The sequence below is a fragment of the Lissotriton vulgaris genome, chromosome 3_1, assembly GCF_964263255.1.
Source record: "Lissotriton vulgaris chromosome 3_1, aLisVul1.2, whole genome shotgun sequence".
NCBI classification, from domain to species: Eukaryota; Metazoa; Chordata; class Amphibia; order Caudata; family Salamandridae; genus Lissotriton; species Lissotriton vulgaris.
This window is the reverse complement of record NC_141689.1, coordinates 610,936,344-611,080,522: the sequence shown is the minus strand read 5'-3', so window position 1 is coordinate 611,080,522 and position 144,179 is coordinate 610,936,344. Positions and strand designations below refer to the sequence as shown.

The window sequence follows — 144,179 nt, the reverse complement described above, 5'->3', positions numbered from 1 at the left end:
ACAAGGTTGTTCGCTATGGCCGTTGCTGTTTGCGCTGATGATGGAACCACTGGCGGTGCGAGCTAGATCGGGGAGGCATTACACTGGGCTGGAGATGCAGGGAGACGTGCATTACACATCGCTTTATACAGACAATCTGCTGATGTTTTCGGCTTCCCCGGGCGAGGTCTTAGCAGGAGAGACGGCACTATTACAGACGTTTGGGGAGGTTTCGGGGCTGTGCGTGAATTGGGAGAAGACTTGTTTGTTCCCGGTGCATCGGGCGATGGGAACCCCGACTAGACAGGACGGAATAAGATGGGAATCTTGCTGCCTACCATACTTAGGTACTGGAAAGGCGGGATTTTTTGATCTCTTATCTGATCACTCTAGATCTAAATCCCCAATCAGGTCGACTGAATCTTTGTTGCCTGTCATAGAGTAAAAAGCAATCTACTACCAGGTTAATCAAACCAATAATTGGCACGACTCTGAAGAACCACTTACCACGAATCAGGTTTAAAGATTTATTATAAAGCCAAAGTTCACTGGATATACAAACATCTCAATAAAAGGTTCATCAAGTATACTGGCACTAAAACAAACATGAATTCTCTGAACGATCTTAGTCGGCAGAAAAATATAACTAGGACCAGCTCGAAAACCAGTAAGTTTACAAGAACAGACACAAGTTGTAGTTTGAGTGTCATTTACAGCAAAAGAAAATTCAGGTTAGACTGTCCCTACACTAGACTAAGTGACATCCCTACTTAACGAACCCTTTAGCTAAAAAGGTGTCAGCAGTGGTGACTTCCAAAGAAGTTCACTCACTTTCCCTTAGTCTCTGATGTAATTCTGTGCATTGAAGTCGTGCCCTCTCTGCCTACCCATCCGCTCTCTAAGGGTCCTCAGGCCAGCTGCTCTAACTCCACCCCAAGGTGCTGTCCCTAATACAAAATCACAAGCATTGTCGAAACGCCCCTCAGAGACGCCCCTCAAGTACACATTTCACGTGGTTTCGATTCTGGTTTCTTCCATGCTGATACTCCTTTGGGCCTCTTGTTAGCGTTGACCTTGCTTCCCAGGCTTCTTCTCCGCTCGCCGGTACCCTCCATTACATTCTTAGAACCTCCTCCAGGCCTGTGCCTGTCTCCCCGGATAGAGCTCTATTCATCACTCTCTTGATTGGAACCCCCTCACACCTGCAAACAGATACCCATGAATAGGGCCCCAAATTCCACCCTCCAGTTATCTAGGTTAGGCCATAAACTTCGAACAAGAATGACAATTTATGCTTTAACGAGACTCGATTCTAACTAACACGTGCAGATCAAAGAAGCAACTTTATCTTTCCAGGCCTACTAAATTACTTTGCAAGTGGCCTGCACTCTGTGAACCTTTATTTCTTAAAACTAAACAATTCTATTTAATTCACTCTGATTATATGAAACACTTCTACAACATGATTTCTAACGCATGATCAATAATATTCTAAAATAGCAATGAAAGTAATAATCCGTTGAATGTGAACTGCAAAAGCATGTTTTCGTTCTTCATACATTGCCATGAGGCCTGCATTTCTACGTTTAGAAGCATTACATTTTCTTCTGCAACGGTCACATAACATGGAGTCTTAACAGCACTCTAACATTGTCTAAACATTACTACATTAGCTTCACACTCTATATTATGCACTCTACTTTGATTATACGTACATGAGTATATGCGTTTATATAATTTCAACACTTCTACGTACTTTTAACTATTCCATGCATCTACTAGTAAATATGGTGCACTTATACATTTTTCTCAGTTTTGCGCTCTCTCAGTTCCCCCCTTTGATGACCTTCAGGGGTCATCACTACTACAACACCATCAGTAAATCGTGTCAGACAGAGCTCGTTGCAAGGCTCCCTCGCTTTATCATTTCTAGAGCCCTCAGACTCCTGTACTGATTGTCCTGCATCGCAGCTAGTCTCTGCTCCTGTTCTCTCATGGATCTTTGCAACCTATTTGCTCTGTACCATTTGTACAACCTCACTAGTCCCCACAATGTGATCACACAGATCACTATTATGATGATAGGTTTTAGAATGTACCATACAAAGCTCTTCCCTAAGTTGGCGAACCAACCTCCAACTTTACCCATTCCGTGACCCACTTTTTCCCACACATTTACTCTTGTCAGATCTTCAATTTCTTGGTGTATCTCAGTTATATTTCGTATGTACTTCTCAAGAGGTTTTGAATTGTCTGGAATGTAAGTGCAGCATTCCTGGACCTTCAAAGCCTTACAGACTCCGCCCTCTTTGGCTAACAGAACGTCTAGAGCAAGTCGGTTTTGAAGAACCATTGCCCTTATCGATTGCATCTCCCCTTCCACCAGCATCAATGATCTAGCAGTACTGGCAGATAGTCTATCTACAACTGTTGCTAATCTCCTAATCTTGACATCATTAAGTATCAATCCTAGAAGAGGGAACATAGCGCCGAATACATCTCCAACTACCTCGGCATCGCCTACATCCCTTCTTCCTCTGACTTGAGTCCTTCCCTCAATAATCTCTAAATCCTTAGCATGGTATAGTTTTGGGAAGACAATTGCCAAATAGCATGAACCATACCAATTGTCTGGTAGTTTCACATAGGCATTTCTTCCACAGACAAAATACACATTTGGCATCACTTGCATTCCTTTTAAGAAATCCTTCGAGTAGTATTCTAATTGGAAGGCATGTTCACAACTTACTTCTCCCACAAATACATTTTCATAGTAGGTCTTGCCTCTATATATACATAGCTTCCCTTTTTGTGTTCGATCTAAAGCTATTGGACCGTTACTACCCTTTCTTTTGTGTGACTTCTCCTCCTCAGTCCAATCGGTTTTCCATTGGCCAGAAGCCTTAAGTATCTTCTGCCTCCTGTATCAGTCATCCACCTGCCCTATAAACTTTTTCTCAATTTCTGATACCTTGCAGGTCAAATTATTTCTTCGGGCATGTGAAGTATCTAAAGTTCTCCAAGGAATGAAAAATTTCCCTAATCGGTCCTCACTTTTATAGTAGTCCCACTTATTTGGGTGCTTATAGTTCGGGACTTCTGGTAATACTGCATCAAAATTAGAAAAGTAATATTCAAAGCTATCTCGTCCATAAAACACACCAAGCAACAAACTACATGTAATCCCATATGTCAATGGAAGATGATGATATCTAATACCTTTGTCTACAGAGGCTGGTAACTGCATACAAACATAACAATCCTTAGCCTCCATGACATCAATGTACTCATATAGTAACTTGGCATAAGCGTTTGATTGGAAGTTGCCTTGGGACTCGTCCACATGTAACCTACGAGCTTCTGCTGCTAGTAAAGCCTTCTCCTGTATTGCATTGTCCTCCTTTTTACTAGCAGTAGTAGGTTTTGATTTTACCACAACCTTTGCTTCTGTAGCTTTCGCCTCGTTCTCATGTCCCACTATGTAAGATACAGTGACTACTAAAACTAAAAGAAAAATAACTCCTGCTAAAAGTGTACCTATTATACATTTTGCTTTGCGGTTCGAGTTACCGGCCTCCATGTTCTTCAGACAGTGTAGCTTTTAGTCCCTTTTTCCAAGCAAAGTTCTTTCTCTTTATTTTCTTCTACAGTCTCTTTTTGTTCATTCAGTCTTTCTCGAACTACACCTCAAGAAGCTGGCAATCTCTCTTTGAAATCAGACTTTTGAACCGTAACAACAGACAACCCTAGCCCTTCTCCGTCAACTAAATGGAAAGGTCCCTGAGGGGCGCTAGAGGGCGCACGAGCTAATGGCCGCACTTCTGTGAGGCTCTGGCTGCCTGGCCAGAATAATCCTTCGTTTATCCGTTTAGCCTGCAGATCGACGCCTGAGAATCAAGCCAGAGTTTGACCCACCTATGCTGCCGAGCCCGTCCAACTCTGGAGCGGATCTGAGATCTGGCGCCTGAGATATGACGCCGTGAACTATCCCCGGAGGGCACCGAGGCGGAGAGCTGCTGCAGCGGACTGGACGCCGGCCTACGCGAGGCCGCGGCCTTCCACGAGGCGTCCAGGCCTCGAGGGCGCGGAGAGCAGCCCGCCGGGTGTGCTGACCACCGACGGCTCACCGGACACAGACGGAGGTGAGTCACACCACTCTGGCACCGCTGCGGGGAGAGGAGACGCTGGGAGCCGCATCGGAGCTCCGCTGGAACAACGGGCTACAGTCGGCGTCCACCGCCTGGGCCTAACGAAACGGCTTGCTCTCTCTGCCCTGCCTCACTGCGCACCTTCCCGCCGATGCCCCGAGGTCCATCCGGAACTCTGCTGCACCCGGGCGTGACGGCTTGGGGACTGTCGGATGAGCACTAGAGGCCGTTGAGGGGGTCTGCATTGCGGATCCTACCGGGGAGTATTAAGCCCCCCCTCCCCCCCTCGCGCCCATTTGCCGCCCGGGTGCTCCTGCTGCCGGGGCCTACTTGACCCTACCCCGGAGATCTGCTAACCGCCTATCAACGCGGGCTTGCTTGCCTGACCCCGGCCCTTGGGGACGGACTACGGAGGGGCTGATCATCGCGCCGGCTCCCCTGCTGCGGCGGCGGACAGACGGTGTGTCGGCACCCCTGATCCCGGAGGAGGCTGCAGCGGGTATCCCCGAGAGCGCACCTGCCACCTGGAGGACCCCCCCGGACCAAGACGGGACTAGCGCTGCATATACACACTACGGCCTGGGACACCACCGGCGATAGAGGGCCACAGTGAGCGGGGTCCCGCCGGCAGCTGCAGCTGGGCAATACCCACACTGGACTCGTCCTCCGCTACTATTCACTACCCTAGGGGCTCCTGCTGAGGCGGACTGCTGTACTGTCCCCCAGGTGGGGGCGACACGCATTTGGGCACGAGTGCTACTGGATGAGCCGGCTTCCGGGACTGTTGGGGGCTTCGTATACCCTGTTGATCGGCCACGGCCGCGGTGGTCTCTGGGCAGCCATACTGGGAACGATCTGCGCAAAGGCCCTGATATAGGGGACCTGCGGGCGCACCCCTTATTGCAACCACTCGGCGCCAACAGCTAAGACACTATGGGCAAGAACGATGCCAAACAACCCAAACTGTCCTTCGAACCTACAGCTTCGAAGAAACCAACACGTGGTACCACAGGCGCCGGGAGTTCCTCCGGACAACCAAGCGCCGAGACCCCTCCTGCGGTCATGACACCTGAGTTGCGCCTGATCATAGAGGAGATGCGACAGGGGTTCGCGACTGTCGTGGATAAGGTGGATCGGCTGTCCTCCAGGATGGACGGCGTTGTGCAAAAAGTGGAGGTGCACGAAGAACGGCTCTCAGAGGCGGAGCGACGCATCTCCACTGCTGAGGATACTGTCGCGACGCACGACACACGCCTCACCCGCATGGACAACATCCTCAGAGTAATAGCGGCGAAGAATGAGGAATTGGAGGCGAGAAGTAGGCGCAATAACATCCGCGTCACGGGGGTTCCGGAGTCCACCAATACGGGGCGCATGGAGGACTATGTCGAACGTATACTGCAAACGGCTGTGGGCAAGGAGGCCTTTTCGAGCCAATTCATAGTTGAAAGAGCGCACCGCTCCCTGGGCCCGACCCCCAAGCCGGGAGCACCGCCGCGGCCTATCATCGCCCGGTTACTTAACTACCGGGATAGGGACGTTGCCCTTCGAGCTGCCCGCACGCACCGGAATCTGTCCTGTGATGGTGTACAGTTTTCACTCTATCCGGATTTCACGCCCATGGTACAGGACCAGAGGAGAAAGTTTCTGGAAGTGAAAAAGAAATTGAGGGACTTGCAGATCGACTACGCACTTCTGTACCCGGCCCGGCTCCGGGTGACCCATCAGGGCAAACAACACTTCTTCACGAATCCACAGCACGCTGAGGATTATGTCAAAAGGCTTCGCACAGCAAGGAGGGACAGACGGAACGAGGGAGAAGATGACGCGGAAGGGAATCCTGCTGAACAGGATGAATGAATCATAACGGCGCCCTCCTGATGTTTATGCCACCCGCACCCTATCGCGCTGCTGGCGTAGGGGCTGGGCACTGCTGGCTGTGACATCGGAATCTCCGCCCTGGCTGCTCCGAGGTGGCAATTTCCTTCATCATTTGCTTTGGGTGCCTGCCTTTCTGCGCCATGGGACCCCAGCGGACTACTGGCCAAGCTGGCGCGCACTACTCCTTTCATTGGCTAGCGCTTGGGACACACGCACTGATGATAATGCAGGTGACTTTGCGGGTGGCAGTGAGGGGGGGGACGGGGCCCTTGAAGTTATTGCTGTCTTCTACGATTAGAGGGCTGTGGGTTTGGCATTGATGGTCGTTTGTCAAGGCTTGCCTCTGCAGGACTACTATGAGCCAGGCACCACCCCTTCTTCTCTGTCTTCCCCATATGGTATATGCGGGAGGGGAGGGGAGTGTTGGGGTGAGTGGACGTGTACCTCTGATGCCCCCAGGAGGGGATTCCCCACATGGTTTTACAATGGTTATTGAGTATGGGGTTTGGGAGGGGGGGAGGGATCGTAATACTGGCAAGTTTGGGTTGCTTCAGTGGGATGGGGGAGGGCGAGGGGAGTGGGGTTTCTGTTATTGTGAACGGAGTGTGGAGGGATGTTCACTTGTTGGGGAGAGGTTTGTTGGGAGAATGAATGAGTGTGCGGATGGTAGTCATGGCATGTATGGTGTGACAGGACTTGCGGGTTGTGTCAGCGTGATTGGTCAGGAATTCCGACGGTATTGTGCGATATGGTTTTTGGTACAGGATGCGGCACCACAGAGTGCCGGGACTCTTTGCATTTATTGGTTACAGGGATGTAATGGCTAGCACGGGGGATCATGCCTTGAATACTGTGTCTATAATGTCCTGGAATGTCAGGGGCCTTAATGACCCGCGGAAATGTAGGAATGTGCTGGGGTACTTAGATAGACACCAGGTGCAAATAGCTATGCTCCGGGAGACTCACCTTAATCCGCGATGCATCCCTCGGTTTGCCAACAGATGGGCGACTGTGAGAGAGTTTTCCTCCTATTCCACCTATTCCAGGGGCACTGCCATTTTGATCAATAAACGACTGACGTTCCAGAGGCTGGGCGATCATACGGATAGCGAGGGGAGATACGTGATCCTCTGGGGGAGATTGGGCACTGATGTAGTGATGCTCATAAACTGTTACGCACCCAACATTGACACGCCTGGGTTTTTCTTGTCACTATGGGGACATGCACTTGAGGTCGAGGCCACACACGTAGTATGGGGGGGGACTTTAATCTCTCCTTACACCCGGGGGCGGACAGGTCAGACGGTAGCGGGCAGTACAACACGAAGGCCAGAGAAGCGTTGCGGGGCATACTGTCGGAAGCGGGATTGTTGGACAGCTGGAGACACTTACACCCGGTGGCTAGGGAGGGCACCCACTTCACCACGCATGCACGCTCGTGGGCCAGGATCGATTACTGTTTCATCTCACGGGGTCTGGCTGGGGGCGTTGCCAAGGCGCGACACCTGCCTCGCACGTACTCGGATCACTGTCCTGTGCTGACTGTCCTGGAGTTGCCTGGGTATGCAAGAGTACGCCCACCATGGCGGCTGTTCCCCTCGGCCCTCCTCGATCCGGTGTTTAAACAAGAACTTTGGGAGGAAATCGAGGCCTTCTTCCCTAGGAACAAGGGGTCAGTTGCTAAGGTCGAGACGATCTGGGAGGCTTTCAAGGTCACAGTGCGCGGTGTCACAATCTCTAAAAGCTGTGGCGTGTTACGGGAAATAGTGCGCACGCTGACGAGTATTGAAGCGGAACTCAAGGCGTTAGAGGCGGAGATGGTTGGAAACCCTTGCCCTGACCTAGCGATAGCATTCAGAGCCAAGTTATCCAAATTTGAAGAGGAGGCAGCCAGGGAAGCCAAATTCCATGGCAAGTACTGGACGGCTCGACGCTATTGCGAAGGAGATATGCCGGGACAAGTGCTGGCAGCACTCACTAGGCACCAGCGCTTTGCTACGCACATACTGGAAATCTCTGATGGGGAAGGCAGAACCTGTCAGGACACTAGGGGAATACAGGACACCTTCCTGCAGCATTATAAACGGCTGTATACCACACAACAGACTGGAGAGGTTGACCTCGGTGGGTTCCTCGATGACATTGCACTGTGCTGGCTGAGTGATAGTGATAGGGCTTTCCTGGGATGTCCTTTCGAGATAGATGAAATCCGAGAAGCGATCATGTCACTAAGTAACGGCAAAGCCTCAGGGCTGGACGGCCTACCAGCCGAATTTTATAAATGCTACATAGACATAATGGCACCAGTGCTGAAGGAGGTGTTTGAGGAGTCGCTGGAGGAGGGGATACTACCGGGCTCTATGAGGGAGGTAGCGATCACTTCACTGCTTAAGCCGGGGAAAGACCCGAAGGATACCGATGCCTACAGGCCCTTATCCCTGCTAAACTGCGATGCAAAGATACTAGCGAAGGTGCTCGCGACTAGGTTATCCCTACTTATGACTACCCTGGTGCTGCCGGATCAATCCGGGTTTGTCCCGGGTAGGGCTACGTCCCATAACCTCCGCACCCTGTTCTCCCTCATACCTACCATCTCCCCGGACCTGCCAGTCGCTGCTGTGTTTCTGGACGCCACCAAGGCGTTTGATTCGGTGGAATGGGGCTATCTCCTTGCCATATTAGGTAGGATGGGCTTCCCCCGGATCTTCATTGCCTGGGTGACATTGCTTTATACCTCTCCGGTCGCTAGGGTCATCGTCAACGGAGTGCTGTCATCGCAGATGCCAATCACGAGAGGGACTCGACAGGGCTGCCCCTTGTCACCCCTGCTTTTTGCCCTGGCTATCGAACCCCTGGCTTGCAGGATCCGGCAGTTGCATAAGGCCAGCGCCTTTAATTGCAACCAGAGCCAGATTGGCATATCCCTCTATGCGGACGACGTTACCTTGTATGTGCGGCGCCCGCAAGAGCACCTCAACCCCCTGTTGCGAGAATTTGTATTATTTGGTGGCGTCTCTGGCGTGCACATCAATTGGAAGAAGTCGCAGTTCTTCCCCCTCACGCCCTCAGTAGCCCATTTCCCGCTTGATTACCCGCTGGAGTGGTGTAGTACGGACTTGAAATACTTGGGTATTGTTGTGTCACTCACTAAGGAGGACACGGTCCGACTAAACTATGGGGTGGCCATCTCTAAATTAGCCGATTCTGTGACTCGCTGGTTGGCCCTCCCGCTGTCGATGGCGGGTAGAGCCTCCCTGATAAAAATGGTCATCCTCCCACGCTTCCTATACCTCTTTCAAAATATACCCTATTACCCGGGAGCCTACTTCTTTAAGAGGCTTCGGTCTGAACTGCTTCGCTTATTCTGGGGCGGGAAGCAACCGCGTCTCAGCTGGAAAGTATTGACACAACCGTATGACAGGGGCGGATTTGACGTGCCCGACTTGGAGGTGTATTACCTCAGCGCTCAGGCTCAACATGCTTATTATTGGATTAACCCCACCCCCTTTATGCCTCAGGTTGCAGCGGAGGATTGGATAGTTCACCCGCTGCCGCTTAAGGGCATGCTGCTGGGCTTGATTGGAGACGTTGAGACGCCTGCCACCACTGTCACCTGTACCATGGACGCTTGGCGAAGGGTGACTAGATTACTGGAAGCCCCCATGCTCTACTCACCGGTGTTGCCCCTTTCATATCATCCGAAGTTATCACTCCTAACGGAAAATGGATTTCGTTCCATGTGCAACCGCATCCAACTTCATACCTGGGGGGACTTGTTTCAGGAGAAGCAGTTCCGCACTAAGGAACAGTTCTTTTGTGCTACTCCCCCGACGCCAATGGAGGTGTTTTACTACATCAGGCTCCGTCAGGGTATGAAGGAGATAATTCCTGGCTACCCGGAGGAACCGGGCACGGTCCTGCCACTACACGTTATGCTCGTGTCGGACGGCAGACACTTGGTGTCGAAACTATAGTCGGCCATTCGAGAGCAGCGCCCCCATGTTCCGTCCAAGGCGCGTACAGCCTGGGACTCTGACCTCCCCGCTGCGCTCACTGATGAACAGTGGAGATACTGCTGCTCGGTCACTGCAAGAGTTTCCTCTAGTTGTAGACTGAAAATTATCCACTATAAATTTGTGCAGCGGTATTATTATACCCCAGTTCGGAAACTGCAATTTCGACTATCGGAAGACAACAGATGTGCGAGGTGCCGTGCAGAGGGCGCAGGTTTCCTCCATTTGGCCTGGGAATGTGGAGTAATACGGGAATACTGGGAGCAGGTTCATGCTGCGCTTCAGGTGATGATCGATGGCCCTCTTGCCCTTGAGCCACTGGTGATGCTGCTGGGATATACCAAACACGTTCCCAAATCGGATCGCAAGTTTGTCGATTTCGCACTCCTTCTTGCTAAACGGAGAATTGCATGCAGGTGGGGTAGAGGAAGGGCGCCTAAGTTTAAGGAATGGTTGGATGACCTCAAGTATTGCCAAGACCAGCACGGTGTTTATGCGGACCTGATGCCTGCCCGCTGCAGACCCAGTGACTTCTGGTCCCCCTTGCAGGCTTACTGGCTGTCCCAGGCTGCAGGCAGCGACTCCTCTGGTGATGACGAGCCGATACCTGGCCCATGAGCGTATAAGTGCACACTACACTGTACTCACCGTATTGCATTCCGCGCGATAGATTAGCCCCTGGTCGGCTGAGCTACGCCTTTCATTGTCCTCCCGCGGATAGCTCCCTGGGATGCGAAGCAGGGCCACACACGCTAGGCACACACTTAACACATTGATACTCCAGGCGCTGGGGGTTGGGTCGTTGGTTGAGGACTGGGTCGCTGCGGGCTGGAGACACTGCGGACTCCTCTCTCCCTTGCCCAGGGGATGCCTCACTATGTGGGTGGGGAGGCCCCCCCCTCTACTACTTGCTCATATGGGATGGCGGGGGGTTGGACATGGGCTCTGTGGCTTCTGACTCCGGGACATTGTTGAAATTCGTTGCTGTTCTCCCTTACCAGGTGTAGATGATGTTTGTCCGCTAAATGTACCATAATCGATACTGTACAGGATTTTTATTGCTGTTACTGTCATGACTCTGTGATGCACAATGTTAATAAAAACAAAGGTTTAAAAAAAAACTAAATGGAAAGGTCCCTAAATTTTCTCTTCTTCCACTTGGCGCTAGGTTATCTTCTCGATCTTGTTTATTTACAAAGTCTTTAAGTGTCTACAATGTTGCAGGTCCCAGCGGCTCTAATAGCGTATTCCAGTATTTCTAGACGAAGAATGGTCTCCTCGAGTGCTGATACTGATGTACCACAAGTCGGAAATTCTACTCTGTTTAAGGCTAATTCTCTAATTCGGCTCAGGTAAGGAGGATTGGGAATAGTGAGTGTTAGTAGCCCTTCTGCTTCAACTCCAGGCACCAACAATGCTACTTCCACCTTGATGATGGGGTCAGTGCTGATCACTGTCACCTCCCTCACCCTCCCGGATTTCTGTGCACACGACATCTGCTGCTAGGTAAGTCCAATCAGGAGTGGCGTATCTTCTGCAGGGTACACGCACTCTCCTTGATCTCCTTGGACCTTCCGCTTCTGAGCACTGTGCACCTTCGTCCAGGTCTGAGTCTTCGGATATGGGAGCAAGGGTTCTCTCTGGAGTTGACTTTAGACTCTGCCTTCTTCTTCTTTCAGGCCACCTGGTCTCTCCTCGTCTTGCTCTCCTTCCTCTTGTCCTCACACCCGACTCTAGATCACTTGCAGCTTGATCAAGATCTGTTTCGTACTCACAGCTGCTTTCTCCTTCCGTGGCAACGTCAGTTTCACTGTCGTCTTGCCCTTCTTCCACTTGGTCTGACACGCTCCCGGGTTCTTCCGACACCCCCACTGCTTGACTGGTCCCCTCTATCGATTCTTCGTCCACACTTGGATTTTCATCCGAGAGAGGAGCTGTTTCTTCCAGGGGTGCTGGAACTCTCCGCGTATGGGAGGCGTGTATCCAATTGGGCAGCCCTCCGACCTTAACAGCAGTATTCGATGTTAAGATGATTTGGTAGGGTCCTCGCCAGCGTACGTCTAAGCAATTCTTTCTGACGTGTTTCTTCACCACGACCCAATCCCCAGGGCACAGGTCGTGGCACAGGTCTTGAGATGATGGGATTTCAGCAGCCTGCACCTGAAGAGACACAGAATGAATGGCGTCAGAAAGTCCCTTGCAATAATCCAGGATCAGATCATCTCTGATATTCAACAAAGCTGCTGTTGGAACTGATGGCAGTCTCATAGCCCTCCCCATTAACACTTCATGAGGAGAGAGACCGGTCCTCCTGTCTGGTGTGCTACGTATGCTCATAAGTACTAGTGGCAATGCGTCAGGCCAGCTCAGGGATGTCGATGAGCACACTTTAGCAATTCTGGACTTTATCGTCCCATTGATCTGTTCTACAATTCCTGAAGCTTCTGGTCGGTAGCTACAGTGCAGTTTCTGATCGATATTTAATGCTGAGCAAAGCATCTTCACAATTTCGCTGTTGAAATGTGTTCCCCTATCTGATTCCAAAGAGGCCGGCACCCCGAAGCGCGGTATTAACTCCCTAAGCAATAACTTTGCTACTGTGAGTGTGTCACACCTACGTGTAGGGTAAGCCTCGACCCATCTGGAAAATATGCAGACAACCACCAGAACGTATCGGAGGCAGTTGCATCTTGGCATTTCAATAAAGTCTAGTTGCATCAGATTGAACGGACCCCCAGACCTCCCTATGTGACTCAACGTGACTGGTGTTCTTTTTCCTACGTTCAGCTGTTGGCAGGTCACACATCGCTGACACACTGCTTCTGCAGCTACCCTAAACTTGGGGTTGTACCATGTCTGTCTAAATACCCGAAGCATAGTATCTCTGCCTAGATGTACCGGGCCATGAATCTGTCTCGCCATAGGACTCACTAACTCATTTGGCAACACTGCCCTTCCATCTGCTGAAACCCAAAAGTCCATTTCGCTTTTTACACAACCTGCGGTTTCCCATGTCTTTTTCTCAAAATCGGTTGCATTCTCTTGTATGCCTTTTAAGTTGTCCTAGGTGTCTAAAGTTTCCAACATCATTGCTAACTCTGTCCTTTGTTGTGTCCCTCCTACTTCTACCTCTGTAAAAGAGTATCCTTGCTCTGCACAATTACGTGCAACCTCGTCTGCATATCTATTTCCCTGAGACACAAAATCAGTTCCATTGGTATGAGCTGAACATTTAACAACGGCAATAGCTGCCGGACCTTGTAATGCTTCTAACAACAATTGTACAAATTCCACATTTCGAATAGGTGATCCTGAAGAAGTCATGTAACCTCTTTGAGACCACAATTGCCCATAGTAATGAACTACCCCGAAACCGTATTGGCTATCGGTGTAAATGGTGACTCGAATTTTGCTGCCTGCTATACAGGCACGGGTCAATGCAATGATTTCAGCTACCTGAGCGGAGTGTACTCCTTCCAGGCAAGTGGCTTCCACAACTCCAGTGATGGTACAAACAGCATAAGCTGCTCTCAACTGACCGATATTGTCTCTTACACATGAGCCGTCAACAAAGAAAATTTCATCAGGGTCAGTCAATGGCTCATCTACAATATCTGGTCTCGGTTTGGTGCATAGTTCAGTCACATCAAGGCAATCGTGATCTTCACATTCTTCATCTTCTATATCATTTGGAAGTGGCATCAAAGTGGCAGGATTCAAAACAGAGCATCTCCTAAGGGTCACGTTCTCCGCAGCAAGAATAACTTGCTCGTAGCGCGTGAGCCTGTTGTTTGTCAGATGCTGTGTCTTGGTCCTGGTCATCAACAGTTCCACAGAATGAGGTACATACACCACTAACTGGTGTCCCATAACTATGCTTTCGCACCTTTCAATGCTGACACCCGTTGCAGCAACGGACTTGAGACATCCGGGCAACGCTGCGGCTACTGGATCTAAAGTAGCCGAGAAGTACGCGACTGGTCTACGGGCATTCCCATAAATTTGGGCTAAAACCGACAAAGCACAACCTTCTCTTTCACAGCAGTAAAGTAAGAGCGGTTTTTGGTAATCCGGCATTCCCAGAGCAGGAGCACGGCACAAGTCCTCTCTCAGCTGCAAGAATGCCATCAAACATTCCTTTCCCATGGTACCGGATCACTCACCTCCTTGTGCGTCAGTTTTTGTAAGGGTTTTGCTTTCAGGGAAAAGTTAGCTATCCACTGTCGGCAATACCCAACCATTCCTAGGAACATCCTGACCTCTCTTTGTGTCGTTGGCGAATTCATTTTCATGATCGCCTCTATCCTATCTGGTGACACCTTCCGCTATGTCAATGGAAGATGATGATATCTAATACCTTCGTCTACAGAGGCTGGTAACTGCATACAAACATAACAATCCTTAGCCTCCATGACATCAATGTACTCATATAGTAACTTGGCATAAGCGTTTGATTGGAAGTTGCCTTGGGACTCGTCCACATGTAACCTACAAGCTTCTGCTGCTAGTAAAGCCTTCTCCTGTATTGCATTGTCCTCCTTTTTACTAGCAGTAGTAAGTTTTGATGTTACCACAACCTTTGCTTCTGTAGCTTTCGCCTCGTTCTCATGTCCCACTATGTAAGATACAGTGACTACTAAAACTATAAGAAAAATAACTCCTGCTAAAAGTGTACCTATTATACATTTTGCTTTACGGTTCGAGTTACCGGCCTCCATGTTCTTCAGACAGTGTAGCTTTTAGTCCCTTTTTCCAAGCAAAGTTCTTTCTCTTTATTTTCTTCTACAGTCTCTTTTTGTTCATTCAGTCTTTCTCGAACTACACCTCAAGAAGCTGGCAATCTCTCTTTGAAATCAGTCTTTTGAACCGTAACAACAGACAACCCTAGCCCTTCTCCGTCAACTAAATGGAAAGGTCCCTAAATTTTCTCTTCTTCCACTTGGCGCTAGGTTATCTTCTCGATCTTGTTTATTTACAAAGTCTTTAAGTGTCTACAATGTTGCAGGTCCCAGCGGCTCTAATAGCGTATTCCAGTATTTCTAGACGAAGAATGGTCTCCTCGAGTGCTGATACTGATGTACCAAAAGTCGGAAATTCTACTCTGTTTAAGGCTAATTCTCTAATTCGGCTCAGGTAAGGAGGATTGGGAATAGTGAGTGTTAGTAGCCCTTCTGCTTCAACTCCAGGCACCAACAACGCTACTTCCACCTTGATGATGGGGTCAGTGCTGATCACTGTCACCTCCCTCACCCTCCCGGATTTCTGTGCACACGACATCTGCTGCTAGGTAAGTCCAATCAGGAGTGGAGTATCTTCTGCAGGGTACACGCACTCTCCTTGATCTCCTTGGACCTTCCGCTTCTGAGCTCTGTGCACCTTCGTCCAGGTCTGAGTCTTCGGATATGGGAGCAAGGGTTCTCTCTGGAGTTGACTTTAGACTCTGCCTTCTTCTTCTTTCAGGCCACCTGGTCTCTCCTCGTCTTGCTCTCCTTCCTCTTGTCCTCACACCCGACTCTAGATCACTTGCAGCTTGATCAAGATCTGTTTCGTACTCACAGCTGCTTTCTCCTTCCGTGGCAACGTCAGTTTCACTGTCGTCTTGCCCTTCTTCCGCTTGGTCTGACACGCTCCCGGGTTCTTCCGACACCCCCACAGCTTGACTGGTCCCCTCTATCGATTCTTCGTCCACACTTGGATTTTCATCCGAGAGAGGAGCTGTTTCTTCCAGGGGTGCTGGAACTCTCCGCGTATGGGAGGCGTGTATCCAATTGGGCAGCCCTCCGACCTTAACAGCAGTATTCGATGTTAAGATGATTTGGTAGGGTCCTCGCCAGCGTACGTCTAAGCAATTCTTTCTGACGTGTTTCTTCACCACAACCCAATCCCCAGGGCACAGGTCGTGGCACAGGTCTTGAGATGATGGGATTTCAGCAGCCTGCACCTGAAGAGACACAGAATGAATGGCGTCAGAAAGTCCCTTGCAATAATCCAGGATCAGATCATCTGTGATATTCAACAAAGCTGCTGTTGGAACTGATGGCAGTCTCATAGCCCTCCCCATTAACACTTCATGAGGAGAGAGACCGGTCCTCCTGTCTGGTGTGCTACGTATGCTCATAAGTACTAGTGGCAATGCGTCAGGCCAGCTCAGGGATTTCGATGAGCACACTTTAGCAATTCTGGACTTTATCGTCCCATTGATCTGTTCTACAATTCCTGAAGCTTCTGGTCGGTAGCTACAGTGCAGTTTCTGATCGATATTTAATGCTGAGCAAAGCATCTTCACAATTTCGCTGTTGAAATGTGTTCCCCTATCTGATTCCAAAGAGGCCGGCACCCCGAAGCGCGGTATTAACTCCCTAAGCAATAACTTTGCTACTGTGAGTGTGTCACACCTACGTGTAGGGTAAGCCTCGACCCATCTGGAAAATATGCAGACAACCACCAGAACGTATCGGAGGCAGTTGCATCTTGGCATTTCAATAAAGTCTAGTTGCATCCGATTGAACGGACCCCCAGACCTCCCTATGTGACTCAACGTGACTGGTGTTCTTTTTCCTACGTTCAGCTGTTGGCAGGTCACACATCGCTGACACACTGCTTCTGCAGCTACCCTAAACTTGGGGTTGTACCATGTCTGTCTAAATACCCGAAGCATAGCATCTCTGCCTAGATGTACCGGGCCATGAATCTGTCTCGCCATTGGACTCACTAACTCATTTGGCAACACTGCCCTTCCATCTGCTGAAACCCAAAAGTCCATTTCGCTTTTTACACAACCTGCGGTTTCCCATGTCTTTTTCTCAAAATCGGTTGCATTCTCTTGTATGCCTTTTAAGTTGTCCCAGGTGTCTAAAGTTTCCAACATCATTGCTAACTCTGTCCTTTGTTGTGTCCCTCCTACTTCTACCTCTGTAAAAGAGTATCCTTGCTCTGCACAATGACGTGCAACCTCGTCTGCATATCTATTTCCCTGAGACACAAAATCAGTTCCTTTGGTATGAGCTGAACATTTAACAACGGCAATAGCTGCCGGACCTTGTAATGCTTCTAACAACAATTGTACAAATTCCCCATTTCGAATAGGTGATCCTGAAGAAGTCATGTAACCTCTTTGAGACCACAATTGCCCATAGTAATGAACTACCCCGAAACCGTATTGGCTATCGGTGTAAATGGTGACTCGAATTTTGCTGCCTGCTATACAGGCACGGGTCAATGCAATGATTTCAGCTACCTGAGCGGAGTGTACTCCTTCCAGGCAAGTGGCTTCCACAACTCCAGTGATGGTACAAACAGCATAAGCTGCTCTCAACTGACCGATATTGTCTCTTACACATGAGCCGTCAACAAAGAAAATTTCATCAGGGTCAGTCAATGGCTCATCTACAATATCTGGTCTCGGTTTGGTGCATAGTTCAGTCACATTAAGGCAATCGTGATCTTCACATTCTTCATCTTCTATATCATTTGGAAGTGGCATCAAAGTGGCAGGATTCAAAACAGAGCATCTCTTAAGGGTCACGTTCTCCGCAGCAAGAATAACTTGCTTGTAGCGCGTGAGCCTGTTGTTTGTCAGATGCTGTGTCTTGGTCCTGGTCATCAACAGTTCCACAGAATGAGGTAAATACACCACTAACTGGTGTCCCATAACTATGCTTTCGCTCCTTTCAATGCTGACACCCGTTGCAGCAACGGACTTGAGACATCCGGGCAACGCTGCGGCTACTGGATCTAAAGTAGCCGAGAAGTACGCGACTGGTCTACGGGCATTCCCATAAATTTGGGCTAAAACCGACAAAGCACAACCTTCTCTTTCACAGCAGTAAAGTAAGAACGGTTTTTGGTAATCCGGCATTCCCAGAGCAGGAGCACGGCACAAGTCCTCTCTCAGCTGCAAGAATGCCATCAAACATTCCTTTCCCATGGTACCGGATCACTCACCTCCTTGTGCGTCAGTTTTTGTAAGGGTTTTGCTTTCAGGGAAAAGTTAGCTATCCACTGTCGGCAATACCCAACCATTCCTAGGAACATCCTGACCTCTCTTTGTGTCGTTGGCGAATTCATTTTCATGATCGCCTCTATCCTATCTGGTGACACCTTACGCTTCCCTTTTTCAATCCTGTGACCCAAGTACTGTACTTCCGTCAGGCAGTACTGTAACTTGCTCGGAGACACCTTGTGTCCGTTCTCAGCTAAGTGATTCAGCAAGGTGATGGTGTCTATTTTGCAAGCTTCCTCAGTTTCTGACGCAACAAGCAGGTCGTCTATGTACTGGACCAGAACCGAGTTCTGTGGCAGTACTAGACTTTCAAGATTTTTCTTCAGCAGCTGGTTGAAAATCGATGGGCTTTCTGCATACCCCTGTGGGATACGACACCATGTTAATACGCGATTTTCCAGCTTAAAAGCGAAAAGAAATTGGCTCTCCTCATCTAATGGGATTGAAAAGAAGGCCTGGCAAAGGTCTATCACTGTGAACCACTCAGCTTGGAATGGTATCTGAAACAATATCACTGATGGATTCGGTACCACTGGACAACATGAAACAACTAGGTTATTAATCTTTCGGAGGTCCTGCACTATTCTGAATTTCCCACTAGGTTTCTGTAAACCCATGATCGGGGAGTTACATGGACTACCCACGATCTCTTTCAGTATTCCCTGCTTAATCATGGAGTCAATCACGGGCTTTATCCCTGCAATCGTCTCCGGGGTCAATTTGTATTGTGGCGTTCTTGGATATTCGACATTTGGTTTTACCATGATTTTCACTGGCTCCGCTCCTTTGATCAGTCCTATCTCTTCCCCAGTGAAATCCCACACTTCAGATGACACCGTATCTCTTAGATCCCATGGAAGCTCTTCCACTGTCAACGTAGGAGACAACTCCACACACATCCTTGAATTCGCAACCTTAAAATCGGCATCATCATCGTTAGTCTGTACTTCTACTCCCTGATGTGTGCAATATATCGTACAATTTAGTTTGCATAATAAGTCTCTTCCCAACAGACACACAGGGCTGGAGTCACAGACCACAAACTGATGCTCATCGCTGTATTTCCCTATTTTCACTAATACTGGCTCCGTCAAAGGGCTAGTTATTCTTCTATTTGCGACTCCTACCACTTGAATGGTTTCCCCTGACATTGGCAGGTCCGGAACTACTGCTGATCTTATAGTGGATCGAGTGGCTCCCGTGTCCACCAAGAAGGTCATAGGACACCCTGCTACTTCAGCCTCTACATACGGTCCCCTTTGGTCCACCTCTAGAACTGCCCCGAGGGTACAGCCTTCTATGTTACTCACACGCTGTCCAGTCAACGGATCAACGTAATAGCACTCCTCTCCTCCTACGAATAGTGGCATCTGTCTATAGGTCTTTCCTACTGTCACTATTCTGGGTGGTTGAGGGAACTGGGCTCGAGGAGCCGAGGTCCCCCCTTTGACCACCTTACCCTTGGGTACCATTGTTCCCTTTACCGAACTGCTCTGAACTTCCTCTTCCTCTATTTCTAGTTCACCATTTTCAGGGTTATAGGGACACTCGCGTTTCCAATGTCCCACCTGGTGACACTGATGACACTTTGTCGTCTTTTTCAAGGTAGCCAGGTCTACTCTAGGTCTAGGATTTTCCTCATTGTCCCTATGCTGATTATTTGACCTCCTTCCCAGAGTCCCTGTTCCCTGTTGTTGCTGTCCACCCTTTCCAGCCGACTGCATTTGAACCAACATCAACTTCTCCTTAAGCTTTTTTGCTTTGGAATCAATTTCATCACTACAGTATCTTGCATATCTCAAAATGTCTTCTAATGGTTTATTTTGCCAACAAATTAAATGTTGCTGTATCATCAAGCAAATATCAGGTCTCAATCCCAACACAAACTTTGACACGAACTGTCCTATATCCTTGGGATCCATTACATCTAGTCCACTGTATTGTTTGAATGTTTTCAGCAATCTCTCATAATGTTCATGGACTGTCTCCTTGGGTTCCTGTCTAGTTCGGTCTATCTTTACCCAATCTATGTCCTGTGGTGGCACCTTGTCTTTCAGCCATGTTATTACCCTTTCGTACTTCTCCATGACTCTTTCAGACGGTCCATTGGTCTGAGCATCCCTCTCTGGTTCAGATGTGGGCCATTCTACACTAACCTTACATGCAGTCCATAAGTCTCCTGGAACTACGATATCAAATAGGGTGTTCAGATCAATCCACAGTACTTTAGAGATTTTTACAAACCTCTCTACCTGCTTATACCACTCCACGGGGTTCTCTCTCAATTTAGGAAAGGAATTGGTAAATGCAGCTAAATCTCCCCTACTCCATGGCACATGCACATAGCTCCCATTCGCTATTTCTCGCAAAGGGAAAGCTTCCATTTTCTGTAGCCCTCCCTCTGGGGACATCCCGATTGTGCTCCGTCTAACGGTCCCCTTCTTGGACCACCTTTCTTCCCACTTATCCAGATCCCTCCATGTCCTTATCCCCGTAATCAGTTCCCTGATGTGTGTTTTTAATCCGATTGTTCTCCTCTCTTCGAGGTCCTGATCTGAATAATGCAACCTATGGTTACCCTGTAATGCCTTTGTTCTCGACAAGTCTACCATGTACTTGTCTGCTAATTCAGATAGTTTCTCACGTACTGCTCTCGCTTTCCGAGTGATATCCTTTGCTATAAACAGTACCTCATCTTGCTCGTACATCTCAATCCTCTCTAAAGGTAACGTACCATCTATTATTTCATCTAGATCTGATTTTAAACTGGTTACGTCTAACCTTTTTGCCTTTATCTCAGCTGTCAATGTGTTATTCTTAGAGGGTCCATTGACATCCCTCCCAACCCAGCTCCGAGCCCTACGCCTGGGCTCAGGTGAGTTATGGGGAGTCCTCCCATGTTCCCATCTTTCGAGGTCCCATGCAGTTCCATCCCCCCTTGGCATGTGATGAAATGATACTCTATTTCCCACAGTCCCACTTTGTCTGTTCTGCTCATTTTCCCTGCATGCATGATAGGACCTTCCATCGTCCTCCCTGCTTTCACAATTCCCTTGCTGTCTAGTATCGCTCAACACATGGTAAGACCCTTCACAACTCCCCATGTTCCCGCGATCCCAGTGTTGTCTATTATCGCCAGGCGCATGGTGAGTGCACTTAAAGCTATCTCGGTACTCTTGTGTCCTTCGGTCTCCCTCGCTATGAATGAGACGAGACACCCTTCCACATTCTGCACTTCTATGCTCTTGGTCCTGTCCATTTCCAGTAAGGGAATGACATGTAACCCCTCTATTCTCTTGACTTTTGCCGTCGCACTCCTGGCTGCTTTCGCTAGCCCCACAGTGAGACAATGTTCCGTCACCTCGACTTCCCCATTCAGCTTCCGCTCTTGACCTATTACTCTGGGTTCCCGTGCTGGCATCCCACTTTCTCAGGTCAGCCCTCAATTCCTTAAAGGACTTCGGCCGTGGTCCCCTCGGATCCATTGGTCCTCTCTGACCCCCCTGATCTATTATGGGATCCCCCGTTTTATTTAATGGAGTGCTCCAATCTCTTGGGCCTGACAACTGCCTTTGAGAATTAATCATGTTGTTCCTGTTCTCCATTTCTGCTCTCTCCCTGTCCCACCGTGCCTGTTCCTCTTCTCGTGCTTTCTCTGGGTCATAAATCGACACTATAGGACCTATAGTAACCGGTACTTGGAGAGCATCTGGCAATTGGTAGGACTTAGCATGCTCCATTTCTGGTACCTTTTGTACCACGAAACTTCCGACTACCCTCTGAACTGGACTAGGCTGAGATATCTCCTCACCTTTGGCGTATTCTCTATCTGCTATAGGAGGTGGTCTATTTTCCCCTGTACCAGCCCCGTCCCCCCTTTGGAGCTCGGGACCTTCCGTCTCTCTATTGTACGGAGGTGGTCTGTCCATCAATAACCTATTTATCAGACTGTCTTCTGTCTCGCTCTCATCATCTTCCTCTGGTGGTTTCTTTTCTTCTGTGACTTCTATCACTGGGTACAGTTTATCTACTTCGATTCTCTGCACTCTCCACTTTTTAGCTTCCTCATCCCATTTGGCATCCTGCACTGCTCTTACCGATCGTCTCACTCTTTCTTGACGCCTGTTCAGGCTCCGGTCGTACGCCGCCCTAAACCACGCATTAAGGGCTTCAAACTGTGTTGGTCTGGGCAGAGGTCTTGTTGCGGTCATAACTGCTTTTAACTGGTGTAATGCTTCTAATCTGAACGTTCCGTATTTCGGAAACGTCAATTCCTCGTTCCCCTCTGTAATCTTACTACACTCAGAAATCCACAGTATAGTATGCAACCCAACATTCGTAGCCATGTAATGAGCTGGTGTACCCTCCGGCGGGGCCTCTTCCCCATCCACCGATTCTCTATTTTCTCTCTTAAAGATCGCTCTCAAGCGCCTAAAACACTTCATAATCAAATCTTACAGTTTTCTACTTCGTTGCGTTTGTTTACTTCCTGATGACAATCCACCTATCCTAGCGCGGTTTTTGCTAACTGGCCTATCACAGCGCGGCTCTTGGCGACCGGCCTATCCCAGCGCGGTCTTACACCAACCGGCCTATCACAGCGCGGCTCTCTCTGACGTCACTCGTCTCCCCTTCGCAGCAGTTCCCCTCCTTTCTTAGCTCGTATCCCGATCATGCATGCGTCCCATTCATACTCTGAAAAATGATTACTTCCGACCAAGCGATCACTTTCTTGACTGTACGTCCACAGTCTAACTGTAATTGTCACCTCAACTGACGAAATGTCTTTCCGTAAACGTCCGGACAATCGCCTTAACTGATAGGTTACTTACACACAGTAACTTCCGACCAGCGTCCGTTACTCATACACTCACTCTTGCATTCCCCCTATCACGGTCCTGCGGGCGATCAATGGTACCTCATGACCCCCTTCACAACGGTTGACAATTACTCTGGATGTTCGATACACCCGAACCACTTAAGCCCTTCTCCGAACTTAAGATTTTCACCAGATTGCGCACGCTCACTACCGTCTCACAATCACACTACAGGCATTCAACTCCGCATGACATTACAACACAAGTACAACACAAAACACCGCAATCTGACAACGCATGACCCTTTATACTCACTCTCGACCGACTCTGCTGCTTTTCTCTCTCGCACCGTCAGCATCTTCTTCGGCAGGCGATTCTTCTGCTGGTCATCTCTCGATCTCTAGGGGCCTCGGGTAATCTTAACCTAGTCTAGATCACGTTCCTCAAGAAGGCAACCATCCTCTATAGCTACCAACTGGAAAGGCGGGATTTTTTGATCTCTTATCTGATCACTCTAGATCTAAATCCCCAATCAGGCCGACTGAATCTTTGTTGCCTGTCATAGAGTAAAAAGCAATCTACTACCAGGTTAATCAAACCAATAATTGGCACGACTCTGAAGAACCACTTACCACGAATCAGGTTTAAAGATTTATTATAAAGCCAAAGTTAACTGGATATACAAACATCTCAATAAAAGGTTCATCAAGTATACTGGCACTAAAACAAACATGAATTCTCTGAACGATCTTAGTCGGCAGAAAAATATAACTAGGACCAGCTCGAAAACCAGCAAGTTTACAAGAACAGACACAAGCTGTAATTTGAGTGTCATTTACAGCAAAAGAAAATTCAGGTTAGACTGTCCCTACACTAGACTAAGTGACATCCCTACTTAACGAACCCTTTAGCTAAAAAGGTGTCAGCAGTGGTGACTTCCAAAGAAGTTCACTCACTTTCCCTTAGTCTCTGATGTAATTCTGTGCATTGAAGTCGTGCCCTCTCTGCCTACCCATCCGCTCTCTAAGGGTTCTCAGGCCATCTGCTCTAACTCCACCCCAAGGTGCTGTCCCTAATACAAAATCACAAGCTTTGTCGAAACGCCCCTCAGAGACGCCCCTCACGTACACATTTCACGTGGTTTCGATTCTGGTTTCTTCCATGCTGATACTCCTTTGGGCCTCTTGTTAGCGTTGACCTTGCTTCCCAGGCTTCTTCTCCGCTCGCCGGTACCCCCCATTACATTCTTGGAACCTCCTCCAGGCCTGTGCCTGTCTCCCCGGACAGAGCTCTATTCATCACTCTCTTGATTGGAACCCCCTCACACCTGCAAACAGATACCCATGAATAGGGCCCCAAATTCCACCCTCCAGTTATCTAGGTTAGGCCATAAGCTTCGAACAAGAATGACAATTTATGCTTTAACGAGACTCGATTCTAACTAACACGTGCAGATCAAAGAAGCAACTTTATCTTTCCAGGCCTACTAAATTACTTTGCAAGAGGCCTGCACTCTGTGAACCTTTATTTCTTAAAACTAAACAATTCTATTTAATACACTCTGATTATATGAAACACTTCTACAACATGATTTCTAACGCATGATCAATAATATTCTAAAATAGCAATGAAAGTAATAATCCGTTGAATGTAAGGGTGATTGTGGCAGCGTCACCCCGACCCGCTCGCTCGCCTAAGCTTCTAGACAGAAAAACCTATGTTGTGCTGAGTGCGCTTATGTTCTGAGACATTTTTAATAATACTGATGTAAAAGTACGAAATTTTTTTTCATTGATTTGTGACACTCTACACTGCACACATTTATTTCTACACTTACTGCTGGTGGCTTATTGGTACATTCTAGCCGCTTTGCAGCCCGTTACTCGCGCTTCCTCCTGAGCCCTGATTTGGAAAGGGTGGGAGGACACCACTTCCTGGTTGGACACCGCTTAGCGGTCAGCGCTCTAGCGGTTCACTAGCTCGGGGCTATTTAGGCGGAGCCTGACATCGGCGCGATGCGGTAAGGGTGATTGTGGCAGCGTCACCCCGACCCGCTCGCTCGCCTAAGCTTCTAGACAGAAAAACCTATGTTGTGCTGAGTGCGCTTATGTTCTGAGACATTTTTAATAATATTGATGTAAAAGTACGAAATTTTTTTAAATTGATTTGTGACACTCTACACTGCACACATTTATTTCTACACTTACTGCTGGTGGCTTATTGGTACATTCTAGCCGCTTTGCAGCCCGTTACTCGCGCTTCCTCCTGAGCCCTGATTTGGAAAGGGTGGGAGGACACCACTTCCTGGTTGGACACCGCTTAGCGGTCAGCGCTCTAGCGGTTCACTAGCTCGGGGCTATTTAGGCGGAGCCTGACATCGGCGCGATGCGGTAAGGGTGATTGTGGCAGCGTCACCCCGACCCGCTCGCTCGCCTAAGCTTCTAGACAGAAAAACCTATGTTGTGCTGAGTGCGCTTATGTTCTGAGACATTTTTAATAATATTGATGTAAAAGTACGAAATTTTTTAAAATTGATTTGTGACACTCTACACTGCACACATTTATTTCTACACTTACTGCTGGTGGCTTATTGGTACATTCTAGCCGCTTTGCAGCCCGTTACTCGCGCTTCCTCCTGAGCCCTGATTTGGAAAGGGTGGGAGGACACCACTTCCTGGTTGGACACCGCTTAGCGGTCAGCGCTCTAGCGGTTCACTAGCTCGGGGCTATTTAGCCCTCGCCTCCCTGTGTACGCGCAGCGTGAGCGCGCAGCGGAGCCGAAGAGTAGCCAAAGAGTGGCCCGTCTGTGCCCGTCCGTGCCAGAACGGGCCTGGGGCCTGTTACTCTGTTCCTTTTGTCATGGAATCCTTGCAAGATTCACGAATCAGGTACTCCTCTCACGATCTTTTAATTCTACAGCCCCAGGGGGTGGAGAGTTGTATTAGTGACTGTTGGCCAAGTCCTGAAGGACCTTTTTCATGTGCCAAGTGTAGGTTTCAGGCTACACACACATCAATCATCAGGGGTTACGTTAAGAAGAATACTTCTATGATGGAAGGCTGGAAAAGCTTCCTGCTAAATGTTCGCTCCTTACCACGACATTATTTACAAATATGGGATCTCATCCATACCCTTAAACCTGAAATCAGCTTCCTTACTGAAACGTGGCTAAAACCACATACTACCCCTTCCATCACATTGGGGATTCCCGCTGGGTATAAAATTCTAAGGCAGGATCGTCCTGATAAAATCGGTGGTGGTATTGCCATTATACATAAAGAACATCTTAAAGTCATCGTTCTAGAACAGATTATTCAGCTTGCTATGGAAGTTATGATATTTTCAATTGTAATAGGACCTAAGGAGCACTGGAAGGGTGCCTTAGTTTATCGCCCCCCTGGACCCAATGCTGGTTTCACCTTAGCGTTGATGGAATTACTGGCACAACACATGAAAGTTGGAGAAAAGTTCATTTTATTGGGAGACTTTAACTTTCATGTGGACAATGTAGACCATTCAGAGACAAAAACTTTAATATCTGACCTGGCCTTACTGGGTCTTGAGTTACAGAATAGTGGGCCCACTCACAGAGGTGGCCATACACTGGACCTAATATTTACTAATTGCACCTCGGTATATTGTCATCATCCCAAAGCAGTTAATTGGTCAGACCATAGTATGCTTGAATTTATCCTTAAGGGTCTAAATAAACCAAATAAACCCCCTACCACACCGACCATTAAACGAAGGCCCTGGCATAAGATTACTTTAGAAACAGTGGAAGAAGTCTGGAATGAGCCCGTAATATTGGACTCCGATAACATTGGGTTAGCCTTGTCTAAATTTGATGCCACCTTATCTGACATGCTGAATCATCTGGCCCCTTTAAAAACAATTAAACAACCGTCTGTGGCCAAGAGAGAGGTATGGTACACTGAATCCTTAAAATTAGAAAAACAAGGGTGTAGGAAGCTGGAAAAACTCTGGAGGAAAACTCATACCAGTGAAAATAAGATCAACTATCCAAAAGCAATGTCTGCTTATTATAAAAACATTAAGCAGGCAAGAAAGAACAGCATTAATGCACAGTTAGAGGAAGCTGGCAATTCCCCCAGAGAGTTGTATAAAATCCTAGACACTTTCACTAAACCAACTGCATGTGAAAGTCCAGACGAATTCACACAAATCCTGTGTAATAACACCTCTCAATTTTTTGAGGATAAAATTGAGACAATTTATAAAAAAATCATTACTGCCCAACACCCCAGTGATCTGGAGCATTCCAGCATGAATAACCCCGACACATCTAGAGGTGTTTTACTTACCTTCCCTGAGATTAGTTATAGTGACACCCAAACACTAATAAACAATATGAAAACAGGATCCCCTCTTGATTTGATACCAGCTAAGCTAACTGTTACCTTGAACAATATTCTTTGCCCCACAATTCAAAAGATTCTAAACCTCTCCTTTAAAGAAGGTCAGCTCCCTCGGCAGTGGAAGGAGGCAGTTGTGAACCCAATACGGAAGAACACGGCCTTGCCATGGACAGAACTCTCCAACCTCCGCCCCATCTCTCTCTTACCTTTTTTAAGTAAATTGGCCGAGAAGCATGTAAACATCCATGTTTCCAGGTTCATAGAGGCGACAGGGGGCCTGGACCCATCACAATCTGGGTTCAGGCCCAACTACAGCACAGAATCGGCACTCCTCTCCGTGACTGACAACATCAAGATGTCACAGGATAGAGGAGGATCAATGATTCTGGTGCTGTTAGACCTGTCGTACTGTGTCTCATGAGATTCTTCTCGGCCGATTGCAGAGAGTGGGTATTGGAGGATTGGCACTGTCCTGGTTGGAGAGTTTTCTCTCCGGCCGCTCACAATCTGTTAGCATGGGACCCTATCGTTCCACCTCGAGGGTACTCACTAAGGGGGTGCCACAGGGCTCATGCCTAAGCCCCACATTATTTAATGTGTATGTGGCCCCCCTTGCAGAGATTGTGAGAAGGTTTGGGTTCACTCCAGTGTCATATACTGATGACACCCAGCTGCTTTTCCCTTTCAAATCTCTTACGCCCGATGTGAAGAACAATTTTGCCGAGGGCATGAGAGCAGTATCCAACTGGATGGCTACCAACTGCCTCCAGTGTAACGTCGGGAAGACCGAGGTAATGCTATTTGGGAAAGCTAGCATGCTCTGGTCTCCCGACTGGTGGCCTTTAGATCTTGGCCCCGTCCCATGCCCAAAGCCAACTGTTAAGAACTTGGGGGTGAAACTGGATTAGAACTTGAGCTTAAAGGAGCATGCTAACTATGTCACAGGAGCCTGTTTTAGAACAATTGGCCAGTTAAGGCGAATCTTCCCTATGCTGCCTGACAACCACAGGAAGACCCTTGTACAGGCCCTGGTGATAAGCCGCCTAGACTACTGCAACGGCCTCCTCATATCAGCAAATGAGGAGGCACTAAATCGTTTGCAGGTGGTCCAAAATACGGCGGCCAGACTAATTCTAAATGCTCCCGCAAGGACCCCGTCCAAACCCTTGTTAAGACACCTTCACTGGCTGCCCATACGACAACGTGTTACATTTAAAATCTGCTGTTTAGTGCACAAATGCCTCTATGGGCAAGGCCCTAGATATTTAGCACGAAAATTTCAGATATACAAACCTGAACGTTTATTACGTTCCAGCAACCAATGTCTACTGGAAATTCCCACTATAAAAAAAGTCAGACAAGGTGGACGTGCCCTATCATTTATAGGCCCAACCATGTGGAACAAACTTCCATCTGACCTAAGACACAACGACAACCATCATTGTTTTAGGAAGGCCTTAAAAACTCTTTTGTTTCAGGTAGCATAACCCTCCCTGTGGTATTCCACAGAGACAACATATCCCAGAATTCTTGCGAGCAAAGCGCGGAGATACCTCATGGGTCGATTCTGGCGCGATATAAGCAATTAAATAAATAAATAAATAAATGTGAACTGCAAAAGCATGTTTTCGTTCTTCATACATTGCCATGAGGCCTGCATTTCTACGTTTAGCAGCATTACATTTTCTTCTGCAACGGTCACATAACATGGAGTCTGAACAGCACTCTAACATTGTCTAAACATTACTACATTAGCTTCACACTCTATATTATGCACTCTACTTTGATTATACGTTCATGAGTATATGCGTTTATATAATTTCAACACTTCTACGTACTTTTAACTATTCCATGCATCTACTAGTAAATATGGTGCACTTATACATTTTTCTCAGTTTTGCGCTCTCTCAGTTCCAACATCTATCATGAGCAGGTGGATATTTTGGAGGGTAATGTGAATAGAGCAGTACGGGGGATTAAAGGGAGCATGGCATTTAGGAGTACTTTGCCACTATCGGCGGCAGGAAGAGTAACGCTCCTGAAAATGGTTGCACTGCCTAGATTGCAATATTATTTCAGGACACTTCCGATTTGGATCCCAGGCTCGGTGTTTAAGACGCTTCGATCTATGGTAGAAGGATTTCTGTGGGGGAGCGGTAGGCGGCGGTGGCAATGAACACGATGATGAGGCCTTAAGCAGAGGGAGGGTGGGCGGTCCCGGACTTTGAGTTGTATTATTTAGCAGCCCGGCTGCAGTGGCTCACACAGGCGGTGGCTCCGGAGTTCACTTGGCCGGATGGACCAGAGGACCGATGGTTTCTGCGGCATGTTCTGTCCTCTGTTGTTCTTGGCCAGCTGTTGCGTGTCGATTCACTGACATGTGAGGAGAAGGCGTGCTGGAACAGAAGCAGGCGTAGGTGTGGCATTACTCGTCCATATGCTCCGGAGATACCTTTTGGCACCTCGTCGTGACGACTGACGAACAGTTCTATATCGTGGCCCTTATCAAGGTGAGGTCGGGGACCTATATGGGGAGGGAGCCCTCTTGTCTTTTCAGGCACTGCAGGATCGATATGGTTTGCCCAGAGGCGACTTCCTGCTGCATGCAGCTCTGGTGTCTGCGATTCAGAAGCACTGGGGGGACGGGTTGATGGTACTGCGAACGTCCCAGACATGTCAGTATGTCCTAATGGCAGCGGGGACGGTGAAGGCAGTACCATGCCTGTACAGGAGAATGGTGGAGGAGGGACTGCAACCACTGAATCAGTTACGAGGAAAATTGGAGGTGGATCTGGGCAAGGATATTCCGGAAACGACTTTGACTAAGATAGTTGAGAGGGCGTGGAAGGGCACGTGGAATGCTAGATTCCAACTTATTTATTTCTATATTATACATAGGGTGTACCTAACCACAGAGCAGATAAATAAATATTTTAAAGTGGATTCAGAGTGTTGCGCCAGATGTCACTAGAATGCAGCAGACTTACAGCATATGATGTGGAGCTGTCCGGAGCTTGGCACATACTGGGAGGAGGTAGTTGGGGTTCTGTGCGGAGTGATGGATAGGCAGATAGAGCCCGACATGGGAGCATGTATACTGCACTGGTTGCCTCATACTGCGCGAACTAAGTTCACAAGCAAATTCATTGACTTGGGGTTATTATTGGCTAAGCGAGAACTAACAAGGCAGTGAAAATCTAAGCAGGGCCCTGGCATGGAGCGATGGAGGGCAGAACTCACGACCTGGACGGCCAGTGATAGTATGGTCAAGTTCCAACAGGCCAGAAGGGTGAATGGAAACTGCACAGGCGTGGGAGGCCTTGGTGGTATTACTGAAGCTGCCCGAGCTTGGACTCTACACTGACTCCTTGGAAACCCCCCAGGAAACTACCGGAGCACACAGTGTATAGATAGGATTGAGCAGGCTGGGGGGGATGGCCCGGGGTGTTAGCAGTGGGGTTGGAAATGGCATGATCGGAGCGCAGCCTGAATAAGATAGGAGAGCTACACGCCCCAGCACAAAGATGATAGTTGATGATTCTTGTTTCGTATACTTGGAGCCGCCGGTGGTAGGAGTTAGGGGGGGGGGGGGGGGGGGAGAGGCGAGCAAATATTGGGGCACAAGGCTAGGAGATTATTCTGTTGTGGGCTGTTGCCAAAGGCATGTATTGATGTAGATACTGATGGAAGGCGAGGAAGTCGGGTAGTTCACTGCGCTAATGACTAAAGAACGTGAATACGAGATTGACGGCAGACCGAAACTACCCATGCAAAGTAACGAGCACTGTGCTCCTATCGATACTGTGCTATATATGTGGGGGTTTGAGTGTGTTGAAAATCAATAAAATATTTTTTTTGAAAAAGGCAGAAAAACGACTATCGGATCAGCAAGCCAGTATTTGCTTACTAACACTGTTACTTGCTTTCGACATTGAACTTAAGGATGATTAAAAGCAACAGGAGTCGTGTTTTTAGCGAATCAAGGCAATGGCCCGAGAGTGTGGTGGGATATTATTTCCCTCTCAGACGACCAACGAGTAGCAGAGCAGCCCATTTCCTTTCTTTTTATTGGTCAACACTTCTGTCGCTGAACGCTGCCGTCTTTCGTGATTGGCTTGCACGGAAAGCTGCTGGGCGTTGTCTGGACTGGAAGTCCTTTAAGCTGGGACTGAAGTACAGTCAGTCACAGTCCGCCGGTGACGGTTGCTCCGTGTGGTGGTGGCTTTGCGCAGCTCCGGTACTCCAGCACTCCAGCCATGGCTGCATTGGACTGGTACGCGCACAAGTCTTTGGGTGACGGACTGTATTGGATCCAGGAACGCTACTACGAGTCCGGCAATCGCGCCAACATCTGGCTGCAGCGGGGCTCACATCAGGACCTTCTAATTGACGCCGGACTGGGGTTGCGGAGTCTGCCCGAGTATTTACGTGCCTCTGGGCTGCTGGGAGACGACGCGGGTCAGGGTAGCGCATCCCCCCGGGGCCGTCGCCCGCTGCTAGCCCTGGCAACGCACGTCCATTTCGACCACTCGGGCGGGCTGCACCAGTTTCCACAGGTGGCCATTCACCGTGCCGAGGCCGAGGCGCTGGCCCGAGGCGACAACTACGAGACTGTCACCTGGCTGTCCGACCGAGAGGTGGTGCGTGAGCCCAGCCCGGGCTGGGGGGCCAGGCAGTACCGCGTCCAGCCCGTACAGCCCACGCACCTGCTGCAAGAGGGTAAAGAAGGGAGGTCTGGCGGTATATATTTGTTCAGGGGTATGCTACACCTGCTGGTGGGGACGGTATATACTTAAAGTTATTACAACTTTTTTGCTTTTAGCCCTTCAAAACAAAATGTTTTGAAGCCAGGACCCCCTCCAAGGATTGAGGTAGTGTGAGCGGCAGGGTTGAAGGGAGGGGTGAGCTCAAGTACTTTTTTTTATAGCTCATAATCCACAGTAAATGCTAGACTTATACAATAGCACATTTATCAAACACAAACATTGACCAATAAACTCTCCTCCCTTTAAATGGGGTGTTGTAACATCCTCGCACACCCTCGGGCCCCAGTGCAATTGCATCTGCTTGACTATGGATAACTGCGACGCCGATTAGCAGGCTAACTCCTCTTAGTCTTTCATCCTTTCCCTATTATGCCCAATCAAAACTCCAATCTAGAATCTTGATCTCTGTCCCTTTTTTTTGTTGGAGGATTGGGGGAATATAATCAGTACTAGGCCCTAGGGCATCGGAACACTTCATGATCACCAGTTTCCTCACTCAAGGTCATAATCATTTTTTTATTTTATTATTGGCATGGTGAGATTGTGTTTTCGCCAGAATCACAGGATGTTGAGCTGATGCATGGCTGAAGTCTGGTCCCCCAGTTCCAAAGGTGGCACCTCTCACTGATAGGTAGTTGCTCGGTTATGAATTTACCTTAACAAATGAAGAGAGAAGAGGTGTTTGGCCCAACAGGAACAATCAGGTTTAATTAAATGCAACAGCTGGGAGAGTATTAACAGAGTAGCGTCTGAAGTTGTTTCTTATTGTACAGAAGCTTTGGCGGACCATTTGTGAGGTACAATAAACCAATCTGACTTTCTTAGCCTAGTAATAAACAACAAGTACACCCATCTGATAAGGGGGACACAGGTAACTCTCTTCCTCAGGGAGAGCTAGTGTGAGCAAATGTGTATGTGTCCAGATGTCCGGCGTGTGATCACTAGTCCAGATGAAACGCGGCGGAAAAGAGGAAGTACTGAAACCGGGCTGGCCTAGATAAAAGGCCCTAGGACCGCCCACCACCTTACATGCTCGCACCTGCATTGGCCACCCCTAAAGGGGGCGGCGCCTTGACTGTCGCGCTGGTGACGTTTTGCTCGCGAGGCATGTGTCACTAAGACGCTGTCTCGCGTTATCTCCCCTTCGCGTCGCGCGGCCAGCGGCATGAATGCTGTGTCCTGATTGGTGAATGTTCCTATCTTTATGTGACATCTATTGTGCTATTCTGGTAATGTGCACCTTTGGCCAAACGTGTTTTATTGGGGCCAATTTCCTTGGACCTGTTTGTGGTGTGTCTGTTGGATCAATTAGGGTATTCCTTGGGTGAATGTTTGTCTTTGGACTAAGTGCAACCCACCTGTATCGGTATGTTCGGGTTTGGGTTGCAGAGCCTGTCTGACCACGTATCTGTGACTCAGGGTTGATGGGGAGGTCACCTTGGGTAAATCCGACAGCAATATGAGTTCATTAACATGTGCACAATTAACATGGCGGTCATTGATATTTTTACCAACATCCTCCGTATTTTGCGTATAGTTGTCATAGGTTACCTAAATAGTGTTTTTACTGATGTCTCCATTGTTATGAGTGCATCGATTATGGTATGCATTGTTCCTACTGGTATCAACATTGTTATGTTTGCATAGATTATAACATACATTGACATTGTTTCTACTGGGATCAACATTGTTATGCGAACACATTATATGGCGTGCATTGACCTTGTTTTTATTGGTATTGCCGTGGTTGGACCTGCATATATCGTGGTGCCTAATGGCATTGTATTCACAGATATTAACAAGGTCTTGACTCTTCCCTTTCTGAAAAAAATGAGCTCCCACACGCTGCTCTCCTTTTTGCAACAAAGTTGCCCTTCGCTCTAATGCTAGCAAGGAAAATTAGCCCATATACCTTTTTTAAGCAATACAGAAATATTTGTGAAGCAGTGCGCTTCTCAGACCGCTAAGTTTCAGTATCTCCGCACCTGGTACACTAATGCTAGGTACTGTTTCCCCTGCTTGTTGTTGCAAATAAGGGCCATTGTGCCCCTTCCTCCTTTATGCCAATTCTTTGATGCCAAAACTGAAGTGTCGCCTCTGCTTCAATTATCCACTTCCCTGGGCCAGTACTTCAAATCCGTAAAGCAACACTGTTCTAGAAAGTGTACATTGGACCCTACTTCAAGGAAGGATTAGTAAAACATGAGGGGGTTTTAGTTGGCCCCTCATGTTGCTGGGCCCTGATGCCACTGCACCTGCAACACCAATGATACCCTTTGTGCTGCAAAGCAGGCTGTGTAGTTTGCCTACTTCATTTGGCCATCACTCCCAGGCCTAAAGCACAAAGTATGCTTTCTGGTCCCTGTGTAATAAAAAAGGACCCCACCCATCTCTTCCCTGTTAACTAACTTGTGCCATGTTCCGTGCAAAGCAAGTATGACCTGGGTCCTGATACCAACACATGGGACCCACTCCCCTTTTTTCTAGTAAGACAACCATAATTCAGGTGCAACACTGGCCAAGTGCCACAGCCCCTGCTGGCCTTATGGTAGTGATTTGTGCTTTAAAGAAGGACATCCTTAGTGACCTTCCTTCATCCGGGGCATCTCTCAAAGAAAGCTTTTTCTGTCCATTTGTAAACTGAAAAAAAGGCACTCTCACGTACCTTTGACACTATCCATGGATCCGGTCCTTTCCTCTTTCTCCTGGGCCATTACTGAGAAAATCAGGCTCTGTATCTGAATGCAACCCTGCTGGCCTCCTCCTTGTCGTCCTTGGACTCACCTTTTTGCAAAAACAACCATACCTGAAAGGCTGACTTTGAGATGCCTTTGCCTGAAAGGGAAAGGTGGGACTTCTGTGATGTACGTTGAAAAAGGGACAGAAAACTAAAGCAGGAAAAAGCCTTCTTGCAAAGGTACCTACTGCTTGGGAGAAGTGTGATTTGTGCAATTGGTTAATCACAAAATATAAAGGCTGCTAAGGAGATAGTATGGGCTTTAACTGAGTGAGTTACCTGGAGCTCCATAGTGGCAACGTTTTATTCTTCTTGAGCAGTAATGAAAGGGTGTTCCCAGTTGAGTTCTGAAGTGCATACATTCAGTGGACACTTATATAAATCTTTCTAGGTGTAGGGTGATCACTTATTACTAAAGTATATAGATATAAATAATGATGTGCATATTCACAGTATTACAAAAAATGAGAGGCAAAATGAGAGGCAAAATGAAATACAAAAAATCAAATTCAGAGTTCCTTGTTAAGTACATGACAAGTCTATTTTTGCTTGATTGTTCTTTTGCTTTTCTTTCTCCTGGAGGACAGAATAAACATACGCAGCTAATGTGTATCGCCCAAGCATAATTTTCAGAGTCACAGTTCCAAATGAATAGTCTTTAGTTCAGGTATAGTGATTCACTTGGGTAAAATGCAGTGTTCGGCAGAAGCATCCGGCCTGTTACATCCAAATCCACGCGTAACTGAATCACTATACCTGAACTAAAGACTATTCATTTGGAACTGTGACTCTGAAAATGATCTAGTTTAGCTGATTGCTCAAGCTTCAATTTGCATTTCAATGAAGTTGAATGTATGAAGGAGGACTCCAATAGGACACTGTCATTTTTCGCTTTCTTTACTACTGCCTTGATAACACTGCCCTGAAGAATCCCATGCTTGAGCGAAACGCATTGGCTGCCTATATAAAAAAAATTGATTTAAGACCATTTGATAGCTGGTCATTTGAGGTGGGCAATACTAATGTAATATTACAACTGTGATTACATTAGGTGGTACGGTGACTGAGCTTCCTAGCTGCCAATATTTGTTTAGTTCCATATTCACAATACTTTCTCGGACCTCAGCACTGTGCGTACGTAAGTGGCTTTTCGCCTCTTCTCCAACCAGGATTCAATTCTCTGACTGTGGTCACACACAGACATCTTAATTGATTGCATTAGACAACTGAGGTTTCATAACAGTTTAACTTGAGTTTCTTTTTTATTTGAGGTGTGCACATTTCTTTTTATATGCAGTTACCTAAAGGTGAAAACAATTTTACAAAATAGTAAAACAGTTTGTTCTTTTTTCCAGCCACCCCACTCACTGACCCAGGGTCCTCATTATTGTCACTTGTTTATGCACTTCAACCTCTGCATGCAAGGAAAGGCAATCCTTAAACGTGCCAAATAGACAAGGCCGTACTTCCCAGGCCATTTTCGTTTACAAGTACTTGCAGGTTCATCTGTGCCTCCTTGACAAACGCAGTACAAATTCCCAGTATTGTGCAACCCACAATTTGTAAGACCTATGGTACACATGTAGTGTGTGTAATAGGGTGGTTACATTAGAGATGCCTGGTAGGTGGTGAAGAGGGGATCTCTGACTGTTCGTGTGTTAGAAGGAGGGGGCAGGTATTTAGGTTGGATGAAAATAGTGTTGAGGGTTTATAATAGGGGTGTCAAAGCTTTAACTAAAAAAGTAGAATAGTTAGGGTGCAGTATCGGGGCCATGTGAGTCCCACGTGACGGCGACCCTAGGGCAATAAAGAAAACCTTTACAGGAAAAAATTCAGACTCAAAACCATAAAGGTTTATTCAAATTTAGAAGTCATCATAGATGGCAAAAATAGGGAAATTCCAACTCAATAATGCATCAAATAAAGTCAGTTACAAGAGGCTATAACATAAGGTCACCCTCTAAAGCAAGTTGATAGTCTGAACCAAAATATAGTTCAGCAAAGGACTAGCATAAATCTGGCCAGTTCAAAATGAAGGAACAACTAAGTTGAAGTCAAATAGAAAGACTAGTGCAGAGTTTGCATAGGTTTAGAAAGGTAAAATAAACCCAAGTATAAATCAGCAGACCAACGTGGATTCTGACTTTGCGTAAATTAGCAGAAACTCTACGTATAGAGTCAAATAATAGTCTGACATAGGGATGGCTCAGTTCGTAATGCAGGAATAATCTGGCATAAATCCAAACAATGACATAATTGTATAGGCTTTCAGACAGTGAAAGACACATTCTTAACATGGTGTTCAGTGAGATCATAGGGGTTAGAAACAAATCATCTTTCGTATAAACATGACGTAATGAACGTAGAAAATGAGAAATAACATGACGTGTTCAAGATGTGAAAAACAGTACAAAGTGCACTGTTTAAAACAGACCTTGAGAAAACACCTCGGATATGTTACAAATACATGAATACTCAGTATATGGTTTCCTTCTTCAGGGGCACACATCCATGCATTTCAGCGGATCCACATAAACGCTACTATAAAACGATCTCTATTTTGCTTATTTTCTGCTAAGGCAAAATACAAGAAAGAAACGTGCAAAGCTTCTTTAAGAAACCATGAATTATGCATTAATTATCAGAAGCTTTAAAATGATTGTCAGTGTGAGCTGGCTGTGGTCTAGTCATGTGAACTGAAGCCTGATTATGCTAACTCAAAGACATTTAAATCAAACCATATTTTCTCTTTGTTAAACATGCTTTAACAGGGGGCATGGCCTTAGAGTTTATCCAGGAATCCTTTCCAAAAGGCACAGCAAAAGTAATTTGGTGGTGTGGTCTGAAAACCGATAAACGTATGTCCTATACTTTATCTAGCTTGCCATCCGACTAGTGTTTGGTGTCTTTCTATTCGCTTTCTGTTATTGAATCAACATATCACAAAATAACAGATAAATAATCAAAAATGTTGTCATAAATGGAGCGCACACCGCTAGCCCCTCCTCCGGATCGCCCCTCGGGACTCTGGTACTTGCAGTTCTTCAGTGGATCACCCAGGTGGGTGCAAGTCGGTAGTCAAGTCAAGTCAAGAGATTTATATAGCGCGCTACATACCCGTAGGGTCTCAAGGCGCTTGGAGAAGGGTGGGGAATTACTTGTCGAATATCCAAGTTTTAAGTTGCTTTCTGAATTCTAGGTGGTTCTGAGTAAGGCGAAGGTGAGTGGGAAGTGAGTTCCAGGTTTTAGCCGCCAGATAGGAGAAGGATCTACCTCCCACGGTGGTTTTGTAGATGCGAGGTACAGTGGCAAGGGCTTGGTTGTTGGATCGAAGCTGGCGGGAGGGGGTGTAGAAGGACAGTCGTGTGTTGAGGCATTCGGGTCCAAGTTCGTAAAGTGCTTTGTGTGCGTGGGTTAGGAGGCGGAAAGTAATCCTCTTATTTACGGGGAGCCAGTGGAGGTTTTTCAGGTGACCAGAGATGTGTTCTTTACGCGGGATGTCTAGTATGAGCCTGGCTGAAGCGTTCTGGATGCGTTGGAGTTTTTTCTGGAGTTTTGTAATTCACAATCAATCGAGGTGGGCACTCGACACCAAAGGAAACAGCGGCGTTCTGGGGCCAATGCCGGGTGGGCACCGGCGAAAGCACAAGCAAAGCGCTCTGAGCGCCAACAGGCAATGTAAAGCGCTAAGGAGCGCTGGGGGCCAAAATAAAGCGCTCCCAGGCGCTAGAAGGAAAGTACAGCGCTCCCAAGCGCTAAAAGGACAGATGAAGCGCTCCCAGGCGCTATAGCAGCAGAACAAGCGCTTCCAGGCGCTTTAGGCTATAATAAGCCTTGGCAAAAGCAAGAAAAAGTTCCCAGGAGTCTGCAAGCAGGGGACCACAGGCAAAGGTCCCCAGGGAAAGTCCATCAGTCTCCAAGTCCATCAGGTATCCAGGGGCTGGGCAGGCCCCAGGGAGGCAAGCCTTCCCCTGAGCCCAAGCAGCAGGGGTGGAGCCATCATTGTGTGGGGAAAGCCCAGCCCTTCAGGCCCTGGTGCACCCTTCCCCTCACATCAGCATGCTGAACACTCCATTCACCACTGGGGCAGACCCTCCCAGACTCTTGGAGCCAGGCTCACCAGCCAATCACACGCCAAACACAAATTACACAAATATGCCAACTTCTAAAAGTGGCACTTCTACACTAGACACATTCATGCCGCATACATCATTACGCAGCACTCAATCTCACGAGTTCGCACATACCAAACACGACCCTGCACTCCCCACACATCAGGAACTACCATGGCATACATATTCCCCATGGATTCCTATGGGAGGGCAGGTCACTCTCACCACACACAGAGAGCTCACGCACTTTACACTGTACCACAGTGAAAAAGTGCGCAGAGGCCTAAAATCACCAATACCAGGTCACAGAAACAGGCTAAGAAAAAGCAAAAAGCCTCGGGGTCAACACATTCCATGCTTCTGGGCTGCTGGAGAAAGGTCATTGAGCCCTCTGCTTATATTTCCCGTAGACAAACCACATGTACAGCTAATTGTGCAGAGACTAGAGTGATGCTTTGCTGCTTCTGAGCATTGTTAATTTTATATCTCACATTCTACTCCATTACAATACACAGACTGAAATAATATCTGTTGGACTTGGCCAATTTTGCAGGGTCATCTCAGAACGTTTTGCCTTCTTCCAGTATTTTTTCTGACCTGTTTTGGTAGTTTTCTAGGCACTTTATCACTGCTGTTCAGTGTTAAAGTGCATGTGCTTTCTATGGTATACTTGGTAACATTGGTCTACACCTATTTGGCGTATTTAATTTACCTATCAGTACCTTGTAAAGCGGTATCTCATATACCCAGGGTCAGTAAATTAAATGCTACTGGTGGGCTTGCAGCGCTGTTTGTGCCACCCACCAAAGTAGCCTTTCAAACCTGTCTCAGGCCTCTGCCATTGTAGGGCCTGCGCATGCATTTTACTGCTGCTGCGACGTGGCACATCAAGTGGCTTTTGGCCGCCATAAGTGGCAGGGTATGCTCAGACGTGAGTCCCTTGCTCACTTTGCTACTGGATTCAAGCAAGCCGGGCTGAAGACGGCTGGAATGCCAGAAACCGGTCCTCGGAAGATTGTTTCCGGTCCAGGGAAGACATGGCTTGGCAGTTCGGGCTGGACTGTTCCCATGAGGCACAGGGTCGGACTGATTTGCATATAGCCATGTCTGAGCTGGGGTGGCAGAGTGGGCTAAAGAATGGTGATCGATTAAACCCAGATCTTTTGACTGGGTGTGAGTGTTTGATTGATTCAGATGCTCCGTCCATCACCACCCCCTTTTGTACCGCTTTTGGCTGCCATAAGTGTGGCAGGGCATGCTCAGACGTGAGTCCCTTGCTCACTTTGCCACTGGATTCAAGCAAGCTGGGCTGAAGACGGCTGGAATGCTAGAAACCGGTCCTCGGAAGCTTGTTTCCAGTCCAGGGAAGACATGGCTTGGCAGTTCGGGCTGGACTGTTCCCATGAGGCACAGGGTCGGACTGATTTGCATATAGCCATGTCTGAACTGGGGTGGCAGAGTGGGCTAAAGAACGGTGATCGATTAAACCCAGATATTTTGACTGGGTGTGAGTGTTTGATTCAGATGCTCCGTCCATCACCACCCCCTTCTTTTGTACCACTTTTAGAAGTAGGCATTTCTGTGTACTATGTGTCTTTGTGACTGCCTGGTGTGTATTGACTGTCTGGCCTTGGAGTGACATGGGCTGGGGAGGTGTTGTGGCTCCTGAGAGTCTGGGTGAGTCAGTGCTAGGCTGAATAGGCCTGATCTGCATTTTGGAGTAGTGGGCGGAGTAGCTGCCTGGGGTGCATCCCTCCTCACCGCCTTGGGCCCTGGGATCGAGGAGATTTACCACCTCCCCTCATTCAGCACCAGGCAACCTACAGCATCCGCGCTAGTTGCCGAGCAACTCCCCTGAAGCCAGGCAGGAGCAAAGCCTGGTTGTGGGTGGGGTCGCCTTCCGAGGAGGAAGCAGACCGAGGCCTCGCTCGTGTCCCGCCGCAGTTGCAGCCCAGTGGAGAGCCTTTGCAGACATGGGTTGCCTGGTGAGAGATCCGTTTCACGTGGTGTCCCGGCCAGGGAAGGCTGGTGCAGAATCCTCATCAGGCCGTGACGCCGCAGGATCGTGGGCAGCTGCCTTGGAGGCAATTCCTCTTTCCTTTTTGTCACCCTGCCAGCCATTGGAGGGCTGACCCGCCGTGTTGGCAGCTGGCCTTTGCTGGGATGGGCCGCCATTTACGGGCACTCGAGTGCCTGTGGGAATTGTCATATTCCCTGCTGAAGGAGGCCAGGTGGCCCAGAAACCTACATAGAGGGAACAGAGGGACCCAATTCCCACATAGTCCCTAATAGGGGCACAGGGACCTATGCAACTTTTGTGAGATACGTGCATAAACTACGACTTCCTAAACCACAAATGTTTTACAACAATCATTTCTAAACCACTACATTTTGTATAACGACTTCCTAAACAACGAAACTAAATCCCTTTTATTTGCCATTTTAAACTTCATGCGATTAATATTTTTAAACCCTCATGTTTATTCTATGTCCAGCTGCGTACACAATCGAGCACAGTAATTTGAAAGGCTGTTCTTATCTTTTAACTTCCCTAACGAGTAACGAGCACAAAGACATTAATCTTAGCATCTAAGAACAAGGTCAAACAATGAGAGAAGACTCGGATGACAAACCAAAGGCTGAAATAAATATATTAAGCATGTTTAAAAGTTTTTTAAAATAATTTTATTGTGTGAATATTTAATAAATCATTTTAAGTAACATTTCTTTTTTAAATTAAAACCCAACAAAAGAAAGTCTTTTAAACACCGGTCGAAATTGAAAAGTCATTAATAAACAAATAGAGTCATAGATTTTAAATTCCATCATCTATTTTAAAACAGCTGACTGCAGTAATCACTAAAATGGCGGCATAACAAACTTTTAAAAGGAATGAAAAGGACTTTTAAAAACGAAGACATTAATCACATGAATACCCATATATAAACAATGTTTTAAAAATGGATTGCAGTAGATATTGTCATTCATAAAATAATTATAATTTAATGAAGCAAATAAAAAACGGAGAACCCCCATCAATCAGCGAGTTCAGTCACATCTAAGAGAGAAAGGCTTCACCACAGTGAAAAGTAAACCAACAGTGCCAATCTAGTGGCATAAAAAGGTAACTATTTTCTATACTATACGTTGTTCAGGTGACGTTGTTCAGTAAGTCGTGGTTCCGATCTTCGTTGTTCAGCCGTTCGTTGTTGAGCAGGATTAGTTATTCGCACCACGTTGTTCAGGTGAGTCGTGGTTGAAACGTCGTGGTTTAGGATGTTTCCCCTCTGCCTAGCTACCAAGGGGGTGAGCAGGGGTGATCTTCAGCGTGTAACTCCCTTGCCCTGACTAGAGTGGTGGTTTCTGCCTGGCTTAGATGCATGCCCTTGCCAACCAGAAATCCCATTTCTAACAATCTCTAATGCTAATCTAATTACATGGCCATAAATGCGTTGTTCCTCCCATGATAACTGTCACTCAAAGTGTCACTCATCAGAATTGAAATGTCACACAAAAACCCTTTGCAATTATGGAAATTTCACAAATACATAATCTGAATACTTGGCAACTATGTGTGTAGCCTGTCAGCATTGGAGTAAAAAATTGAATTCTACCTATCAAATTAAATCCTTTCTACATGGGAGACCTTTCTTTATTAATATCAGGCCTCGGTAGGCATTGTTACGCACAAGGAAGGATGTATGGTATTTAGAAGTAGGACATGCAGAGATTTAATCTTAAAATGTCCTTACAATGACTAGCATCTCAAAACTGTTTTCAATGCATGTAGGCATGCCTAGTCAATAGAGGAACACTGGGAAGCAATGTGAAAGACTAATACTGTATAGAGGGAATTGAACCAGCTAGGAAAATAATTAAACAGATATTAAAAATACATTAATTCCCGAAGTCCTATTTTAAATAAATATTAGGGAAAAATGAACTTTTACAAATGTACCTTTGCCGTGTCTTATGTTCCAAGAGGCAAATTGGCATTTGCTCTCCAATTTCTCCCAGCCTGTGATTACCAATTGAAGAAGCATGACATGCCTCCCAGGAGGAACAATAGGCTGACTCGAATGGGCAAAGATGACTCCTCCGAGGTCAGTAGAATAATCAGGATGGGGTTGTGTACTTCCTTTTGACAGCACAGTATTAAATCCTACTTACCAGATTTGTTGAGCCACATATAAGACATGAAATGGAGAGAACAGGATGCCAGGACCATTCTTGTGTAGCCACTGTCTGGTTTCTGGAGGACCATGCTTTGCACTACCACACTTATGGCTCTAGTTTTACGTATAACACCTGGGGCTCGCTACAAAGAAAGAGAACTGGATGCCTGACGATTCTTCAAAATGCCGAAAGTGGGTTGGAGTGGCCCGAGAACCTTTTACCACATTGTTTAGGGCATGCCCAAGAGTCAGTCCCACCCACTAGCTAGTGCCAGGCATACATTTGGCACATCCAGGCACCCACTTCAAAACAGCTGGACTTGAGGAAGAATAGAAGTGGACTAGACCTGTCTGTGACCAGAGTAGAGCACCGAAAGACTGGACCTGCTCTCACGTTTACCCTGTACAAAGAGGTGGACTTCAAGTGTTATAAGGCCGGCCTTCTGTTCAAGCAGCTTGTTCCAGAGTTTAGCTGCCTATCGGGTAGCCAACATCTGAAACAGGCTGCTGATCACCATTAGGCTACAGCCTAATAGGCTTCAGTTTAGGAAAATGGTCAAGACCTGGCTCTTCTCACCCAAATAATTTTGTTACTTGCCTGGACGACATGCGACACGTCACTCTCAGCGCCAAGACGATTCGTCATTTGTGCGCTTTACAAATATACTACTTACTTACCTACAAGCAACTAAGAGATCTTTTTCCTGAAACTGCCCAGCAGAACAGTGGCAACTGAACCTGGACTGGTCCCTTGTGTCTGATACCCTGTGATTCTCTTAGGTGCCTCCCCATAGGTCCTGGGGGGCTTCAGGGTATTTGTGTTCGGCCAACAGGTAACTCCATCACAAACGTGACGCATATCCTATCCATTGTATTACAAAAGGCATTATATCTAATGGTACAAGTAATACTGTTGACAGGACATTCGTCACATTTGTGGCAGTTTAATCCATTCCCCGTACTCTAAATCAAGATCTAATTCAGAAGGTGAAAACTTTTACCAGGAGAAATCTGATTTGCAAATCTGAGGTGTGCTCCGTAGCGGTCAATCTCAAATTGCGCACGGGTCCTGTCAAAGGCAACCATTGACCTTCATTGGCACTTCATGCTTCTTAGCTTAAATTGTTAAACATTCATAGCTCTGGTTACCCTTATTGGATTTTTGTAATTTTTGTGTAATTTTTGTTTATTAAATATCACTTTATTTTTCAAATTCGGTTTGGGATTTTTATTGTTTTGCATTTTGACTTTAGTACTGTTTTGGTACTAATGTGTGTGTGAATATGGTTGAATTTTATTGTTATTTTATTCACTTTCGCACTTATTTTGCACCTTTTAAAGATGGCTGCCACATTTTTAGCTCTTGTCACCTCTTTGATTTTTAGCATTTTACTTGGAATGTTTAGATCACATGCACCTATGAGGTTGTATTTAAGTTCTATCTGAACTTTATTAAACTGACCTTGAGAAAGGCGTTTTACGCCGAAACGCGTCTGTCAGTGTGCGGAGAAGGGGGGAGACGGCACAATAAAGGACTTTGCAGAAACTGACCCGTGAGTGCGTCTTTTGCTGTAATTACAATACTGCCGTATATATATATATATATATATATATATATTCACGGGAAATGAATTAGCTGAACATTTCACTCATACAAAACGCTTGAAATTCCTCCGTTATAGTTAGTTCTGCTAATTATAACTCGCGCGCCCGCAATGCACTTCTGATGATGTCACATATTACATCATTCATGACCTGGTCAGTGACATCACCAATGACATCATCCAGTGAGTGTGGTTTACTTTGAAATTTAAATATAAATATATATATATATATATATATATATATCAGTGATGTCACTGACCATGCCATGAATGATGTAATATGTGACATCATCAGCAGTGGATTGCGGGTGCGCGATATATAGTTATTGCAACTAACTATATATGCGAATTTCTATGGTTTTGTGCGAGTAAATTAAGGTTTTGTAAATGCTAATCCCTAACTATATATGGTCTATAACCAATGGTTTTTTCTGTGAATTTTCATGGTTTTGTAAATGCAAATTCCTAACTATATATGGTCTATAACCTATGCTTTTTTCAGTGAATGGTGTATATATATATATATATATATATATATATATATACCAATCTGTTTTGAAGATTGAGTAGATATATAACTGTCTGGATGGAAGATTTACTAGCTGTCTGACTGTCTAAGTGAGTAATTAAAAGTGTCTCACTTAATACATGGATTAGTAACTAAACTATGTGAATGTGTGCATCACTGTCTCTGTTGTGTATAACATGCTGCATCAGTTGGTCACTAACTACATGATTGTGTAAATTAGTAATTGATTAGGTGAGTATTTGTATGGGTCACTGAGTTTGTGTATGTGCTTGGATGGGTTGTGTGTAACTTTATGCATAGATGTGTGAATGGTTGATTGACTAGGTGTATAGGTTTAAGAGTGCATGTGGAAACAGTTGTTTGGGTGACGGAGTGTATTTATTTGTGTGTTGGTGACCGAATATATGTTTAGTTGTACATCTTCAACAATGTTAAAAAATAAAAAGCATTGTATGTGTGTATATAAATAAGTATATGTAATAGTCAGTGATTGTGAGAGTAACTATACGAATGAGTGTATAATAGTAATGGGGATTTTTTAACATATTAACTATGAGTTACTATGTGTTTGAATAAATGAGGTCTTGTGCGTATAATTGTGTAAGTGAGTAAATGTAAGTGTGAATACTTTTTTTCATGAGTGAGTAGGATGACTGCATAACCCAATAAGATGACTGCTGGTGTGTCGATGTTCATATATGTATAAGTGCATTTCATCGTGTTCTATTAATTAGTGACTGCATGTATAAGTGATTCTGTTGCTGAATGGGTAGTTGTGTGGGTAAACTTAGGAATCAGTGAGTGGGTATGTAGTAACTGGTATTGGTGTGTCAATGGTTTCAAATATGGTACTCCGTATTTTACAGTGAGTGATAAAAGGTTATACTAGTGTATGACGAGGTGTATCAGATTGTTACGTGGATGATGTCGTCAGTGATGTCATTTGAGAATTCATGAATGATGTCACTGACCATGTCATGAATGATGTAATATGTCACATCATTAGCAGTGCATTGCGGGCGCGCGAGTTATAGTTAGCAGAACTAACTATAACGGAGGAATTTCAAAGGTCTTGTATAAGTGAAATGTCCAGGTAACTATAACAGCCCTGAAACCTATCGGAGGCCCTAGGTGTGAATATTTAAGATGTTGGGCTGCAATTGAGGGACTTCATTCATACTGTCTGGACGTGTCTGGGGTTAAATCCCTTTTGGGATGGGATTTTTCAAGACTTCTGCGCTGTATTACAAAGACCAGTAGACTTCAGTTCAAAAGTAGCAGTATTGAACATACTGGAAAAAGAAAGTTTTACTAGTGCTGAAAAGACCCTTTTGTGATTAGGGTTAGGATTTGGGAAAAGGGACCTTGTGTAAAATTCGAGGATGTCATCCTACCCAAGTGTTGCAAAATTGAAATAAGATATGGACAGATGTCGTATCCCAGAGGTGACAGTGTATGAAGCTAGAGGATGCCTTCGCAAACATCATAAATATGGGTAGTTGAGACGATTACTTTGATGACACCGCTAAATATTGATGCAGAATCATTATTTATAAGGTTTGGTTTGGTTAACAAAAAATATGTGGACGTACAATGCAGTGTATATGCTAGAATATGAAGTTGCAAAGTATTTCTATTTTTTTTAAAAGTCAATTATTTTGTGTGTGTGTGTGTGTAATATGTTTTTAAGTTTATGAAGAAATTAATATGAAATTTATATTAAAAAATGAGCATGGTTCGGTGCAATACTGTAACAAATGTTGCTGACATGTTCAGGAGGGTGAAAAGGTAGGAATCCCTATTATTTGGGATGCAAAGTGTATGCTAACCAGTTTTTGGAGTTGTTGTTTTTTCTGAGGTGCATCCTAGATTGAACTTCCTCCAGAAGGTCTTTTTAGGTATGTAAAGTTTGAATTGGGCTCGAAAAACAATACGTTTTCAAACTGCATAGAAATTGTTTAGATCATTGTGGTCTACTTTTTTGGGAAAGGGAGGAATTCTCACCTAATATTAGGCCATCTGAGGATTCACTGAGGAGCTTATCTCTTAGACAATGTTGATGGTAATGGGCTCAAGGAATTTAGGGAAAGTTTTGTTTTAGCAATGGAATTGATTCTTTCTGTTGGGTCATTACTCTGCAGGCTGATCACATGGCCTTGGGTTTCTGAGCTGCAATGACAAAATCCTGTGTTATTTCAAGAGAAATTGAGAAAGTTCTATCTTTTAAAACAAATTGTTGCAGGGATTCAGCTCAGGAACAGAACTATGCTTGGGACCATAGAACATTGGCATGTAGGTCCTGAGTCTCCATACCGCCTCGGTATCAGTGAGCCTGAAGCTATAGTGCCTTGTTTGCCCTCCTAACCTTGCCAGAGGAACACGTGAGTTGGCACCCCAGAACACAACACTTTCGACCCTGTTAGGGATTGTGGTAACAGGACACACCCTTTCTCTCTCTCTCTCACTCATACTTGTCCACAACAAGATAAACAAGAGACATGGAATATGTTTAGAATATTCAAATATTTGTGCTCTAAAATGCAGTATTTATGCCACAATTAGGAAACAAACCGAGAGAAAATATATTGCTAGCATGGTTTACAACCATATACCATAAGGCCCTGTAATGTTATTAGACAGTTTAGCCTACCCCCTTGTTTCTACTGAAGCTATATGAATATATATCGTAGATCCCTGGGATTAGTGGCGGGCCCTATACATTAGCGTTCATAGATTGGCGCTCTACATCTCAGCTGACTTGTTAATCTTGCCTCAGGACCTTCGCTCAATGTGTGTGTGTTTTTTTAGAACTCTTGTTCTTATGTTTATAACATGATGTGTGCTCACAAACAGCAGCTGCATTCTCATGTTGTTTCTAGGTGCTCGTGGCCGACCAGAGAGAGTAACAAGGGGCATTGTTGTTTGACCGTATCCATGGTGTTCAGACTAAATGTGTGAAAATACAATGTGGCATAAAAGCAAATGTGTTTATATAGTAACGTGTGCAAAAGAAAATGCGGCCTACAACGTGCGCATTAAGGCTATCATAGATAAAACTACAATGGGCTTTGCAGGAAACCCAACAATATCTTCAAAGAAGATGGGAAATTCTCACGTTTTTCTGTGAAGTACTCTGCATTACCCACTAAAGAAAAAGCATTTTTATTATCTTGAAGAGCTTTTGAAGCTCTTTTCTGTTGAACTGAAAAGATTATACATCTTTCTAATAAAACCAGCTCTTAATAGTGGCAAATGTAATAACAATACACAAACTGTGGGCAAGACCCACAGATAAATATCTGTGGTGAAGTAGTGTGGCTCACTGGTTAGAGGCGGCAGACCCGAGAGCAGAGGACGGCCCGGGACCAGGGTTCGATTCCCGGCGCGGCAGGTTTCTGGACCAGGGTCAGCGGACTCGATAATTCTCGCCTCGGTGCCCACTCTGATCAGCGATCACACTCGGCAACTCTGGGCATTAGCTTGCCTCATCTTCACTAACGGCCCCACCAGACCGCCGGGGATGCCTGGTCTCACCCTGGAGATACCCATTAAGGGACCATCTCTCAGGGAAGCCAGGAAGGGTTTCGCAGCGGTCGAAGCGCCTTGGGACCCTACGGGTAAGTAGTGCGCTATATAAATGCCAATACATACATACACACATTTTGCATTCTGTAGTTTCTTGTTTGAAAATGTTACTGAGGCATATGTGCATATTGGTTGGTCTAATGTTGTTCAGGGTGGGTGGCGCACTGCTGCGTTTTCAATTCTAAGTTCTTGTGTTCTTGTGTGCTTGTAAACTTTAGAGTCGGTTGGGTGCTCTGCCAGGTAACGTCCTAGGCACGTCTACATTGCGAATAAATCATGTGTCACCATGGGATCATGGTGCCATCCCTGTATTTTAGGCACTCCTTTGGTTCTCCTAGAAGTGAGACTCCAAGAAATTCTTATGACGAATTGTTTATTCATTCATCTATGTTTTCATCGTACTTCATGTAGAACAGTTCAAATCATCTCAATAGAATTTTCACAATGTGAATACATTCAAATGCTCCATGCCCCAATGCATTTCGGGCGAAACATGCCCTTCATCGGGGAGCTTTCGTAGCGGTGTGAGTTAGAGCTCCGGTCGTCGGGAGATCGTGAAACCGTGAAAATTCTATTGAGATGATTTGAACTGTTCTACATGAAGTACGATGAAAACATAGATGAATGAATAAACAATTTGTCATAAGAATTTCTGGGAGTCTCACTTCTAGGAGAACCAAAGGAGTGCCTAAAATACAGGGATGGCACCATGATCCCATGGTGACACATGATTTATTTGCATATTGGTTGGTCACCATATTCCAATTTCTCAGATTCTTAACCTATATCCTGTTGATCTAGCTTCTCTATCCTTACCAGGCCGTGCTCACTGGGTTCCCTTACTCGCTGAGTTCTCCCCTCACCTGAGTAAAATTGTCATACATTTTAGGGAAATATTCTACTCTGATGTTATCATTTTCCAATCTTGCAACTAGAAATTAGTCCTTTCAACATCTGTTGCCTGTATGAATGCCCCTGATAATCAGATCACCCTCATCCTTTGATACCTGTGCGGTTACGATCTTAAGAGATAATGTACTTGAATCTGACCTCCTAGTCAGAGACCTGCTCTCTCCCCTGCAGCTCCGCGGTTGTGCCGCTGCCTGTGCAGTGGTACAAAAGGGGGTGGTGATGGACGGAGCATCTGAATCAATCAAACACTCACACCCAGTCAAAAGATCTGGGTTTAATCCATAACCGTTCTTTGGCCCACTCTGCCACCCCAGTTCAGACATGGCTATATGCAAATCAGTCCGACCCTGTGCCTCATGGGAACAGTCCAGCCCGAACTGCCAAGCCATGTCTTCCCTGGACCGGAAACAAGCTTCCGAGGACCGGTTTCTGGCATTCCAGCCGTCTTCAGCCCGGCTTGCTTGAATCCAGTGGCAAAGTGAGCAAGGGACTCACGTCTGAGCATACCCAGCTACACTTATGGCGGCCAAAAGCGGTACAAAAGAGGGTGGTGATGGAAGGAGCATCTGAATCAATCAAACACTCACACCCAGTCAAAAGATCTGGGTTTAATCCATCACCGTTCTTTAGCCACTCTGCCACCCCAGTTCAGACATGGCTATATGCAAATCAGTCTGACCCTGTGCCTCGTGGGAACAGTCCAGCCCGAACTGCCAAGCCATGTCTTCCCTGGACCGGAAACAAGCTTCCGAGGACCGGTTTCTGGCATTCCAGCCTTCTTCAGCCCGGCTTGCTTGAATCCAGTGGCAAAGTGAGCAAGGGACTCACATATGAGCATACCCTGTCACACTTATGGCGGCCAAAAGCGGTACAAAAGGGCTGTCCAGTGTCATGTACAGGTAGGTATTCGAGACCCTCCTCCACCCGCAGGCTCATGCCTGCGCCTCATCCCTGGTGGTCCAGTGGGAGAGCCTTGCTCTTCTGCTAGTCCGCTGTTGTCTGGCTTGTGTTTTGTGCCCTGTCTGTTTTCTGTTCTCTGTCTTCTGTTATTGTGCCTTTATTGTAGTTGTACCTGTTTTCTCCTCTGTGCCTGTTCTGTGATATGCTTTATTTTATATCTGTACCTGTCTTCTCCTCCGTGCCCGTCCTATTATTGTGCCTTTAATTTGTATCTGTATAATAATTGTACCCTTATTTTCCTCCCTACCGTTTTCGCCTCTAATGCCCCCACAGCCCCTACCCCCTGCCATTACCTGCTCCCACCTCCCAGCTGCGCTTCCCTCCTCCCTCCCCTATTTAATGGCGGCCGCTGCGAGGGTGTGCGAGCAAGACATTTGACCTCCTGGTCAGAGACCTGCTCTCCCCCCCCCACCCCCCTGCAGTTCCGCTGATGTGCTGCTGCCTGTGCAGTGCCCTGTGCAGGTAGAGTACGAGGCCCTCCTCCACCCGCAGGCTCCTGCCTGCGTCTCATTCCTGGTGGTCCAGTGGGAGAGCATGGTGGTCCACTGTTGTCTGGCTTGTGTTTTGTGCCCTGTGTCTGTTTTCTGTTCTCTGTCTTCTGTTATTGTGCCTTTATTGTAATTGTTCCTGTTTTCTCCTCCGTGCCCGTTCTTTGATTGTGCTTCATATCTGTAACTGTCTTCTCCTCCGTGCCGGTCCTGTTATTCTGCCTTTATTTTGTATTTGTATTCTAATTGTTCCCGTATGTCCTCTGTGCTGCCCCTGTGGCCCCTCCCCTCTGCTGTTTCCCGCTCCTGCCTCCCAGCTTTGCTTCCCTATTTAATGGCAGACGCTGCGTGGGCGCTTTGGCACGCCAAATGCAAGCCCGTCTGCGCCCATCTGCGACCAGCACCAGGGACCCTGGATCTCTGACCACACTCCACTATGACTCTGCTGCCCTCCTCGCACTCAACCCTGGCAGAAACAACAACTGCCAGCTGTCCACGCTGAACACCACCCACGGCCAGTTCTCCTGCCATCACTGCCGCCAGACCTTCACCACCTTCCACACGCCCATGGTCCCCGCCCCCACGTTGGGCACCATCACCACCAAAGCCCTGAAGTGCATCCTCCTGAACATGCGCTCCCTGCACAGACATGCCATAGACATATGGGACCTCCTTCGCCTTCTTCACAGAAATCTAAACCAACACCTCCTCCACCCCTGACATCGCCACTGCAATCCCTGTGTCGGGTACCCTGCAAGTTTGCCTGTTCTTGTGGAGAGATCTCGCAGAGATGACCTGTGCGATCGCCCCCGCACCCTCCTTACCCCAATCTAGTTTTTATAACAAACTAGGATGAAGATGGGAGTGAAGAAGTTAGTTAAAATTGGCAGGATGATGACTGGAAGGCCAGTAGAGGACGTCTCTCTGTTCGGATTAACCGTGGACACCAGCTAGACAGGGAGACAAGGGAATACCTATTACAATCAGCACAGTCAAAGCCTCTTCAGGTCACTAACATACACTCATGCGTAAGTTAGCGGTTACCTCATATCTGAACGTTATAACGTCTGTAGCCATCTTTGAAATGAACAAAATAGTGCTCCTGCTCAATGAGCACCACAGTGGCTAGCGCTCTTTCGCAATGTATAACTAATCAACCAGCGCTCCTGCGCAACAAAAGAAGAACCCAAAAATAAGCACTCCAGTGCGGTGTGGCAATGTCAGAGGTAAACACAAAGTAAGCGCTCCTGCGCAATATGGCAAAGTCATAGGTAGAAACAAAACAGCGCTCCAGCGCGGCGTGGCAAGGTTAAGGCAGGTTCTTGACAAGCGCTCCTGCGCGGTGAGGCAGAGTCCAGGGCAAAACTAAGCAAGCGCTCCTGCGCGGCGAGGCACAGTCAGCAGGCAACACTAGCAAGCGCTCCAGCGCAGAGAGGCAAGGTCTAAACACAAAGAAAGATGAGCAGCGCTCCTGCGTGGCTTCGAAATACCTGAAAAGGCATCCTGGATCGAAGAAGGCGTCTGTTCAGGCACAGTGTCAATACGAAGCGCCGAGCCGGGGGGAACCGCTGATGTTATGCGGATTCCCCTGGAAGTGCTAGTGACGTCGCGGCGGTTCCGACAATAAGAGCTGAACCGCTAACTGCCAGCAACCCGGAAGCGAGGAGATTCGCTTCCTCATGAGCAACGGTTCATGCGCACACAGGCACACAGCATATAGGGGAAGGGGAGCTTCCTGATGAACCATGACACCCTGACAGATACAAGAGCCAGAGGAAGGACTGCCCCAACCGCCCAAGAGGAGGACTCGCCATCGCAAACAAGAGCTCCCTCTGACTCTCCGCCTCCAAAACAAGCGACTTCTCCTCCATCACCAAACACCTTCACTACCAGATCCAGACCAGCCCTAAAACCACACTTCACTGCACCCTCGTCTACAGAACCCCCGGACCTAGCGCATCATTCACCACTACCTTCGCAGACCTCATCGTACCCCACGCCATCGCCTCCGCGGACTACATACTCAATTCAATACACTTTATTCGATTAGATTAAAATCATAAAAGGACACAGTATAAAAATACATTTAAATACATACAATCGATGGATGAGTATTATATAAGATCGGTAATGTTCATAAGATTTAAAAGCCAAATGCCACGCATGATTTAATTAGCAGAAAAAGGTACAAAGCTACATAACCAGAATACAATAATCCCTAGTAAAAAATGGGGGATCATAATTCCACAGGATTTATGGGTCTTAACTTTTTCAGTCTCACAGCTGCCACCAAGTAGCTCCCAATATTAAAAATGACCCATACATTTTGCAACAATTGCAGAAACATTAGAGCAGGTTTAACTTGGCGTAGCCCCGTACCCTTAAGCAATGGGATAATATATTTTTTCCTTATGACTGAGTAATGTCTACAAAAAAACATGAAATGAGTAGTGTCCTGGGAAGAGCAATTATCGCAATCACAGAGTAAAGCAGTGTCTCTTGCAGTGGCATTTAAAGTGAGTTGCCCTGAAGAAATTGCCTGATAGAAACCAAGGCAATGAAACATGTCGGCTGTAAGTAGGGTGTGAATCGATAGGTAGTATTCACACTCTCCCTTTTTTATTGTATATGTGTTTACTGTTTGCAACAAAGAAAGGAACGAAAGTAAAGTTGATTGTCCTAGTTGCGCAGTGACTTATATGTTAAATGTTTTAATGTTGTTAGTTGTGTCACATATAAGTTGTGTTCACTGCACCATCCACTGTCTTTTTTATTTTTGGGGTCTGAGACACGTTTTCGTTATAGCTTGATGGCACCAATGATGAGAACAGGGCCAACCTGGTGAGTACCAGCCAGGGGTCCCATTGGTGGTTCGCCCGTGAGGTGCCATCTCGCTTTTCACACATTTTTTGTTTGTGCTGTCCTATATGTATAGATCAGAGAGGTTGTTTTTTTAAAGAGGCAATAGACTGAAACATTTGGATTATCTTTATATTGAAGGGATCCCTCGGGTGACGAATGTCTACCACTAATGTTTACAGACCAATAAGTAAATATTGCCACGAGAACTAGGACTGGTGTTGTTGATTGCCCTACTAAAGAAGACCTTAAGAACTACCGAACCATCTCCCTCTTCCCCTTCATGGTCAAGGTCACCGAGAAGCATGTCATTGTCCAAGTAACAAAATTGATAGAAGAAAACTCCATACTCGACTCCTCCCAATCCGGATTCCGCAGCAACCACAGCACGAGACCGCTCTACTCGCCGCCACAGACGACATCCGCCCCCTCCTCGACCAAGGACTCACTCCGGCCCAGATCCTACCTGACCTCTCTGCAGCCTTCGACACCATCTCTCACTGCACACTCAAAGCCTGACTATATGACCCCGGCATACAGGGAATCGCCCTCGACTGGCTTCTCTCTTTCCTCACTGTCAGAACCCAAAGAATCTCACTGCCACCCTTCCTCTCTGAACCCACGGAAATCAACTGCGGAGTACCCCAGCCCCACGCTCTTCAACATCTACATGGCCCCACTCGCCACCATCGCCAGGCAGCACGGACCCAGCATTGTATCCTACGCCAGCAACACCCAGCTCATCCTCTCCCTCACCAAAGACCCCATCATCCCCAGACTCAATATCCAGGAAGGAATGAAGGACATTTCATCCTGGATGAGCAGCAGCTGTCTGAAGCTGAACTCAGAGAAGACGGAGGTCCTCGTCTTCAGATCATCCACCTCTGCATGGGACAACACCTTGTGGCCCAGCGCCCTCAGCCGTTCCCTACCCCGAAACCTCAGCATCGTACGCAACTCTTCCCTCTCTATGACCCAACAGGTCAACATCGTCGCCTCCACCTGCTTCAACACCCTGCGCATCCCCCGAAAGACCTTCAAATGGACCCCCCCCCCGTATGAATGAATACCATCACCCACGCACTCCTAACCAGCAGACTGGACTTCGGAAACGCCCTCTACGCCAGGATCAACAAGTTTCTGCTCCGCAAACTCCAGACCATATAGAACACGGCAACCAGACTTGTCCTCAGCATCCCTCGACATGAACACATCACCCAACACCTGCGCAACCTCCACTGGCTCCCCGTTGAGAAGAGAGTAACTTTTAATATATTCTCGCCTACAAATGACTCCACAACACCTGAACCCAATATTTAATTGACAGAATATCCTTCCACATACCCAAGAGGAACCTCCGATCAGCCGACCTCGACCTCGCCCTCACCGAACCCCTTGCATCTGCAGAACAAGAACAGGCGGTTGAACCTTCTCCTACATCACAGCCAAGACATGGAACGAGCTCCTGAGCGACATCAGACGCGACCCCACCCTACACGTCTTCAGGAAAACTCTTAAGACCTGGCTCTTCGACTGACTGGAGCTGCTCCCCCACAGCGCCTTGAGACCCTCATGGGTAAGTAGCATGCTTAAAGAATCTGTGATTGATTGATTGATTGATTCATCCATGTATTGACTCCTCTCCACTCTCTGCCTGGTGCTCAAGTCTTTACATGGCACAGCCCTAAATTACCTTTACATCATACCTCTTGACCAGACACTTACAGTTGTCTTCTCAGTACTCTGCAGCAGTGTTCCAAAGAGGTTCAAACAGTTTGGTGGTAAATATGTGCATAGATAAGGCTCTTTCATTTGCATCTGTTCATATGCTTCTTCTGCATCTTGAGACACTTTATAATACCTTCTGACAAGCTTAGGGGCCTGGGTGATTTTGTCAATTCTTTTGTTTATCTCATCCTCCACACAACAAATACTTCTTAACACACTCAAGATTGTGTAAAAGGGAAGATTGTTTTACTCCCAGCCACTGTTAATAAATTCTCAGTGCTCTGGACTCACGCTTGATAGACAGCCTTCTAAATTAGTGCATGCCTTTGGACACATGCTGTTATTGATTGTCTCGGTGATCAAACAATTATGAAGAATATTTATAGTATGTGGCCTCAGTGTTAAAAATGTTCGATGCTGCCTTTCCCTCTGTAACCTAGATTACCTTTATTAGATCTTTCATCCAGAAATTCGTTTTTCTGCTGTTTTATGATTAAAAACGCTTTTTTTTTCAAAACACGCACCATACATCGTCTTCCTGCAAGGAAGATGCATCTCAAAACAACAGTATTTGGAGTTCTCTGACTGTTGGCTGGTTCACCCGTATTGTTTATCACTTATATGGATCTGCTGTGGTTACATATCAGGACTTTTACTACTACTGCTGCACCTGCCTACCTGCCTACACAAGTACAGTTGAAAAACGTGGAACAACATTACTGAAATACAAAATGAATGACTTCAGCTTTCACTCCCTTCCCTATTTAGACCTTCACTTTAATGGGAAACACCTGGAACAGGTGTCTCAAACCTTTTCTGTAGGAAGAGCTACTCTAAATAATTTTACAGTTTTAATATGCAAGATTGCCAGCGGTGATCACCTCAGAGCATCAGGCATGGTTCCCAGCATTAATGTAAAATATTATTTGTCAATGGGAATGCCTCTATTTGTGTAATACATAACAACCCAAGCTGCTATGCCTCTGGCACCAAGTTGATATTAGTAATAAGTCTCCATATTCACCAGTTCTTGAGTTCTGAAAATACCCACAATTTTGTTTCAAACACGTACTTTTCAATTTTGACATCATGTTTTTATTAAACCAAGCAAAAGCTTCTAATTTGTGAGTTTGGGATTTATACAGGAGAGCTACTTGTGGGCTCTTCGAGAGCTACTAGAAGCTCACGAGCTACTCGTTGGAGAAGCTTGATCTGGAAGTTGGCATGAGATTAAGTGTCTCCGACTTCCACAATGTCTCCTTGTCCCAGAATCATGCAAAACACCTCCAACAAAACACTAATTGCAATTTCAGCTTTAAAATTTTAGATCTTAACCACTAACTTCGTTTTCAGATCAGCCATAATCTTGCTATCCTTTCTAGAGCAATGCCATATTGGTAGGACATTAGAATACCTCTCAACCTCCTTGCAACCTGTACAGAACACTGCAGTTGTACCCCACTTTTTATACTCTGAACTGTAAACATTACCTTTTGCTCTAACCTGTACCAGCCACTAAACTCCCTTGATCAAAAACATGGCTAGCAAATAAACATATCTTGAAGCGCTGCTCCTCACCACAAATGCAAACCTGCTGAAATACCCCTGTGGCAAACATTCAAATAGCAAAAAGGGGGCATTTTTTTGGTATTGCTCTTTTCATCTCTGATCTACTCAAACATCTACATTTGGACGGGTATCCATCCAGCATACTTCTCTTTTGAAACGAAAAAGGGAATTCTTAACAAGCTGTGAGGGATTTACCAGGTAAATGCAAGAAACAATTAGCCACGACTTTCTCAGAAATAAAAGACTGATTTCTCCTGTGGTGGAAAATAAGTTTATGAAGGTGGTGTGGGAGAGTGGAGGGAGTCTGCATGTTGGTTTAAGGTGCAGGTAAGACTTTCCCCATTATTACAGCACTAAAGAGACTGCACGGTACGGTGATGCATGTAAAGGACATCTCATTAGAATGCACGAATATTTCCTACTGGTTCATTTTTCGGATCAACCATAATCTTGTCTTTGTTACAACACTCATTGAATATTTTCGGCCAACTTGAAATTCATCCCGGCCTCCCAGCAAGCCATATAGAACTAAACATCCATGATCCCGTTGTTAAACTTATCTACATCAACCTACCACGGACTTCAGAAAAAAACTACCTGCCTTGCAGAAAACTGTACAACTCTCTAGTAGGTTTCTCGCCATACTTCAAATGCATACCTGCTCGCAAAAAAAACCCATTATTTTATTAATTTAATTTATTTATAGAGTTTTATATAGTGCGAACAAGACCCGGAAGGATATCAGAGTGCTTTACAAAGTAAGAAGGGAAGGACATGAATCCAATATTGACAACAATAAGAATCCACAACAGAAATTCAAGTCTAAATCTCAGAATAAAAGAATCAAGGAGAATAGTACAATAAGCAAGTAAGTAATGCGAAAAAGGAGCATAGATCCCATAATGACAACAAGTAGGAATGTACCACAGGAATAGTCTCCTGTTTCCCAGAACAAGTGATTCCCAGAGTAATAAGAAAAACAAGAATATAAAGGGCTGCAAAGGCGGGCGTAGAATGCGGTAAAGAGGAGCAGCATCATATGCGGGTACAAAGGTTGTAGGAACAGAGAGGACAAGTGATCCAAGTACAATTTAAGGTAAACATTTGTTCAATAGGAATCTTTTGGCTTCCAGTTTGAAAGCGGTTGTGGAAGAGATTCTGCGTACTTCCGGAGGGAGAGAGTTCCAAATCCTTGAGGCCACGCTGGAGAATGCTCTGAGACCAGTTCTCTTTTTCCTTAAGGATGGGTGGTTTCAGGAAGAGAGTGATAGTGCTTCTTGATGCTCTTCCACCGCAGGATAATTCAAGCTTTTGCGCTAGGTACCTGGAAGTTTTGAAATGAAGGGCTGTGTGCGCTAGAACGGCAATCTTTAACTGAATTCGAGCTTCATAAGGTAACCATTTAAGAGATTTTAGGATTGGGGATATGTGCTCACTCCGTTTGGTACCAGTGACCAGTCTGGCTGCCGCGTTCAGTGAGGCCCTTAAGGGGGCCAGGGTGTATTTGGGAAGACCGCAGAGCATCGTGCTGCCATAGTCCAGCCTCGGCAGGACCAGAGCTTGTACTACCTACTTGAAGTCCTTTTGTGGAAGGAATGGCTTGATTCTGAGTGTCCTCATCAAGAGGTTAGCTCCCTTACACACATTGCTAATATGATTTTTCATGTTCAGGTGTTTATCCAGGGTCATTCTGAGGAATTTAGCTGAATCTATGATGAGAGGAGTGCAATTGAAGGCAGTGAGGTGATTCAACCAAGGGTCTAGCTTGGGGATGTGGTTCAGAGGAGAGATGAAAAGGAATTCAGTTTTGGAGGTATTGAGAAGTAGATGGTTTTCCGTTAACCAATTTTGCGTAGTATTTAAGGTAGTGTTGAGTGAGATGATGTTATCCGGGGATGAGATTTTCAGATAAAGTTGTGTCTCATCTGCGTACATGTGGCAGAGAATGTTCGTGGAATTAAGAGATTTAGCTAGTGTTTCCAAGAATAATAATAGGCATTAGTGACCTAATGCATGCAAATATGGGCATGCACACATGCTGCTGCATATATTATTACATTACATGCAGACATGTTAACTTTGCTAATGCTTGCTGTAAACTGTGACTAGATGACTTCTGATGGATTTGATTATGTTTGAGCCACAAGGTGTCAGTACACTCACGGCTGGGTTAAAAGAGTATGATAATTTAATCTTTATTCTAATTAAGAGTATCTTCATTGCTTGACTCCTGTAATTTTAATTGGGGTGCTTAACTACAACATGAGAAACCACTGTGTAGAAACCTATGTATTTGTATGGACAAACTATACATATCCAACGTCCTTTAAGATGCAATCTATTGGAAAACTAGAGGCTCGAAAAGTGTGCAAATGGATAAACAAGAACGTATGTGTTACTCTGAGTATAACAGTTAGACTGTATCCAGTCCTACATGGCACATGAACTAAAACTTTGCAACACTCTAGAAACCAGTGTATAAAAAACAGAATAATCTGAGAGCAACTAAATGTGCCTTAATGTAGATTTAAAATCCATGCTTTAGTGAAGTAATTCTACGATTCAGTAAGAGTACGAATGGAACAGCAAAGTTTTAAATTAGTAAATTCTTATGAAAGATCATCAGCCCACCAAGTACGATGTGTTTTTGATGTATACTTCTAACTGCAGATTCCCTACCTTTAGAATATCCCCAAGCGCCAAACTGTATCCTGAAGATTTTTTTTTAGCCTAGATCCTGCATGGCCGTCAACTCCGCTCTGCCCTGGAAATGCCGCCTGGAACTGCATATAGGGGTTACCTATGTCAGTTGCTTTCATTCTGCATCATTGTACGCAAATCCAGAGCTAGCTCCTACTTTTTTTCTTTGTCTCTTGACAAACGTTTTTCAAAATGTATTTCCAGTGTGTAAGGGAACAGAGTCAGGAGTGTTAGATACAGCGCCTTATATTAGGACATTCTATCTAGAGCAGAGGTCTTCAAACTTTTTGGGGGGGTGTCATTATCTCTCTGTGTCTTCTTCCGTATTCCTCTCTCATGGGAGGGCATCTATGTGCCTCCCTGCTGGGGGAGGCGGGGTGGCAGACAGGCTGTAACAACATCTCATCATGAAGAACAGACTCTCAGGCACATTTCTCCCGCACAGGCACCAGGTATGAGGGCTCGTGGGACTTGAACCAATGAGGACCTTTCACGTGCTTTAATGACGGGTCCCACAGCTCCAGGCGCGCAACGCCCATTGAACTCAAAGGGCTACAGCCTCCTCCCCTCCCCTCGTGTATGTGAGCCCGGCTGAAACAGCTTCACTGGACACACACAAAGCCACACCCGAGTACTTCACAGGTCTTTCAAAGACCTTTTACTTGTTAATGAGGCTTTGATGTTTTTCACCCCTCGGTGTGAATTAGGCCTCCGCCGTGAGCACCCTCAATCAGCCAGATGCCACTAAGGTAAACTGACCGAATCTGTTCCGCGACCCCCTTCCCAGGACTCCACGACCCCCCTGGGGGCCGCGCCCCACAGATTGAAGACCTCTGATCTAGAGGCATCATATGCACAGTGATCTTTGTTGTCACAATATTGACACTTGAGCTTTCTGAAAGCAAAGCTCCTTTCTGCTCCCAATGAAGGATGACATCATGGTGCCTCTTACCCTAGGCTGAGACATCTCCAATGTTCAACTGTCAGTCTGCTGCCCACTACACACCAATGTGCAATTAACAGTGAGCTGAATCAGTATGAGTTGAGCCATACTATCAAAGTGGGAGTGTAAGTAGGTCCCGGGAGCCGAGGGAAATTGCAGGTCGTTAAAAGGGTATAATGAGTGGCTTACCTTGGTCCAAAAGGGTCGTAGCGGAAGACACCATCACAGAAAAGTGCTGAGTGTTAGAAACTGAACTGGCACTTTATGGTTGACTGAGGTGGTGTCCTAGCCAGGCAGAGCCTACCACTCCTGTCAGGGGTTGGTGATTACACTCACTGTATAACCTGTGTGACCCGTAGGCAGCTTGGCACTGACCAATCCGGCTTATCAAAGAGGTAATGTGTAAAGCATTGGCGCAGCACTTACACAATAAACACACTGAGCACACAAAAGAGAATTCACACGTGTTGTATGTAAATAAAGTTTGCATTCAACACACGTTAATTAACACAACATAAACATCATGAATTTCTGGACATAAATCACATTTGGAAATATTAGTGGTACTAATGCCAGCCATGTTAAAATGACATCAGTCGTATGCACACTTGGGAAAGATCCTACTTTACCACCAACAACCTGTATGCAGTGCAAAACATTGTCAATACCCCACAGTTATAAGGGCGTACATTCCAGATTACAATGATATAAAAAATGCATTCACACAGATAGATACAACACTTTTAAACAGCACTGTGGACCAAGGCCACATGGGTCAAAACCAATGTGAAACATATTCTTCTGGCAAGGAATCAACCTGTAAAATAACACCTCCGGGCAATGTAATCAATAACAGGTGGTTCTCGTGCAGTCACTCCCACACAGTCACTCAACACCAATACGCAGTGCTACGAATATCAGGCAAGTCCATATGGAGAACATTCGCACCCATACACACACACAGCACCCTAATGCAATGTCCCTGATATCCAGGAAGTCAGTTAATAATGCAAATGCAGACCTCGTGGCCCAAGCCCGCCTCCCCTTTCAGCTCACCCCGCCTACACTATGCCCAACGGTGGGAGATAAACCACCCTCTCGCTGATACTAGGCCGATTACAGTCACACTTAGTCAGGATCCCAGGGAAGAAGATGGGGTTAGGTAGCAGGGCTAATTAGGAGGCAGTCGACAAATGGGGGTTAGGCCAACACTCTGGACATTCATCCACTGGATGTAGAGCAGAAGCGGGCTAAGGGCAATAGTCATTCAATTAAAAGATTCCACAATGTGCCTTCTGGCACAAGCCCAGTTCTGTGAAGCGCAGAGGGGGTCATGTAGTATCTTGACCTGCTTCCAGTCGCTTGCAGAAGCGCTCCTCAATTCAGTCAATTACTCTCACCATCCATGCCCTATCTGGGCAATACTACATGGCAACACAAAGTCGTCACGCCGGTAGACTAGAGGGCAGTTGGTCTGCCGCCTTGAGGGCACAAAAGGCACAATCGATGAATGGAAGAAGAAGCAGGGGAGCCTCTCTGAAGAAAGAGGCACCCCATAAGACACATGTCGATCAAAGTAGCACTCAGGCAATCCGGGCACCCTGGAACACAAATCCCCTCTGCTGCACCTCCCTGGAAATGAGGCACAACTTCTGGTGTACGTTGATCCAAGTTGTATCAGACAGTTCCAGTCACACACAAAGGAAAAGTTGCAAATTCTGTACCTCCCTGAAAATGAGGTACAATGCCTTGTACGCAGTGATACGGGTCACACCAGAAATTCCGGTCATACACGTAGGTGCAAGTTTAGCAGTGCCGCTTGAGGTAGAATGAGGCACTTCTACAGGTACGCCCTCCCTCCGAGGGTCACAACCTGTGACTTGGACACCGCGCGCAATGAACATGCAATGAGCTTGTCTCACATGAGGGATGTGGCACGATAAAGTGGGTCAGGCTGGATCCCACAACTGGTCACCACCAAGATGCTTATGCAAGTCAAGGCCCCCTCGATGCAAGGGCCACGATCATGATGCAGGCAGTACCTTCTGGGCTCCGCACAAGGAAATCTAGACTTGTGGCACAATACTTTGTTCCAAGCTCACGCCGGGCTGCCAGTTGGGATCCAACAGCTGATGTGGGCACTTAAGAAGGCTCTGCTCCCCAATTGTCAGAAGTAGACGTGTGGGCAAGCCCACAAGCCCTTGGAAAGCAAACTTCAGGGTGCCACACAGCAGCAGCTAGTCAGCCCAAGCCACCCACTATTCAGGAATGGTGCACAGTTCCTTCCAATAACAGTAATCCTCAATGTGCACAACAGATTCCTCTAGCAGTATGCACCACGCAGTTCCAGAATGTCCTGTTCCACGTTCCACAAGTGTATCTCTACCCTACGGAAGTATGGCACCAGTAGTTATACTATAGTTTTCCTTTGAAGGTGGAGGTGGTTCAGAGAGTTTCTCTTTGAACCACAGATGTCTTCCCCTAAATTTCAGTCCTGTCTGCCATGGGGCCTTGGAATGTAGATCTTAATCTTTATTGGGGCAATGATCTGGCTTCCAGAGGCCAAGTGTCAAACTGGCTCGCTCCAATCTATCCAGCTAGGCCATCAAATGGCAGAGGTCTGCCAGTTGCATACCCAGTGTTTATAGCTCTTGCTGGGGAATGTACAGATGTGCTCCTCCAGCCTCTTATATGGACAGAAGTTGAACTAATAGGCACACAAAGAGTTTCAGAGCAGAGAAATGCCCCCTTCCTAAAATGGCATTTCTAAGATATTACTGACAAAATCATCTTTACAACAGAAACGGGTTTGTCATTGTGAATCCATGATAGGAAACATTATGAGGCTGCTCCACTGTAAGCCACTACTGCAGCTGGAAGTAATTTTAACCATTCCCCTATGTTAACATATGTCAGGTAGTGAAAACACACCTGGGTATTCTTTACTTGCTGCGCAGGGCACACACATGTACCTACTTGCCCAGCCTTTCACCTACCACTGACTTTACCCGTAAGACTTACCCTAGCGGTGCTCTAGTGGTAGTGAAAGGTCACCTCAGAATTAGCCAGGGTTTTAGATTGGCCAACATGAGCAGTGCAATTGTGCACACACAGGCCTGCAATGGAAAGCTTGACATATTTTAAAAACATCAGGTAAGCACCACATCTTAGCATGTATAAGAAGGGCACGCACACTTTTTACACTGCATTTACAGCGGGAGAGTGCCCAGCGCCCTGAGGCCACTAAAAGAGAATCAGTAAACCCAGGAGGAAAAAGGAAAAAGTTTAGAGAAACACTACCTAAAGAGTATGACATCTAACACTGCACTTCTACTGCTTTGATACCAAAGTTCACCAATGTAGTAAAAATGCTGCAAAATCCAGTGTTTACTGGTTTCTACTGAAAACAAACATTCCCTTTTGATGGTGTTTTTATAACTGAAAACCGGAAACCCTCTCACATCTCTACCACTGGAATGCAGCTTGTTATGAACACCATTATAAAATTGATTAGTATTCATTACCTCAACGTGAATCCCACCAAATCTGAAATTTTACCAGTTTACAATAAGGTGAATCATTGAAATTTGTCATTATGGCCACCTAAACTGGGTGACTGTCCCAGCCCAGTAACAGATGTTAGGAACCTTGGTATTGTCCTAGAGTCCAAGATTAATCTTAAAAAACCTCTTGCTGATGTCACCAAACCATTCTATCAAATCAGAATGTTATGATCCATAAGCATTCCTCGACATTTTGGTTATAAGATTATGGAGGCAATGCGTTAGCTCAGGCAAGATTAGATTACAGCATTTCTGCCAGATGCCACACAACTCCGTTAAAGACCTCCACATGCTGCTTTGAAGGTCCCTCATAATGGTGTGGTTTTGCTAATGTAGGAGGGCCAAACGCGGCCCAGCATTGCTCGTATGAACTGGATGAGAGAGTAAAAGAACTTAACGGGTAAGATCAAATGGAGGTGGGGCAGCATGATTGGCATCCTTAGGCAGTACCTTGCACTCTGAATTAGGGGGATTGGGGAGGACCCACTTAGAAGGGTGGCCTATAAAGGACAGGTAGCTGAGCTATCCTCATTCACTCCTGGAAGCATAAAGCCTTAAACCTGTGAAACAGGTACCCTAATATTGAATGTGTAATAGAATTCTCTGTAATAAAATTATTGTTTTTTATACAAATAGTCGCACTGGGGTGGCCAATGATCTTTTTGCCCTGGCAGGGGGCCGTGAGGTGTGGTGTTGATTATTGAGCTGGAACCTCCCTGAGAACCCTGTGACTGTTAGATCTCGCTACGTCTGAGAGTCCAGTGTGGAAAAGGTCATATTTAGTCCAGTATTCAGAGCCGCAGTAGGACAGGCACGGTAAAGGAGTGGTAAAAGGCTTCAATCCGCATGGTTTTGGCCCAGTGGCCCCTGCCTGTCCCATGGCCTTCTGGACGTGGTCTGACACTCATGATCCTGTTGTATCCAAATGACTTGCTAGTCTATTTGAAAGACTGCTGTGGATGATTCAGTGATGCTAGAGGGGGTTAGTGTCCAGTTTAGTTCTGAAAATAAACTAGAAATTCTACCCTATCCCTCAATGTGTGATGCTTTAGCAGAAACTATAGAAACGTCCTTTATATTGAAGATGGAATCATTTTCCTATTAAGGAATAACAGTTTGTCCTACAATGGCTTTTGTCAGAAATGGCATCTCTAGTTGGCAGTGGTTTGCACCCTGTCCAAGTAGGGACCCTCACTCTAGTCAGGGTAAGTTACACACCCAAGATAACCCCTACTCACCCCCTTGATAGTTTGGTACAGAGCACTCAGGCTTATCTTAGAGGCAATGTGTAAACTATTTATACACACACTAACACGGTGAAAACACCACCAAAGGACTCCACACCAGTTTAGAAAAATAGCCAGTATTTATCTCACTAAAACAATTCCAAAATGACAAACCTCCAACATACACAAGTCCAGATATTAATTTTCAAAGATCACATAAAGTTGTAGTTCTTAAACATCAATGGATGCGCTTGATCAGGACAAAGTACCATAGATGCGTCAAAAATAAAACTCTATATGAGACACAGGGGAGGTGAAGCATCGAAAAAGCAGGTGATGTATCGGTTCCTTACTGCCAGGCAGGGAAGGTGATACGTCCTTTGTGGGCACGATACCTCCGTTCTTTACAGCGGTGTCGATGAATAAGTCAGCGCCCAGGGACGATGTGGCAAAAGTCAAGTCGCCCTGCTTCGATTCTACAGTGTTGAAGCAGGTGCTCCGTCAGAGTCGTGGTGCTGCGTCATGGACTTCTGTGATGCAGTGCCCTAGACTCACAGTGGCGATTCTTGGGATGCACTGTGATGAAAAGCTGGGGCCTGCGTTGTAAGCCGCAGTCGTTGTCAAGCGGGGACCATTCCCCGTTGCAGGCAATGGCGATGTGGTGAGTTTGGCGGAACTACGCCGGTTCCGAATGGTGCTTGGAGTCGATGCATGGATTTTCTTTGTATCAACAGAGCTCACTTCCAAGGGCCCAGGAACTGGATTTCGCACTACTTGGCAGAGTAGTACCAATAGCAGCAGAGTCCAGATTATTTCAGGTGAAGTCTGGGATGGCCCTGAGACTCCTTACCTGGAGTCAAGCTCAAAACAAGCCCTTGGAGAACCCTTGAAGCAGGATGTAGAAAGGAAAGTTCAGTCCTTTCACTCCCAGGACAGAAAGCAGCAGGCCAACACAGCAAAGCAAACTGCAAAGTGGCAGTCTCTCATGACAGCAATCCAGCTCTTCTTCTTGGCAGAATAGCCTCAACCCAGAAGTTTTCTGAGTATATGGTGTCACAGTTCCAGTACTTATACCCAATTCAGCCTTTGAAATAGGCAGATTTCACAGAAAGGTCGCTGTAGTGCACAAGACCCTTCCTTTCCCTGGCCCCAGACACACAACAGGGGGTAGAGACTTCTTTGTATGAAGACAGGCACAGTCCTATTCAGGTGTCAGTGTCCACTCCTCCAACCACTCTAGCTCAGAAGACACATCAGCCTTGTGATGGGCAATCAGGATATGCAGGTTACACTTCAGCTCCCTTTGTGTGACTTTCTAGAGTGAATACACAAACTGCCCAACTTTTATACTGACCTAGATGTGTATTCAGACAGGCAGAGGCATAACATGATTAAAGTAAGAAAATGCCCACTTTCTAAGTGTCATTTACAGTCCTGCAATTTAAAAAACAACTTTACTGAATGGTGTGTTTTTACATTGTGAGTCCAGAGACAACAAACTCCAATTTGCTATCTGCTCCCAATTAGAACATACACTTGTAAGAGGGAAACATCTTTTACAACAAAACTTTTACGACGCAAAGCTATTACAATGCAGGTTTTACTGCGCATACCTTTACAAGCATTACACTGGGGGGCGCTCTAGGATAGGGAATAAGTTTAATTTACTATCCAACACCTTCCCTAGTGTCCACTGGGACTGGAGTTGGAATAGTAAATTAAACTATTTACTATCCAGCACCCCAAAGTGTAGTGCATTGTAAAGGTATGCGTAGTAAAACCTGCGTTGTAAAAGCATGCGTTATAATGTCATACATCCCTTGTAAGATGTTACAAGGCAGATCCAATGCTAACCTAAGGGAGAGATAGGCCTTGCTGTACTTAAAAACGAAATTAGCAGTACTTCACTAACAGGACATGTAAAACACAAAAGTACATGTCCTACTTTTTAAATACATTGCACTCTGTCCATGTGGCTACCCTGGGCCTGACATAGGGGTGCTTTACATGTGATAAAAGAGAAGGTTTTGACCTGGCAAGTGGGCACACATGCCAGGTCGAAATGACAGTTTAAAACTGCATATACAGACACTGCAGTGACAGGTCTGAGACATTTTTGCAAGGCTACTCATGGGGGTGGCACAATCAGTGCTGCACGCCTATTAGTAGCATTTGATTTACAGGCCCTGGACACACACAGTGCGATGTACTCTGGACTTGCTGGTAAACCAAATATGCCAATCATGGAGAACCAAAATACCATTACATTTTAGGGAGAAAGCATAGGCACAGGATTGTTATTTCTGGCCAGTTTCCTGTCAACTGGAAAAAACATCTATCCTACCCCTTTTGAAGAAACCTTCACTTGACCCCCTTAAAGTCAAGAACTATAGACCAATATCACACCTCCCTCTATCAGCGAAGATTCTTGAATAGGCCATTAGCTGGGAGGTCATGATTTTTCTTGAAACTGCCAACCTCCTTGATCCATCACAGCATGGATTTTAGATGTAACCACTGTACAGAATCCGTAGCAGCCACAGAGGAAATCAGAGCTGTTGTAGATGGAGGTGGTAAGGCAGCCCTGATCTTGTGGACCTCTTGGCTGATTTCGACATCGTTGTCCACTCCATTCTCATCAACCAACTTGAAAGTATTGGCATCAATGGTACTGCTTTAACACTGATCAGTTCCTTCCTGTCTGATCAGAAACAAGTGGTTTCCTTGGATGATTTCACCTCTGATCCTTTCACACTTCCCTGCGGGGTCCTTCCGGGAGCCTTGCTAAGTCTTACCCTCTTTAATGTTTACATCACTTCTTTGATTAAATGTATTCATTCATACGGCTTCTCTGTATTTTCGTATGCAGACAATACTCAAATAGTGTTGGCGGTCTCCATTGATCCCAGAAAAGTAGTATTTCAGTTTAGTAGCTGTCTGGGCAGTATTGCTGGCTGTTTGCAAATTAACTGCTTACAGTTAAACTTTGAAAAAACAGAGGTGTTGCTGTTTGGAAATGATGCCTTCTATTGGAATACCACCTGGTGCCCTCCCAATCTTGGGCCTCTTCCACTGTCAGTCCAGAGAGCAAGAGACTTGAGAGTAATTTTTGACACCAACCATGCCAACCAGGTAACTTCTTCCTTTTTCCTCACTTTAAGGATACTGATAAAAAGTCTTCTCTCCCTACGAATGAACTAAAGATAAACTGTTGTCATAGCCCTAGTAGTCTCCTACTTAGAATACTGTAATGCCTTAGATGTATGCTCACAAAAACCCTACTAAATAAACTGCAAACTACAGAATGCAGCAGCTCAGGTGCTTCTGAATCTTCCTAAATTTAGTTCTGTTTCCCAAACTCTAAGCGACTTACTCTGGCTACCAATCAAGGCACCAATTACGTTTAGATCACTATGCTGGGCTCACGAAGTGTTGCACCAGGTTGGTCCTCTCTTCTTTCAAGAAACATTCAAGTGGTACCTTCACACAGCTTGTGTTCTAGTGTAGCCAAACAAATAAGAAATCCTAGGCTCCAAAAAAAACATTGGGGTGGAAGAAGTTTCTCTCATGTTACATCTAATTGATAGAACTCCATGTCCGACCATATCCAAAATCAACCAAAACATTAGGAAATTGCTAAAAACATGGCTTTTCTGCTCAGCTGTCTAATCACACTTGTTCTACCTCGCGTGTGACTTGCATGTGACACTAGTGCCAAGACACCATTTGGTATTCGCGCGCTCTACAAATCTATGAACGTAACATAACTTTAGCAGGGGTAAAGTGCCCAGAGTCCTAAAGCCAACAAAAGAAGGTCAGAGAAATAGGAGGAAAAAGGCAAAAAAGTGTCGGGATAACACTGCAAAAAGGGCCAGGCCCAAAAGGTTTCATAAAGAACAATGTGATGGGGGTACTTGGGACTAATTCAATCAGTCTGGGAGTTATATGCATATTGCTAACGATTCATTGAGGACTAGATGGGTTACTCAATAAGTGGGTATGGGACAATTTCCATAGTGTTTTTAGTGGTAGAATGTTAAAACTAATATTTACATGAGGGAGTTGTCGTTGCCACACCTGGAAAGATAACATCCTGCAAGTCAATTTAAGTTCTTTGCCAAATGATTTGCGGATATATAACGGAAATGGATGTGCTAAGTAAATGTCCCAGCTACAAAAACATTTGAATAAGCGATCAATTCCACAGCTGTTAATTGTAGCAAATGAGACATGAAATGGAGAAGACTTGGTAGAACACAATGCGCAATGCAATCACCAGTTTAGGTATTTGTCGTATTTGTTAAAGCAACTGAAAACGTGTTTTTATCTAGGTGGAATGCTGATCGTGTACGGAGGTGGCCCATCTCCATAATAATGACAAGTTCATGCCTTCGTTGGTAGCTCAGGTCATAACCTTTCATAAGCTGTGGAAATTGGCTAGTGGCTCGTGGGGTGGGTTTCTACAGATTCCTCTGAAGTTACTTCCAGTGTTGGCCTTTCTTGCACTGGAGACTGCTACAATATTAAATATGGCATTCAGAACAAAGAGATAGCCCGCTTTAAGGCAAGAAAGAGAAGAACAACTGATTGTGTGGAGATCACTCATGCTGACTGGGGTAATGTGTACATATATAATGTGTCACACAATGCTAGCTTTAGACTCACAGTTTTATAGCAATTTGGGAAATTAACTGTAAGCATGGAGAGGATAGTTTAAAGTCTTGTAGAGCTACTTTTTTTAAATTCATGGTAGAGGCAGTACAATTATGCACACACATTCTGGCATGAACTTGGAATAACACATAGCATTGTTGATAATATTGATCAGAAGTAATTAGACAATTCAAACGTATGCCTGTTCAGATTGTTAGGTAAAACCATGAAGAGAAAGATGAAATGTGTTTTTGGCTCCTTGATGTTGACCGAGAGGCGCAAAACCATTGCCTGTGTGGTGGAGGGACTCCCACATGGAGACTTAGGTAGGGATGTTCAAAACTGGACGAAAGCTATTAAAATAACAAGATGTAAGTGGTATGAAAATCTGAAACTTAACAAACTAGAATAATTTTCAAACGACTTATACTTCAGCTTGTCTTTTTTTCTCTGAAGTTCTTTTGAGAGTCATGTCCTTTTGAATCCAGGAATTTTAGCATGCAGTGGAACTCATCAGTTATTAAAGATAATGTGAAGTACACATACTATAGCCTTATCGTCAACTGTAGCCGGCTATACCGGTCATTAAAGTCCCACTCCAGCCTACAACAAGGGAGAGGGCCTTTATAAGATAGTGTAGCGGTTGGCTATTAGACTATTACAGCATTCTGCCCCATAAAGACAAAATGTCCTATTTGAAGAAAGGAGGCTCCTAGGAAATGCAATGGGTTTACAGCCACTTGTGCCTCTGAACCTTCAGTTCCTTTCACAGTTATTGCTGTGTGTGTGTGACTAACATTGTATGAAGAATAAATGCAAATGTGATATTTTTGTGACACTAAGATATTGATGAAAATAAATTTAATGGTTTAAAGGAGAAATATAATTTTTGAGTAGTGCGTACTAGAGTCCTGGTGATTTATCGCACCAGGCCTTATTCATATTGTATACAAGTGGGCAGGCACTGATCTAGTACAGCACACATATTGGAACACCGGTTTAAACACACAGTTAAAACTGAGTGCAGTACCCTTCCTCATTCATGATTTATACCCTGACTGGTCTACCGGCAAGGAGGCGGCAAGTACGCACTCCTCGTCCTCCCCCCCCCCCTCATACACCATCAGTAAGGTTCATCACAGAGTAATGTATCATTCAACAGGAATTGCGTAGTAGCTGCATTTCTATCCTCCCTTTCTTCCCAAACCTCTGCTTCCTCACCCTGTTGTGCTTTGCTCCTATAGTTAGGCCTAGGTGCACGAGGCAACTGTTGCTGTTTTACCTGTTGCTGTTTCTTTCGTGGCCCCTCATTCTGCACCTGCGGATTTAAATCATTAATTTGGACATTATCATTCTGCACAGCCTTACACTCGTCCCTCCAGTGCCCTATCTTTCCGCACCCATGACAGGGAAACTTTTTCCGAGTCTCTTCTCGGCTCATTTTTACTCGGGGCTTTCCTCCACCCCCAGGGCCTTGATTCTGGGTATTGTTTATTTTACTTAACTGCTGTTCTTGTCGCTCTGCTAATTTTACTTGCGCCCACATAACTTTTTCTTTTAATTCTTTTCGTTTATTTTCCAGCTCATCTTCACAATATTTAGCATACTTCAGAACCTCAATAGGCTTGGCTTGCCAACAGATTTTATTGTCTTTGATACATTGAGAAATTTCAGGTCTTAACCCTAACACAAATCGATAAAAGAAATGGGTCATATCCTTCATCTCAATGTTATCTAGTCCGCTGTACGTTTTGAACACCTGTAACAGTCGTTCATAGTATGAATGTACAGTTTCATCACGACTTTGGGTAGTTCTATCTATGCGGGTCCAATCAGTTTCTTTAGCAGGCACCTTCCCTTTCAAGTACAGTATTACCTGGTCATACTTTCTCATCACCTCCGCTGAGGGAGCTCCTGTCTTTTTGTCTCTGGCATATTCTTCACTCGGCCAATCAACAGCAATTTTACATTCTGTCCACAAATCTACTGGAACCACAATTTTAAAGAGCCCATCTAGATCTTTCAAGGAGGCATTTTTGCACTTTAACAAATCTCTCGACCTGTCTGTACCATTCTACAGGTTTCTCTCGTAATTTTGGGAAATCATTTGTAAATGACACAATATCCTGTCTGGACCAGGGAACATGTACATATCCTCCACCTGGCACTTCTCTCATAGGATACAATGTTTCTGCCTTGTCAGCTTCTTTCAGGACATATTCAGAAGACACTTGTCTTGATCTACTGTCTTCCTTTTTCTTTGCCCACCTGGCTTTCCATTTTTCTAGGTCTCCTCATTTTTGCAACAAGTTCAATAATTCTCTTATCTATACCTTTTTTCCTGACACATTCATGTTTTCTAAGTCTTTGTCAGAAAATTCTGCTCTGTAGGGCTTTTGCAATACTTTGGATCTTCTGACGTCTATTCCCATACTAGCTGCTGTGTTCATTAATTTCTAATGGAACACTCTGGTGTTTCTGGTAATACTTTTGCAAAGGAATAGTAGCTCTTCCTCACTAAGCGTGTTCAGCTTTTCTAGTCCTACGTTCCCAGCCATCAGTTCTTCCAATTCTTTTCTTAACTTGTAAATATCTAATGGTTTTGGCTGAGGATTTATCTTTTCTAATTCTCGGGTCCATCGATCTATTTCTTCCGGAGTCACTACCGTGGCACTTCGAGTACCTGCAGATGACTCTATCAGGACTTCTCTTGCACTAGTCTGAGTGTTATTTCTCTGTGCACTGCCTTCTGGTTCCCTTATGGGCAAATCCATTAGGGAAATCACAGACTCGCATTCACTTGCCTGGTCATCAGCTATTAAGGGCTCTTTTCTTGGCTGCACTACAGCTGGAGGAATAACTGGAGTCTTTGGACTAGCCTGTCTATCCCCATAACGAGGGACAACTGGGCCAATGGTTACTGGAATTGTCAAAGCTTCAGGACTTGAATTTAACTGGGATATTTTCTGAATGAGTTCATTTCTCTGCTTAACTAAAGTATCTCTTTCTCGTTCCTGTAAAACCTTTTCCATGGAGGTTTCATGTATTACTTGTGGAATTAAAGGAGGGTAAAGATTCGGGGCAGTTGGAATTGTCATACTTGGTCCCTCACCACAAGAAGGTCTATAACATGGAACAGTTGTATCAAGCATGCTCCATCCCTCATTACCACTAGGCCTATACCCTGGACCTGCCGTATCAGATGCACTGGCCCTTCCATTACTGGAAGGCCTAAAGAATGGATTTTTCGAACTCGGGGACCTAGACTCCTCATCATATGACGGGGGATTTTTCATTAATAAATCCTCCAGGTATTCATCTTCTGAATCACCCGCAGTCATTAGTCATTAAGTGTCGGGTTTTTTCTGTTCTTTTTCCTCCTACGGGTTCTTCTACAGTACATACTGGGAATAGTCTTTCTATCATCATGTTCAGTCTCCACTGTTTCATTTTTTTCTCTTTTGCTTCTCCCTTCATTTTCGGATACCATTTACGTATTCCTTTGTCAATTCTAGGTCTATCTCGCTCAAAGGCCTCAATTTCCAATTCTTCTAACGCCTCATATTGCGTCAACCTTGGTCTGGGATGTAAATCATTCATTCGGGTCCTTAAATTAAACAAAATTCTACCATTAGAGGTACCATCTAAAGGAAATGCTAAAACCCCGTCATCTTTGGTATATTCCACCCAATTTTCCAACCATACACAGGTATGATACCCTTTGTCAAATAACATGAAAGATGCGGTAGTATTAGGTGGTGGAATGATTATTCCCTCTCTAGTTTTGATGGGTTTATCCTTCTTGAAGTAATTTTTCACTTTATCTACGAGAGTCATTTTTCTTTTACTTCCGTACATATTATAAGGTCTGCCTCTTAGCATGTGATCCTTACCAAAACCTAAGCATTTCGGATCCGGTAAAAATTCGGGATACCACATATACTTCGTAAAACCTAATTTGTGCGTGAATTACGTACTCTTGTTTACTAATTTTCTTCCAAGCTAGCGCGTCTTGTAAATTTCAACAACCAATCAACACGGAGGTTGCAAATAATTTCGACCAATGGGAGCGCGGCTTTTCCGTGAGGCGCGTTCTCACACTCCAGCGCTCACCCCTCCTTTACAATACCAGCTCCGATACACACCCGCTGTTTCGACCAATACCCAGAGTGACGTCCGTGCAGCTCCGCGAATGACTCCCTCCTTCACACGGTAACAGACTTTCTTTCTTTCTTAAAGTGCAAGTGCTCTATTTAATTTACAACGTATAACGTTCGCCACTGTACTCGAGTGTCTAAAAAGGAAAGATTTGTTTCACCGCAAGTAAACCTCTTCCGTCTACTTTCATATAGTGCGGATAGACCCTTCTGCCTACCCTTCACACAAGCATTAGAGAACCTGCTACTTCTTTGACTCATACACTCTTTTCGAGATATATACTAAGTCTAAAGTTTCACTAGCGAACTCCTTTGCTATCACAAGCTCCGATGAACCTACTACTCCTTCTCGTGTGACCCTTACTAGGTTATATCACAACTGAAGTTTCATTAGCGAACTCGTTGCTATCATTTATTCAACTATTCATACAGAAAACCCTAATTAGCGCTTCCCATTCTGCCTAACCATGCACTAATTTTCCTCAAGCCACTGACCTCAGCGCGAGGTGGATTCTACTCACCACCCGCTATTCTGCCTCCGGAGATTCCAGACAAACATATAACGATCACTAACAAGTTTGTTAATACATATAATAATATAGCAGCATTTCATCAAAACATTTCAAAGCATTTCATATTAGATCAATCGATTTAGCAGCAATAAAAATTTTTGCAGCATTTTTTTTTCCACAGTTTATTAACAAATAACCTATCTACCTATCTTAACTAGTCCCTAAACCATTTCCTCTGCTACCAGAAAATTACTGATAGAGCGCGCAGGTCACCCGACTAACTTCGTTACCGGATAATGCACACTTGGGCCCATAAAAAATAATATTTTTATTATACACTTTAATCCGGTAACCTACACACTCTTATCAGTAATCCCGTTCACTTTTGTTCATTTTCCGTGTACCTGACTTACCAATCCTTGAAACAGGTACCTATGAACACAATGGATCAGGGAGCTAGCTGTGGGAGTAAGTAGACAACACCAAAATACCATGTAACATTGAAATAACAGTTTTATACTCTTTATAATGACCACAGACGCAAGAAGTTTTAAACACCTTTATCTAATCATCTTCTTCTTCATATGCCATGAGCCATAGGTTTACAAAAATCAAACTATCTATAACTAGAATTAGAAATATCGTATAGCTATGAATGAGAGTAAGAAACATTTAGAATTCGGAAATAAAGGAAGGGGAGAATAAGGAACACGCTATTTTATATCTGCAGACTTTCACAATTTCACTAAAGGCAGGGTAGAGAAAGGGAACATACTAATCAAAGTAGACTTTCGAAATTCACTAACGGTTCAGGGAAACGAAACTTATGCAGTTTGGCTTATCAAGATGTGCTTATTTTCTAAAGGGAGGGTAAGAATGGAACATACTATACGTGCAAACGATTCAATATTTGACTAAAGGTAGGGAGAAAAGTGGAACATGCTAATAGACAAGTTTGCATGAAAACCTTATTTATAGAGAGACAGGGAAAGGACATAGGCAATTATGCTTTATTCGGGACAAGAGAGAGAAGTTTAGACAAACACCCACAGTTATATTTACCTAGGATAGGTTGAAGACTAACCCTGGCCACGGGTCAGTTGGAAAAGGCGGGAAAGGACCCTCAAGGACTTAGGCTGCCAGTAGGTACAGCTCATGGACAGTCAGGACAGGATAACCACAGGATTTGGATCAGGACCGGGCTCACCAAAGGGTGCAACCAACACCTGCAGCTTCAGTTGCAACGCCTGCGCTACTCCCTCTCTGCAAGGAATCAGCCAATAACCCCGAGTGGGTTCTCAAATCTCCCAGCAAAGTGCTTCGCCAGCACTTAAGGTTCCCAAAACTCCGCAGCTCTCTGTATCAATCACCTATAGAGTTCGTTGGGTCAGTGACAGGTCAGCTATTCGGACAATTTCTCTAGCTAAACCTAGACTAGGTATACTGTTTTCGGGTCAGTGTACCACCCACCAATGCTGCAAGTGAAAGAATCCCCAACTTCTGATTGGACAAAGGAGGAGGTTAAGTCATCACACCACCTACATTTTAGACTTTCTCAGGCTTAATATTCAATTCTCGTACCCACCCCTTAATTTCTATCTTCCCATGACATGTGATGTACAGTGAACAATATAGTATACAAAAACTAATACAATTGTAGCAAAATTAGGTACAAGTCAGCTTCGTCTTCCTGGGTAACAGGTCGGTTCCCAGGAGCATCTTGGGCGAGGCTGCCAGCTGGCTGGGTTCCACTGCTGCATGACTTTCTTTTCCCCCATCATGTGACTGGGACCATATGAGCTTCAAATATGGAGTAACAAGCGGCTCTCAGGCCCAAAGAATGCGATATATAAAAAGCAAGCGAAAACAATTTAGAAACACAGGAAAAATGAATACACTGTATACCATGATCGGTTATACTACACCCCTTACTTTATAATAACTATAGCATTAGGATAAGTGCAGAACAGACAGCTTTGCGAAAGCGGCAATGCAAGCATGGAGCATATGAGAAACCAAAGCGGCCATCTTAGATGCATTGCGCATGAGCAACAATTTCCCTCCAGAACTGCGAGTGCGTCACATCACATGGGTATGACTGACGCATGCGCAGACTAAATTCCTGCAAAGCAGCAACCATTTTAAAGGCAAGCGTATTACGATTAATAAACACATAAGCAAGCTTCACTGGGACACCCCGTGTAGTGTAAAATGTGCAATATTAGTAAGACAAAACTGATTGATTACAAAGTTAAGGTTATTTGAGGTTCTTGAATACAAGCAAGTCGCGTAACGTGCGAATACTTGCTCCATCACCTACACCATAGTTAACCAGATCTAGAAAATTTTCATAAATGTATCTTCTGTTCCTTTCTTCAATCCAGTCACCTTCCCACCACCGATCAAACCCAGACCCCCCCCATCCATGGCTGTCTGCACTAACATTCGAACCACCAGCAGTTTGTGGTTTCTATGTCGTAGTCAGGACCCAGGTCTATATACTTTCGTTTGAGTTAAGCAAACAACAACTGCATGTAAAAATGTTACCTTGCCCTTCATATAGTGGCAGTGAGAAACCTGCCACAAGTATCTCAAAGCGTCTCGTTATTGTTATGGACACAGGCCTTAAAATTCTCAATACGCTCATGTTAAACTTGACATCTTGCTATAAGTGTCTGTGCTCCCTACTTTAGTTGTACTGAAGTTTCAGTGTACTGGCTCACTCCGTGGAATTAAAGAAATTTATCACTTTGTCTTAGACACCAGAGCATATTTTCCTATTTTTCTCTCTTCCTACGATGTCATTTGCAGGACTGGCATCTACGAAATGAATTCCTGGTTTCTCTCGGAGCGTGGAGTGGGCTGAAAACAGTTCTGTTCTCTGCACTGGCAGGGAATTATGCAATCGGGAGGTATCACTGGAAAGCCGAGAACTCTGCTTTCGAGTAATACCTGAAAAGCACCAGGTTATCACAGTGGAAAGGGAGGGGCAGAAAGCCCACCATACCGCAGGAAAAGCATTAGAAAAAAAACAAAGGGTCGTGGGCTGCCCATCATGCCTAAGGCCATGCCTCTACCCCTAAAGGAGGCATTACAGGCTTTCTACCCCAGTGGGAGTAGAAAACCTGCTAAACGCCATAGATATCCTTACTAAACAAAGTGGAGAGGGTGGGCCACCATGGGCAGGTCTGACGGCCATGCCCCAAGTCCAAAAGAGAACAATGCAGTCTTTCTGCCCCTTCAGAGAGGCATGTTTGGGGCTGGCTTACTAAACACTAGGGAAACCATTAACAAAACAAAGGGGTGGAGGTAGGTGTGAGGTTGGTGGCGACCCAACCCGGCATGGGGACATCTAAACTCCAGAGGGTGCAATACACTCTTTTTTTCCCCCATCTCCATTTCTGGCACACATGTAAGCCAGTGTACAAGAAAACATTTTGCAAAATGACCTCTGAATCGCATGGTAGTTTTCTGACCATAAATTCAGAGGTTTACAAATAACTTCGGTGCATAAGCTCTGTATTCTATCTACACTTGAGAAATATATAGGTTTCCTTCTTACCATTTTTCATTCATTACATTTTACCATATGAATTTTCATATAGTCTGTTTACAATAAAAAATTATTCGAAGGTGCAGTTCAGTTGTTCGCTCTGGGTGTTTTTGTAGAACTTACAAACCCGTTATACCCCCGCACACATAAAGGTCCATTTGACAGAACAGTGGTTCGCTTTTGTAAATTGGACATTGTGTAAAAAAATTACAGATGGAAATGCTGTTTAAAAAAAAAAGAAAATTCCCCACTCGTGTACATTTTCTTATTTCAACAATTTTGTTCCTCAAGGAAACCTTGAATGATCTATTCAAATGACCCCTTGCTGAATTTAGAATTCTGTCAACTGTTCAGACATTTATAGCTTTCTGGAATCACCCATGGGTTTAACCTGTTTTTCACTTGAAACAAGTAGGCCAAAAACCAAAACTTTGGTAAAATGGCCTACCTCTAATGCAAACAAGGTGGTAAAAAATGTTTACAATAATGCTTGTGCCTGAAAGCTGGAAAGATGGTGGTTCTAGCACTGGAAACTTCGTTGATACTGTTTTTAGACAAAATAGTCCTCCTTCTGCAGCAATTTCCCTAAAATTACAAAATGCATCTATATTTTGACTCTTTTCTTGGTTCCTTCCAGGCAAATCTACAAATCCTGTTTTCCTTTCAAATACCCAGGATGCTGGGCAAAAGACGCAAATGTGGCATGGATACCCTTAGTGGAAAAAATGGTTATGAATGTTCAAGTTGAAGTACTCCAAACATTAAAAATAAAGTGCTTAGCAATGAGCAAGGAACGCTTTGCTATTAAGAGGTTAAGGAATCAGTAGCATTCACAATTTTCATGCTGGTAAAAAATTGCAATCAGCACCTCCCTGATGGAGGCTGCAGTCACTTGGGCCTTTACTTTAATTGGATTTACGGGCTTTTGGTAGAAACCACATCACTGTAAGTCCTTATGAGAGAAACCATAGGTATAACTGTACCCTTTTTCACAAAACCACCACCTCAGGGCAGGTGTAATATATACTTACTGCAGAGGTGGCAGTAGGTTAGGTAAGGTAGGTTAGGCATGGTAGGTAGGCTGTTTATGACATGTGGTAGGGTAGATATGGTACGTTAGGTATGTAAGTATGGGGAATAATTACTTCCCTATTTATAGCATTTCGAAAACTCAGCCTGTGGTAAAAAGCACTGCATATTTTAATCATTATTGATATATATATATATGTATCCAGTACACCGCGTCTCCACCCAGTGGCAACATTCCACCACTGCTATAGAAACTGAACGGACGGGCCAAGTAAGTGCTGAATACCTTTATTCGTGCAAATTCAGCCGCATGACGTTTCGGCTCCGAGGAGCCTTGCTCACATGACAACATTCAAATGTTGAGGACGCCCATTTAAAGTGCTAGCCATAGGTTTGAATTACGTCACATGGTCGAGCTGATAGTAAACATGGACAAAATAATAGAGGCATACTGAAAATGCAGAGAAACAATTTTGATCGTTTACAGAGACAAATACATTGTAAACTCTCAATTGATCAATTCTTGTTATCATTCTATCTGCATCAAAAGCAGCAAATATTATGGATAATAACAACATAATATGGCTCATGTTTAAACTTCAAAAAGAATCACGGTAAAATACCTGTTTTTCAAGAAGAATCACGGTTGAATACCCTTATGAATACTATTCGATGTGTATGGTTATTTGTCATCCTAATTCAATAGAGAATGAATCAGTGTAATTCTGTTGCTACATATTAAAGTACTTGTGCAAATCACGCAATAGTGCAAAACATTCCAACTTCAGTTCATGGTCTAGTTAGATTCATGTGCAAAATACGCAGTAGTACAATACAGTTTGTTATCTTGGTCGATAGCCAATAAAGTGCAGATAATAATAAATATGTGCAAATGGTAGCAAACTCACTGGATCTATATTCTCAAATTTTATGAAAAAGGAATACATCATAGTAAAAAAAGTGAGGTCATCATAAATCTATTTAATATTAAAACTTATTAGTCATGTTCCTATATTAAAAATAGATACAAATGTCCATGTTAAAATCCATAATTCTGTCGTATGGTGTGCCTCCTTAAATGTCCAAAAAATGCATTTTACTCATAGTGTGGTTAAAAATGTTTAGTAAAATCATCTAAAAAGGACCATTCGGGTATAAGGGCCCATCTGGTCTATTAGATGACTTTAACCCATCATTAAAATAAACCTAATTCTTTTAGACAGCAGCAATAACAATGCTTAATAGATCAGGAAATTTAACTTACTTAAAGTGCTAAGTTACTGAATAGTTCATAAGTCATCCGACTCCGAACCAACAATATTGTGTCCCAGCCGGAACACATCTCATTACTTTGTGCTCACCATATTCATGAGGTATCAAGGGTTCGTGCAACAACTGAGGATATTACAACTACGGGAGACATGTGTACAGATCTTCAGTCACATTTAATCCTCCAGGGGCCTTGGTATCGAGCAGGAGGATATAACGGGTCTCCAATTTGCGCAACAACGCTTCCCTGTCTCCACCCCTTCTAGTAGGCTTGACCGCATCAATGTCATAATATTTTAAAGAGGTATTGACACTTTGGTGATGTTCGCGGAAGTGCCGAGCTACCGGATACGTATTGTCTCCATTCGTGATGGCCCTCAGGTGTTGGAGGATGCGTTTATGCACCGGTAGCTTGGTGCTTCCTACGCACCTGAGTGCGCAGGGACATTGCAATACATATATTGCAAATTCAGTTTTGCATGTTAAAACTTGTGATATAGGGTGTAATGGGCCACTGAACCCATCGGCAAATGTCTTGACATTTGTGCCGTGGGTACAAGCTTTGCAGGTCTTGCATCTGTAGAATCTCCTTATTATTCTGCCACCAAGTTGTTTTTTCAATGGGCTCAGGGTTGGTATCAACAAGTTGGTCTTTAAGAGAGGGTGCCTTGCTGAATGTTAATGACACTTTTTTGGGTAAGCTTGCTCCAATAATTGGATCACTTTTTACGATAGACCAATTTTTATTTACAATCCTGTAAATATCCTTGTGCTGCCTGTTATAGCCTGTGATGATTCTAAAAGTTTTTTCTTTTTCAGTAGGCCTATTCCCTTCAACCTGCATGACAGTTGCCGTGGTCTCTTTGATCTTTCTGGTTAAAAGCTCCTCTCTAGTCTTAGTCATAGATTTGATTCTGGCTCTCTCAATACACTGTTTTGTATAGCCCCTGTCTAAAAAGCGGTCTTTGCTCTCCTGTTGGGCTTTATCTAGATCAACGGGGTTGCTGCAAACTCTTCTCATACGCAACATCTCCCCGTAGGGGATGCTGGAAACAAGATGTGCCGGGTGTGCACTGGCCGCATGTAAAATGCTGTTTCCCGCCGTGCTTTTGCGGTGTACTTTTGTTTCCAGTTGTCCATTCCTTATATACAATTCAGTGTCCAAAAACGTTACTGATTGCTGACTAAGTGGGGCAGTAATCTTTAGATTTAATTCATTATCATTGATATCCTGAATAAATTGGATAGCTTCCTCTTGGCTGCCTCTCCACACTATAAGCAAATCATCGATAAATCGAAACCATCCTGCAACATAGCGTGTATAAGCCTGCTCGTGTGTGGTCCTGAGGACCAGCTCCCCCCAAGCTCCCATGTGTAAACATGCGAAGCTTGGGGAGAACCTGGCTCCCATGGCAACCCCTTGTAATTGACGATACAGTAGCTTATTATACATGAAATTGTTGTTGGTTAAACAAAATGTCAGCATCCACAACAGCATAGCATTATGTTCTTTGTATGTATGTATATATACATACACACACACTGGAAAAAACAAAGGTTACAGGGACGTTCTAGTTAGGCTCAGATTTTACTCGTACAAAACCAGTGAACTTCAGTGGTTATAGTTCGCTGACATAGCTATAACTCACACTCCGCATGCGCTGCTTATGACCTCACATATTACATCACTCATGATGTGGTCAGTAATATCAGTGATGAGATCTCAAATGACATAACTGATAATATCATCCAGTGACAGTTACGGTGTATTAGTGAATCAGTGGGTATATGAGTGCCTGTAAGGAGGATTCAGTAGGTGTGCGACTCACTGTATAAGTGAGTGATTAGGTGTCTCAGTGAATGAATGTGTGATTGACTGGTTGTGTGAATGTTTGTATCAATCTGTCAGTTGGTGTCTAAGTGGCTCTACGGGTGTGTGAGTGGGTACGTGAGCGGTTGTATGGATGATCGATTGGTTGTCTTGTGTACCTGTACGAGTGTCTGTGTGGGTGGGTGAGGGGGTAAGTGACCTTGAATGGATGAGTGAGTGGGTGAGTCGGTGGCTGTATGCGTTAGTCAGTGCATATATGAGGGGCTGTATAGGCGAGTGTGTGTGTATGGCTGTGTGGGAGTGAGTGGTTGTGTCAGAGATATATGGGTGAGTAACTGGGTATGTGAAAGGCAGTATAGGTGAGTGATGAGGTATATGAGTGACTGTATGGGTGAGTGAATGTGAAAGTGGCTGTATGGGCGAGTGTGTGCTTGTGTCTGACAGTATAGGTGAGTATGTGTTAGTATATGTATGAGTAAGTAAGTGGCTGTGTGTGTAACTGTATGGGTAAGTGGCTGTATGATTGACTATGGGTGAGTGAGTAGGTATGTGAGTAGCTCTATGGATGACTAACTCAGTGCGTGAGTGGCTGTATGGGTGTAAGAGTGGATATGTCAGTGCCTGCATTATTGAGTGAGTGGGTGTGTGAGTGGCGGTATGGGTGAGTGCTTAGATGAGCGTGTAGTGCATGTGTAAGTACTGATATGAGTCTGTGAATGGGTTTGTGAATGGTTGTTTGGGAGTTAGTGTATGAAAGTTCTATGGGGTGTGAGTGATTTTGTGGATGATATCATGAGTGATGTCATTTGAGATGTTATCAGTGATGTCACTGACCATGTCATGAGTGATTGAATATGTGATGTCATAAGCAGTGCATTGCAGGGGCTCAAACTGAATTTAACAGTTTTTTTTACGAGTGAAACCTGAGCCTAACTACAACATCCCTGTAACCTTGTTTTTTTTCAGTGAATTGCTAAGGTTTTTTTATTCCATTGTCCTAACCATAACGTCCCTTTAACCTTTGTTTTTTTCAATGAATTTCCATGTTTTTTAAAAGTAGTAATGGTGTTTGCAGAGTGGTAGAGAAAGGGCCCAGGGCCTCTGACCTGCTCTCAGGAATCCTGCTGTGTAGGACTTGTAGAAAGTACCAGGAGTGCTTCTTGGCCCCCAAGGTCCCTTAGCATCCAAGAGGACTTAATTCCCCAGCCAGTAATGCGCCAGGAGATGTGTTTGCAGAGTGGTGGAGAAAGGGGGCGTTGCCTACTAAGACCTTTTAGCAATCCCTCTGTATGGGACTTACTGGAGGTAACAGGAGGGGTTGTTGGCAACCAAGGACCCTCAGCAGCCAAGAGGACTTCATCCCCCAACTATACACCAGGAGGCATTTTTGCAGAGTGGTTGAGAAAGGGGGCATGGGCTCCGAAGACCTCCCGCAGTCCTGCAGTGTGGGACTTACTGAAGGTAACAGGAGGGGTAGTTGAACCACAAGGACGTCCTTTGGGGCCAAAAACTCCTCCTGTAACTTGCAGTAAGTCCTACTCAGCAGGATTGCTTAGAGGTCTTTGGAGGCCATGCCCCCTTTCTCCACCATTCTGCAAATGTACCTCCTGGGGCACTGATGGTTGGGGGATGAAGTCCCCTTGGCTCTAGAGGGTCCTTGTGGACCAACAAGCACTCCTGTTATCGCCAATAAGACCTGTCGTGGGGCTGAGCCTTGCATTCACACAGTGTTAAGTTGACATTAGCTTATTAGAAGTTTAAACGCCATTTTTCTTTCTGCTGCCTTTGCACACAGCACACACTTTATTAAATGTTTAGAGTTTAGCAGAGTGCTTTGCTTCACACGAGAACAACATGTTTTTCTATATTAGCAGCCTTGCTTGGTAAGCTTAGTCTAAACAGTGAGTGCAGAGGCCTTCAAGGTTATTTCAACACAGTGGTTGTTGTTCGGACTGATCAGCGCACGTTCTAGACATAACACATATGCAGCTGTGGCCACCTCTGAGATTGGCGCGTTTAGTAATGCACTGCATAGGCATGATTACACACACTTGGAGAACATTCGTATGCTGAGAGCTGGTACAGAATCTGATGTGATCCACTTCTGCTAAATACCAGAGGTATGGGGCCGCCTATGTAATACCAAGAGACCTTCTATGGATATAAAATAACCTACTAGCAAGAAAGGGTGAAATATAGGTGTATTTTAAACCTGTTTCCATTTAGCATTATAACATGCTTTCTCCCCTTGTATTTTATGGAATAGTAACTATGCTGACAATCGTGTTCCTGATAATATGTCTGCTTGTATTAGCTAAGATGCTGCGCATAAGAACACAGCATTAAAAATAAATATTTCAAACTTGCACGTGTCCTCTTTTACTCCCTGTTTTGGTCTGGTATGAGAGTATAACGAAAGAGTGTTCATGTGTTCCGCATTGCCTGAGGTAATCTAAGTTCCATGTTCTAGATTGTCTAATCATTGGTATTTTGGAAGCCAATGAGTCACTGATGCTAGTTTGGTAGGGGATGTTGGGTACTAAGGTGAATTTTGGTACACCCTAATTCACTGAGGTTCCAAGTCTCTATGCACAGTTCTGTGTAGAAGCAGAATCCCTGCTACATGGCGCCCAACGTTGGTGGTCTTATTACATGATGCTTGAGTAGTACTTCTATCAGTCCTTAGCCCCTTCTCTATTGTTTCCGGATAACAGTGGTGTCAGACAAACCTACCTATAGTTACATAGGTCTTTTCAAGCTTGAATCTATCAAAACGGTTTCCTTTTGAATTACTACCCAGTTGTGCTACATTGTTTTACATTGTACCTTTTCTTCTCTAGGTCACTATGGCTAACGTTGACATACCGCAGCATGGCCGCATTGAGATCCGCAATCATTTGTAGGCTTATAACGTTGGTTTAGAGGGCATGCCAGTTATTTTGGTGGTGAGTGCTGAGGTTGCTTACCCGTTTGAGATTTTCTACTCATGGGTGACTTTTCCTCCAGTGGAGGTGTCAAGCCCTTTTCTGCTAAAGATGCAAAAGAACCTCCGGGTCCGAAGTCTGATGCAGACGTTCAACCCAAAGCTCCAAAGCAAAATTGGAGCAGAAATAAATAAAAAATTGGGGCAACAGGAACAGGAGTCCCGTCCCCCATCACCAGTGCCTGCGTCTACTGAGCGCGTTTATGATTTGCGCGACCGCACTACGATTAAGTCCCCTGATCGATTTCAGGTTTCTGATCAACGCTCTCCTCGTTCTTTACAGGGCATATCGACCTCTTCGTCCGGTGGTGGAGGCAGCGGCAGAGGTCGGGGTGGCCAGCAGAGTCGCGACCAGCCCCGCCCAAAAGACGGAAAAGGCAAGCAGGACGATTCTTCACAGAAAAGACACCAGTTTCAGAGAAAGAAAGTTGCCGCTTTAACAGCGAGATATGCCACAGATAGTGAATCTGACATGGATGCTGACATTGTTGGACAGCGTGGCAGAGATTACCATAGTGTGAGAGGCCCTGTGTCCACTACTGAAGGTGACACACCTGACCAATTTGTTGTTGTTGAGACAGCTGATACTAGAGTAGCTCCCCCTGATAAGCTTTTTGAAAGTTACCTTTTAATTGAAGGTGACATACAACGTATCATAAAAAGGGGTATTTTGGGAAAATCTTACAACTACCTATGACATTTTGTTAAGGGAGGCAGACTGGCCCCCACCTTTTATACTCGCAGCTCCGAGAGGGGAGGAGGTAATCCTCCCTAGTTTCTCGCACACTGTGTCTAAGGAGCATGCGCTGAATTTTGCAGAAGAGTGGGCTAAGGCCCTTGCGCCGGCTTTGTACCGTACTCACTGAGGTTGGGATAAATTCTCCCCCCCCCACCACGAGATTCCCTTACGGTCTATGCCACAGCCTCAACCTCAATATCTCATGCGGCGTGAAGCAAAAGCTTCCGTTACAAAAATCCTTGAGCAATAGGAATAGCAAGGATTGATTGAAACTTGTGTGTCACCGATGAATAACCCACTTTTTACTGTAACCAAGCCTGATGGTTCGTACCGTTTGGTATTGGATTACCAGCATTTAAACTCCCATTGCCGTACCTGTGCAGTACAGAATACCCACGGCTCTGCTTTGGTGGATGGTCTTGTGCGTAAACGGTTTAAAACCACACTTGACATATCCAACATTTTTTTTGCCCACAATTTGTTTGGTCTGAGTTCCGAATGGACAAGTTTTACCAGTGGCGGCAAACATTGCCAATTTAAACGTCTGGCCATGGGCTACAAGAATAGTCCGGGTGTGTTTGCTGCCCGCATTGTCTCTATTTTGGAGAGAGTTGACCCAGATGCGTGTTCGTATGTGGATGACATTTATCTCACAGACGACAAAATTTGGGCGCATCTGTGTCGCGTTGACCACATCATTTGTAATTTTGCGGACTTCGGTTATAAATTCAACTTTGCAAAGTCTCACATTACATAGTACACAGTGTTGTTCCTGGGCTATGAGCAATGAAGGTCGAGGATTGACTCCTCACTTCTTGGAGAAATGCGCACAGCTGCTGGCTCCTACAACACTGAAAAAATTACTGTCCTTGCTGGGATGTTAGAATTTCGGGCGTACATATATTCCCGAATATGCCCAGCGTATCAAGCCATTGTATGCCTTGATACAACCTACTTTTACCAAATCGTGCTGGCTGCCTGAACATTCAGCCATTTTGCTATTTTTGCAGGCTGATCTTCTAGAATCTAACAGGTAGATGCATCAAGCATTTTTACGAGCGCACATGGTGCGAATCGCAAAATTCGGCCGTTTGCGCCTGCAAAATTGGCATTTGAGATGCATCACGGGTTCATGCGCTCGCAATTTAAGAATTTGCGAATAATTGCGAGTTCTCAAATTGCGATTGCATTTAAGGAATCGCAATTTGCGATTACTTAAGTGCAATGCATGATCCATTCCTAGATTGCGAATTCGCAGTCAGGGGCCGCTATTTACCGCAAAATCAAACTATGTGGTAAATAGCAAAAACTTAGAAAAATGCACTTTAGTGCATTTTTCTAAGTTGTATGTTACATATACACATGTCCTTGGGACATGTGTGTGCGCAACACCAGTGAACATCACCATTTCAGGGGTGCAACAGGGTGTCCTTTGGACACCCTGGCACCCTTGAATTTGCGGCACATTTTTGCGATTAGCTAATTGCTAATCGCAAATAAGGAATGACTCCCCATTCATTCCTAAGGGCCTTTAGGCCCATAGGAATGAATGGGAAAGCCATTCCTTATTTGCGATTAGCAATTAGCTAATCACAAATGAGGAATCAGTAGGAATCACAAATAATATTGCGATTCCTACATGCATCCCGTTTTGCGAGTCTTTAATAGCGAATCCTTAAAATTTGCTATTAAGGACTGAGATGAATCTGAGGGTAAATTCTTACTGACTCGTGATAACTACACCAAGATGGTGATAAGAATCATCCCTGGGGCGGTGGGTTTTACATACCTTACTTTTAACGAAGGTGACACAGTACCTATCGCTTACAAGTCACACTTGTACACTTCGGCTGAAATGCGGTTTTCCACTGTGGAAAACATTTTGACAGCAGTGCAAATGGCGATTCTTAAGGAACGTGCAGTGTCGCAGGGAAAACGCATGTTGGTTGTTACCCCGTATCCTGCACTAGATGCAGTGACGAAAGCCAGTGTACCTAATTCTAAGGCTTTGCACCAACGGTGGATACAATGGGCTTCATCATTGACCTCTCCGGATGTCACATTCATTTTTGATGCCTGCTTGCAGTTTTTGCAGTATGGGTTTGTTCATCCTGCTCCGTTGACTATGCGGCCTTTGGAGGATTTCCATTGTATCATTTACACTGATGGTTCAGCGCAAGTTGTGCATGGGTCTAAGCACGCACATGTTTCAGCTTGTGCCATTGTGGTTGGTACCATGGTGAATGATGAATTCAAGTCCGATGTCGTACATACGCAGACAACAGGGGACTGTGCTGCCCAATTGGCAGAGCTCCGTGCTCTGATGCTTGCATTGGAGTACGCAGATCCTGGTGTGACTACTCTCATTGTGAGTGACTCTTATTACTGTGTCCAGTCTTACAATAAAAACCTGACCTTTTGGATTCAGAATGATTTTCGTGATTCCAAGAGTAGCACAATAAAACATAAAATGATCTGGGTCCAAGTGGCTGAACTTAAAGAGCAGCTGCCACTCGTGTATGTGATTCATACTCTTGGTCACGTGTGGGAGTTCACGCTGTTGGCAATAGTTTGGCCGATGAGGCCGCAAAAACAGCAGTTTCGACATATTTGGTTGCAGCAGTTACACATTCCAAAAGTAAGATTGATGATGACATCTTGGCAGCGATTCCCGCTACTGGGAAGAGAAGTAATTATCCTAAAGGGTTTCCTTCAAAGTATTCTTATCATTTAAGTCCTGATAATGTTCCTTATGTGAAAATACCGGACGTTGGTGAAAGATTGATTCCCAACGCGGACCGCAGGTCCACACTGATTACAGCTGCCCACGAGGGTGTTGCCTCTGCGCATGCAGGCGTTTCGGCTACTGTATCACAGTTACAGCAACATTTCTGGTTTGCGGGGACTGTACAAGCAGACGCGTGATTATGCCCGTCAATGGGACATTTGTCAGCAGATAAAGCCTTCGACTGGTAAGCGTCCGCCCCAGACACATTTATAATAGACCACTTGGTTGTGTTTATTTAGATCACTGCAGTCCTTTTTCCTCTGATACTGCGTATAAGTATATCTTAGTTGCAGCTGATTCTTGCACACGCTTTATTTGGATATGGCCACACCGCAGCGCTGATTCGCGAACTGCCATAAGAGACTTGCGTATCTTTGTAGGAATTTTTCCCTGCAGCACCTTCCATTCGGATCAGGGTCCAGCGTTCGCCTCTAAGGCGAACAAGGACGCCATGACTTCATTGGGGGTCCAAGTCAGGTTTTCGACTCCATACAGACCTAAGGGTAATAGTGTTGTGGAACGAATGAACCGAGATTTAAAGCAGTCTTTGACAGCACGGGTTATAGGTACTGGCAGGAACTGGCTAGCCTATCTCAATAGCGTACATCGTGCACTTAATAATCTCCCTAGAAGGTCTCTGGGTGAACGGACCCCATACGAAATGCTCTTTGGTATCAAAATGTTCGTCCTGGACCTTGAAGGTATAGACCAGGTGGCGGCTGCTTTCACCATTGATGTAGATGAACATTGTCATGTTTTACAGAATCTGCAAGAGACGAGAGACAGTCTTGCAAAGGAACACTTGCCCTCCACATCTGAAGCTGCGTTGCAGATTCCGGTAGTTGGCTGGCTACCCAGAGTTAGAGAACTGGTTCGAGAGAAGATCGAAAAAAATAAAGAGTTTGGTCCCTCATATCGAGCTCCGGTTCTTGTACTTGGTGTGCAGGGCACAAGAACAGTATTTTACCTCCACTTCCAGGTCGTAAAGAAAAAGGGTAGATCTCCATTGACAATGTCAAACTACACAGAGTGGCCGATTCTTCTTATGACACCTGTGGTCTCCTGTCCATCTATATTGAGACATTCAGTTCTGGCCACGGCTCCTAACCCCAGGCGTGACGTTGCACTCGAGATGCCTGCAGTTTCCAGTCCTTTATTGAGTTTTCCACCTGATGCTCGTCTTGATGATACTGAATATACTTACCCCACAGACTTATCGATGCCCGATTTTGCAAACTTGTTTGGCTACAGAGTCCAGATTTTCATTTGACACTTACTCTAACACATCGAAGACCCCTTCAAAAACCTCTGTTTTTGCAACATGGTTTAAAAAACATTTTTTGATTCCTCCTTGGACCTACATTTGGTTGGTGCTTTTTTCAATTTACCTGTTCATGTCCATTGGATTTGGGGTGTTTTTCTTCCGTCTTGTCAACGGACACTATGTTGAAGAGAGAACATCTATTCAACATATTAATGGAACTTTGGCTCCCCATTCCTCATCACACAGATTGAAGAGGGACCTGGCTTTTGTTAACATTACTGCTTGACCCGTCTTAGATGGGATTGTATGGGATGCTGTTAGATTTCAAATCCACGGACCCACAGAGGTTATAAATGTCAAAATAAACAACAGCACACTCAGTGGGGGAAAACAATTATAGCCGCACTTTCTCGTCAATCACTGAATGTATATTTGTTAAGTAGTCTAGCTTGTGCCCTCCTTTGTAGGTCCACTGCCCTAGGGCCCAAATTAAACTATACTCTACAAACGCTCAAAGAGGCTCAAAGAGTTGTTAATTTTGTATTGTAGGGGCTTGCCAGCACTACTTGCACTGTTACACGTTACATACAGAGGTAAGATGTATTTTGATGATGACAGAGAAGAGTTGGCAAGGGACCTCTTTAATTTGGGAAGTTCAAATAAATCTGACAATACAACTACAAAAGAACGAATTGTCAAAATGGTGGGACGGAGTAACTCTAAAACGTTATTTAGATAATAAGAAAATCCCTTGAGGACTCTGTATACTCACTTTTCCTACTTTTGATGATCTCGACCCATATCTGTTAACTGACTGGGAAGGGAATTTACAAAATTCATCTTGCACCATGATGCAAATCTTAATTCAACATTCTGATCGTAAATGTTTAAAGCTGAGGGAGGAAATTCGAACTTTGGAGGAAGAGATAAAAAAATCTTAATTTGAAAGATGCGACAGAAAAAAATTACTTAATCTTGAAAGAACAGATCTAGAAACACCAATGTATTATAAAGCAGAGAAAACTAAATAAGATAGCCAGGGATGACCGGGATTACGCAAAAGGTCGTATTTACCCTTTTGCTCAAAAATTTGATAAAATCTCTGTACCGAAAATGAAAGACAGTGACACCCTAAGTCTTGGTGCAGCATCAAGCCTTCAGAGTAGTTTCAATGCTTCCTCTATTCAAGATTTGGCATTGGTAACAGGGAATGGATCAGAGACTAATACAGCCCCATTGCCATCACCGTCCTCTTGTTTTTTAGAAGAGGTGTTAAGATATCGAATTGGCAGCAAACGGAACAAAATGGGAGGAAGAACAGAAGGGGCGAGCACAGGAAAAACAGAAAGAAGCTCTGGGGTCCTTACAAGGAACCAGAAGAAGAAAATGAACAATTAATGATTCCACTTGATATTGGGAGCTATGAACATGTCACTGGTACAGACATTATTGTTGTAAATTTGTCAAGTCATGTGCTGGATGATGCTAAAATCTCTGTATTGAATAAAGGGCTGGGTTTCTGTGTAATTTACAGAGGTGTTTTTTCTGAAATTCATACTGATCTATGTAAGTTCATTCGTAGGGCCAAACTAAAATCTCATTTTCATCTAAATAACATAGAAAATGTGCAGGGAAATATGAAGCAAATACCAACTCAGAATGTTCTATTGCTCACTTACAACATGTTTCACTTTTGTTATCTTTGGAATTCAATGAGTCTATCATTCTGGCAGATTTAGCACTAGATCTGCGGGTGAACCAGGATTACACGCTAGACAGCGGCCTGCAGATACAAAGTAAATTTGTTCCGCAGGGACCACACCTCAACAGCATTGATACCTTCAGCAACATGGTAACAGAGGATTTGTATTGCCTAAAGGACAAACTACTGAGTAAGAAGAAAACGTACAACAAAGAGAATATTACCATGGCCGAACGAAGAACCCTCACTAGATTGAGGGATGATCCCACCCTTGTCATCCGAGAGGCTGACAAGGGTGGGAATGTGGTGATTATGGATCGTGTGGATTATGAACAAGAAGCACTTAGACAACTTAGCAATTCTGAATGCTATAAAAAGGTGATGCAGAATCCCTGTCCAGAAGCTATGATCCGTATTAATGATCATTTGTCTAACAGGAAGGAGGTTGGTTTGTTAATGGAAACTGAATATCTGTTTCTTAGAGTTGTATATCCTAGGTATCCTCGTTTGTACCTCCTGCCTAAAATCCATAAACAATCAGCTTTCCCTCCAGGTTGCCCCATCATCTTGTGCAATGGATCAATGACTGAACATATGTCCGAATTTGTTGACCTCTTTTTAAAACCATGGGTAATTAATTTACCGTCGTATATTAGGGATACAAAAGACATACTTAATAAATTTGATGACCTGCAATGGGATGATTCCATGGTCCTGGTCACATTAGATGTCGAATCCCTATATACGTGTACCCAGAGTGAATTTGGTCGGTTAGCAATGGAACATTTTCTTTCTTCCAGAGATGCTGTGTATCTGGAACATAGCGCTATGATTATAGAAATGGTTAATCTCATCTTATGTAACAACTTTTTCCTCTTCAATCATGATTGGTACCACCAGCAACAAGGGACAGCAATGGGGTCCAAGTTCGCACCTTCATATGCAAATTTATTTATGGGGAGGTAGGAGAAATGTCATGCCTGGTCCCCTGGTGCAGCTAAGTAGAAGGGCTATGTCCATTTTTGGGGTTGTTATATTGACATGATTTTAATCTGGACAGGCACCGAAGGATGCTTTCTAGAGTATTTTCAGTTTCTGAATGACAATCTGTTTAATGTAAAGTTAACAATGAATATGTCCACACTAAAATTCAATTTTTGGATCTGGAATTCATTGTAGTGGACAATAAACTGCACAGCACTATGTTCAGAAAAGATACAGCAGTAAATGGTATACTGCACCATGAGAGTGCTCATGCCCAGAGTACAAAAAGAGACATTCCATTTGGTGAACTTATAAATGTGCGGAGAAATTGCAGTATGGATCAGATGTTTGACGAACAAGCAATGGGCTCTCTGACCCGTTTGAAAAATTGTGGATATAAGAATGGTGAGTTGAATCAGGCTTTGGGAAAAGTCAGGAAAGTTAGAAGAGAAGACACCCTCAGAATAAAGGTGAAGAAAATCCAGAAGGAGCGTTTGGCTTTTATAACCACTCACTCTGGTCTGAATCAGGATTTGTATAAAATTCTACATAGACACTGGAACATTTTAAAAGGTGTTCCAGGAGTTGCATCACTTGTTAATGTTAAACCGTGTGCGACCTACAAAAGATCTCAAACTTAGAGGGAAGTTTTATGCTCCAGTTACACTGCTATCAATTCACATGGGTCTGACTCATGGTTGAGGAGCACAAATTAATTTTTTACGTGTGGCAACTGCAATGTTTGCCACATGGGTCTTAATAAAACATCCAGTTTTTCGTATAAAAGCAAGAAAATGCATGCAATAAAACGCTTCATTAACTGTCATTCGACATATGTTATCTATGTGATCATATGTGTTTGTTCACAAATGTATGGAGGAAGTACTGTAAGACAACTACGCATTCGTATTCAGGAACATCCGAGGGCTGTCTTAAAAAATGATCAATCCTATGCAATCTGCTCACATGACTGTAGTTCTACCCTTATCAACACAAAAGAGGGTGGAGGGCCAGTATTGTTTAAACTCCAATATCCCAGGCCCCCTAGTACAAACCAATGATCCCACAAGAGGGGTATATAGAGTACACAAAAAGGACACAACAAGGGAAAATTATCCAATTTGAAAAAACTGCCCTCACTCACATACCGAGGTATGTGACATTCTTCATCATAGGGCCTGATTCAGACGCCCTGGTGTAGCCACATCCAGGGCGGAGCATTAGGGAGGGGGAAAAAATAATAAATTCCACACTACAAGACATACAACTAAATAAGTCAATACGTACAACGAGTAACACACATGAGTAATAGAACATGCAGTGAACACCTAGTGGATTAACTGATAGTGCGACAAAAAAGTGCAGTAAGGATGTGATTAAAACTGATTACGGGTGCCAATAGAAAGAATTACTTTATTAGACGCAGTTTGATACCCCTATCAGGATTAAAAATAAGTAAATGATGGGAAAATGTCTTATTAAGATTCCTCAAGACTTCCCTCCTACCACTGCTGAAGTCAACATGTTTTGACCACTTGAATTGCGCCTCAAAAGGTCACTTCGGTCTTCATCAGGACTGTCGCTATCAGAACCACTTATCGCCCTGCCGTAGTTCAGTCACAGGGCCTCCAGACTAGAGTAGGTCTAGCAGATCCGTACTCCTCCAGATCTTCTGATCATTCAGTGGAGATTAGACCCCATAATGCGGGGAAGACATTCACTAGAAAAGAGCAAAGAATTATAATAGAGATACATATTCTGTCCCCCTTTACTCAACTCATCCCTTTAGATTTCTATTTCTCTGAATACGGTGTTACTCAAAAATAAATGAAATATGCTCACAAAAGTTCCATTATAAAACTCATTTATATGGTGTTGCCGCCCGGGTTTTTTTTACTTCAAACACTCCAGGTGATTAGCTTCAATCACTTAATCTTCATTCATGTCAATTGATTAGTGATTTTGTAATGATATATGCAACACACTCCTGCTACCATAGCCAAGCATTGGACTCCCGTGAACCCACACACACCCCACGAGTGAACCACTCTATAAAACAGGCACGTCGTTAAAAAGCCTCCATTTAGGCTAATGGCCCACTCGTAGATCAAACTTACCGAGTTTATGTATTACACAAACTCGAACTGGTGTCCGACAAGAGGGTCTCCCTAAGAACCCAATCTACGAAGGAATGGAGCGTAGAGGATATTTGGTGTCAATCCTTCTGCTGTACCAGCAGCGCTCAAATCGAGGAGCCGGTCTATGCAACCCTCACCCGTCCTCCTTACGTTCTCTGAGGCTTGCCCTGCCAAAAGTTCCTGTACCTTGGAGCACCGCAGAGATGGGGAACGCGGTATCAGGTTAGGTATTTACTGAAATAAGAGAGGAAGAACCATTTCCTACTCCGCCCCTGCCGACGGATGTCACACACGCCAGGACGTCATGACGTAAGATGTCGTAATCCTTTGGGTACTGTCGGGAAATGTAGTACCCGACTATATCGCCAATCTGTCCACATAATTGCAAAGAAACGGAGGGCTGGTATACAAAGCACACCCCGTTATCCCCCATTATCCCCCAAGGACAAGGTCAATAAATATCCATAATCGGGATTGCTCGCACGGTAAAGTTCAATGAGAGTGTTTAATGTGATAAGTTGATCTCGAGAGAGCCCGTCATTCGATAATTTAAGGTCATATTACCCCAACCCCGAGTGTCTGGACCCGCACTCTAAACTAATGCATAGATGATGTGAAGGGGGCATTCCCAATCAAAATAGGTACCCCGGGGCTAGGAGGAATGGGGGATGTTTAATGGGCATACTTCATATTGCTTCACCAGGACAGAACAATTGTCCCCACGAGGGGGGTTGTAAAGGAGGTATCCTCCTGCTCAAGGTTTGTGACTAACCATGAGTACCAACAAAGGATTATACCAGTAGTCTGACTATACTCTATATGGTCTCCCAAGCCATACTTGGTGAAAGAGAATAAACACCAGAAGTTCCCACAAAAGCCTAGTGTATAGAGAATGTCTTCCGTTGTTACTAATAAGACGATGATCCAAATATCCATGTCAGTATTACATCAAAGTGTTATGTTTATTGTCTTCCCAATGCCTGCCAAGGAATGTCATCGTTTAGTCCCACTAGGTGGCTTCGCAGGCGGTACACCCATCGCTGTTCTCGCTGGAGTAACACCCTTTGGTCATCTGTTTGATGTCTTCCAGATTTTACCTTCTCTATCACTGTCCATCTGAGGTCTTCTATACTGTGTCCAGTTTCAAAAAAGTGGGCTTTAAGTTTCGTGTTTGTCTTGCCACATTTTATTGTGCTCCGATGTTCCGTGATTCTGATGCGCACCTTTCTGCTTGTCATCCCTACATACTTTTTTGACAAGGACAGGTTAGCAAGTAGATCACTCCCTGGGAATTGCAATTGGTGTGAGATCTCTGTTCCCAGGGAGTGCGGAGCCCTAGATCAAGAGAAGTAGTGTTGTTAGTCAATTGGCAGACACTACATGAACCGCAACGTGTGTGTCCGATCAGTTTGGGTAAATCTGTCACAGTAGTATTCTCTCGTTAGCCCCAGGTCCCTGGGTCTGGTGTGTATGAGGTCTAATTTTAAGTTCCATGCAATTGAATGTGTGACAATGTATGGAAGAGGTGGGGACAGGGGACTTCTCTTGCGACAGAATGAGGCCCGTTGGATCTGCAAATTGAGAGCGGTATCCATGGGCCTCAATACTGATCATGAACAACATTACCTGCTGTAAGAGATTGGCTCTAACCAGTAAATGTATGATCGGATGTTATCCCGTCTAGTCCTCAGGCTTGAGGCTCATCTGACAACACATAATCAAGCTGTTCCGTTTGGCTTACATGCTTGAGGTCAATGTATCATTACATAACTGAATTTGAAATACCTAGGAGTAGCTCAATGAGAGTTATGAGTGCCAGTTTCCTGTCTCATAAATCAAATGATGTCTATAGAAATGTATGTGTGAATGTATGTTTTCTTTTCCTGCACTTATTCAGTTTTGTATGTGTAAAATAGAATATTGTGTTTTTCGTTAATGCTGTAGCCAGTTTTGGAAACAAAATGTATACTTTTTTGGGGATGCGTGCCTACAATAGGGATGTCGCAGCATTGATATTTCTTTTTCCCTTAACAGTTGTTCGTATCGTTGGAGCAGACCTTTTTTAATTACTTTTAAAGATAACTTATTAATAATAAGTATGTTGTTTCAGAAAACTCAATGATTTTAGATGCAACATTGAAATATTCTTGCATTACTGTATAGCGATATGGCGAATTGAAAACTGTAGTGACTTAAGTACGTGTTTGTGTGTATATACAGAGCCTCTTTTCATGTGCTGATATTGTTCATGAGCCATGAGAACATCCATTCAGGATGGCCAGTTGCGAATACTTGACTGGATGGAGAGTTTAAGTCCAAATTATTTTATTGGGAGAGGGACATATGTACCATGGCAGCGGCCTTTGATTTATATAGGACGATTCGGGTTACAATTATGCGATATATAAGCATATGTACTAAGCACATTACTGTAAGATGTGCGGTGGCTTTCATTGTTGTTGTTCGCGAGATGCGCTCTAGTAGTCGCCCTTTTTGTTTGTGTTTATATAAGACACAAGTGTAGCAATCCACGGTGTACGGGGTGGGTTCAATAAAGTTATTTTGGATTCAACACTAAAGAAACAGCGATTCCGTGTAACATACGCTGCTGTTATTCTATTGGGTATTACTGACTCTGAGAATACCATCATGTGACACAAGGCAGACCAATCGAGGCATGTGACTGATGGTTAGCCTATAGCTGGTATAGTAAATCAGACGCAATTGGATTCCACAGGTAATCGTCAAGATATCACATGATCAGATATACGGGTGACGACGAGTCTAACCCGTGCAGGATTGGCCGGTATCCATTTAAACTCACAGGCGATGAAACAAATCGCGTTTGTGTTATCCAAACCGGGGTGGATTATCACATCACCTTTGGGACGTCTGTACGTTTGTGAACATTGAAAGTTAGGTAAGTGTAAGGTTGCTTGCTGTTTGCGTAAGAACAATATCGGGAAACATGGTTGTAGATTTGAATGGGTGCACGGATATACTAGCATGCGTTTTGATTGAGAATAGCATGCTTTGCGGAGTTAAACCTGTATACATGACTATATAAGGTTGTGTTACGTCGTAGGAGACGAATTTGAAATAGATGGTTTGTTTGCGTTACTTACATTGATTTAGCAGGCAGGATGTATTATAAATGCATATTTCGCCGGACAGTTGGAATGTTGTCATTACAGTTCTTCACCTTTAAAAGAGTGTCATTAGCCAGTAGAATAGAGGTGATCGAATATGCCTATATATTTTCGTTGCCATACGTTAAGGATGTATTTATATATTGTTTCCTCGACAATGCGGGCGAGGTAAATCGCGCAGCATACATAGTGCTATTTTAACCGGACAACTAAAATTTGATAATGATTTCAAATATTGGTTTTCCTTATTCAATATATAAGGGAAATCTCTTTCGTGCGCATTGCAAGATATAAGCGGCGTAGCCAAACCAGATGTTACATTAATAATGATGGCTCATGAAATTTGATTTGTAGAACGAACTGAGGAGACAGTGACAAAACCTGTCTGGAGCCCAAATCGGCCAACTATCGAGCAAGAATTCTGATTGTTTACTCTGCGCAGTAACATCTAATGTGATAAGGTACAGGATTGTTTATTCTGCGCAGTAACATCTAATGTGATAAGGTACAGGAATATACTTTCTTGACATTTGAGTTAATCACAATTGATATTGAATGATGATTAGTTTAGTAATGGTATTAATGGATAGGAAATAAGACCATGTTGGTGTGGTCGTAATAGAGATTGCTCTTTTCTCTGCTCCAAGGTATCTGCATTTTAATTGTGTTCTGGTGGATTATCCATCGCCTTGCATGGCACGTAGAATAAAGGCTTCTACGTCAGGTAAATAAAAAATTCTTGGATTTTAGTGATGATTTGGTTTTAATTTCACTTACTCACTGGTGTCAAGTTTCAACAAAAACACCGGTCAAATATATGACTTTTGGTTTCAGTTTGTGTGTCGAATTGTTTTCCCCCTTAGCTATGGCCCGGATAGTTTATTGGGGTCATCTTATGTATGCAATAACTAAATGGCTAAATACCCTTATCCAATGGTTGCCGCCTTTTGAGATTTGTGTTAACCCCGCAAAGACTGACTAGATGTGTGGATTTGTTGAAATGGGTTATTTGGGTCCTAGCATTCTCTGTTATTGCTTATCACTTTATAAGGGGCTTTGTTTTCTGTGGGTGTTCTCATTGCTGAAGGTGTCATGTGGTGGGCACCGTCAGAGGCACTGTTGTTTTTTGGCTTAAAAACGATTTCGCTATTACACATATGGTGTGGGTCTCCTGATCCCATGTTAGATAGGTATTTATGATCAATGATCTGTTGTTTTTAATAGCCCTGATGAAGCCCTTTGGGGTGAAACGCGTTGGCTGTGAGAATCAAGAATAAAAGAAGAATTTTCATGAAGACAAGTCTATCAATTTGTGTGACCAGTGTGCATATTGTATGCTATTGACTTTGTGCCTCTTTGAGCCTTTGTAGGTTATAAATGTCCCAAATGTCCTAAGCGTTTCTATGGGAGATGTGATTAAGCAAAATATACGTTCTGGTGATTGGGATGTTCAGGCCATAGAAGCTTTGTTTCCCGATTTAAAATGTTATGCTGCCTTTGATGCTGAAGATTTGTATTTAGATTCAGCCAAATATGGTGATTTGTTTTGTTATCAACATTTTGGCAATCACTACCTGCATAAGGCAAACACCAGGAAAAATATTGTTAATTATACGCAATGGGAACATTGTCCTGCTCCTGTTTAGAGGTTCACCTACTTTACTGATTTTAATCAGTCAAATCCCAATGCATTTTATTTTAAAATGACCGAGAAGACCACTTCCATGGTTAGACTTACTCACACGAAATTATTATATTCAAAGTCCTTTCTAGACCAATTGGCTGTTGGGGGCTATGAACTGTGGAAGGATACTATTGATCTTAAATCTGTTTGGGGTTCTAAAAGTTGGCAAGTGCAAGACGCTGAGGCTTTGCATCGTGCATGTCTCATCCCGAACCATAGATTGTTTTTGAATTCTACAATTTCACAAACGACTTGGATTGGCTACTACTAAAAAATTAAATGCTCCTTCTTTTCCTGAATTAGGGGAATATTCCGGTTGGAATAATAATACCAATTTTTCAATTAGAGAATTACAGACGCTGCTATTGAATTCTACCTTTAACATATCCAGCTTGGATCCTAAGGGTTGGTTACTGTGGCACAAAAGTGCAGATTCTTGTCAACATCGTTTTCTGGGTGTAGCTAAAGGCTACACACAGGTTAGGGTGGATCCCCATTTTGAAAGTGGCCATTCTGTGACTACCTATTCTGTAGGCAAATTATGTCAGAATTGTCTCAAACATTCCACTTTAGCGTCAGTTAAGCTGCATTTGTCTAAATTGACTGACAATGTTGATCCAAATGATTTTGTCAAGTGCCCGGCCTCCGGCAGGTCCAAAAGATGGATATGTACCATTTGCAACAAAGTTTGGAAACTGTCCCAGATTGAGGCTGCTTCCCGCTTGCGAGCTATAGATCAAGCCAATTTAGAAAAAGTGCTAGCAGTTGTAGATAATAGCATTAACACGCTTTCTTCCCGCATTATACATTGGATAATATTGTTTCATTTGTTGTTGCTATTGTGCAGGATGATGTCTCCGTTTTGTACCATGGTCAAAATCAATTGCGTTCCATTATGCAATTTGCATGGACTTTACAAACGTTGAAAGCAGGAAAAATGCCCTGGCACTACATGAACGGGGAACAGCGTTTACAATGCAACTTTTACCACGCACTACCTTTACCACGCAACGTTTACAACGCAAGTCGTTACAACGACTTGCGCTGGGGGGCGCTCTAGGATAGGGAATGGTTTAATTTACTATCCAAAACCTTCCCTACTATCCACGGGGACTGGAGTTGGAATAGTAAATTAAACTAGTCACTATCCAGTGCCCCCAAACGCAGGTCGTTGTAAAAGTTGCGTGGTAAAGGCATGCGTAGTAACGACATACATCCTACATGAACACGTCATCTTTGTTTGCCCTTTTTAATTTGACTGAAAAGCAACGTTTTATGTCTATGAAAGATGCAGCTTTTTCTATGTTACATATTGAAAAGCTAGAAGCGTTGCCATTCTCTGTGGCAGAAACAAATTCTGCAGTGTGGCTAGTCCATGGATTAATAACTTTACCTTTCCCTCTGTTCAAGTTCGAGGCCTGCATGAAGTACTACGCAATTGGCAGATATGAACCTCTGGGCACCGTTTATCTTCATGAAGCTTGGTCACTACCTTTTACCTGTAGGTGCCTGAGGGAGGGAAAAGAGGTTTATTTGAATGGAGAGGATTGCACTACAACACAAGATCACTCATTAATGTGTAGGAATATCCAATTGCATGGCTCTTGTAATCAGAATGAACCTAATTTGGCCTGTGTTTTTAAATGTACACCAGCACCTGCTATCATACCCACATTCACATTACTAGCAAATGGTAGTTATTTACTTTTAAGTAAGGAGGATTGTTGTGGGATGTTAGCCGGCATTCCTTATGTGGTTACGGTCAGTCTGCTGTAAAAACGTAATATTTCCTCAACCACTTGGGAAGCTGGATATTTACATCTGGACGTCGATTCCGACCTTAGAGTTCAACAAGATGAGTTGTATAAGAGCTCTATTGTCTCAAAAAGAAGTCGCTCTCACATCTGCTCGTGAAATATTTGTCCTTCACGTGGCAAACACCCGCACAGACGTGCATAGTTTATTATATACGGATTTGCATTTCGGTGAATTAATTCACACTATCTTTAATACTTCCTCCACCATAGGGCTGGCTCACTTTTTAAAAATTGTTAGCAGTGGCCTTGTGACTTCTTTTCAAACTATATTTGTTGTGTTCCCAGCATTTTTTCATTCAATTTTTTCGAGCCTATTTGGTGGGTTTCCCTTGATGCTCGCTTTGGTTGCAGGCATACTTCTGTTGCTTTGTGTATTTCAAAATGGATGCACGTGTGTTGCAAGACGATCTGCCACGACTGATGCTGCTCCGCAACCGAATGCTTGAATATTATGGAGCGCTGCCTCTTGGTACTTTGAGTGCAGCTTATGGATTATCATTTCGATTTTCCTTTTTCACATGCGTCCAGCCTGTCTTTCATTGCCTGAGTTGCGATTTTGACTGGGCCCTGGATTTGTGTCTCTGCAATACGGTGTCTCCCAACGCGGATTATGATCAACTGATGAGCCACTTAGTTGTTCATGAATTGTTTTGTTCTGGCGGAGGGATTATCGCCTTTGCAGCGATGCATGGAGTCCTGGGACGTTGGAATGTTTTCACAACGGCGCATGATTTCTTGGCACGCAGTTACATTGAAGAAAACACGAGTTGTCCTCTGATGGTGCTAGAGGCTCCGGTTATTGAGGAACATGTATGTTCCTTCCCATTGCTGAATTGGATGGCTGGAATGTTTTCAGATGAGAACAATGACTTCCTATTGGAGGCTTTTGCAACATACTTTGCATATATATTGTTGGAGTGAGATGTGTAGTCGCTTCTCTCTCTTCCGTGGCCGAGGCCACATGTTGGACATCAGATTTTTTTTTTATTATCTTTTTCTCATCTTCATTTTTTTCAACCCAGCCCTATTGAATTCTCTATGCCCATGGGTAAAGTTGCTTGATTTGAAGTATTTTCAATTTTTGGAGTTTCCTCCCGTTTTTTTCAATGTGGCAATTTGAACTTAGTTCTGACTATTGTTCTTGAACTCCAAATTTGCCCCATTCTTATCCGTGCTCAGATCAAGGGAGGGTGTCGGGGGCTGAGCCTTGCATTCACACAGTGTTAAGTTGACATGAGCTTATTAGAAGTTTAAACGCCATTTTTCCTTTCTGCTGCCTTTGCACGCGGCACACACTTTATTAAATGTTTGGAGTTTAGCAGAGATGTTATTCTCGTGTGAAGCAAAACAGTTTTTCTATATTAGCAGCCTTGCTTGGTAAGCTTAGTCTGAGCATTGAATCCGAGGCCTTCAAGGTTATTTCAACACAGTGGTGGTTGTTCGGACTGATCATCGCATGTTCTAGACATAACACATATGCAGCTGTGGCCACCTCTGAGATTTGCGCGTTTAATAATGCACTGCGTAGGCATGATCACACACACTTGGAGAACATTTGTATGCTGAGAGCTGGTACAGAATCTGATGTGATCCACTTCTGCTAAATACCAGAGGTATGGGGCCGCCTATAGAATCCCAAGAAACCTTCTATAGATATAAAATAACCTACTAGCAAGAGAGGGTGAAATATAGGTATATTTTAAACCTGTTTCCATTTAGCATTATAGCATGCTTTCTCCATTTGTACTTTATGGAATAGTAACTATGCTGACAATCTTGTTCCTGATAATATGTCTGCTTGTATTAGCTAAGATGCTGTGCATGAGAACACGACGTTAGAAATAAATATTTCAAACTTGCACGTGTCCTCTTTTACTCCCTGTTTTGGACTGGTGTGAGAGTATAACGAAAGAGTGTTCATGTGTTCCACATTGCCTGAGGTAATCTAAGTTCCATGTTCTGGGTTGTCTAATAATTGGTATTTTGGAAGAGCCAATGAGACACTGATGCTAGTCTGGTAGGAGATGTTGGGTACTAAGGTGAGTTTTGGTACACCCTAATTCACTGAGGTTCCAAGTCTCTATGCACAGTTCTGTGTAGGAGCAGAATCCCTGCTGCAGTCCCACACAGCAGGGTTGCTGAGAGGTCTTCGGAGACCATGTCCCCTTTCTCCACCACTTTGCAAACGCATATCCTGGCGCACATATGGTTGGGGGTTGAAGTCCCCTTGGCTCCACAGAATCCTTGGGGGCCAACAAGCTCTTCTGTTACCTCCAGTGCGTCCCACACAGGGGGATTGCTGAGAGGTCTTTGTAAGCCACGCCCCCTTTATCCACCACTCTGCAAACGTGCCTCCTGCTGCTCTACTGCTTGGGAGGGGAAGCCCACTGTACTCCTGAGAGTCCTTGGGAACCAACTACCCCTTCTGGTACCTCAAGTAAGTCCCACACAGCTGTATTGCTAAGAGGTTCTTGGAGGCCATGCTCCCTTTCTCCACCACTCCACAAACACACTTCCTGGTGCACTACTGGTTGCGGGAAGAAGTCCACTTTATTCCTGTGGCCCTCAGGAGGCAAGGGGACTTCATCCTCCAACCAGCAGCACACCAGGAGGCGTGGCCCCTCACACTTATTTGCATTAAAAGCCCCAGGGAGTTGTTGGTCAACGGGGCATAATAAGCCCCATGGGGGTTTGGGGGGGGGGGGTGCGTTTATCTTTTTAAAAAAGTTTTTGGCCAGATCTGTGGATCTTGCTGACAATTAAAAAAGTATTTTTGGACCCTGCTGAGCCCTAGTCGAACCTCCCACTCCTCCGAGACCTAGGGACTCAGGGTATTTCTACCCACCTTTTCATCTTTTTTTACAATTTTTGTGGGATTCGCACCGAGTCTCAAGATGGCTACCAATACTTCCTGGTTGAAGTGTTGGCAGCCAATCAAATTTAAGTAGGGTTTCAGTAGGAATTTGGGTTCCCAGATATCTATATTTTTTTAACCTAAATATCTCCGAAACTACAGAACAGATATACACCAAATCCGGAAAAGCACTCCTTTTGGACCAATATCTAGCTGTCTGCCTAATTTGGTGTAATTCCGTTCAGCGGTTTGGGTCGTGTTCAAAAAATGAAAATTCAGCATAGACATAACATGGGGAAAATGCGCTTTGGGACTCCCCTTTTTTTCTCAGACCCGCTTGATAGATCACCCCTAAACTTTCAACACAGCAGCTGAACCGAAAAGTTTTTGGAAAATGTCATGAAGATTCGTCAATCACCCTAAAGTTGTTAGTAAAACAAAAAAACGCTTTTCTTATAGAAACTTGGGTCCTAACTCTACCTCCTGGCAATTGCCAGTAGGTAATACATATATTAGTGATAATTAATCAGACTATATCTAGATGCATACCTATTAAAAGGACACACTCCAGAACCCAACAGGTAACAACCTTGAATTACCTTCTAAAGAAGAATACATCTTTGTCACGGTGGAGCTCCAAGTCCCTCCAATCCTTAAAGCTCATACTAGCTACTAAGCAGCCTTGATGCTTGGTACTTGACCAATTTAACAGGGCTCAGCGGTGTAAAGGACCTACTAAACCCAGCGTCACTGGAATTATGTAGCACGAAGGACAAAATCATGTGGCATGGTTAACTAAATTATGTGGCAAGATAAGACAAATTATGCAGCATAATGCGCCACATTTTGTGGTAGTATTACTTCATTATTTTGGCATTTTTACATTTGTTAACACTGTCTGGGTCTAGGTTTCCCCTCATTAATACCAGTTTGACGCCCAAATATAGTACGTACGTTTGTAGATTTATGTAGTGTGACTTATCACCTGTGAGGTTATTCAGGTGCTGTCCATGGGGAGGTTAAGTGATTTGCCCAGAATCACAGAATGGTGTGCCAACACCGAGACCCAAACCTGGAGCCCCAGCTCCCTAGTTCGCAGTCCTGGCCACGGTGTCACATCCTCTCCCCACTATGTAAGAGGCTACAGCCCTCTGACTCGTCCCACTGGAGATTTTTGACTTCCATTTCGGCGACCAAGTCTGAACGTAGAAATCTTCACCACAGGTTCGACCTAAAGCCAACCGATAACAACGCTCCCTCCTCGGACACCTCCTCCAGCCTTGCCCTGCTGAACTTTACCTTCTCAGACACTTTTTCTCAGAATTTCTTCTAAGTCCCAAAGTAAGCGCTGACTGGGCCCAATCCACCTCTTGTATCAGAACTGCGCTCCATAGCAGTCTGGCATATTTTTCAAATTATACCCTGTCTCACACAACTAGATGTCCCGATTGGCGCTTTGATCTTTCAGGCATTAGTTTTCAATAAAAGCTTTTAAATTCATAGCTCTGGTTCTACCAATTGGATTTTTGTTACTGTGCTGTCAAATAATTCGTTAAAATGTACTCTATTTTTTAAATTTGGTTTGGGATTTTTGGGGTTTTGTGTTTTCTTCTTATCACTGTTTGTAGGCTGCATAAATACTTTACACATTACCTTTAAGTTAAGCCTGACTGCTTTTTTGTGCCAAGCTACCCAGGGTTAAACACCGGTTAATTTAGTGATTTTTAGTGGTTCAACCTGTAAGGGATTGTGACTGTTGCTTGACCAGGACTCACACCCCAGTCAACTAACAACCCAATTTCTCACAATGGTGTTCAGCGTTGTGGATTAGAACTTGTGCAGTACTATACTCAGAAATCCCAGATAAATATTTTGACATCAGAGTGACCCCCTTTTTAAATTCTTTCTTAGTTTTCCATTGGCTATTTTGTCCCTTTTCTAAATGAAAGTGCCCTACCTTCCTTTTTGCACCATGCAGATCGAACGGTGCAATTTAGACACCCTAAACAGGGTCCAGTGGCTGACCCTCTGCAAGCAGAGGGGGCTGAAAGCAGACAACAGGGGTATCAAACTTGACCTGCAAGTAGCTCTTAGGCCATTTACAGTGAGGAGGAAAAAGTATAAACCGAGGATGAGGAGAGAGAGGACCCAGGCCAGGGTTCGGAACTGCCAGTAGAGCCCAACTCCACTTCAGCCGATGACAAGGTTGCCAAAGATACAGCACAGAGCAGTTTGTTTGCCACGGACCTGACCTCACAGGGCAAGGGGTGTGGGAAAAGAAAAAAGATGCAGAAGCCCAAGCTGGAGCTGGCCTAATTAAACTAGAAAAGGAGAGGGCTTGGAACGCGTTGATGGAAAAGGGAATTGCCATGGGGGAGAGGAAGATGAACTCAGTCTCAGGGAGCTGAACCTAAGAGTAAAAGAGATGGACTCGATCTATATTGGTGGTAGCATACCAGCAGCGCCCACTGGAGTGGTGAGTGTCTGCATAACCAAGGACGTGGTGCCCAGTTATGTGGTGGGAGATTATCTGGATAAATGGTTCTTGGCATATGAGGTAGCTCTGAGGGCAGTGGCGTAGCTAGAGCTTCTGGCGCCCCGGGCTATCCCTCAGATTGCCGCCCTTAGCCAGGGAAAAAGGACGGCGAGCAGCGGGTGTCGACTGGCAGGGTTTAAGTTACAACGCCACTCTCTACTTCACTGTAGCTCTCCTCGCAGCCCATTTACTCTTGTGCCTCACACTCAGGGGGTTAATATCTTCGCTATGAAATATGTATTTTCGGCATCAAGAGAAAGCAGTGTGGAAACTGAAAGCCAGGTGCAGGGGAACATTTCACACACAAAGCATTGTTCGCATTCCTGGCTGAGGGTCACCAACAAGAAAACAATGGGGGGTTTGTGGAGGGGGTGATAACAGCCTCATCCATTACAGATAATGTTAATGGCGTAAACTCTCAGTTAAATCTGGGATGCAAGGGTGTCAATGTAATGCATTCCGGTATTTGAAGTTGAAAAATACAATATTCCTATCTACCTAATGTCTTGTGTCTAGTTTGCGCTATATAATACTCTAAAAGAAAAAAAAGTCCATCAAAGGACTGTCACCTCAGGGTTTGATAGAGTTTAGTTGTAGGAGGGCCCATTGCGGTTAGAGTAGTGGTAGGATAGAGAGAGAGTGCATGCTTCTGCATGCCAACACTGAAAAGAACAGTCAGCAGAACAGAAACCTTTATGGCAGTGTTATTTATTTTTTTTTGCCGGGCTAGAGTTTTTAGGTGAAAGCCAGGATTGTCTTTCCATTATACCCAATATCTGAAATACAATCATTTTAGGAAGGAGCTTACATAAAACTGCTTCCAACATATTTTTCCAACAAATTATGAACTTTATATTGGTGTTCATACTGGTGTGTTTTATTTCGCACTACGGATTTCATATTTATTCTGCATATTATTAATCCTAATATTTTTGGAAAAGGAACAATCAACTAATGATTTATTATTTTAGGAAGAAGGGTAAAGATGTGGTCATGTATTATGAGAAATAAACTACCCTCCGTCATAAGAATACTGCAGATCACATCAGAGTTGTATGACTTCATAGCGAAATTCAGCTTTCAACCTTCTCCTTCTATAAGTACTTGGGAACTTGGTGACTTGCAGACATATGTATGTCATCTTCAAACCACTTTTTAAAACTGAAAGAGACAACTGATAGGCCTCACCAACGTGCCAAAGAGATTTGTGTGTAACCTGCAGGCTGCAGAACAGAATTCAAGGAAGATGAAAACCCGTTCATGGTTGGACTTTCAGTAAGACAACTCGAAGGGTTAATGCACCTTCTGCAGAGATCTCGCCACCTACAGGTTAGAAGTCTAGTAAGACAACTTCGTGAGTTAATGCACCTGCTGTAAAGATCTGCATGTAACCAGCAAGTAACAGCATCCAATCCAATAATACAAACATGAGCGCCGTGCCTTTGGCCAAAGGGAGCACACATTGAGTGGCGAGAGATCATTTGCTTTGCGGCTTGCACATAATTTTGGGGGCAGTGGGCACATGTCGGCGGCTGTTTGTGAGCAGCCAGTCCGTCACTGCATAATGTAAATGTAGATGTAAAAAGCTCTTATATAGCGCGGCCTTCACTCCAGGGAGCATCTTGGCGCTTTAGAAGGGGAAGACAGAAAATGACGAGCCTTGCTAATGGTAGAAGAATGGTCTGTGTATTCAAATTAGGTTTTAGCATAGGGTATTGGATAGATTGTATATCCATGTTTTGAGGGTCTTTCTGAAGAATGTTTCTGATGCAATTTGACGTAGGGACGGTGGGAGTATGTTCCACGCTTTGGAACCCAAAACTGCCAGGGCCTTTCCTCCTCTCGTTTTCAGTCTTAAATTAGGGGTGGTGATGAGGTTAGCCTTTTGGGATCTCAAACTACGCGTGGGAGCGTAGTGTCTGAACATGCTCTGAATGTAGTTAGGTTCTTTTCCATAGAAGGCCCTAAAGGTAATTAGGAGGATTTTGAAAAGAACCCGTTTATGAATCGGCAGCCAATGTAAAATGTCCATTGCTGCTGTGGCTGACGTCGTCCTATTCCATCCCAGCACCAGTCTTGCCGCTGCATGTTGCACCATTTGCAGCTTATGGCAGACCATCCTATTTGTCCCTGCATATAGGCTGTTGCAGTAGTCGAGGCGTGATGTTATAAGTGCTACTGCAACCATTTTTCGTGCTGGAAGTGGTATTAGGTCAAAGAATTTTCTGAGCCCCTTTATGATGCCGAAACATGTTCCTGCTACGGCTACTGCTTGTTGTTTAAAAGTCATAGAGGAATCAAATCTGATCCCTAAGTTTCGGACTGATAGAACAGTGTTTGGGGGGGTGGCGTACTCCGGCCACCATAACGTGGGGTTGAACAGATTACCTTTTTCATACGACAAGATCTCAGTTTTTCCTGAATTGCATTTGAGATGGTTCACGCTCATCCATTGGAACGTGGCTTTCAAGCCTTTTTTGAGCTTCATTTCGACCTCACCGGTGTCATCCTCCATCACCAGGATGAGCTGCGTATCATCCGCATACGAGATGGTATTAATATTAAAGGATGATATGAGAGCAATCAGGGGGGCCATATATACATTGAAAAGTGTCGGGCTCAGGCAGGAGCCCTGAGGCACTCCTGAACTGAGCCATTTTTCTTCTGACCTAAATTGACCTAAGGTGACCACTTGTCGCCTATTTGCTAAAAAGCTTTTTAGCCAGCCCAACATGTTTCCCTCTATCCCTGCCGCGGCTAGATGGTCCATCAAGATGGTATGTGAGACCGTATCGAACTCCGCGGACAGGTCCAAAAGTACCAGGACCGCCTTCTTTCCCTGATCCATTGCGGCCCTTAGAGTTTCAGAGGTGAAAATCAGGGCTGACTCCGTCGAGTGTAGGGCCCTAAAACCCGCTTGGTTGGGGAGCCAGATGTTGTTATTGGCCTCCAAGAAGGCAGTGAGCTGCTTATTTACAGATTTTTCTTTTAGTTTGCAGAAAGCTGGAAGCAGGGAGATGGGTCGCAGATTGGTCAGAGTCGTTGGGTCTGGTACTTGTTTTTTCTGCAGGGGCTTCACTGCCGCAGGTTTCCATTCTTCAGGGACTGAGGGAGGAATTTATAATGCTATTTATGATGGGTTTGACAATCTCCACCATTGCGTGAAGAACAAAAGGAGGGCAGGGGTCAAAAGGGGAGCCTGATTTGATCTTTAAGATTTCTGCCCAGGATTCCTCTAGATTAACTGGATGAAAAGTGGACATGGGGGCAATGGTTATGACGTCTCTGTTATTTCCTGGCTTCTCTTGAGTCAACGGATGAGGGAAATCCTTTGTGAGCGTTTGAATTTTTTTCACAAAGAAATCCGCTATTGTATCACAGACTCTGGGAGGGGGGAATATCTTTCTGCATAGTTTTGGGGTTAGTGAAGGTGTTGACTATTTTGAAAATTTCTTTCTGCTTGTTATTGCTTTTAGTTATAGCCTCAGTATAATATTCCTTTTTTGCGGTTTTTATCATCCCATGATACCGGCGGCGAGCAGCTTTATAGTTATTTTGATCGGTTTCTCCATAATCTGCTCACAGCATGCATAAAAATCAATTTGTGCATCTCGAATCTAAAGAAGTCATCTTGAATTGTCAAACTCAGAAAAACGCCCGAGTTTGACAATTAAAGATCACTTCTTTAGAGTCGAGATGCACAAATTCATTTTTACGCATGCTATCGCTGTGAGCAGATTATGCAGTGAAGGACTGGCTGCTCACAAACAACCGCCGCACATGTGCCCACCGCCCCCAAAGTAGTGCCGCCTGGGGCGGACCGCCCCCCCACGGCCCACTCCCCCCGCTACGCCAGTTTCTGATGGTATGAGTACAAGGTCCTAGACTGGTACTGGGAGTAGCTTGTGGAGGTTTGTGTCCACGGTTGGCAATAAAGTGATGGATGGAATGCTTGAACTAATCTCAACCACTGGTAATTATTCAGGCCACATTCCAATCCATTGTTATTTTGCACACCATGTCACCTCTAAATGCAAATCAGTCACCACTCTGCCCCAATCTGAATAGCCAAGCTCGAACTGGCAAGCAAGGTGCCCCCTGTGCCGGAACACAAGCAACCCAGAACCAGTTTTGCTTTAGGTATGGGCTCATTTGCCAGGTACAGCTTGGTTCCAGTGAGACAGTGTGCATGGAACCCACGTCTGGACATACCCTTCCCACTTAGGACGATATGCTGAAGAATACAAGAAAAAGATAGGTGGAATGCTTGAATTAATCTCAACCACTGGTAATTACTTGAGGTTGCATCCCAATCCATTGTTATTTTGCACACCATGTAATCTCAGGTTGGATCCAGCTATATGCAAATTTGTCTTGACCCTGCTCCAATCAGAACAGTCCACCTTGAACTGCCAAGACCGGTCCTTCCTGAACCGGAACACAAGCAACTCAGGACTTGTTTAGCCCTAGTTATAGGCTCATCAGCGGGATACAGCTTTGTTCCAGTGACAAAGTGTGCACGGGACCCACGTCTGGGCATATCCGTCTCACTTACAGTGGCACACGAAAGTATACAAAAAAGTGGTGGATGGAATGCTTGAGATGGCATGGTGTGCAAAATAACAATAGATTGGGATGTGGTACAGAGTGATTATCAGTGGCTGAGATTAATTAAAGTATTCCATCCATCACTGTTTTTTTTTATACGAACACATGGTAGGCAGCGAGCTGACTGACACCAGGATGCTTGCTGATGAGGCGGACCTCTCGGTCAGCAACAGTGTGTTCAAGAAGGCATCCGGGGGGGACTCCCAAAAGGGTGGTCAGGGTTCCCAACAGAAGGAGGTGAAATGAAAAGAAAGTTCTCTCAAGGTCCCCAAAACAGTTGTCAGGGTAAAGGGTCCCAATCCCAATCTGGCCATCATAAAATAGGGCTTCCTTGATAAGAATACTGGCAACTTTGTACCCAGGTGCTATTAGTGTTATGAGTATAGGCACACCAAGACTAGCGTAGTGCTTGGGGAGACAATGGTCCAAGTCAGTCTGGGGGAACCAGTGAGGTTAGCCTAGTGCTCCTGGGTAACAAGGATATGGTGCCCAAAGCCCACATGCCTTCTAACACTTCCATGAAAAGGCAATGGATCACCATCAATGGTTGAAGGGTGGAGGATCTGAGGGACAAAGGAGCCAGTATGTCATTGCTTTGTGGCACTGATTCCGTTTGAATGGGGGTGGCCGGATTCTCAGATTTTCTGAAAGTTGCTGTGAGCCTGCCATGCCTGCGGCCTGTCTGTCAGGGAATGATCTGGAGCAAACTTTGGAAGGAAGTGGAGTTCAGATCACACCTGGAAATGTTGGGGTTGCGTGAGTGGGTCTGTGTGACCACCAGGTCCATGGCTGCTCAGAAGGGGAGTCAAGGAGGTCTAGAACTTGTAAAAAATTTCAGACTGCTGCCAAGAGAGGGATGGGCAAGGGGCGTGGGAAACCAACCCCTGAATGTCCCATAGGACAGGTGGATGGGGCGCCTGAGGAGGCCTCTCAGGAGCCTACCCGGGAGGACGTTCCCTCCCCGAGTGATCTGCCTTAGTCTACAGGGTGGCAAGCAAAAGGTGGATCCACCAGGGAGGAGCCCTGTAAGGCACAGAAGTGCCCAACCCTGGAGGGCATAAGATGGCAAGCTGAAGCCTAGGCAGCGGGTTTCATTGTTCAATTGACTCGCTGAAATGTGTTTTGATCCTGTTCGTTTGAACTATTTCAGTACTAAATTTGACTAACGAGAATAGGAAAAATCTACTGTTTTCCATTACTAATTTATATGGTACATGGGCTTTCTATTGCTTAAATGTTGGTTATGAACTGCTGCCTTGTGCAGAAATGGCATTAGCCTGACATAGGCTGTTGACAGCCTGTGATGTATTTGAAGACCAAGCCTAGTGTGGACAAAAATATTGTGAGTGCATAATTCAGCCATTAAAAATCGATAACATCTCTCATACGAGTGCTGAAAGTGTGTTTTGTTTTACAGGTGACATGATTAACCTCGGAGATCGACAGCTCATGGTCCTGCACATGCCAGGTCATTCAAGAGGTAGCATCTGCTTGCATGACCGGGATCGAAAAATGCTATTCTCAGGCGATACCGTGTACGATGGGCAGCTGATTGACTGGTTACCATACAGCCAGATAAATGAGTATATTGGAAGCTTGGAGCGCCTCAAGGAATTAGTAGACAAGGAGCTGGTGGAGAAAGTTCTTCCTGGACACTTCAGCACATTTGGGTCTGAAAGGCTTTATGGATTAGCCTCTAATTATATTGCCAAAGCTGGGGTGTGTCACAAGATGTCTACGTGTGCCATAAGATCAATTTCGAGCATTGTGCTACATTTAACAAATTCTAGGACAACAGTCTCTTAAATGACGACTCTGTTTTGTCTGTGCTGTCAGCTGGAAATGCACCAGTTGCTAGTGGAAATGTTAGTTTGTTACTATAGTTCCACGGTGAGTGTCAGGAAATGAAATCCTGTTTTACATTAATCAAAAGAGGCAGAACTGGTAATCCTTATGAAGTGGCGCTATTCGATGGGTCAATCTGGTTGTGGAAACAAAAAAATCTGCCCTATAATTAAGAAAAAAATTGATTCTAGAACCATGAGCAATAAATGCTTGTGCTGCCACAAAAAATGAGGGTCTAAAAACGTGTTAATTTGGCACTTGCCCGTTGAGATATTTCAGGGTTATTTATTGGCGCACTTTCCGATTTATGATTTTAAATGTAGCTTTCCTTATGACATTTTCTATATTGCGTAATTTAGGAACAAATAAGATGTATCAAAAGAGGGCAAGCGCACTGAATATCAGAAACATGTTCGTTAGTGTGGAATGCAAGAGGCTTTGGGAATTATTTTGCACTTATTTTCGTAAGAATCGTGTTCTAATGTATTTGTGATACTGGTTAGAAGAGGAAGCGCAAATTGTAGATTGAATGTTCATTCATACTGGTCTGCTATTTTTACACAAAAGTCTTTCAAGGCTGTTCGCTAAGTGGATTTACAACAGGTCTAATCTCATTATTCTATGCAGCTCTGTAAGATGGTATTTACTTAGCAGTGGTTACCCAAGCTGTTACAGTCAAAACTGTCCAGGTAAATCTACAGTATCCAAGTGTAGTTGCCAAGTAGTTGTCTAATCTCTGGCAACCAGCTTTTGACATCAGTATGGTTCTGTCAGAGAATGCGAATACTCAGCTAGAATGGGCATAGAAAATGCACCAAGCTTTACCAGTTCAACCACACCCCTGCTCTGTTGGGACAGGTGTCATCATCCCTGTGTTATGTTTTTTCTTGAAGAAGAAAAACCTGCCACAGAGATGTATTAAAAACTATAAAGTATTGTCTCCTTGAAAGGGAACGTTGTTTGTTGTGTTACAGTGTGCCTTAAACGCCAGTGACCGGTTCCATTGACTACTTTCTAAAGTGTCAGGGAGTTGTACAAAATAAGCGAATTGGCTAGATCTTTGGTACAGATGTCTGTAAAACATGAAGGAACAGGCTACACATGTATTAATGTTATTGGCAGATATTTCCATTATATTGGTTGCATTTACTTTTGAAAATAACATACGGGAAACTGTGTGTCTATTGGTCATTAGAAAAGGTCTCTGGCAGCAAAAGGCTGCCAAAGACCTTCCAGGTAATTCACTGAATGTGTGTATTATTACTGGGAACGCTCAGGGTATTACTCCAGGTAGTAACGGGAAATGTAGTAGCGCTACAGAGCGGGAGTGTTTCCCGGAAACTAGAGAGATGCTTTTTTTCCCCTCTGGAACGTTACTTTTTAGTGTATGTAAATTCTGTGGCCATGGGCAAAGAAGCTCACCGGCGCCTTTATCAGAAAGCAGAGCATGCACTAAACATCAAACCAAAGAAGGCCTATATTTACAGGTACTTGCTGTGTTTCATTAAATGTGGTTCATTTGGAGGTTGGCAAGCAAAACATAAGTTTTATTTAACTTTGGACATCGTATAATAAAAAATTTAATTAATGAATTACAAGACGTACTACATTAGTTTATTAGCCACGATGGTGCATAACAGTATCCTGGCTTATGTAGACTAGTATCAGAAGACCATCTTTGAACACTTGTTTATTGGCTTTCTACATTATTACTTTGCCCTTAAAAGTGATGACCAAAGAACAATGGTTCCTGTGGCATACCAATTTATAGAATATATAATGCTAAACAGCTTAAATAAGCAATATTAACTTGTAGCAGAGAAGGGTTTGGCAAGGAAAGAAGCACACGTATACAAAATTTATAAGAAAGACTTCTTATATTTCAACTCTTGAAAGTGTCCATATTTACAACAGCAACACATATACAAAAAGTTATATGTACAGGAAAGTGCAGTGCGTCCCAAGTGATTTCGTGAACAAAAACAAAACAAACACAAATAATAAGTGATCTGTACAGTTTTGCGTTATGGGTATTAACACAGGGAAATGACCAAGCAATATAATACAATAATTGCTAACAGTGACTATATGAAATCATAAATCACTGTGCTAAAAGGGTTCCTTCCCTATAGCGTCGACGGCGTTTCGACCTGCTTGATGGAGGTCTCGTCAGGACTAAACAGTGCGGGACATCTGGGGAAAAGGTGAGAGTGATATTAATATGTGTGGTTGCTGTACTCTTTAATAGTGTGTGGACTTAAAATTGGGGAATTTAATACCTCGTAGTGTCTCAACTCAATGCAACCCATGCGTGATAAAATTAATTAAATTGGACTTACAGTGTACCCGGCCGGGCACTGTTGAGAAAAAAGATAGAACATTTATTAAGACTCACGAACGCTGTGAGACAACGCTTCAATTGGGCCAGTGATGGTATAGAAAAAACCACTTACCACTGTGATTGTTGTGGTGCTCGTGGTAATGGAGTCGAGTGGCACTCAGGTTACAATGGAGAGGCAGGGTAATACCTGGTGACAAGGGGCCATTTGGTTAGAATGGTATTATATCGCGGGAGAGGGTGGTATGGGGCAAGGTGTCTCAGAGCTTACCTGCTCTTAGGACGCGGAATCGCTCGATCGCACTTTCCCGGTCGGCTGTTTGGTAACAGTGGAGTTCCGGGTTTAGTGCGTCATTACGTATTTAACGTGACATGTGCGCGCGCATCCAAAGGGGCGGGTGTTATGTTAGCGCGTCATTGTTATGATGTGAACCAGCGTATTTTGCATGAGAGGCGGGTGTCTGCCGATGCGCAATCAAGTGGCATTGGTCGTGTGCTATGTACCAATTCTCAAGGCAATTCGCCACGCACTTAACATTAGTAATGTGGTATGCCGATATGTGGGTATTAGGATATTGTATCGTAGATACAAAACCTATGTCAACCTAGAAATCATAGATCAACAATTCGTTTGACTTCTCTATATACAAAACACATTTTAGTTGGTATCTAAAACGGTACTTTGCGCTTTTTAGTAAAAATATAAAGGTTACAATTGTATTATTTACTACCACACTTACAAGCTGTTTTATGCATAATCAAGCCAGCGTACCATATAAAGATTACATTTGTACCAATTGTAGTGATGCACTCTTCACAGAACAATGAATTCTCCTATACATACAGTAAACCACCATAAAATACATAGTTATACCTCATGTTGGTACAGGGAAGTATAGCTAGAAAGTTTGCCGCAATTAGTTTGTCAAAGTGGAGACAAATCCTCTCCATTCATCAGCAGAATTAAGCCCCTCGTTGATGGAATTAACTCTATCAATCCAGTGACATTCACGGCGTTGTAATATTTGTGAGATGTCACCTCCTCTCTCAGGTACTGTTGCAATGTCTATGACTTGCCACTTCAACTGATCTGCAGAGTGTTTTTTTTCTTGAAAGTGGCATACCAATGGAGCTGTCAGAACTGCCTTTCGTATGCGACTTCGATGTTGTCCTATTCTCGCCTTAACCGATTGTTGCGTCTGCCCAATATAGGGCAGGCCACAGGGGCACCAAATGCAGTATACAACATTGCGTGTATTACAATTGGAGAAAAACTTGAGTGTATGTTCAAAGTTTCCAAATTTGAAGATGTTCGTCTTTTCTGTCAATGGACAGATCACACAATTTCCACAGGGATGGTGGCCCAGAATTGGTGGAAGATTCCAAAGTGTTTCTAATGTGCCCCCTGTCTTAGTGATCCTTTCATTGGAAGATCTAACTAGGTGATCTTTCAAGTTTTTTCCTCTTTTGTACGCAAACAAAGGCACCTCAATTGAGGGATCAATGCTTTGTATAATGTCCCAATTTTTTGTAATACTCTTCCGGATCTTGTTGGTATGAGTTCCGAAAGTGGTTACGCATACTATTTTCTCCATTTTGGCTTTCGGTCTGGTGATCAAAAGTTCTTCCCGGGGGCAATACCAGGCACGTTTAAGTGATTGTTTGACTATTTTGTTGGGGTAACCTCTTTTGAGTAATTTATTTTTCAATATTTCTGCTTCTTTCAGATAATCCTCTCTACGGGCACAATTACGACGAATCCTCAGGAATTGTCCAAAGGGCAATCCATCTCTCAATGCCCTGGGGTGTTGACTTTTATAAGACAATAGAGTATTCTTTTCAGTAGGTTTTCTATGAAGAGATGTATATAGTTTGTTCTCATCATGTTGGATGTTTAAATCAAGAAATGGGATGGTATCTTTCTGTATGGTAGATGTGAAGGTCAAATGTGTTTGGATGGTATTCAGATATATAACAAAACTCTCAAACTCCTCTTCATTCCCTCTCCAAATGAAAAAAATGTCGTCTATATATCTATACCAGCAATTAATGCTGGCATAGAAAGGATTCTTCTCACACAGTACCAGATCATTCTCTACTTTGTTCATGTAAATATTTGCCAAATTTGGAGCAAAAACTGCTCCTATGCTCGTGCCCCCACATTGCTCGTAATATTGCCCATTGGAGACAAAATAGTTTCTCTGAAGTGCTATTTCCAATAAGGAAATTATAAAGGAAGTGGGTACATCAAATGGTCGTTGTCTAGTATCAAGTAGTTCTTGTATGCATACAATGCTTTCTTTTTGAGGGATGTTAGTGTAGAGTGCTGATATATCTAGAGTTGCTAGGATACCTCAATAATATTCAAACCAGCCGATAAGGGGGGAGGTATAGTAATACAAGAAAGAACTGATTACGAGGCTGAAGTGAATAAACAAATCTCTGAAGAAAGGCATTATAAAAAACTCCACCATAACCCTATAAGCGAAATTCGTGATAAAATTGCGTCTATCACCAAAGAAGGATTGGATCAGGGGTTCCTTACCAAAAAAGAATTTGAATTTCTAAATTCCACTAACCCTAGAACCCCTGTCCTCTATACTCTCCCCAAAGTACACAAAAGTACAACACAACCGCCTGGAAGACCGATCCTATCAGGATGTGGCTCGATTTTAGAGCCTATTGGTAAATATATTGATTTTTTTATAAGAGACTACGTTCCCCTACAAGCAAGTTATGATCGTGACACAATGCATATGATAAATTTAATAGAAGACCGAGCTTACAATAGAGATACTGATTGGCTAGCAACTCTAGATATATCAGCACTCTACACTAACATCCCTCAAAAAGAAAGCATTGTATGCATACAAGAACTACTTGATACTAGACAACGACCATTTGATGTACCCACTTCCTTTATAATTTCCTTATTGGAAATAGCACTTCAGAGAAACTATTTTGTCTCCAATGGGCAATATTACGAGCAATGTGGGGGCACGAGCATGGGAGCAGTTTTTGCTCCAAATTTGGCAAATATTTACATGAACAAAGTAGAGAATGATCTGGTACTGTGTGAGAAGAATCCTTTCTATGCCAGCATTAATTGCTGGTATAGATATATAGACGACATTTTTTTCATTTGGAGAGGGAATGAAGAGGAGTTTGAGAGTTTTGTTATATATCTGAATACCATCCAAACACATTTGACCTTCACATCTACCATACAGAAAGATACCATCCCATTTCTTGATTTAAACATCCAACATGATGAGATCAAACTATATACATCTCTTCATAGAAAACCTACTGAAAAGAATACTCTATTGTCTTATAAAAGTCAACACCCCAGGGCATTGAGAGATGGATTGCCCTTTGGACAATTCCTGAGGATTCGTCGTAATTGTGCCCGTAGAGAGGATTATCTGAAAGAAGCAGAAATATTGAAAAATAAATTACTCAAAAGAGGTTACCCCAACAAAATAGTCAAACAATCACTTAAACGTGCCTGGTATTGCCCCCGGGAAGAACTTTTGATCACCAGACCGAAAGCCAAAATGGAGAAAATAGTATGCGTAACCACTTTCGGAACTCATACCAACAAGATCCGGAAGAGTATTACAAAAAATTGGGACATTATACAAAGCATTGATCCCTCAATTGAGGTGCCTTTGTTTGCGTACAAAAGAGGAAAAAACTTGAAAGATCACCTAGTTAGATCTTCCAATGAAAGGATCACTAAGACAGGGGGCACATTAGAAACACTTTGGAATCTTCCACCAATTCTGGGCCACCATCCCTGTGGAAATTGTGTGATCTGTCCATTGACAGAAAAGACGAACATCTTCAAATTTGGAAACTTTGAACATACACTCAAGTTTTTCTCCAATTGTAATACACGCAATGTTGTATACTGCATTTGGTGCCCCTGTGGCCTGCCCTATATTGGGCAGACGCAACAGTCGGTTAAGGCGAGAATAGGACAACATCGAAGTCGCATACGAAAGGCAGTTCTGACAGCTCCATTGGTATGCCACTTTCAAGAAAAAAATCACTCTGCAGATCAGTTGAAGTGGCAAGTCATAGACATTGCAACAGTACCTGAGAGAGGAGGTGACATCTCACAAATATTACAACGCCGTGAATGTCACTGGATTGATAGAGTTAATTCCATCAACGAGGGGCTTAATTCTGCTGATGAATGGAGAGGATTTGTCTCCACTTTGACAAACTAATTGCGGCAAACTTTCTAGCTATACTTCCCTGTACCAACATGAGGTATAACTATGTATTTTATGGTGGTTTACTGTATGTATAGGAGAATTCATTGTTCTGTGAAGAGTGCATCACTACAATTGGTACAAATGTAATCTTTATATGGTACGCTGGCTTGATTATGCATAAAACAGCTTGTAAGTGTGGTAGTAAATAATACAATTGTAACCTTTATATTTTTACTAAAAAGTGCAAAGTACCGTTTTAGATACCAACTAAAATGTGTTTTGTATATAGAGAAGTCAAACGAATTGTTGATCTATGATTTCTAGGTTGACATAGGTTTTGTATCTACGATACAATATCCTAATACCCACATATCGGCATACCACATTACTAATGTTAAGTGCGTGGTGAATTGCCTTGAGAATTGGTACATAGCACACGACCAATGCCACTTGATTGCGCATCGGCAGACACCCGCCTCTCATGCAAAATACGCTGGTTCACATCATAACAATGACGCGCTAACACAACACCCGCCCCTTTGGATGCGCGCACACATGTCACGTTAAATACGTAATGACTCACTAAACCCGGAACTCCACTGTTACCAAACAGCCGACCGGGAAAGTGCGATCGAGCGATTCCGCGTCCTAAGAGCAGGTAAGCTCTGAGACACCTTGCCCCATACCACCCTCTCCCGCGATATAATACCATTCTAAGCAAATGGCCCCTTGTCACCAGGTATTACCCTGCCTCTCCATTGTAACCTGAGTGCCACTCGACTCCATTACCACGAGCACCACAACAATCACAGTGGTAAGTGGTTTTTTCTATACCATCACTGGCCCAATTGAAGCGTTGTCTCACAGCGTTCGTGAGTCTTAATAAATGTTCTATCTTTTTTCTCAACAGTGCCCGGCCGGGTACACTGTAAGTCCAATTTAATTAATTTTATCACGCATGGGTTGCGTTGAGTTGAGACACTACGAGGTATTAAATTCCCCAATTTTAAGTCCACACACTATTAAAGAGTACAGCAACCACACATATTAATATCACTCTCACCTTTTCCCTAGATGTCCCGCACTGTTTAGTCCTGACGAGACCTCCATCAAGCAGGTCGAAACGCCGTCGACGCTATAGGGAAGGAACCCTTTTAGCACAGTGATTTATGATTTCATATAGTCACTGTTAGCAATTATTGTATTATATTGCTTGGTCATTTCCCTGTGTTAATACCCATAACGCAAAACTGTACAGATCACTTATTATTTGTGTTTGTTTTGTTTTTGTTCACGAAATCACTTGGGACGCACTGCACTTTCCTGTACATATAACTTTTTGTATATGTGTTGCTATTGTAAATATGGACACTTTCAAGAGTTGAAATATAAGAAGTCTTTCTTATAAATTTTGTATACGTGTGCTTCTTTCCTTGCCAAACCCTTCTCTGCTACAAGTTAATATTGCTTATTTAAGCTGTTTAGCATTATATATTCTATAAATTGGTATGCCACAGGAACCATTGTTCTTTGGATATACACTTTGCCCTGGTTCCGCTGTGAGTAGGGTTCCCTTGTTTCCCCTTTTCGCTTAAAAGTGATGACAGCAGATTGTTCAAACATATTTCAGGGTATGTACATTAACATTTCTTGTGAGTATCTAACAACTTCTACTCTTTACAAGTCAAAATACGCCAAGTAAGGGCTTCGTCGAAGCAGAATATTGTTTTTATTTAAAAGTAACTTCATTTCCAAAATATACCAAATCTGCTTTCTTGACAAGGTGTAAATTCATAGTATACATTAAGGCAATTATGGACAGGATTTGAACGTTCTTTAATCCTTTTGTCCGCTTTTCATTGCTAATAAGTTTGAGTTGAATCTATTTTTGACTCTTAATATTATGACACACACAGTTTATCTTGGATATAAATGCAAATGCATTTATACTCTCTTATATTTGTCAGTAATCGTTGACAACATAGTCATTTCTAAATTAAATTTCCAATATTTGTTTAAAGTCTTTAGTTGCCTTTCGTGAAAAATGAAGAGGGCAGCCTTTTCTTCCAGCCTTATATCGTGTAACAGTCCAAGGCTTTGAATTACTATAAATTGCATGAACTCGCAGAAACCATTTAATGATATTGTGCTTCATTATTAGTATTTGTAAAAATATATTTACATTTAACTTGCATACAGAGAATTATTTTTTCATCTGAGGTTATTTGAAAAATGTTTATTTGTACATACTTAGCCTTGGGTCTTATACGAAGTGACAGTTCGTTTTTTATAGTATTTTAAACATTGTTTTTAAATAACACTTTTTGCTTTTAACCAGAAGCATATAACGGCTTTAAACACTTGATGTCATTACATTTCCTTTTAATAAACGTGATGTCATTACATTTCAACTGCTGCGTAAATTATATTATATGGAATATATCAATAAATAATTATATACAACATGGTTTGTGTAAAATTGTCAAATATAATATTTAACCAAGCTGATGCTATCAGAGATTCCCAAACATGAGGTGAATCAGTGAAAACCGTACTTCTCTTGTGTTGTGATTGTTGTTAAATCCTGGAGCACGGTCTCCTAACAAGAAAAAAACACTTTCCTTATATGCAACTCTGTGCTTTTAAATACATGTCCATGATTACTCCCTGTCTATTCAATATAGCTATAGGTTGTAGGTGTATCAGTTCAACGATAATGTCACATTGGAGAATTAAGTCATTACTGTTTTTGTTTTAGAGTCAAACATAGTGAATGTAGCACCTATGAGTTGGTGTAAAATGTAAGTGCCTCACATGAAGGCTTGAAAAGAGAGCTGAGGGATTCGACAAACCACAGATGCTGAAAAAAAGTCCTGAAATAGCCGTCAATGAGGGAATGCAGTTTGATTGCACCCCTTGTTTCAAGCATCCTCTGGCATCTCCCAACTGGAAATATTATCCAGATGCAGCAAAATCTAGTCCTGCTGAGTTTTTGGATCAGGCACAACGTAGCATCACACCAATGGCAGGTGAGACAAGCATGGTAGCACAAAGCGTAACTTACAGGTTTGTGTCTGATACACCTTTTTGGTGGAATAAATGCTTTTGATGTCCTAATTGTTTTAATTTCCATATTTTATTTCCATGCTGTCACCAAAAACCATTAGGTGAATCAAATATTTGACATTCCATCCTACGATCTAGACAGTTAGCCTCTTATCACAATCCATTTGTTTTCGTCCTTTAAAATTTTAATCAATGGATTATAGAATATATAAAATTATTACAGTCAGAACATTATAAACATAAATAGAGTCATTGGTCACAGTTTTGCAGAGATGACCCTATACAATGCTTACGTGCTTGTGACTCTTTTGGGCCATATTTGAGAAGACCCAGTATGCATCACGCTTGTTCTGCTTCATGCTTTTCGTACTTCTGCACCAAATGAAAAGGGGGGGCCCGTTGCCCCCCCGCCCGCATGACGGCGCGGCGATCCCCCCTTCCCATGCCTGCCGGTGGTGTGGGGGCGTGATCTCCCGGCGCCCAATGGTACGCGGGAGGTGTGCGCCACACCACCGGTCGTCCGACGCCCAATCCCTGATCCGGAGGCGTGGTTCAGTCTTCCGGGTCAGAGGGGCAGGCGTCGAGGGGTGAGGGGAGGGGGCGGCCCGCCCTCTCCCCGCGTTCCTGGGAATAAAGGAGGCGGGAGCGCTCAGTTGGCCCTTCTTGTCGCCTGACGCTCCCCCACACTGGTCGTGCCCCGCGCTTGGGGCCTCCTAATTTTCTGTTTTCTTTTTCAGATCAAGGATTGCTGACTGGAGTGTGTGGTAGCGCGACATTGGAAACAGACAAACGGAGAGTGGAGCGTAAAGATCAAGGGCTGTGGATCTGTAGAGTGCAGGACACGCAAGTCAGCGACAGTAAGAGGAAGCGGGGGCTTGCATTTCATCGCTTCGTGTGGTCGCCGGGTGGTTCTACGTTAGAGTCTGGCCACCTACTACATTTGGAATAGCCAGTGTTGCGGTCGCAGTTGCATGGTGCTCATAGCCCCCTGTACATCCTCCGTCTCGTGAAGGTGTAGGGCGCACTGGTTGCGAATCTGAGCTGTGAGTGAATTGATCAATAGTAAGAATGCCAGGAGCTAAGGCTAAGGGGTCAAAGATGGAGTTGATGTTTTAGGCCATGATGCGTAAGATGAATGCCATGGATAAAAGATTGAATTCGGTTGATGGCCTAGAGGCCGTATGATGAAAAGAATGGATGATTTCGAAAGGCCCGCGCGGTAGGCCCAAGCGGCAGATTGACGCGCCTTTACTGGAGGGGGATTCCGATTCTTCGCTGATGAAGGGCAAGGCTAAACGGCCATGGCGCAATGCTTCTGCTCGTGCACCGGTGGCGGTGCCCTCTACCCCGGAGCCGGTACTCCCGGCCCCCTTGGCACCGGCGCCCGCATTGCCAGCAGGGACCAATCCGGCACTCTTGGCACCGTCTGCACCGGTGGTGCCGGCAGCAATACCCGATTGTGACACTCAGATCCCTCCTGAGTTAACGGCACAAATAGCGGCGATACTTCCTTGGCTACAGAAAGGGGGTATGATGCCTTCAATGTTAGATCATGCCGCGGAGGCGGCAAAAATGGTGGAGAAGATTAGGGCGGGAACAGTTACAAGTGCGGTTCCAGCCTCTGTTTCTCCTTCTTCTGCAGGTTTAGATGCCGCTCGACCGAACGGAAGCGATGCAGAACCAGCCCCGGCGCCCGGTAACGGTAAGGAGGTAGCCCTGCCTCTCTTAGGAGACGGGACGATTCTGTCTCGGAGCGAGGATTTAGGGCAACATGTTTCTCGAGCGGTGAAAGAGATGATTTGGGCGGGAAAGTACATATATATTTTCTCTTTGCTGTTAGACAATAGGGAAATGGAGAATGCCAAAATGCTAAAAGAATGGATGTACCCTAGCGAATGGAGAGTACAGTGTGCGAAGTTTAGGGTGGAGGAAACACTGAGCAATTGGATCAGGGCCTTCTCCATCCTTACAACTATCACTGTTGAACGCCTTCCAAACGTGCATGCGGCAATGGCGTGCTATCAGAGCAGGATTGTGGGTTGGAGCGAGCAATATGCCGAGGACGCATGGAAAGAATATGACATGAATTTTAGAAAGTCCAAGGAGTTTGACTTGTCATTGTCATGGGACAAGGTGGACTCATTGTCGTGGCATCAACAGTTCGGAGGAGGCACGGCCCCCAGATTTGGGTGGAGGCACTGCCCCCACCCAAATATGATATTGAATCCAGCCAACGTGTTCCCCGCAAAGACCCAGCAGCCCTTTCGTGCGGCACCAGGGAATGAGTTCCCAGGGAAAGGTAGGGGTGGCAGCCGGGAAAGAAAAGGTGTGTGTTGGGACTTTAACAAGCGTTCCTGTACTAGACCGGCCGGCACTTGTAGATTCAGACATGCATGTGCAATCTGTGGTCACACCTCTCATCCCGAGACGACATGCAGAAAAAATAGTAACCAGAATCAGAGAGGGGGAAAGAAACCTGAATAGTGCTGGAAGTTCGGTTAACCCCTCCCCGGTTAATGTTCTGACCATGATTCCATGGTTGAACAGATACCCTGACCACGGCGCAGCTGCGTTATTGCAAGAAAGTTTCTCCCAAGGTTTCCGGATCCCGGCCGGGGGACACATCGGCAGTGCGCACTGTAGGAACCAGTTATCCATACAACAGAATCCTGCTGTAGTTATGGCTAAGATTCGACAAGAACTGTCCCTGGGCAGGATAGAGGGGCCATTTCAGGAAGTCCCAGTGCCGAATTTTGTGTGTTCACCATTAGGCGTAGTCCCCAAGAAAGAGAAGGGCGAGTTTAGATTGATCCACAGCTTGTCGGCACCAAGAGGGGTGTCCGTGAATGATGCGATAGATGAAGCAATTTGCAGTGTGAAAAATGCCTCCTTTGACCAAGCGGTTGAGTTATTGCGGGGATTGGGGCGGGGCACTCTCATGGCCAAATCTGATATTGAATCCGCCTTTCGTCTGTTGCTGGTGCATCCTTTGGACCACCACCTACTTGGTTTCGCTTTTGTAGGAAAGTTCTATATGGACAAATGTATGCCGATGGGTTGCTCGATCTCTTGTGCGTACTTTGAACTTTCAGTTCCTTTCTGGAGTGGGTCATGAGACAGGCCACGGGCCACAAGCAGGTTATGCATTATTTGGACGACTTCCTGTTCTTGGGAGCGGCGGGGACTTCGGAGTGTGCCTGGGCATTGCAGGAATTTTTCGTGCTCATGCGGGCTTTCGGGGTTCCGCTGGTGCCTGGGAAGACGGTTGGCCCGACCACTTGTTTGGAGTTCTTGGCTATCGAGATTGATTCGCTGGAGGGGTGATTTAGATTACCCGCAGGCAAAGTATCAAAATTTAGGGCGGCATTGCGCCAGTGCCTTCAGAAGGAGAAAGTTACATTGCAGCAGCTACAGGAGACAGTGGGCCAATTGAACTTTGCACTGCGAGTTATCCCAATGGCACGCCCCTTCTCTCGGTCGATTGCCCAAGCCATGAAAGGTTTGAGAGAGAAACACCACCGCATTAGACTGTCAGCAGAGGTTCGCCAGGATATGCGGATATGGGTAGCATTCCTGGAGGATTTCAATGGCAGAGTAGTGTGGCCGCCCCCCCCTCCATGTCATCGGCAGAGTTGGGTTTATGGACCGGCGCTGCTGGTAGCATGGGCTTTGGCGCCATCCTGGGCACAAAGTGGGTCGCCCAGAAGTGGCCCGAGGAATGGGGATCGTGGGGATTAACCACCAACATCGATTCCTGGAATTGTTCCCGATATGGATGGCTTTGATGGTCTGGCCGGCGCACCTTAGCAATCCGTCAGTGGTGTTCTGGTCGGACAACATGAGCGTGGTAGAATGCATTAACCAGCAAGCGGCGCTGTGTCCATTCATACTGCGCTTTGTAAAGGAAATTGTGCTACAATGTTTAAAATGGAACGTGACCTTCAGGGCCAAATATGTGCCAGGTGTCCTCAATAATGCAGCTGATGCACTTTCTCGCTTCAAAATGCAGGTGTTCAGGGAACAGCTCCCAGCAGCGGACCCATTGCCAGCAACTTTCCCGGTTGCTCTCTGGCGGAATGGTGCCCCAGATTACCGTACCTCGTGGCATCTAGCCTAGCCCCACGGACCAGAACAGCATACGAAGGGGCGTTCTTGCCTTACTGTACTTTCCTTGGGCAGGGTTGGGAGAATAACTGGGCACATGAGGACAGTTTTGTTGCATACCTAGAGCTGATGCACAGAGAAGGGTGCTCGGTGGCAGCCGCAAACAGACACAGGGCCGCGGTTTCATTCTTTGCACAGGCCAGGGGCGTGAGGGACCCTACAAACACGTTTGTAGTGCGCAAGGTGTTGAGGAGCTGGCGTCGCATTCAGGGAAACTCAACAGATTCGAGAAAGCCCATTGGGCTGGTAAGGCTTACAGCCCTGTTGTTAGCTCTTCCTGATGTCTGTAGTTTCCCTTGGGAGGTGCTGCTTTTCAAGGCGGCGTTCACGCTAGCGTTTTATGCAGCCCTGAGATTAGGCGAGCTAGTAGCCGCGTCCAAAGTGGACAAAGAGGGGGGCCTACAAGTGGCCTGTGTGGGGATCCATGCCGATACCATGTGTGTAACGATTCAAAGATCGAAGACCGACCAGGAGGGAAAAGGGGAAACAATAGTGCTTCACTGCGCTCGGACCAACCCTTATTGCCCAGTCTCGCATGTGGAGGCTTTTAGGAGGCAGCATGACGGGACGCCCGGAGGGGCACTATTTTTGTGTCACATAGATGGTACTCCTTTAACTATGTACCAGTTTAGGAAGGTCCTGGAACTAACGGTTGCAAAGGCAGGCTTGGATCCCGCGGAATTTGGCTCCCATTCTTTTAGAATCGGGCAGTAACTGAAGCAGTGGTAAGGGGACTCCCAGCCGAAAAGGTTAAAAGGATTGGGAGGTGGTCCTCTGAGTGTTACAAACGCTACGTGCGTGTTGACATGTTGTGACATGGCCGGATGACTCACGCTTGTATCTCTTGGTTTTGCAGTTTCTCGAACCTGTCACGCGGGAGAGGAACTTGCCGAATATCGGCAGAAGACAGCACCATCGCAACAAAAGCAACAGGAAGATCGTCGGACGTTGGTGACTTGGGTTGTGGGCCACTCTTATGTTAGGCGTGCAAAAAATATATTTCTTGCAGGTGACCGGATTAGAAGGGCGAAAGAGGGGGGTTCTCCATCTCATTCTTCGGGAGGGGAGGCCTGGGTATTCGGCAGTTCAGGGATTACTTTCTGGAATTATTGTCGCAGCAACCCTCCTCCCCGTCAGTGGTGATAGTTCACCTGGGGTAGAACGACTTTGTTGCGTGCTTATCTAGGATCCTGATCGATACTGTGACCTTATGCCCCTATTCGGCTATAAATCCATTTATTCCCTATATTGGCATAACCGTTCAAGTACAATATTCAGAAAGTCATCTCTGGCCTCACACGAACAGAGCCACATTCCAGAATAGTTTTCTCTGCCACTTCCTTTGCAACCAATTAGTGCAATGACAGAGCAGAAGTCACTATCTGAGATTCCTAGATTAACACTCCGAGTTCTTCAACAAGATAAAAACTCAGCAAACCTGGAAATCCCCGCTTGCTGTGTTTTGATTAGTAATAGAACTCTAATGAGCACTGATAGACGATCACTTCCTAGTGACATCTTATTGACGTCTTATGTCCAGCAAACTTACGTCAAACAAGGCACCTTTCAGGTATAAATATTACCAACATGGCCTTAAGCAAACGCTGCTGCTGTCTCGTTGCTGTTGGTGAAGCAACCCCCTGTTGCCCGTCGCCTGAAGCTGCTGTTATGCTGAAGATATCATAGCTGCTATCGCTACTGCTATCGCTGCTAACTAGCGAACGATGGTGTGGTGAACTTAGGAGCTGAACAGCCGTCCTCTGCAAGAGCCCAGCAGATGCAAGCTGCCCGCGGACGCTGTCCCCCCTCCTCCTCCTCGACGCGCTGAAGAGAGACGCTGCCTTTCTCCTGCCGAGAAATCCAGCTCCAGCGTTTCTAGTCCACCCTTGCAGGTGACTGGGATACCGAGTTACCCTGAAGGAGATACCAGACCTCCATCATTCTATTCAGAGGTATGGTGTTGACTAAACCCTTAGTGAGAATTCTTGAAGCAAACCTTGGCAAAACCAACTTAACTTAAAGCTACTTACTTACTCCCCTCCCAAGTATTAGGCTTAGGTCAGGTACACTGGGGTAGGCGTAGTTAGAAGCACCAGTTGAGTATTTTAGCCTAATGTATATATGAATGTATATATGTTTTATTACTTTTAAACCATTGTATGGCTAAGAAACCATATCAATGCTTTTACAGTATTATTTCGCAATACTTATCTTACTGTACGTACTTTTTATCATAACAAGTCTTGCAACTGTGGCAATACATTTCTCTTGTACGAGAAGAAAGACTGTTCAATAAATGTTAACCCTTTATTGACAAACGCCCGTCTCTCTATTCTCTACATATTGTGAAAGTAAACTGCACCAACCTGACTGAGTAAAATAACTGTCTATTGTTTCACACGACCCTAGAGATTGACTCTTGATCTGAGGAGCAAAGTTGTCATGTTGCACGGTTGTTGGAAAACTTAATCCCTTCTTGTCTGTGCCAGGGAAGCTGATCACTTCCTATTTCAGTCAAGAAAGTTTCCAGTGACCTCTGAGCTAGTTGGTAACAAACCCAATTAAGTTTAGCATAGTCAGTAGAGGCCTGGAAGATCCGCACTTCTACATCGATACTACTGTTTATGTTATTCCAATGCGCAGGGCCTAGTGGGAAACTAGGAACTACACTACATGGCGCCCAACGTTTGGTAAGGCGATCAACTAACACAAGACGTTAGAGTAACTCAGTCGTGCATATTTCACACAGACCCCTTTCTCCCGAAAATACTCCAATAGACGTCTGGAGTGGGTGAAAGGTTAAAATCCGCCCGAACTCAGTAGGAAGAGATTCCTATGTAAAGCTCTGGTTTATTCAACGTTGAAGGATACAGTGTTCCAAAATATTGTGCACCTAATCTTTGTCTCCTTGGAGACCTACTCTGCAAACCTTGCATTTATACAATGCCAGGAGAAAACGGAACCACTGGGGCCGCAGCACATGCGACTCAGCAGGATCCCGACGATACGGTACCGGGTGCAATAATCATCCCGGTCCACTTAAGAAAATCTATAACGTTAAAACTTATAGAGAACGGACTGACACCACAAGGTGGTACAGTAATCTTCGTGATAGAGGCACACGAATATCGGCAGACAGAGGTATTCTATTCATGGATAAACTTTCCAGCGGCAAACGCTAGAACAAAAGAGTTTCACTATTACAAAATAGAGAAACCACCGGAAGAGTACGCTCCTTTCGAAGAGACTGAAATCCCACTAAAATTCCAAGAGCATCTGCTCTGGTTTAATGGCGCCCTAAAACATAATGATCATATTACCAGGCTCGGTCCACTAGGTAGACCAGGAGCAACGTGGCCGGTTCTAGCCAGCTACACACCACATCCTGACATTGCAAAAATGTCTAAAGAAGAGCTGTTAGTACAGCTAAAAACATTAATTAAAATACATAGGCAATTAGTCCAATATGTAATGCGGACTGCAACAGTCCAACCAGCTGTTAATGTACCACAGCTGACCCCTCATCAGGGGAACACTAATAAAATTACACCACAGAACATACAGTCATGTCTTGGTAAAACACCCGTAAAACGGGAACAAATTCCTTTCTGGTTAGCACAGAAAATCACTCAAATAGAGGCAGTATTTCCTGATACTACCCCTATAGAGAAACACAGAATCTTGACCATCTGCCTTCCTATGGGAATCGCACCACACGTGGAGGACTGCGACACTTGGGGTACAGTCTTTGCTTCCATTTACACAAAAACACACGGTGTTCCGTCTATGGCGGTAATACCAGAAGTGCTAAAACAGATTCAGAATGAATACGGTCCAGAGCCCGCTTTAAATCTTGGTATGAAATTACTGAAAGACTTCAAGCAGGTCTCGGCTATATTATTAGCCAACATAAAGGGAGAAGCAGCATCTGTGGCGATCCGCCAGAAGTTGAAGGAAACAGATATAAAAGAGCAGCCAGTTGAGCTTGCCAGAATCATAGAGAAATGCTATGAAGAATTAGGTAGAGACAGCTTGGGTGGAAAACCAGTAAAGCCCCAACTGCTCAAAAATCCTGAAAAATTATTTATTAAAAATAATTCAAACACTCCTAAAAAGAGCTGGGATGGAAATAAACAATCCACTCCCAAGGAAAAAGTTTTCCAGTCCAGAGGAAGGTCTCCTCGACGGAGGGAAAGAACTCCGACTCGAGAACACCAGTCTCCCCAGAGGGAGCCCTCTGAGAAAAGATATAACCTTAGAAATAGGGATAATCTGAAAAAACCTGATAGATATCAAAGTATTGATACACGTCCCTCTCGATCTTTTTCGCAGAAATCGGAAAGAAGAGGACGGTCAGACCCAGGAGAGCACACCAAGTCCAAAGACAAGGAACCTGCTCAGAGTAAAAAATCTCAATTTCCAAAAAAGAAGGTAGCCAGTATTAGAGTAATCAACCATGCCGAGAATACTGAGGACACAGTTGAAAAACGAGGAGTGGGCATTGACAATGTTGGACAGTGCAGCAGAAATCAGTATAGCGCGCAAGATCTTGATGAGTCATCTGGAGACAGTGGACACGAATGAATACATTCAGGTTGAAACTGCAGACACCAGACTTAGCGAGCCCCATAAAATATACTAAATAACATTGCGTATAGAGGGTGATAAGACTAGGAAAATAAGGGGTCTATTTTGGGATAAGCTCTCAAAAGGCTATGATATTCTGTTAGCTGAAAAAGATTGGCCCCCAGAGTTTGTCAGGGAGTGCCCTCGTGGCGAAGAAATGATTATGCCTGCCTTCTCGAATCACATTCCGATTCACAAAAAATATACATATGCAAGGAAATGGGCAGTAGCCCAGGCACCGGCATTATATAAAAATCATGTAGGATGGGATGAGGACTCACCTCCTCACAAAATCCAATTAAAAAGTGAACCAACTGCCCAACGGCAGTATCCCATTAAGCAAGAAGCTAAAAAACAAGTCAGGGAGATCTTAGATCAACTTGAATACCAGGGGGTGATTGAAACATGCACCTCTCAAATGAAAAATCCTTTGTTTCCTGTCTCCAAACCAGACAATTCATATCGTCTAGTTTTGGACTACAGACACCTTAATGCATGTTGCAAAACTTTTGCAGTACAAAACTCGCATAGTGCAGCCCTAATGAATAACATAGTTAGGAAAAAATATAAAACAACATTAGACATATCTAATGGTTTCTTTTGTCAAAATATTGCACCAGAAAGCAGATATTTGACCGCTTTCTCAGCATTTGGGTCGCAGAAAAAAATTCTGTCGACTCCCACAGGGGTTCAAGAACAGCCCAGGACTATTCTCAGCTAGGGTAACAGAGTTACTACAAATATATGATGACGAGGCATTATCTTACGTAGATGATATCTATCTCACAGACGACGACTTGGATACTCACTTGAAAAGAGTGAACACCATTATACTTGGGTTCGCAGCAGAGGGTTACAAATTCAACTTTAAACAGTCTTGAATTGCCCATCTGACAGTACTATTCTTAGGGTACGAATTATCAAGTGAAGGAAAAAGCCTAGCGGACAACTTCTTAGAGAAGTGCGCTGTACTCCAAGCTCCAAAAACGCTGAAGAATTTACAATCCATACTAGGTTTTCTGAATTTCGGAAGAACATACATTCTAAATTACGCAGAAAGTGTTAAACCTCTCTACGAACTAATTAAACCTGATTTTAAACAAATCAATTGGACTCAAAAACACACAGAAATTTTGAGATCACTGCAAACAGACATGTTAGCTAAAACTAAATTAGATACACGTGACAATACACGCGGTCTTGTAATCCGAGTCTTCCCAGGAAGATGCGGATTCACGTACCTAACCTCTAATGAGGGAGAAAAGGTACCAATTTCAATTAAATCTCACTTGTACACACAAGCAGAAAAAGCATTTAGTCTCACAGAAAGAACTGTGAAAGCAGTGCAAATCGCATTAGCAAATGAAAGAGAACTAGCACATGGCAAAAGGATTAATATCCTCACAGCGGAATCCGCCTTCGAGGCGCTATTCAGCCCAGTAAACCTGCCTACAGTATCACTGGATCCGAAATGGATACAGTGTGTAGATTCTCTAGGAGCGGAAGATGTGAGATACTATTTCGCTCCGCAATTTGAAGAACTGAATGATTTAGAATATGAAGAAGAATATCCTCTGCCAATCGAACTTCTGCCTCTCCCACAATACGCCTGTATAATCTATACAGATAGATTTGTACAGCATTTCAACGTAGAGAGCAAATCCTACGATGCAGCCTGTGCGATTGTTAAAGGTCGTTGGCTGTGCGGTAAATTCAGACCGAAAGTAACAAAAACTGAATCATTGAGAAACTGTTCGGCTCGAAGAGCTGAAATCAGATGTTTAAAGATGGCGCTCGAAAATGCAGAACGTGAATTCCCGACACTTATCGTGTGCGATTCTAATTTTTGCGTCAACTCTTACAATAATAAACTGCAGAGGTGGATTGAAAACGATTACAAAGATGACACAGGTGCCACAATAAAGCATAAATTCCTCTGGAAACCAGTAGCTCTTTTACAAAAAGAACTACAAAAGACTCATGTGATGCATGCACAGAGTCTTCAACGTGATGGCGTTCACGTTGCAGGGAATTCATTGGCTAATACAGCCACAGCAGAAGCAACTAAACCGGCTTCCGTAGCCACAAAAAAGCGTACAGAAAAATACATAGACGGGGAAACCATGCTGGCAGTAAAAAACGACCGTAAAAGGCGACTATGCAGCACTACCCGTGAACTATCCACTAAATTATGCATACATAATCGATGCAAACTCCGTTCCTTTTGCTTGAATCCCTGGAGTGGGGGATAGGGTAATTCCAAACACGAACAGGAGAATATTTTTAATAGCAGACGCACACATGGGTTTGGGTCCTAGGCACAGAGAGATCAAGGAATCCCTGACTGAATTACAATCAGTATACTGGTGGCCGGGAATGAGTGTACAACACCAAATATATGCAAACAACTGTGAAAACTGCAACAGGGATCGCAGTAGTGAACTATGCTACCGGCTACCAATCAGAAACAGCGTAACGCTGTCTACACCCCATCCTGCGTCGTATTAATCATTAAGGCTAAACACACTTAAAAAATGTGACCTCCAGCGCTCGGCTGACGCCAGAACGGTTATAAGAGAGATCTGCGAGTCTTTATCGGCACATACGCAATTACCACGTTCCATTCTGACCAGGGTCCTGCTTTTAGCTCTCGAGCTTATAAGGAAGCCATGGCCAGCATGGGAATTGGGTTGTGGTATTCTTGTCCGTCGCACCCCGAAGGGAATAGTGTGGTAGAAAGAAAAAACCGAGACATAAAGCGATCTATAACAGCGAAGGTATTAGGTTCAGGCGCTGGGTGGGTCAAACATCTAATAAGTGTCCAGTCCAGTCTTAACAATTTGCCAAGAAAATCTCTAAAAGGTTTCCGCCCATACGAACTATTGATCGGAATTAGAATGAACATTCAGGACCTCGATAGTCAGATGTCAGTGGTACAAGAAAAAACAACAGACTTTGACATCAAAGATCGTTTGGCTGTTTTACAGGAACTGAATGAAACAAGAAAATCCTTAAGCAACATAAAGTTAAAGCAACAGCCATCTACCACTGACGAGGCACCACAAGCAACAGCCCCAGCAAGGCCTGTCTGGATTCCAAAGATTGGGGATCTAGTCAGAGAAAAAAATCGCGGTGAAGAAGGAATTTGGGCCTTCTTACAGAAAAGCAGTACCTGTCTTGGCAGTCACCGGAACAAGATCAGTAGTACTACCGCCCCTTGCTGTTAAAAAGGAGAACAGAGTCGTGTCTATCGACCTGGTAAAACCACAACCATGTGGCCTATAATCAACAGTAGGCTCAGTGGACTCCCAAGAAACAACAGAATACCCAAACTTGCAACAATCCAAGAGGTTCAAACTGAAAGACTCATCACATTCGATCAGCCTGCAGTGCACAGTGAAGGACTATGCAATAATGCCATGGAACTCGTGCCTCTTGAGACACAGATTGAAACAGTTCGTCAAGAAACACCAGTCTACAATAATGTGGCATCAGAAAATGCTACCGAGAGACAGATTGAAAGAACAATCCCAACAATTGACAGAACTGCCTCTGGTTATTTCATCGACTTCGACAACTTCTCTGAAGATCAAAACGACACCGAAGTGATGCCAGAAACAAAAATGACTTTTAAAGAAAAAGCAATGGAACTCTTTCATCGACTGAAGGAAATCTACCTTATTTTCCCTTGGTTAGAGTTCTGGTTCGGTCTAGGTGTATTTTTCCTCCTGCTTTGGCTCATCATGGTACTTTGGGAAAATTCATTGAGGAAAAATATAGTACAATGGACACAGCAAGTCAGAACATCAACCTAGTCCTGAAACCACACAGATCATCCCACGTGAAGAAAAGAGAACTGTCAACAGTAAATGTCACAGCCATTCCAATACCTGGTGGGGTAGTATGGGAGAAAACTGACTGAGATCTATGGTCCGGTCGAGATCCTGAGGTATCCTCATCAACTGAAGGTTTCCTTAAGTGACTTTGTAAAACCTAGTACATTCTCTGATGATTGGGACTTTAACAGTATTAATGACATGATGTCTGATTTAGTAATGTCAGCTAGATTCACAGATCATGATTATTTACAAGGTTCATCTACTTATGAGCAATTATTCTGCTACACACATTATGGCGATCATTATTTGCATAAATCTGCACAGCCTAGAAATGTTTTTAAGTATAATCAATGGGAACATTGTTCTACACCACCTAAAAGCAGTTCTAAAGCATTTTTTGAGAAATTCAAGTACTTCTCAGGGTTTAACACCAGTGATGCAGAAACGTTTTATTACAAAATGTTAGATAAAACAGGAATGAAAACAATGCTGACAAATTGTAAATTGATATATTCAGAAGCATTTTCTGAAAAAATGATGACATTTGGTTTTGATTAATGGAAAAATAACATTGAAACAAAAACAATTTGGGGTACAAAAGATTGGCAGGTACAAGGCCTTGAAGCACTATTCAGAACCTGCATGATACCAGAACAAATGATGTTTTTAAATGACACAATTCACCAAACATCCTGTCTTGGCCTAGCTAAGATCAAAGACCTTAAAACACCGTCTATTCCAAAGCCAATACCTGAAAATACAACTACAGATATTGAGTTAAACGTTTCACATATTTTACATTTTAACTAAGCATGGGCGGAAAATCCGTTACGCTCGCGGATTTTGCGGATTTTCGGTAAATTCGCAATCCGCGAGATTCGCGAATTTCCCGCCAAATCCGCGAGCAGCGGATTTTATGGCTTGCTCGCACTGTTCGCGTGAGTTCGCGGCTTCCCAGTTCAACTTCGCGCCCCGCGAATAAGCGCTAAATTGCAGAAATACGATCTTAGCAAAACTGAAACTACTTACCAGGTTCAAAAGTTCAAGCTCATCATTAGTAGCCATTTCCTGTAGTGCTTCCTGAGGGGCCCCTCCAGAGTTCAGTTGCCTACTTGCAACTATTATGTGACCCTGCTCTGACCCTCAGAATAGTTACACAAAGGTCCTGAATTACAGCTAAGGCAGACAAGCAGGAGCCAGGCTGGAAGTTCAAATCCAGTGACACATTAATCAGCCCCTAATCCATTATTGTCAGTTGGGGCAGGGCAGGTGTTGTAACTAATTTTGCAACAATGAAAGCACTTAGCAAGTGCAAAAGATCACTAATCAGGAAGCACTAAGGAAGCAGGTGCCAGCTAAAAAAATATTCTGTGACACATTAATCAGCCCCAAATTAATTCAGGTCACTTGAGGCAGGTAAGGTGTGCTTTGCTTTGCCACAATAATGTACACTGGACAACTTGCGACCCGACAGGTAAGTTCACGTTTGCGAAATTGTACAAAACCCTCGCGAACTGGCAGAAACCCGCGCGAACAAAAAAAATAAAAAATTCGCGAGAATTAGCGGATTTTGCGGATTGAGAGTTCGCAAATCCGCAAAATTCGCGAACGCGAGATTCGCAAAATTCGCCCATGCTTAATTTTAACAGAACACATCCTGATTGGAAAAAGTGGTTAATCTGGCCTACTGACACAAACAGCTGTCAAGATAGATTCCTGAATAAAACACAGGGGTTAAAATGACCAGACAAGACCCTAGATACTCCCAGAGACAACATCCAGGGATAGTAACAACATACAGTGTAGGGAAACTCTGCCTCGAATGGCTAGGATCATCCACACTGGCTGAAATTAAGCAACACTTGTCTTTACTAAAAGATGGTGCTGATTTGCGCGATTTCATTCTTGGACCACGCAAACAGCGTCAAAAGCGTTTCATAGCGACCAGTATCTATGCTGCGTACAACGAGGCTTGGAAACTCACACAAATTGAAACAGCAGAAAAAATACGAGAAATTGATCGTATTAATTTGGAAAAATCACTTTCTGTAGTGGACAATGGGTTAATGACTCTGTCCTCCAGAATATATTCGTTGGACAATATTGTATCTTCTGCCTTTGACATAATAGACAGAGACTTGCTAATGTTACAGCATGGCCAATCTCAATTACGTTCTATTGTACAATTAGGCTGGACGCTGCAAAATCTTCGTTCAGGCTATGTGCCTTGGCGTTTAATCAACACAACGTCATTATTTTCCATTTTTAACCTTACTGATAAACAAATCAGTTTGGCACAGAAAGGAGCAGACTATACAATCCTGAGCATCGAAAAACTTGAGAGATTACCATTGACAATGTCAGAAAGTCCTGTCATTGAATGGATAATACACGGAATTATCACTATTCCGATAACAACTTTCCGATTTAAAAAGTGCCTTGAGTACATACCTACTGGCCAGTATGAACGATTGGGTAAAGGATATGTAAAATCAGAATGGAAATTACCATACACACATTCTTGCTATAGTGACAGCGACAAAAATGTATTTCTTAGTGGGGAAAATTGTAAACATTCACTAAGCGGTATACTTTTGTGCCAGGGTATTAATTTACACGGAGCTTGTGAAGGAAACTCTAACAACCTTACATGCCACCAGCTAGTCACACCTGCAACTCAGATAGAGCCCTTCTTTATGCAACTTGCAAACGGGAGTTACATTCCTAGAACGGATCACAGATGTTGTGGCCTTGTTCCAGGGAAAAGTTATCTAGTAAGCGTAACATCCATGGTCAAATGTTGTATGCAGGCATTGTTTCCGAGCAGGCCTGTAGACACAGAGACTCCCATCTGGCCTCGTCGGAATCTCTATTCTATACGAATTGATACTTTAAGCAAAATGAAGTCTGTGCTTTTGCAGACAACAGTGCCCATAACGTCATCAAAAGAGACGTATGATCTTCTAGTTGCAAGGACAGCTACGGAGGTTCATGACCTTTTATCAACAAATTGCCCCGTGCATTTTGTAGAAATGCTTAGCCAACTCCTTAACATGACTAGTGCCACAGGCATCCCAGGCATATTTAAGACGATTTTTACGGGACTGCTAACACCATTTCAAGCAATTCTGGGAATCGTTCCTAATTTTGTCCACTTTGTTTTTGGCGGCATACCCCTATTTTTGGGACTTGTAGCAGGCATTTTATTTTTGACTGTCCTGCTTCGTTATGGCAAGCCAAAGCTCAGACATAGCTCCCATGGGAATGGAAGAGACAATCCTAGCAATGCGCTACCGGGACAGAATAACTAGAGTCCTTGGATTGGCCAGGCTGAGAGATCTAAACATGACCTGGTTCCTTTCATTCAGACCTATATGGCAGAACTGTATCTTACCGGTACTTCGATGTATGCTATGCGGAGATGAGTGCGTGTTGGACATCTGTCTTTCACTTCCATCAGCAGTACCAATGGACGTCGATACTTTGCTCAGTCCGATAACGGCTCACGCATTGTGTTGTCCCCAGCGGCTACCAATCCTGATGACGGCATTCGTTGAGACTCCTGTGCTACGACTAGGTGGTAACAGTGAAGCGAGTGACAAAAGCAACATCACCCAGGTACGACCTTCTGTGAGCATTGCTGATCCCGACTATGATGACAGCAATCATTCTCACACCTACCAAGTTACAGCACTATCGAATTTGGTTGAACTGTCACCTGATTTTGTAGACCAATTCTTTGAGAGCCTGTCTGATATGATGTTCTCACCCGAACAGAAACAATAACTTTGGAGAAACTTTCCGACACACAGCGTTCCCATGAACTCTGAATTCGGCCTTCAGTTTTGATCAACAAAAACTGCTAAAAGCGTTGGAACTCTATTTCCCCGTTCAAGCATTAATTCTTTTGAACACTTTTTAATATTGACCCTTTTTTGGCACGAACAATTCTTTGCTTAAAGTAAAAACTATTCTTAGAGAACAGAAGCTTCAACTTCTATTTTCTACACACATCTAGAGACATAATAACTTTACATCAGCCTCTAGCACATGTTATTGCAATGCATTTATATGTGATGATTTATCTCGCCCTTCTTCTGTTTCAGAGATATTTCATGTGTAAATCTTTTTGCATAATAGTTCATTGATTTCATATGCTATAATTTTTGAATGATTTCTATGCTTCAAAAACGTACAGTACCTATAATTTTCACGTATTACAAATACGCCTATTTCAAATGCATATATGTATTTTGGGGTGGGCAATGTTACACATGCATCTTATTGCTCTAGTTTTAGTAATTTGATGGACATGAATGCGTGGAGTGGGTGTTGCGTGCTTATCTAGGATCCTGATCGATACTGTGACCTTATGCCCCTATTCGGCTATAAATCCATTTATTCCCTATATTGGTATAACCGTTCAAGTACAATATTCAGAAAGTCATCTCTGGCCTCACACGAACAGAGCCACATTCCAGAATAGTTTTCTCTGCCACTTCCTTTGCAACCAATTAGTGCAATGACAGAGCAGAAGTCACTATCTGAGATTCCTAGATTAACACTCCGAGTTCTTCAACAAGATAAAAACTCAGCAAACCTGGAAATCCCGCTTGCTGTGTTTTGATTAGTAATAGAACTCTAATGAGCACTGATAGACGATCACTTCCTAGTGACATCTTATTGACGTCTTATGTCCAGCAAACTTACGTCAAACAATGCACCTTTCAGGTATAAATATTACCAACATGGCCTTAAGCAAACGCTGCTGCTGTCTCGTTGCTGTTGGTGAAGCAACCCCCTGTTGCCCGTCGCCTGAAGCTGCTGTTATGCTGAAGATATCATAGCTGCAATCGCTACTGCTATCGCTGCTAACTAGCGAACGATGGTGTGGTGAACTTAGGAGCTGAACAGCCGTCCTCTGCAAGAGCCAGCAGATGCAAGCTGCCCGCAGACGCTGTCCCCCCTCCTCCTCCTCGACGCGCTGAAGAGAGACGCTGCCTTTCTCCTGCCGAGAAATCCAGCTCCAGCGTTTCTGGTCTACCCTTGCGGGTGACTGGGATACCGAGTTACCCTGAAGGAGATACCAGACCTCCATCATTCTATTCAGAGGTATGGTGTTGACTAAACCCTTAGTGAGAATTCTTGAAGCAAACCTTGGCAAAACCAACTTAACTTAAAGCTACTTACTTGCTCCCCTCCCAAGTATTAGGCTTAGGTCAGGTACACTGGGGTAGGCGTAGTTAGAAGCACCAGTTGAGTATTTTAGCCTAATGTATATATGAATGTATATATGTTTTATTACTTTTAAACCATTGTATGGCTAAGAAACCATATCAATGCTTTTACAGTATTATTTCGCAATACTTATCTTACTGTACGTACTTTGTATCATAACAAGTCTTGCAACTGTGGCAATACATTTCTCTTGTACGAGAAGAAAGACTGTTCAATAAATGTTAACCCTTTATTGACAAACGCCCGTCTCTCTATTCTCTACATATTGTGAAAGTAAACTGCACCAACCTGACTGAGTAAAATAACTGTCTATTGTTTCACACGACCCTAGAGATTGACTCTTGATCTGAGGAGCAAAGTTGTCATGTTGCATTGTTGTTGGAAAACTGAATCCCTTCTTGTCTGTGCCAGGGAAGCTGATCACTTCCTATTTCAGTCAAGAAAGTTTCCAGTGACCTCTGAGCTAGTTGGTAACAAACCCAATTAAGTTTAGCATAGTCAGTAGAGGCCTGGAAGATCCGCACTTCTACTTTGATACTACTGTTTATGTTATTCCAATGCGCAGGGCCTAGTGGGAAACTAGGAACTACACTACAACTTGACCATACTGGGGAGACGCATTCTGATAGATGAGATCATATCCACTGCGGGGTGGGTCTCTAGGACTTGTGTGGGTTGCACGGTAGTCTGGTCCCAGCTTATTCCTCGTTGGCAGTGGCGAGGGGGGGACTCGGTCAAGGCGTTGAATCACTCGGTAAAGAGGATCAACACACAGTTGGACAAATTGTTTCGAGCCCCCCGGTTGCAGACGATTCCTCATGGGTCTATTTGGGGAAAGCATTTCTACCTCCGGGACGGAGTGCATTTGACTGAGGCTGGGAACGTCTTGTGGTCAAATAACATTTTAGCATGGCTAGAGGGATATGCGAAGAGGACATGACCTGAGGAGTTGGAAGGGGGGAGGCCAGATCCTCTGGCAACAATGCTGGCCTGTGGCGGTAAGGTCATTACCGGTGAGCAGCTATTTTTAAGGTCTTAGGGGGCGGCATCATCCTTTGGAGGTGTCCGCCCAGGGGGAGGAGGGGTCACTGGCCCCTCCTAGAACTTCAGGGGCAGGTGGTAACGCAAGTTAGGGCCCTCCTTCACTGGTTAAATGAAGTTCACGGGGTGGACCGAGTAATTAACGGGCTCGGCTGCATGGGTGGACCGAGTAAGTAACGGGCTCGGCTGCAAGGGTGGACCGAGTAATTAACGGGCTCGGCTGCAGGGGTGGACCGGGTAATTAACGGGCCCGGCTGCGCATACGCACCTGCGTAAGGGCGCAGCTTGTAAGACCTGACACCGGTTAGCGACCTTGCCATATCGCCATCAATGTTAGTATGCAACATTTTTCAGATGAGGATGTTAGATTCGGTTAGGAAACAAGCTGTATTAGAATCTTGTTAAGGCTAGCCGATCACAATTGTCGATATAAATGTATCTAAATGTTTCTGAATAATTTTGCATAAAAATTGTATATTTTGTTTAACAATTTTATTATTTTGTATCTTAATAAATACGTCTGGGGGGTTTTGCGACCCCCCGCCTTCCAAAGACAAATCATTTTCCGTTTCGTTGTGTTCCGGGTTATTGTGGGCATACAAGGAGGGGGGCGGTAGCCGTCGCTGACCATGCTAGGGTGACTGAGTGCATGGTGGGTACATTAGATCCTGAATGTATACCCTCCAGTGCCTATTTGTCTTCTCCATTAGGTCTCAATTAGGTCTCCTTTGTAACCTCCCACCGCCCTTCAACTTTAACACCTTCAACTATTGTAGGGCGTATCTTGTTCATCCATTTTATAGTGGTCTTTGGCTGGCCAACAAAAGCTGTTCAGCTACTTTCCTCCTTAGAACTTTACCTGTGAATGTGGATCTACACAGCCAGCACGTAGTTCGTTTGAACTCAATCTGTTGCTCAGGAGCAGTTTCATACCTATCTGCTACTCTCTCCTAATACCTTTGAATTTCTAGGCATGATCAAGTCATATGTATAAATGTAGCCCCTTCGAATTTACTTTTAAGGCACTCATCTGATTTGTTTGGGTGTATTCTGCGTAACAAGGCTGTGTCTACATAAGTGCTCTGAACAATATTTCATTTTATAATGTAGAACCTTGCTGTACTGATTATTTTTTCTTATATATGTCTCAGGGATTTCTTCCATTATTGTTCAGTAGTATTCGTCGCACATTTTATTTCACTCCGAGCTCTTGTTAAGGACATCAGCATGAAGTGCCCAGTAGATCCTTATGGTCAGTTCCTTGGAAGATTGCACGTCAATCATTGCCATTGCAATGTGAGGTAAGGTCCAGAGAGGCACCTAAGCAGCATTTAGCACTGGGGCTTTACAAAATCTAGCAATATGTTGCAATATTTCCCAACCCATTGCCATCAGCTGTGAGGTTGGCAATTTTTATTTTTGTGAATGATAGATTCAGCGGGTCAGCAATCATCCCCAAGTCAGGAAGCAGTTCTTTATCCATGCTGAGCCCCTAACTCCGTTATCCCGCTCTGAAGGTTAAATGCAACCCCAGATATCCTCTTTCTATATCAAGCAGCCCTCCTTCATTATGTGTGAGTTGAAAGATGGCCTATGCCTCCCAATATGAATGTTGGCACTAATCGCTCAACTTTCTTGAACTGAAGCAGATCACATGTCTGCATGGAATCCGTTATTAGCAGTGTGGTAGTAATATTATTTTGCTAGTGCAAAATGACTCCTTAACGATAAGAAGTAGAGTTTTCCATTAGTTGATTGACCTCCAAAGCCCTCTAAGCAGTTTATCAGTACTTCGAGTGTACCACTCCTCTGTCATTCACAACATTTTACATTTTCTCCTCCATACAGAACTGTCCACCTTAGAACCAGCGTCG

General features: G+C 44.4%; 1 protein-coding gene across 2 annotated transcripts; it reads left to right on the top strand.

The window, feature by feature from the left end:
* The first annotated feature begins 31,362 nt into the window (after positions 1–31,362).
* MBLAC2 (metallo-beta-lactamase domain containing 2) lies at positions 31,363–122,794 on the top strand. Of its 2 annotated transcripts, none has more exons than XM_086960902.1 (3): positions 31,363–31,938; positions 113,343–115,496; positions 121,930–122,794. In XM_086960902.1, the coding sequence occupies exons 1-2, from the start codon at positions 31,476–31,478 to the stop codon at positions 113,729–113,731; spliced, it is 852 nt and encodes a 283-aa protein (XP_086817028.1). In that variant the 5' UTR covers positions 31,363–31,475; the 3' UTR covers positions 113,732–115,496; positions 121,930–122,794. The 2 variants fall into 2 exon arrangements, with proteins under 2 accessions (XP_086817028.1, XP_086817027.1); XM_086960901.1 differs by having other exon boundaries at positions 31,413–31,977.
* The last annotated feature ends 21,385 nt before the right edge of the window (positions 122,795–144,179 follow it).

What these genes read in the sequence shown, in the direction of transcription:
- MBLAC2 (XM_086960901.1), top strand. Translation starts at nt 31,476, where the DNA reads ATGGCTGCATTGGACTGGTACGCGCACAAGTCTTTGGGTGACGGACTG. An exon ending in CGGTATATATTTGTTCAGGG is followed by an intron (nt 31,978 to 113,342) that starts GTATGCTACACC and finishes TTTGTTTTACAG; the next exon opens with GTGACATGATTAACCTCGGA.